This window comes from Lycorma delicatula, chromosome 3 (assembly GCF_047948215.1).
Source record: "Lycorma delicatula isolate Av1 chromosome 3, ASM4794821v1, whole genome shotgun sequence".
In the NCBI taxonomy this organism is placed as follows: Eukaryota; Metazoa; Arthropoda; class Insecta; order Hemiptera; family Fulgoridae; genus Lycorma; species Lycorma delicatula.
Window position 1 is genome coordinate 147297501 of NC_134457.1, and position 144179 is coordinate 147441679.

General features: G+C 29.7%; 1 protein-coding gene across 8 annotated transcripts; it reads right to left on the bottom strand.

Moving 5' to 3' along the window:
- Window positions 1-16499: 16499 nt before the first annotated feature.
- On the bottom strand, window positions 16500-112505 carry sano (CABIT domain-containing protein serrano). Of its 8 annotated transcripts, XM_075360753.1 has the most exons (5): window positions 112375-112499; window positions 64500-64663; window positions 52890-53140; window positions 25364-26817; window positions 16500-22562 (listed from the first exon to the last, which is right to left on the bottom strand). In XM_075360753.1, exon 4 carries the CDS (start codon window positions 26780-26782, stop codon window positions 25394-25396), a length of 1389 nt encoding a protein of 462 aa, XP_075216868.1. In that variant the 5' UTR covers window positions 26783-26817; window positions 52890-53140; window positions 64500-64663; window positions 112375-112499; the 3' UTR covers window positions 16500-22562; window positions 25364-25393. The 8 variants fall into 8 exon arrangements, with proteins under 8 accessions (XP_075216868.1, XP_075216872.1, XP_075216867.1 ...); XM_075360757.1 differs by lacking the exon at window positions 52890-53140 and having other exon boundaries at window positions 64500-64660; window positions 112375-112505; XM_075360752.1 differs by lacking the exon at window positions 52890-53140.
- Between the last annotated feature and the right edge of the window lie 31674 nt (window positions 112506-144179).

Sequence of the window (144179 nt, forward strand, 5' to 3'; positions counted from 1 at the left end):
GTACCCCTTCATAGTATTTATAGTGTTTTTCATTATCTTTCATGGCGTGATGCTGATGGTCTATTGAATTTGCTGATTTGATTTCATCTTTAGGCTTACCCCGTTCGATTATTTCTCCGGACGATATTTTCTCAACCGTTTTGTTCGGTTTAAAAATCAGCCAGACACTCAGCGCTGCCTATGGACAGCTTTAGTATTAAGAACATTCAGTGTATACTGAGTAGTCGGAGTTGAACAGTGATAGAGTTATGACGTAAATGCACGCCAGTACGGTCTCTGCAATGAGTACTAGTTTGTTTCACTTACGTAGTAGTTTAAGTGTATTGTTTTTTCATTTAAATACGGTTCCTTTCATCTTTTTATTGTGCTTATTTCTTCATACAGTCCATTACAGTTTTGTTAATTCGCTATAACGTACAGCCCGTTGGTTTTGGTCCGATGATACATTTAAACTTCTTTGTATACATTTTTTCTCTTTAACTCAAACCGAGCTGTAAAGCAGCATGTTTTCGCTTTATGTTTTTTCAAATTTACGCTATTTACTTGGTGATTCGCTTGCAGCCCTCTATCACGAACATAAGGAAACATAATATCTAAATTCTAAATATCTTAAAAGTTCTAACATTAGAGGTAGCGCGGTGCAATAAATGTGAAGGCTTTGAAACATCTCTCTCCGCTGCAGAGCGCATTCGGTGATGTGTGGTCATTGCGTCCATGTTGGAAATAAGGCGGCAAATTGCCCCTCAAAGACCGCGCCTGCAAAGTGCGCTGCCTGTGTTTTGTTGAAAGGCTTTGATGCTGGACACCGGGTCGGGAGAACAATGCAGGTTGCGTAAGATGGTCCGTGCTAGAGCTGTTAGGAATACAGCCTTTGGAGACGCCTGAACTGCAGGGGCTTTTGAGAACAACCATCACTATGTCGAACGCTTGCGCCTGGGGTAGTTAAACCTGCATCATTCTCGGGCGCCCACCATTGAAGCCATGAGGATTCTGGAGGAGTACAACCTCAAGATCCTCTTGGTCCAGAAGCCGTACGCGGTCGGTGATAGGATGGTCGGCTTCCACGGGGTGAATGTTGTTCATGCCCGTGGGGTACAGCCGCTCTCTGCGATCGTGGTCGGTTCAGGCTCCTTGGGTGTTGTCTGGATGTCCCGCTTGTCTGATGAGCAGTTCACCGTCGTGCGAATCACGAGAGGTACGATCGATGTCGTACTGGTGCCAGAATACTTCCAGGTTGGATGGAGTATTGACGACCTGCTGGCGAAGTTGGGAAGGATTCTGGACAGTCTCCCGGGCACCATCTACACGCTAACGCCAAGCCTTCCACCTGGGAATCACCACTCAGTGACCCCAGAGGCGCTGGTCTCGAACAGTCGGCATCTGTTTATTCGATGTAACGAATTGTAAACAGATGGGCCAATACTGAAACATTTTTGATCGTGGGGGTTCTTAATGTTGATGACGGCTATTGTCTTTTTATTTAGGGTGGGAGTTCAATGTATAAAGTCGCTCCACTGTAGAGTGGGCGGTACCGAATGATGTTAACAGCTAAGCGGTTGACTTTGCTTATGACCCACACACTTCCGTTTTGGACAAATTTGGTTATTCAAGTTTATTTTTTTCTGTCGCTTCTTCCTTCCTTAGTGTCTTCTTTCTTCGTTGATGATTATCCTGTAGAAAAAACTGACATTAATACACATGTATTAATTTTTTTTTTATTGGTGAAAAAGAAAATGTTTATGTTTACTAAAATAGCCACCATTTAGTGTTTTCATAAAACCGCACAGCCTCCCCTTTTGGCAACATTAACATCATTGAAGTCCTTCATATCCCAGCTGAGGAGAATATTGTTATTAATGGCACCAACAACTCTAGGAGATATCTTCGATGGAGCGATGAATTTGAATGAAATGAAAAAATATTAATTATAAAATTATGATAAGATATTAGCTGTTTATTGTTTTTTTAAAGATTATATTTGTGTGAGGCGTTTAAAGCATGTTGTTTATACAAAATTATAAAATAACTTGTACATGTTACAATGTCGTCTGAATTTTCTAAATCGGAAATACCGTTCCGTTTTAATAATTGTATTTATGTTACCTGTGCGAAGCATGGCTAATTTGAACAGCTTTATTTCTTAGAAGATACATATTTAAGAATCCGTCTGAAGTCTAAATCGGACAAACCGGATCCAAGATATGTAGAATTATATTTTTGTGACTCGTGCAAAAGATGGAAACTCTATAAAATTTGGCCATATGATTCCTATCCAGATCTGGGTGTTATAGAATTATTGGGGTATTTTTATAGCATTACTTTGAGGTTAAAAATTCTTCAGGACGCACCGTTTTTAAGATATTTTCAATGTTTGAAAAATTTGAAAGAGTGAAATTCCCGGTACCCAAAAAAACTCGTTTGCGCGAGAGGTGCCTCACGGTGCGTCGATCACAACGTCCAGGATCGTTCACCGTACGTCTATCCACACACATGTTCACTTGCACGCCAAAACCCAAACGGCAATATCGGTGCTGTCATCCCGCCTCTCCGTGCATGGACCTCGACTGGAACCTTGTCGTCTCCCAGTGCAGTAACCACAACAATCAGGTTCCTCCTCAAGTAAGACTACACACAGGCGCGCGCGCACGCACAGTACACCCACAAATGAAATATTATGGTTTTATTTATTTTAATCTTTTCATTCATTTGTCTAAAAATTAAAAAAATTATGTTTAAATTTAATTATTATGTTTAATAATTAAAAATGTTTAATTATATATTTAATTTTATTTAACGATTTTTCACGACTTGCGAATTTTGTTCATCATAGGCGGCCCGGAAAACTGTGTGGCCGTGCGGGTTAACGTACCACTCTCCCGACTTACCGGGCGTCGGAGTTCGAAACCTTCCCGGACCAGTTACTATTTTACACTTTAAATATTATTTATTTAATTCTACCGCAAACCTGCGACGTCACAACTTAACAGACGACAGCAGCTGATGATTCTTCCGCCTTAGCAGATAACTGATGATCCACTACTACCAACCTTTGAAATATTCGAATTATTAAGTAATTAATACTTAAATTGTAATAAATAATTTGTTTGACAGCCCTGCAGGGAAAAAGGGAATTTTTAAAATGCTATTTGCGTTGTCAGAAATTACCACAGGATTATCGGGAAGGTTTGGAATTGTTTTCTGTGGACATCTCTTCTGTCTATTTTAATTAATTTTTCGCTTTCATTTGGCATTTGTAATCGTCACTTTTTAAATTGCTAGTCAAATTATTAAGGCATTTAGTATAAAACCCATTTATCCTCTGACATGCACAATAATAAGTCCTTTTGAAATAAGAACTTTTAACCATCACCTGACACCGCATTTATTTGTAGTGTGAAAGTATAAAATATATGACTCGTTGAGGTATACTATCGGCATACTTCCGGTGCTAGTTTTTTTTAAGGTAATCAGATTCTAAATACGCTTAAACCTTATGTCAAGTCGCTCAGTGAGAATTTTGCTATTATTTTCGGGTTTTCTTCACGTAAAGTCCGATTATAAAATGTGATAACGTTTCTCAATCAAAACTCGCATAAGAAATGGGATTTAGTGTGCATTAAGATGTAGAATGAATTTGATGTTTATTGTTAAACGATGACTTGGAATTCTAAGATGACCACTACATGAAGCATGACATTTGAAAGTTTTGAATTGGTAACTTCCGATACGTTCTAGATAATGCATTATTTATACTCTTTTTGACCTCTTGTTTTTTTAACCTTATTCTAAATATTAAAAGCTAGAAAGAACAAACGCTTCAGAGCACCATGACTGAGCGATCCGGCAACCGCATTTAGAGACGAAGAGGACTACATTACAACACCGGACGAACGCGCACACATTTTATCAAGTTCGGAGGAAGAACAAGAAACTCAATTGCCGGACAACGAGCTGGGAGTAGGTGTGCTGCAGGAAGGAGAGTACAAATGCAGCGACGAGGTGGAGGTGGCATCTCTAGCTCCGTTAAAACCGCCGATAGAGATGCTGAAAAGGATCGTACAACAAACGGAGGACTCACTGACCATCACGACACCGGCAGCGACAGAGACGGCGGATACGGCGACAACGGAGGCGACTACCAGGCGGGGCAAGAAACGTGTGAAGATCAACGGCGAGATCGCGAGCTCGACCGGCTCTTCGAGGAGGTGTACGGAAGACGACCAGACAACGACGACGGCGAAGGCTACAAAACGACAAAAGAAGACTACAACCGAAAACGTAGACGATACACTGACGTGGAAGATTGCATGATTGCCAGCGGAGTTCCCCGACCATTTCTCATCTCAGAGGTCGTACCCATACAAGGAGATGTTGCTTGTGAACGAGTTCTTTCTGGAATTCGAGAACAGCTCCTCCGTGTTAGGAAATACAGGCCCCGCGACGACTCCTTCGTGCTCGTCTGTCGGCATGCAACCGACAACCCGCAATGGGAGCACTTGCACATCCTCCACACGTGCAGTTTCCAACGCTCAGCCTGCAGGTGTAGCGTACGGAAACATTACGGAGAGGCAGTTAAGCATAGACACATTGTTCGCTGCTGCCAGCTCGAGAAGGAAGACTGGATCCGTATCATCCAATATCTATATGCAGAAGAACGGACAGTCTTACTCTTGGTCGTCGGAGACGATCAGTGGGTCTCACCTCCTCAAATTCGACTTGTATCCGATGGACAAGATACAGTCAATACCACCGCGAGAATGGTGGCGCAGTGCCACGGTTCGGGGGAAAGTGGTGCTGGAGGAGGGCAGCCGGATGATGTCTCTATTTCTGAACACGGTAATGGAAGGCATCGACCGGCTGGAAGACGAAAGCCAAAACGGGTAGCTTTACCCGATCTGGTACAATTCATTGTAAATTATAATATGTCCCCGCCCGAGCGTCTATTGTCCAGCTCCTTTTGGTTGGATTCAACCGTTACCGAGGAGTTAGACGACTCGGACAGAGTGGTAAGGCTGGCTCTTAGAAAAGTAAAGCACATATATAACAGCTTCGATGTGCAGGACTTTATGTTGCATTCTAATACCCATCCGCCTTTGTTTAATGCGTCCAGCAAGGCTGAATACGATATTATGTATTACGACGCCGTTGACAGCGTCTACGCCTTAATAGGACTGTTGCTTTTCCAGTTCGAGTTTGATATACCTAGGATGAAAATGTTTCTTAACATTCTGTATAGGATATGCAACAAGGACCTCAACAAGTGCAACACATTGTACATACTGGGTCCGCCGAATTCTGGAAAGAATTATTTTTTCGACGCTCTCGCGTCGTTCTTTCTGAATTCAGGATACATAATAAGTCCCAACCGCAACGAACGGTTTCCGTTCATGGGCGGTCTTGCACGTCGCATAAATATATGGAACGAGGCCCGGCTAGACCCCTATTACTATGAAGACATTAAACAGATAATGGCCGGCGATCAGTTAGAGGTGCAGGTTAAAACCCATCCTCCTAGAATACTGGAAAAAACCCCTCTCATTGTATTGAGCAACAGAGAGGTATTCCCTAGCGACCGTGCGTTTGTAATACGGATGCGAAAATTTGAATGGCGTACGTGCGGCTTCTTAGCCCGATGCCGAAGAAAACCTAACCCTGTATCCGTAGGATTGTTAATGTGTTGGGGAGCTGGAATAAAGACATTGAAGGACGGGACGGACATACGATACAGATATATTGAAAAATGTATAGATTTATTTAACAAAGATCAAACTAAATTATTGTAATTAGCAGAGTAGAATCAAATATGTATTATAAGGTATAAGGTTTAATAAATAATAACAGATTTTATTTAACAGCATTTATTATTACAACAAAAAACATAAAAAAACACAATTTATTTACAGATTATCAAATATATACATTATGTTTAGCGGACAAATAAGATTCAAAGTTCGTAGTAATGTCACAGATATCGTTTGTCGACATTAATCGTTATAGGCAGGTTGTTGAATTCGGCCGGAGACAGGTGCCACGGTATGATGTCCACAGGAATGTAGGCGAGCGGTGTGGTCACATACCCGACGCTCTTGTAGGTAGGCGCTACGGCGGGCTGTTTACCGGACGCTGCGCGGGCCTCCGTCCATTGCGTCTTGCCGGTGAGATGTTTAAACTGGTAGCCGCACGTCCACATGAAGCGGTGATGATTGAACCGCAGACGGCCGGTCTTGAAGTTGGAGACTGGCAGATGGATAAAGTCTGTACCTCCGGTCGCAGAGTTGCGGGCCGTGACGGCGGCGCCATCCTTCTTAGCTACCTTCGCAGGAGGTTCGTCAGCCATAGCTGTATCCGCTGTACGACTGCCTGACATTCGTGGATATAATACGCCGGTAAGGGATTCCACTCCGTATTTGATTGAAAGACCAGCGGCGCCCACAAGGCTGTGCCAATTCCCAGTCCTACCGAAATCGCCAGCAAAATCCCCGATCGCAGATCTATCAGCTGCACGTATATGATGATGTTCTGTGGCCGATTCGTATCTACGGTCGTGCTCAAGCGCGATCTGATCATCGATGTCCACCGGGGGCCCGTTATCGATTGGGTTGCCAGGGCCAAGGTAATTGTGACCGGGGAAATTCATACAACAGACTGGTCGACGGTCGACAAGTGCGGTCTTATATACCGCACACAGCTCGCCTCCCCACCACCGCATGATCGCGTACTGGATACTTGTCCGGATCTGGGAACCAGATCCCGCCTCACACCTCACAGCCTCACTGTCTTCATGGTTATTTTCATTGGATTGCAATAACCGTATCTACAGTTACGGAGCTGACGGTTTATTTAAAAACACTAATAAGATTTAAAAGCTAAAAAAAATTTAAAAGCTTAAGCGTTTGAGAAACAGGCGTCGCGGCTCCGAATGATTCTACGCGCGCAACCGTAAACCCGTCACTCTCCTCGGCAAAAATACGAGTTGCCCGTGTGCTCCGGAACCTCCGATACATTCAGACATGCTGTTCGTCTGTGAGGTGGGATCTGGTTCCCAGATCCGGACAAGTATCCAGTACGCGATCATGCGGTGGTGGGGAGGCGAGCTGTGTGCGGTATAGCAATCTATTTAGCTATGGTACAGTAATATTAATACACACACATAGCCACCTGCTCCTACTCTCGGCTCGCATCACAGTAACTGCCTCTCGCGATACAGTTCTGTAGCCACCGACAACAGCTAGTAATAGAAGACGCTGGGCTTGCAAAAGAATGCCCCTATAGCATTCGAATTGTAAACGATGAGCCAAGACGGGCGCAGCGTACAATATTATGGCCTCACAGACACCTTTGTAAAGAATATGCATGGTACGGTAATTCAACACCCAATCGAGATGGAGGACTCTACGGACGCCGAAGAAAGCATCGATGGTCTTCTTCGCTACAAACTGGAGTTGCTCCTTGAAGAGAAGCCACTCATCAAGAATGATACCCAGATACTTCTGAACGGTAACATACCTGATTGGAAGGCCGTCCATCACAACTCGCGGGTGACGGGTTGCAGCTAGACGACCCTTCAAGAACATCATGGTGTTTTTCTCCGCCCTGAAAACCATCTTATGCTGAAGTCTCCACAACCTGAACATTAAGCAACGAGTTCCCCGCTGTCCAACGAAGACCAAAACGAATATGAATAAATGAATATTTATGGGTGAAATAAATTCTTTACTGATAAATTCTTCAAGTATGTTTGAAATGAAGCATACACAATTTCTTAACCCTCCTAAAGAAACATATTCCTTCTTTTTTCCTGGTAAAATAATAAACTCTCTTTCGTGAAAAAGAGAGTTTTTTATTTCTGCCCCAAGGGGCAGAGCTCTCTGGCTAGACGGGAAGGGCGTGTGAAGCGAGCCATGACCGCTAAATATCCCCTGACCGCGACGGGAAACGCGAATAATCATATAGCTCTGGAGAAGCCGTGACGGGGATGAATAAATATATAATAAATAAGGTCAAGGTTCAAAGTCAAGATCAAGGTAATAACGAAGGTCAATATCAAGGATTTTTTGAAATTTCGAGGTTAAAGGGTTAAAATGGAGAAAAAAAGAAACTTACTATTTTTTTAAATTTCTTCGTAACAAATTTAGATATCAACTCGATTTTTGGTGCATCTAATTTTAATGTAAATATCTAAAATGCATATAGAAATAAATTCTTATTTACCGTTTAATCAGGATTTACTGAAAATCTAAAAAAATTATTCTTGATTAAATAATTTTTATTTATAAATAAATAAGTTTGTTACTAAAAACGTATTGCGGGTGAAGCTTCATTGATATCTCGGGCGAAGTCACAAAGGGCTAACCCTAGTTAATTTATAAATTTGTTTAAAACAGTACAATTTTTTTTAAGAAATTACATTTTGTGTTTTTTAAATCATTTTTTAAAAATAAAATACTATTGTTATTAACCCTAATTATATGATATAATTAAATGGTAACTAATTACTTCAAATTACATAATGAGATTAACATTCTTTCATTACATTGCTCACCGTTGTTAAAAATTAGGCAAAATAAAATATAATTATTATTTTTTTATGAAAATAAACTTCAGTCATATAGGAATGAAATTCAACAAAATATTAAGTCTTTATTAATGTTTTAAGTACGGTTTAAGATTTAAGTGCTCCATGAAATACAAAAATTTTAACGACCGATTATATCAATAGACCCTACTTAATTTTGAATAAAAACGTAGGTGTTATGCTATGCAATATAGAGTAAATGAGAAATGATAAAATGTTACCAAGTCAGTCGTAAGATTTAAAATAAATATTAACTCTAATATGCTTAAACATGATAGATTACAACCAGGAGTGCACTGATGTCGAAATTCGTTGGAACGCCGTTCCGGTACTGCTTTTTGGGAGAAATAATATTAAAAATGTCCTTTCTAAATAAAATTTGAATGAATTAGTCAGTAAGGAGTCTTTTTTGCTTCCTCCAATATACGTTTTTCATTGGCACCATATTTTAAGGCTGCACTACAATTATTAGACTTTTCAGCTTTACTTAATACTTATTTAAATTTTCTGTCAAAAGCTTTTTACACTTTCACTCATTTCTGGGGGGAAAAAATCACAATAAATAATTCTATTAAAATGGGATATTACCTTCAAGCCAAATAGCTTTAAACTGAGAGTTGAGAACAAAACCAAGTTTATATACAAACAATACAAAAACTGTTATGAATGACAGTGAAATCTGTTTAACAGACAGCTATGTATAGAACAATTTCAAAATTCTCAGACCCAAAGTATAGAATTTTAATGCAATAACCATTACGTAAAGGTCACCTGTGTCTATCTTGCACATCCTAACTGTTCATAACCCATAATTTTAAATTCAAGTAGATAATAAGTCAGAGGGATAATGAATTGAATCACTATATCAAGATAGAAAAGAGATTATCAAACACTTACCAAAAATAAATGTTTAACTAACTATTATTTGAACCCAAAATTAAAATAAATGAAATAAAAAACATGGTTTCTCGGAAACTTGCATCTTAGAAGACAGCAAAACCATGTTAATACTAGTACTAGTATTAATATTGAATCCTGTCATTTTTTTCTTTAAAAAAAATGATAGTTGGATGTGAAGCAAGTCAGCTACCTTCTACAGGAAGAATAAAAAAACCTGCTGTGAGCTTATTATGTGAAAGGATTATTAACTCATGGAACTCGATAACACCACATAGCATTAAACCAGGATTTCAAAAATGTTGCATTAGCAGTACATTAGATGGGACTGAAGATGACATTCTGTGGGAGGAAGAATCAAAAATAATGAACACATTTTATTTTCAGATGGCAGTAGTGATGATAGCGTCAAAATCAAATGTTCGTGTTTTGTGAGTGAGTTTTTGTGTAGTGAATTTTTTAATACAATCTTTCTTTTTAATGAAAATTCAGAAAATTTAAAAATCAAGATCATTACTACTTCTTTTAAAATATTTCTTACTAAAAATTTTGTACACAGTTTTATACTTTCTTTTTATTATGATGGTAATTAAAAATGAAATTTAATCAAATACTCATACGTATGTTATAAAATAGTATAATAAAATAATAATATAAAGTAGTATAATAAAAAGTATGTATAATATTATGTAATTATATACAATATTATTTTGAAATTTATTTCTAGTATTATTACATTATCTCTGTTACTTTGCTTTATATTTCAACTGAAGATATTGATGGATGATATTTTAATCAGGAAGATAGATGACTAAGAGTAGAATCAAAATTTGTATGTTTAATATTGTGTTAAATATTATTTTTGTATTATTATTATATATTCACAGAATTCATACTTGACAAGTGCTCTGTTTTGTGTGAGATTAGGCTATTAGCTTATGGTACCAGTGGATTTATGATTTGTTTCTATGAAACAATGAGTTGTTTACAATTAATATATGAGCATGTTGTTTATAGAATATTTATGTTTTGACTATCAGTAATGGTAGAGAGCTTTTTTGTAACCATTTTCTACTTAAAACTGTCTCCTGTTAATTCTATATAAAAAATGTTTTTAGTCGGAAGTACTTTAGTTTATAGATTCCTGGCGTACTACATTACTATATTTATTTGAACTTTTTTACACCCTCTTATTTATGCTACATTATTTTACAGAGTTGAACTATAAATTCTTCTAATTGATCTTCAGGTGATATGAGTAAGCCGTGTCAGTAAATCAAACATCTGAAAGCCAAGAGTTTTTAGTGGATTGGGTATTGCTAATAAGTCATTTGCCATTTTTCACTTTGTGTGTATTTTGAATTTTTATTTTTTTGTTGGTTGTTTTTAATGATCATGAACTTAAGAAAATTGTGAATTTCATATTCAGTTATTTAATTTACAAGTATGCATTTTATTTTAGTGTGTAGTGATTTTTCTACAATGTCTTGTGTTGCCTAGCTAAAATAAGACTGTATGTCTTATTTTACACAATGTATTGTGTTGCCTTGTATAATCAGCATAATCTAGCAATATATTATTTTGTTTTTCAACCCAGTTGTTTTTTTTTACCTTTTCTCCATGCTACAGAAAAATAAATACAAGCTATTTCCACTCCTCTTCAAATCTACCTTAATTTACCATGAACTATTTTATGACCACATCAAATGCTGAAACATTTTAAATCATTTTACTTAAATACTGAATTTTATTAAATGCTACTTTATTTTCTAACAAATGTTTAAAATTTTAATAATAATTTTCTATTTATGTTATAATTTATTATATATATGCAAGAATGTTAAACGAGAGTCAGCTGTAGATTATGCCACCAAAAAGTGTAGCAAGTTCAGTAAATTTTTGAAACAAATTTATGGTGCAGGTTCTGGTCTGCAAGCACCACATGAACCAGGTATTTGAATGTTATACAGATGAAAAAAATGAAGTTTTGTTTAGACTGTTGAGGATTTGAAAATAATTTTTGTTTTATTTTATTAAGATTCAAGGTTTTCAACCATCTTTAATGTACTTCATGCAGTGAAGACTTTATATTCACCATTCATAATAATAAAAAAACTTTGTATTCAGAATTAACATCAAATCCTACTTTAACCGTTCCACTGTTGTTATATAACAGTTGTAATTTTTTTTAAAGCAATTTTAATAAACATACTTCCATATATAATTAAATATGCATTTTAATTACTCTCATTTAATAGGATATGCCACGTTTAAAAACAATAACTGCAATTGCTGTTTTTAAGAGCGCATATTAAAAACAGCAATTGCAATTATTATTTTTAATAGATGGTAAGTTTAAAAATTTTGGGAGGCACTAGAAAATATTAGATTCTCAGTGTGGGCTGTGGGCAAAAAAATTTAAGAATCAATGTTCTAGATGATTAATTTCCTTGAAAGATTTTTTAAAATTGCTTGTTCAGTATTACAAAAAAGAGTAAAGAAATATGTTCGAGAATGTGAACTTAGATTTGAAGACTTTTAATCTATTTTTATACGTACTTGAAATGTTAACATTATTTTAAGTTTTACAGTTTAGCTGTAAATTTTCTTTTGATAAACAGATGGGTTTTTTCTCTGAGTTAGTATTTTTGATGTTCTACTATTGGAGTTACATTTAAATTAGATGTAATTGCGGTGAGTGGTGTGGAGGGGGGGGGGCTAATGCCTGAGGTAGAAAATGAAACCAGGTAAGCTTACATAAAAAAGGCTTGTATTTCATCAAAGTAAAATAAAATTCTTTATCAAGAATAAATTTTGTACTATAATAATAAGCTTTTTTTTTTAAATTTAAAATTTATAGTTTAATTAAAAACTGAACATTAGAATTAAAAGTAGCCTTTTATACTTTTCACATATAATTTTCACACAGAATTAATACTGAAGTTTGATCTACTGGATATTAAGAGAAATACAGCAAAGAAAACAAAAATAATATGTGAATAATGAAGGTGTTAGATAATATCTCATTCAACTTATGATTCGATTAATGTAAAAAGAGTTGAAATTTTTATTTACTTTCATGTTTTTATCTGTTATAATAATCACTGTGTTCTTTGATTTCAAAAAGCACATCAGTGGCTTTTCAATTACCTTATAAGAATACTGAATTTTTCTTTCGGTAGCAAACCCAAAATCAGTGTATGTGAGAAAGGGGATGCTAGCTTTATGTACTTATTCACCAATGTAACTGGAGGTTTACAGCCAATTAAAGTTTCTAATTTTTGTTTAATACGATGGTGATGATAGTAATGGTAGATGAATTTTGTTATATAGTAATTTTTTTTTTGTACCTGGGGTGAAATTAGATATAGAATAACTGATTGTTTACTAACCAGTAAGTTAGTGTTTAAAAAATAACTACTTTAACTTAGTATCTTGAGAAAAACTCTGGGTAGATACTAAAATTACTTTGCATTCAACTAATCTATCATTTAATTCTTCAACATTTAATTTAAGTGTGTCTTTTTTCTTTGGTTTATATTTGCATATATGTGAGTGTGTATGTTTTTTCTAGGCAGAATATGGGTAGCGTGTACAATATTCTGTAAGATTAAGGAAAAAAGTGGTCCCAGCAGTTATTATGCACCTAGAGTAGAGTTTAATGATTTTAATATCGACCCTTATTTCCCAGATGGTACATGGTGTCACAATGATGAAAAACAAAATTATTACTGCCAACAACATAAATGTCTTCCACAGGTAACATCATACTTCATAATTTGATACTTAGATAATGTCTGATTAAATTTATTTATTTATTAGCAGTAAACTTTGTTTATTGATCTATTTTTATATAAACAGTTTAATTTACTGAACAGTGACAAGTGTAGCAATATTGTTTTGACTCGCTTTCAAATTAATAGAACTTGTTCTTACAAACACCTTGTATACAAAGATCTTTTCTCCAAAGACCTATTTATTAGCATCTTCCTTTGCCATTCAGAGCTAATTAAGAGAAAGTTTTTCAGTGGAGTTCCTATTAGTGCTCATGATACTATGTGTAAATTGTTGCCATTCTGATAACAATCAGAAATAATGATTTCCACTTCTTTTTATGAATTGTTACCGTGCTGATAATAATCCTGATTTTAATAAATTTCATCTAATTTGAAAAATACTTTTATAAGAGACTTTTAAGAGCTTAATACTTTAGTCAGCTGATGGATTCTTTAAACAGAAAAGAAACTGTTCATCCAGTAACATATGCAGTATAATATATTTTTTGCTTTTTTGAAATCTCAGAATAATAAATATAAAGGGTTTAGTAAAGATAACTTTTTATTAACTTTTATTAAAATAGTTTAAAATAAATCCAATCAATCAGTCAACCAATATTTATAAAGATTACTGATTAAAGTGATATAAAATAATTTGTCTGATGATTTGATGGCAGTTCATTAAGTAGATGTTTGAGGCAAAAAGGAGTCTTAAAAAGTAATAGAATAATGCTGTATAAAATATTGATACTTTTTTTTTGTTTTCACTTCTATTCATTACATTCTTGTATATCGTCGGAAATAGTTGCATGAAATTTAATGGGGAAAACATAACATAACTGTAGTAGGTTATAATTAAGCTAAAAATTCTCAAGTATTAAAATTAAATTCTGAATTAGAATAATTGGAATAAATATTATTGTTGAACAGAGAAATTAATCTTTGATATTAATTTTTAATTATTTTTACTTGAAGAATTGAGATTTTTTTCACCAACTCCTTAGGGCTAGGATCTAATTAACAATTCATCCTTGCCTAATGATCCATGGATGTAACAAACAGAGATATACTCATTAGATTTGCAAGGAAGGCACCTACATATAGATACTGAATCAACACTGCACTAGACATCTGGAAACTTCTAAAATATCACATGTACCAATCAATCAGTATCTTAACTTATGTAACTATTTTTGAAAACCATTAAGAAAAATTATATTTACAAAAGAATTTCAAAAGAAAAATATTTCAAAAGATATTAAGAAATTCATTTTTTCTTTTATAACTATTTATGACATGGGATTTTTATTACATAAAATTTGATTTAAAAAAATTCTAAATATCTCACTTTCTTTGAAAAATACCACAAAAATTGTTTTATCTTCTATTGAATATTTCAACACACTTTTTGTAAAAAATTGGAATTATGCGGGAGAACTATCATACGAAAACTCAGTGCTGTTAGTCTTAAAAAATAAGAAATTAAATAGTAGCCTAAAACAATCAGATTTGCAGAAAACATGGTTTATATGTAATCACTAGAAATGTTGCTACCCACTGTAATTATAATTATTATCATACTGTATTTTCAGTTTCACGGATTGTGTAGTTTGCCTTTGGAATTCTTAGCAAATAAAACTTTTTCACTGAGAAATTAAATTACTACATTTTATTATACGTATATCTTATAAAACTGCTACTGCTTCATACTCCCTACCACCCACTAGTGGGCATTCCAGCTTTCATGGTGGGTGGCAGGGATTTTGTCTGACATTGTAGTACTTTTTTCTTTTTTATTTAATTGCATTCTAAAAAATTTTCATAGCGTTATTTAAAAACATTTTCATTAGGTTTTCATAATATCCTGTGTGACAATTAAAATTTCAGAAAATATACTATTTGTATCGCCTGCGCATAAATTTAGTTCACCTTACGTAAGTAAATCTAAATGGCACTATAGTGCAACCACAAACAAAAGACCTTCATCCCAGAATAGCTCGTGCATCTGGTCAGTACGCAGTTGTATTTCTGAGAGTGAGCACATGCCTACAGCTTCAAACAAAATACTGTGAGTAAATTGTTTTATAAAGATTTATTCTGCCAAACTTAGCGAAAGTCCAACATAAAGTATTTGGTAAGTAATTATTATTATATGCTTTAACTTGCTGTAACTCTGCTTTATAAATTTTATAAAGTAAAGTTACCTCCATTCTTTATAAATCACCATTACTGTGGAACCAGTGGGAGGTTAGAAAATTTTCCTATAACAGAGACACTAAGGTGAGCAGTAGGTATAAAAAGGTTGACTATCACTGACCTAGAAGAAGATTCTTTTTTTTGACAAAGATTATATTAACAATCATCTCCCAAATAGTCAAAATACTGAACATCATGCCATATTTTTCTCGTATCTTGGTATTCAGAAATGTTATATTTTTCTAAATTTTCTATGAAGTGACACTTAAGATGTTTTTGAAATAGTTTAATAATCTCTCTTAACACTGGTCTAAGCTTAAGTAATGGTTAGTTTACAAAGAGGCACAGGTTACAAATCGCATAGAATTTTTCTTTCCTATTATAACAGGTTACTGAGAGAGTAGTGGCAATTTCAGGAAAAACAGCACAGCTATACTCTAGAAAAATGAATGTTTATGACACGCATATTAAGAAAAATGTTCAGTTTCCTTTCTTTCTATCCCTAACATATTGTTGCAAATCAGCATGCCAGAACTACTAATTTTTTTTGACAAAGCTGTTCAAGAGACACCTTCAATGTTTTCACCTTTGAAATTATCTGTTTGGAGAAAATCATTACTTTGGAGAAGCTACTCTGCTACTCAATGACTATTGTACTTCACAGTACCTGTCCGGGATAGATAGTATGAAGTAATATTATTATCATACAAATAATCTTCTGGTAAAGAGAGTGAAGGTATTATTTAAATTATTAGGTCTTTTAGTAGGCATGCTGATTTTCAACAACGTGTGAGGCTCAGAAAGAAGGCAACATGAATCCACTTGACTTTCTTCATATTATGTCTGCTGTGGAATACTTATTTTTGTAGATCATGGTTATGCTGTTTTCAGGAGTTCTTTCCTGAAAATAATCGTTAGTTTTTAGTTTATCTGCAGCTGTCAAAACAAGGAAATAATTGTAGGAAGAAGATATTTTTTAAGTTTTCAGGAAATTAATCATACAAAAGTTTTGTAAAATAAAAACAGTAATAATAAGAAAATAATAAATGATAGAACACAGTGATATAATTTTATTTTAATGATCGTAAATAATACAATTATCTTTCTTTAAAAACATATTGCTTAAGATATGGACTATGTAATCATGTCACTAATAATAAAATTACTATTTATCCAAATATATTTATAAAGTAATACATACATCATAAAAGTCATTTATTATTATAATAAATATAAAATAATTCTTCTATTATTTTATGACACAGTGCTTATAAAATTTATCTTAAAGATATTATTACTATTTATTACTAAATTAATAACATAACTAATACAAAAAAATATATATATAATAAGCATGAAACAATAAATACTGGTAAGTAAATAATATACGCATATAAAATCATTTTAACAATGACGTACTTGATTTAATTATTAACAGACTTCAATTAAATACAGCAGATTCCTCCTCTTGACCTGTATTAGTTCAACTAGTTGATGAGTCATTATCAGTGATTCATCAAAAAAGACAAAGAACATATTGCTAGAGCTGCAGATATTTAAATTAACCAAAATCTATTAGATTTATAACTGCTGTTTAAACATCTTTTAAATTTGGAAAATAATTGCATAATTCTGTTTTTTTAATATAACCTAAATTATTTTAGATGTACAGATAAATACTAAAAAAAAAAAAAAATACCATATGTAATTAAATTATTTAATTGGCACTAATGACATCTACTGTCTAAAGTGTAATTTCTCATTTAGGATTTCACTTTTGAGTACTCTATCATTACTCATTACTCATTCTTTAAATTATATAGAGATCATGTATTGTTCATTTTAATGTTGCACTTGAATATATATACCTTTTGTTGTTGCATATTGAGTTATTTATGTACACAAATATTTACAAAATAAACTTATACATGTAGTTTGACTGTTATTACATTTTTCAATTTCTTTTCTTTAATTTGTATGGTAGTTTATAAATTGACAACAATAGTATAAATAAATGTAGATCTTGGATAGGAATATAAAATTCATTTCTTTTACTCACATAGCTCCTCAAATATTTCAGGATGTATCTTAAACATATAGGCAAAAAGTAAGAACAAACTCTCAAAAGGTTAAAACAAATTTAGAGAATCAATTCTCTCGGATTAACTAAAGTAACACTTTTCTGCCACCTCTTACTCTTTATATGACATCACTGCAAATAGATTGTTCACAGCAGATGAAAAGATAGCCCAAGGCATGAATATGTGCCATCTGAAATCATAACTGTTCTATGTGTGGTAAACCACACGGTTAGAACATTCATTCTAACTATGCATAATTTGAATAGATTTATGGGTTATTTCTTGTTTCACTTGGCATACAAAGTTAAACATGTGCAAGCTGGGTAATTATGTGTGTATAACAGGTGACCAAAAAGGGTATCGGCACTTTGTTTGACTATTTACTGCGAAATCCAGCATCACCGGGCGTTGTGGTAGGGATCAAATTGTAAAGCGGTACAAGGAATTTTAGTTGCAATGGAGCTGTTTGCAACGCGCTTTTTGTGCACGGGCATTATACCAAAATAATAATTCTATTGTGACAGCCCAGTATTGTGCACATTACCAGTTGTAAGACATTAGCTTAACACCTAGCTCTGATGTTATTAGAAAATGGATCTGAATATTTGAAGCTACTGGTTCTACAGTGGTTCTTTCACTGCACAGTCCCAAGGTGATTGTATAGGCTGCTATGTCTTCTAATGGCATCATCAGACCATACTTTTTTGAGGATCTAAATGAACGCGCACTTACCATTAACAGTGATATTGTGCAATGTTATGAGATTTTCTTGCGCTATCACTACAACATTTTCAAGGCTTTAATTTAGAAACTTGGTTTTAGCAAGATGGTGCTACATGCCACTCATCAAATCAGGCAATTGAAGCTGTTCAGCAATTATTTCCCAATAAAGTGATTTCAAGTACAGGCAATATTAACCGGCCCCTTAAGAGCCCCGATTTATCGCCTCTTGATTATTTCTTGTGGGGTTACCTAAAAGTAAGAATAATCCAGCTGATACAAATCAATTAAAGGCAAATATCGAGGCGCAAATAATATTGATCTCAAGGGAAATGTGTGGACATGTTATCAATAATCTTCATTCTCAATTTGAAGAGTGCATACAATGCAATGGATATCATCTAGACAATATTGTTTTCGGCTCACAAATTTCTATTGTCTGTACATTACTTTTTCTTAAATAACTGATCACAGAAATTTTAGGTTTGTTATTTATACACAAATCATTGTGCCGATACCCTTATTGGTCACCTGTTATAATCATGGGATTTAAGTTGCTAGATCTACTTAGAACAGAAAGATTTACAGATGACTAGATTTTAAATTGTTTTTGACTGTACTAAAAGTTATTAGTTATATTAACACGTATTCTAAAATTTTAATTATGATATTTATCCACAAGAAAACTTACTTTGTAATCTGATGATGTTTATAAAGTTTGAAGTATCTATTAGTATTGGTTGCATTAAGAAATATTTCAGAGATCTCAATTAAAAAAAAGGAAGTAGGTTAGTATTTATTCATTTATCAGTAATTCCAGATATTTTTTCAAATGTAGTACAAGAAATGATGAATGAAAAAATGAAAAATCAGGTTTATTGCTGGGCAAGGTAGTAGCTGAGGAAGTGAGGACAGAGTCTTTTAAGATTCATAATGGTGTGAATGAAGATTTTTTGCTGCTGCTTAACAAGTTCCTTTTAATAACTTCATCCTTGACTGGCAAAATTATATGTATCATATAGATTTTGTGATACAGATGTTCTGATTATAATATTCACTAGTAAGATTGCATGAATTATAAGAAATTCTATCATTTATTCCATTCAGAGTGAATTATTATTTACTACGATAGGAAAATGTTGAATTTGTCTACCTTCTTACCTGATAATAAAGTGAATTTAACTTTTTTTCAATAACAATACCGTACACATGATAATTTTAAATCTACATCTTTGCATTATATTATTGTAAACTATTTTGTGGAAAATAATTAAATACAAAAAAACATATTTTATTGCCTAAATTATATTAAAAAAAAAAATTAATATTGAAAGTAAAGTTAAAATCAATAGAATGAATTGAAAAGAGGTGAAATTATAAATCTTATATGCAATGAATTCAGTCATTAAAAATACCCGAATATAAAACACATTTTAGTTTTGCTGGCAGTCTGTTTATCTGATGTTGGATTTGGTTCTGTTCTGTTTCACTCAATTTAGAACGAATCTACTGTAGTTATCACAAATATTAGTGTATGTTGTAGATAAAACCACAAAATAAGAAACAATTGACAAAATTATTTTCCATAAGTTTTTTATAAATTCTTATTGAGGATTATAAACTGTACTTAAGTATAACTTTAATCATTATATAATAAATTAATGCATGTAAAAAGATTGAAACAACAAATTTAAAATAATTTTCTGGCATTGCTGGTTATTTAATATTATATAATGGAAAAGTAATGATAAATGAAAATAAACCATAAAAGGTTTAAAGATTCAAAAAATCAATAAACTAAATTAAATTTTGATCTCCCCCACCTAATATTGTTTCAAAATTATTATTTTTTTTGTCACTTGTACTACTACTATGCCTAGGAAAAGATAAAAAAGATGGCTAAAAAATATATAATAAATAAAAAGATAGCTTTTTGATTTTGGGGAAGGGGGAAAATTTGGGAACAAAAGTGTTTTTTTAAATTGTAATCTAGGCACTTACACATGAACTGAGCTTAATATAAAGTGGGGTTATGTTTGCAAAATTTTGGAAAATTGACCCCCAAAGAACTATCTAACCCATCCCCTGGAGATATTGATCTCACACTTTTACTAACAAACTGCCCCCTATATATGAGTGCAAAATTTCATCAAAATCAGATCTCCGAAAGTTATTAAGCTTTAAACACACCAACATATGTACATACATACATGTACATATACATGTACCTCTCTTTTTTTTCTTTTGGGGATCCCTGGGTCATGAAATGTTGAGAAATGCAAAAATCACATACCCCATTTTTTTATTGATTACTATACTTTCCTTCTTGCAGCATAGCTCTAGAGCTATGATTCATTAGAAACTGTTCATTATAACTTTCAATTCATCTTAGAATTTAAATTATGTTTTATTGGAAAATTCTGATATGTAACATCAAAGTTACACATAATGTAATTTTTGTATTGCAAACGGAAAAAAAAACATCACTGAAGTAAAAGAAAAAAATTGAAAGAATGAATTAATTATGAATCATTTTATATAAAGACTTTTCCTATTTACTGTTAAAACTGACTCCACACTCTTAAAATATAAAAGACTGATAATGAATCATTACCAGAACAAAACATTTCAACAATTCTAAAACCTAAAAACAATGTAAATTAAGTTAAAACAGTGAAAATGATAATTTGTTTTAAATAAATTTAATAAAAAATATTTATTAAATTGTTTTATTTATTTATTTTTTTAAGTATAACATTCTCAGTGCAATATGTAAGTTATATTCAAATGTATTTTATTTACTTTAATGTTATGTTACAATACATATCATTCATTTATAATGAAAATAAAAGGATTTTATGTTTAAGGCATTCTTTAAAATCTGAAAAATACTGAATTTTATCTCAAAACTAATGTGGAAGTTTTGTATTTTATATTAAAATGTCCCTTTACACTTCAACTTCCCCGAGACAGGTAGCATTTCTCAACATTATGCACAGCAATAATACCCACAGTGGTTTTTCACTTATATATGAAAAATAGTTACTGTGCTCTTTTGTAGCTAAGTTTTTATAGTAATCTAATAGATTAAATGACTAATTTAATGTATTTAATCGAATATGTTGTTTTAAAATTGTTGAATTCAATAAAAACATATGATTTAATTGATGAAGGAATTCATTAAATGCTAGTGAAATCATACATAATAAGGAGCTAATATAAAAAACAAAATCTGGGTCATTAACTTGTTATTTCATTTCTGAAAGGGAGTCTTGTCCAGAATCAAGTTGGTTCATTCTTCAGGAAGTATTAATTGAACCGACTGAACCTCACTGAACAAAGTATACTAGTATCACAAAAGTTGTATGTGTAATATAAAGGTATACTTTTAGCTGGACTTGTACCTGAATCCTACAGCTGCTGTTATAACAGCTGATCAACAATAATGCTAACAGCTCACCTAACCAGTGGGTTTAACCAGTTGCTACAACTTGAACATCAATATCCAAGAAGGTAACTAAAAATGGAAGTGTAATAAATGTTATGGCTATTAACTATAATTCGTAGCTGGGAATTAAATTCCAAAATTTAATTAAAAATTAAAATTATCTGGAAATTAAATTGTATATATCTTTAATAACTCAGTGACATTACAAAATACCAGTGTGCATAATACCATACATTCTGAAACTAGTCTATAAATTTTCAAAATGATTATGAACACAAGATTTTCCAATTTTTGTTTCCATCAGGACTAATGCTGTCCATATTGTGTCTAGCATACTATCAAATACTAATATCTATGCCAGTATTTCATAACAATAGTACTAACACTAATGTCAGTAACAAGATACAACTCACAATACCATTAAATCTCAAATTCATTCATAGATATTTTATTTTAAACGTTTCTATAACTACTCAACAAAACTTCATAACACATAATGCAACAAGATTAAAAAATAATTTCTAAGCAACATTTATATAAAATAATATATGATATAAACAATATACATGTACACACACACACATACACACTAACCTCTGAAATTTATTGTTTATGTAAACTTTTCCAACCAAGCAAATTATTATTCTGTATATAATTATATGAGCAATGAATATTAATAATAATTAACAATAACAATTATAATTATAATATGGTATAAATAAAGTTTAAATGACAGTTACATTGGTAGCTAATTATTTTAGGCTAAATTGTTTATCCATTTTATGTAGAGACAGTATATAACCCTTTGCATCAGTACTACTATATTACTAACAGTTCAACATTATGTTTCATTAGCCGATATATAACATCTGAAACAATAAAATTAAAAAATAGTTTTATAAGTATAATATAATAATTACTGCTAGAGTATATGCATAAAAATACATAAGTTTTAATTTTTAAACATTTTTTGAGTTCTGATGGTATATAATTATTATTATGTGTTTAATGAAAATATAAGACAAAATCTGTTATTGTTCTGATCATTGGAGGTTTTTTTATGATTATTCACCACACAAGCGCAAAGTCTTAAGTGTGGGAATAAAAAAACGAAAAACTCTTAAGATTCAAACACTGCAAACTGTGAAAAATTCCAAGCATGATTGGGATAATTTAAATAATACTAATAAAATCTTAATAAATCATTAACTAAAAAGATAAATTTTGAATTTATAGCAGTTTTCATTATTTTTTTTTTAAGAGAAGATGAATTTCAGATAGTATGAAAAATACCAAATGTAATTGGGATTCAAATTACAGTTTATGAGAACCAAATTTTCATTAATCAGTAAAAATAAAATGTAAATAATAATAAAAATAACTTAACAGAGATAGACATCTGGATTTAATTTCTTTAGGTATCAGGTAAAAGACTCAGTTAAATACACAGCTCTCGCTCAAAATTTATAACTAATAATCATAGTCATTCATGTAAAGTAATTTGAACAGCTCAGTAATATTTAGCTCATTAAGGGAATTCTTTGGGATAGCTGTCACTTCGGGTAGATGGAACCAGGTATTGGTATCTTTTTTACCGCCTTAAGGGACAGCCAAATTACCCAGTTTTAATGCAGTTCTTGGAAATACTTACATTCACAGGTGTGAGGAAATGGTCATGGTAGATGCAGTCAGTGTGCATAAAACATGAGTTAGTGATGAATTTTCAGAGTATTAAGTGTTTAATAATTCAGTAAACAAAAGAAAATAATTTACTGCATACACATTAGCCTGATATGAAAAGACAAAACAAACATGTTACTATAAATAGTGTATTGAGTCCTGAGTTCTAATTGGAACTATTTGAACCAAATCTATTTAAGAGAATGTTTAGTAATATATTGTATCTGCTTTATTTTTATATGTTTGATTTGTAATTTTGTTTTCAATACACATAAATTTAACAAAACTTCTCTAAAACCAATTAGCAGTAACAAGTTTAAACCTTACAGTAGTTTATATATTAAATTTAATAACTACGTGGACTTCATAAATTTCAGATAAATAGTCAGATTTAGATATTTTAAGATATCTAAAAATATGAAAACTTATTAAATCAGAACGCTTGATATTTCAAATATTTATAAAGTATTTGTATAGTGATCCAGGTGTATTTATATTTATATATTTATGGACACATTCACCTCTATTAAAACACTTTAAATTATCACCTATAATTTGAATCTCTTATCCTCTTAATTCAATGGTAGAACTTTCTTTCTTTTTCCTGTTTAACCTCCGGTAACTACCGTTTAGATAATTCTTCAGAGGATGAATGAGGATGATATGGATGAGTGTAAATGAAGTGTAGTCTTGTACATTCTCAGTTCGACCAATCCTGAGATGTGTGGTTAATTGAAACCCAACCACCAAAGAACACCGGTATTCACGATCTAGTATTCAAATCCGTGTAAAACTACAAGGTAATGGTAGAACTACAAGGTTAAAAATTTCCCGATCTTATCTAAGATGCATTCCCACCTAAATTAATCCCCTTCTAATGTGAATAAAAATTCAGTAAAACAGTTGAACATTAAGAATGCTCAATGTCAGATTGCAATACATTTCTTCATACAGAATATCAGTAAATCTTCAAATAAAATTTGTTTTTTCAGTGAAATTAAAGGTTGTAATTCAAACAAGGATGTCTACATTAAAGAATTGAGTGATAAATTTACACCTTTTTGAAGTATATATTGTTAATTTTAACTGTTGCGGAGATCAGATCACATTCATATATTCAACACACTAAGTTGTTCATTGTTGATATTAAATGGGCTCAGCATTAAGTCAAACCTTTTAATCAATATTACATTATAATATTGAGAATATGAAGTCAGTTCCAAATAAATTTTCACACACAAAACAACAGCAATAAATTATAAGTTTGATTAATTCCATAATAAAAAAATTAATATTTTATTCACATCGGTAAATAATTTGATATTACACCCATCATGAAGGGGTGTCTACTATTTCTTGGATAAATTACCCAGATAAAATGCTCCATTTTTTTGCCTGAGTGGATCGAATGATAACTTAAAACCTTGGTCACAGTAGCATCAAGAAATACAGATATTAACTAGTAAAAAAAGAATTGAAGTTCATATTAGGGCTTAAAAAAAAATATATATATATATATAAACAGTAGTAAAGTAAGTGCATCAAAACACTAAATAAATAAAATTGCCTCAAAAAATTAAAGATTAATTTTTAATGATTTTAGAAGTAAATAATGGAAATTATTTGAGCTTATGTTATTAATATACTGAATGTTACAAAAGAAGCAGAAAATTCAATCTTTTTGAATTAGTATCAATGAAAGAAGTAAAATATTCTAATTTAGCTTTTTATTCTAAGTTATCAAGTAACTTCTTAAATGTAAGCTTTTAACATAAAAACTGCCAATCTGTTATCAGGTGTTGAATTGTAAATGAAATCTTGTTAAACAATAAATGTTCATTACGTAAACGATCTATCATTAAAAACGATTCTAAACTCGTTTATAAAATCTAATGCCAAATTATATTCTCTAAGCCTAATCTACACACAATATCTATATATTATGAGACTATGATATAATATATCTCTAAAAACTAGACATACTTATTACCTGACATCGACTCCTATAATACGTCAGTCCCTACAAGTACAACGTCCCGATGCGAGCTGGTTTTCTCTGTTCCCAAACTAGATTTGTCAAGGACCGAGGTCGACTTGTCAGTCTCTTAGTTTTCTTTTCTGGCAGTTTGGCAGAATCGCCGCTTGAATCCTGTTGCAAATCGCTCAGAGACTTATAACGGATATCGAATAGAGGAGAACCGCCAGTTGTTTTTTGTCGAGGTTTCTGCGACCGGTTGTTCTTCACATATGGCTTTTTTCCAGGTATAGTCTCTACCGGAGGCGGGTCGGGTTTATTTCTAGGCTGCGGAGGAAAACCTCGCACGTAATCGTACAGTCGATCTATTTCATCATAATCGTCTCCTCCCGGTATGCGATTTTCATCGTCGATATGATCCGAGGGCGGTGGACTTCGACGAATGAAACAAGCAACCGGCGCTCGTTTCGTATCTCCGAGTTTTCCTTCGAGCGCGTAGGCTCTATCTACGACTTCGTCTACCAATCTACCGCAACGTTCGAGCAGCCGCTGATACTCGCGTAAACTTCTCAACCGATCTTCATTTCTTGTCTTCTGTATTTTGAGTGGTGCTGCAAGAGGAAGAGGGATAACAACTCCGGTATCTTTTTGCAACGGTAGCGCAAACACGTGTTCTTCCTCCACGGAAGTTAATAACCTCAGTTCCGGAATGAATTGGGAGGGATTTTTTAGGCCACGAGGAGGTGGCCCGTGAACCAGTCTGACAGTAAGAGGTAACCTCTTATTTAATAAATCTCTGACTGTGTGAACTCCACCTATGCTATCTTCTCTCGCTAAAGTACTGAAACGTCCCCTTTGGTCGAGTCCTAACAAAACGGTTCTTCCTTGATGATCGGTGCAACGAAGGTAACGAGATTTACATCCGTTCGGCAGAACTTTTCCCTCCACTCGAAGCGTTTCACCTTCGACTACCGTCCGTGCACCGTCAACACTAATCGAGCCGTCGTCATTGAATCTACCGGAAACAGCTCTAATCGAATCTCTAACCAAAAAACCTGTTTCAGGTCGTCTCCTGGATAGTTCCACGACGCTGTCGACACATCTTACTGAACGCCCTTCTTCGCTCAGAAGTTCAAAATAACCCGGGTATGAATCCGGAATAGCCACCTTCGGACCGACGCCGATAACTCTATAGCCTTCTTTCAATTTCACAGCCTGAGCTATTATTTTTTTTCTCCTTCCGGCGCTGAGTAATAAAGCGGTCTGCTGAAGACCCGGACTAGGAAGACTGGGTACACCGATTCCTCCGTACTGGCCTTTTATAATTTTAACGACTGCAGGAAGTTTGTGTTGAGAAACGAATTCTTTTAAGTATACTCCATTTTCTGCCCAACGGGCTGCAGCCACCATTACTTGGCCGTCAGTCGCTGCCATATCTCATCGCCTGTCACCGATCACTTCAGTCATATCTGGAAAAAATCATAATTGTTAAGTAAAATTTCTGAACTTAAAAAAAAAACAAGTTATTATTAAAAAGCGAGTGGGTAAGTAAAAAGAAAAGTGGGCTAAACGCTGAAAGAAAAATAAGTAATAATATTTCGTGAAAAAATAGACAAAAAATTAGATTAGCCGCAGTAATTAGAAGAAAAACATTAGTTTAATCGCGCGTATTTTCTCTTTCCTTTTATTAAAAATCTAATGTGAAGTCCACATGACTGACTTCCTTGTACGCCTATTAAATTACATATACACATTTTTTTAAATGAAAAGTACATAAGATTTTATTTCATTAATAACTTCTGATATTTTTTCATATTTGTTTTTAAAATTGTTATTGAATTAATATTTATTGTAATTTTTTTTTACAATTGGAAGTTAATGATAAACATATTAATTTATTTAAATTAAAAAAAAAGTTATAAATAAAGGAGGTGAAGTCGGATTTGAATTGATGTGCCTTCCCCTTATAAGAACTAAATATTTCATTAATTAAAATTTTATTTGGCTATAACTCTGGAACCAATGAAAATAAGTACCACTTATGATATATCGTTGAAAGCTCTCAACGATGGCTAATTACTGCAGTTAACAAAAAGTCAAAATCCAAATTTTTTTTTTGGATTTTGGTCTTTTTTTGGATACTTTTGGTCTAATGGATTGCAATCAATAGGGAGGTGCACAACTAGATGTTACAACAGTCCTATATCCAAAATTTCAACATCCTACGGCTAATCGTTTTTGAGTAACGTGAGATACAGACTTATAGACGTCACGCCGAAACTAAAATGGATTCAGGGATGATCAAAATGGATATTTCCGTTAAAATCTGAAAATCGAAATTTTCCCGATCACAATACTTCCTTCACTTCATACAAGGAAGTAAAAATTTTAATGTAAAAATATTGCTACATTTTATATATTAAGAACTCATTTAAATAAAGTGTGAAATGTAAAATAAAAAACTAAAAAAAAGAAAATAAACTGTAAAGATTTGCAATAAACCCGATTCTACATTTTTGAAAAGATTACCATACTTCCCCTTGATTTATTCGAGCTACATTCGACGGAAATTAAGAATCATAATTCAATGTACATCTCTATTTATTTTGAAATATTTGAAATCTCGATTTTATTTTATTCTCTGTTGAAAGAAAATTATTTATTGGTAATGTTCGTTATTACTTTTATTAAATTTCCGTCTTTATAAAAAGAAGAATTCAGCAATTGTCTTTGAAGAATTAAGTAATGAAATTTGTATTTTAAGCTCTTTTTTTTAAATTTATTTTTGTAAATTCATTTCTGTCTATTGTATGAAAAGTATAATATTAATAACAACAACAATAATAATAATAACTAAAATTAATGAGTAAGTTTTAATCTACTGTAAAATAAAAATAACGACTAAATACAGAAATCTTATTAGCTTTCTGTATGAACTTTCTTTGTATAAGCTTATAAGAAAGCTTATTTTGTATGCTTTAATAGGTCACTTACAAATAACCGTAGACATAATTCTTCAACCGATCAAAAAGTTGTTCTAACTATATTTTTTTTTTTTTTTTTTTTTTTTAAATTAGCAGTATATTATTTTTACACGTAATAGAGCGCGATTATACTAAAACTAAATCTTCGTTGAATGGATTTAAGATAATCAATTAATTTATTAATTAAATCATTCTTTATCTCAAATTATAATTTTTTTACATGATTGTTTTTTGTTGTCTTTCGTATACGGGCAAAATAAATTAATATAAACACTTTTTTTTTGTCTTCATTCATTTGACTGGTTTGATGCAGCTCTCCAAGATTCCCTATCTAGTGCTAGTCGTTTCATTTCAGTATACCCTCTACATCCTACATCCCTAACAATTTGTTTTACATATTCCAAACGTGGCCTGCCTACACAATTTTTCCCTTCTACCTGTCCTTCCAATATTAAAGCGACTATTCCAGGATGCCTCAATATGTGGCCTATAAGTCTGTCTCTTCTTTTAACTATATTTTTCCAAATGCTTCTTTCTTCACCTATTTGCCGCAATACCTCTTCATTTGTCACTTTATCCACCCATCTGATTTTTAACATTCTCCTATCACCACATTTCAATATAAACATACAAATGAAGATATTGATTGAAACTCCATTCGCAGTTGGCATTGATAAGGAAAAATACAGGTTAACATTGATAAAGACAAAGACAATTCCAGCAGAAAACAGACATAATAAAGAAAATGTGAACTCAAATAGCGGTCCTAATGTACACGTAAAATCAGATAATGATAAGTATGCAAAAGATCAACCTGGAGATTTCTGTAAAAAAAATAAAAATTAAGATGTACAACCAACTACGGAAATACTCATAAATACAAGATAAAATGAATAAAATAATGAAATTTTTAACTTATACCTCAACACTTTGGGGTCAAATTTGTGCGCCTCATTTAATTTTATTGCCTAAGCTCGAACTCAACTCAAGCATTTCATTAAAATATAAAGACTATTAGGATCCTATTCTATAGTGGACAACAAAAAATAATACTTTAAATCTTTCCTAATTTAAAAATAAATCACAGCACTATTTAACAAATGCAAATAATTTGTAAAGTTCTTTTTTGTTTTGTTTTGTTTAGCTGTAGATTAATTTGTAATGTATAAACTAATATACTACATACCAACTGAACATAGTATAGTTTGCAGTATAGTGAAAATGGACTTTCTTTTATTCTGTAAAACATGAACAGTGAAACCTTTTACTTACTTTTTACAAAAAAATGTTATAGGTAAATCTTACAAAAGAAATTAAAAACTTAATTTCTTTTAAGAACATCTCTTAACAAAAATCAATTATTTTTAATTATCGATCGTTTGTTAATCTAATTGAAAAAAATAAAAATTTCCGGGTCCTGAAAGGTATCAGACCAAGACCAAGGTATCAGATAAACGGGATACTATAAAATAGATTCCATTATGTTTTAACATACAAAAATAAGAACAAACCATCTTTTTACTTCCTTGAACGAAGTAAAGGAAGTATCGTGATCGCGAAAAATTTCGGTTTTCAGATTGCAACAGAAATATCCATTTTGACCTTCCCTGAATCCATTTTGACTAGTTTCGGCATGATGTCTGTACGCATGTATCTCGCATAACTCAAAAAACGATTAGCTGTAGGATGTTGAAATTTTGGATTTAGGACTGTTTTAACATCTAGTTGTGCACCTCCTCTTTTGATTTCAATCGACTGGACCAAAAGTGTCCAAAAAATCTCAAAACCCCCAAAAATTGGATTTTGGACTTTTTGTTAACTGCAATAATAATCCCTTATTTTAGATATTTTCAACGATATATCATAAGTGGTACTTATTTTCATTGGTTCCAGAGTTATAACCAAATAAAAGTTTAATTAATGAAATATTTGGATCTTACTAAGGGAAGGCACATCGGTTCGAATCCTACTTCATCTCCCTTTTTTAATTTAAATATAGTGATTTATTAATAATAATTAACCTCTGATTATAAAAAATAAAACATTTCAATGAGTAATAATTCAATAATAACATTAAAAATAAATAAAATATGAAAAAATATCAGAAGTTATTAATGAAATAAAATTTTATGTACTTTTCATTTTTTTAAATGCGTATATGTAATTTAATAGGCGTACAAAGAATTAATATGGTAACCACATCAAATTTTTTTAAATTATAAACTTCTTGTAATTACCGTTTAATTAATAATTAACTGCTTATTAAAATTTTTTAACTAAATTCTTCGGTAGATATTTCTTACAATACTGCTAAAGAGTATCGTAAGAAAAAAATATTTTTGTTAATATCCAAGTATGTTAACATTAATAAAATCGCATTCTCAGAATAAATGAACGATTAGTTGATAAATAATAACATTATGATAACAACTGCTCTTAAGAAAATAATGTTATAATTTATATTATTGAGTTTATTGTTTTCATATCTTATACGAACATAAAAGATATTCAGGGAAAGGGTGAGAGCCCTAGTGGAGCCGATCGAAATCGTAAAGCGTTAACGTAAAAAATTAAATTACAAGAGAATTAAAATATTATGAAAGTAACATAATAGCAAGTTATAAAAGCTCTAAGAAAAGAAAATATATGACAATTGCAATAACGAAAATTAGGCCAAGGACAATTATGTTAACGCCCGCAACAGCTTGTGTTTGAATGCAGAAAGCCTACCTACAATCCGTGTGTAATATAATAAACAACGCCCAGTGGACAAAACCCGTTGTCTGTATTGATAACTGCGATATACTGCTTCTATGAATTTAATTAATTAAAATGTGTAATAGAAAGATATATCGAATAAAGTAATTATTATTCATCGAAATATATTAAAATTTTGTCAGATTATTTTAACATTTTATATCTTTAAGCGTGCTTTCGGGCGGTAAAGAAGAGAATCTACCTCTGAAAAGAAAAGGTCATACTTTGGAACGAAACCACCACGACATATTTTTATCTTTAATATCATAGCAGACAAAATGTGTCACCGTAAGGGTTCTAGAAGTTCTTTCATAGAACTAACGTTGAATCACTTAAGAAAAGAGGGCATTTTGATGAATAATTTATGAATGTTTTTTTTTTTTTTAACTGTACAATATAAGTAAATCAATGGAAAAAATAAGTAGAGGGGAGGAAAAAATTACAAAATAAGCTGTAACTATATACATTAAAATTATCAAATATATGAAGAATCAATCATTTTTTTTTTAAATATATTTTTTTTTTATATTCTATCATGACGATGACTAACTTATTGAAAAAAAAGCTAAGCGAAGTCTTAATGACTCATGAAAACTTAGTCAAGCGACATTTTGCATTAGTATGTTTGTTAACGCTTACTTTTAAACATCGATAAAACAAAGCAGGATATTTTTCATTCCTCAGAATTGAGTAAAAATAAATTAAAAAATTAGCTTAATAGTTTATGTGGAAAAAATGGTGAGCCTTCAACGATTTTAGTTACGAGTAATATCAAAATCTCCTTCTTGTTTATTTTACATTTAAAATGTTTCCTTATCGTTTTACTTTTGAAGTGAATGTTTATTTAATTTACTTTGCGTGTAAAATGTAAGCAAAACCGATCGACCAAATCAACTAAAAATGTGCATTCCCTTCTAAGTTCGTCTGTTCGAATAGAAATATATAGTAGGATTTTTTTTAACAATTTCACGTATACTAATTTTCTACAGATGGTACTAATACTATTTTGAACATACTAATTCATAATAATTATTACTAATAATAATAAATAATTCATACTAATTATGAATAAGTGGTATGACAGTGGAGGTTTTTTTAAGAGGGTGCCATAAAAACAACGTTATCAAATAATCCACTAAAGAAGGAAAAATATTATCTTTTATTCGGTTTTAATTTTATAGAGAACTTTTTTTTATTAAAAAAAAAATAAGAAGAAGAATGTAAACAAGACTGTTATAAAATATTTAACTTATATAACAATAAAAATTTGTAAAAAAACTTTTGTAGCCTGACCGGGATAAAGGACTACCTTAATCATATAAGGGACCTACCGTTAACTAACTTAATATTGAAATGAGCTTATCTATGATTCCAGATTGTGGTAAAACGGAGCAATAAAAGTTATAAATCTGCATTAAACAAACTCGAGTTCTATAATTCTCTTAAAAAAAGCTCTTCCGGATTATACGGTAGAGTTGCTCATAAGCGGATCCTGTCGATCGCTTCGTTTCTTGTATGTAAAGTGACAATCTATTGTAGTTATGTAACATACTCCGTTTCACCAGACTAGAATGCATTATTAATTAAAAATCAAAAACACATGTTAGTCGAGAGAGAGGGTTGGATAGAGTGAGTGAGGGGGAATGAGGGAGGGAGAGAAGGAGAATAAAGTGAAAAAAGGGAATACTGATTTGTTTTAAAACTTGTCAAGAGTTAATCCTGTCCCGAGTTCTTTCAGGAATATTACTTACTAGAAGATTCTAATTCTTATCACACTGAATAATATATTAGCTCTAGTAGATCAGATTTAAATAATTATAATAATCATATTGTACAAAAATAATAAAAAGGGAAATATTAAAAAAATTTTAGGTGTAAAGTAAATCTAACTACTGCGCCTATTAAAAAGTTCGTTCCCTTTCGTAACTGTGGGTAATAATAATGACAATTACTCGATCATTCACTTGTGATGGAAAGTCAACAGCAATAAATTGTAAAACTTAAATCGTAAAGATATCCATTTTGTATTTGATGAATATTAACTAGCCTTAAAGAATATATAAATAAGATTTCAACAAAATAAATACTAGTCACGATAGGTTAAGATGTTATTCGGAATGTGAGAACTACACATTGAAGGATGACAACCACAATTATTGTCATAATTTATGATTATATTTAAAATACTATTTCATCATAACATAAAAATAGGAAACAATGGAAATTTATTGCAAAATAATAATTAAATTTTGGAATTAAGAATTTATAAAAAAAAAGAATTAACCTAACAATCACTACCTTTTCTTAAACAATTTTAAATATAAATAAAATAACTTTTAATTTTTAATAATATTCTCTCTCTCTCTCTCTCTCTCTGTGTGTGTGTACATTATTTTATATATATATAAACTGTGGTTTCAAATTGCACGGCAATCTTTCGGGAGTGATGCTATAGCCAAAAATAAGAAAGGAAGTTCATCTAACATAAGTCAGAAAACGGTTCGTCTTTCGAGAGTTCCTTCCGGCTCGTGAAAGAATTAGCCCTGTTTTCTGTTTTCTCTTCTTCTTCTTTTTTTGTTTAGCCTCCCGAACCACCGTAAGGTATTACTTCAGAGAATGAATGAGAATGATATGTACGAATGTGAATTAAGTGTAGTCTTGTACAGTTTCAGGCCAACCACTCCTGAGAAGTGTGGTTAATTGAAACCCAACCACCAAAGAACACCGATATCACCGATCTATTATTCAAATCCGCATAAAAATAACTGCCTTTACTAGGATTTAAACCTTAGAACTCTCGACTCAGCTGATTTGCGATGACGAGTTAACCAACGTACCAGCCCACTGGGCTGGTCTAGTTGGTTTCTGTTCCCTCTGTGAAATTAAACCGTACTAAAATTCTTGGGGTGCAAATTGAGGGTTTAACTTGGTGCTTCCTTATGTTTTTTGATCTAAGAAATTGAATAAAACTAGTCTCAGTCCTCTATCCCAGTTAGGTTTTAAGAAAAACGGGGTAAAATACAAAAAAAGGTTTTGTCGAAAATAGACGTTTTTTAGGTTTAGAATAAAATAACTTTGTTAATTTACCAATAAACAAATAATATTATCTCATTAATTTTGTAGGGAATTTAATTCTTAGAAAATTAATGTAATTAAGGTTTATTAAAATTAAATAGAAATTTGATAAGTTCAACTTTAATTAGAAACAAAACACACAAACTGGGTCAGAAAAGTGATACGATTTAAAACAAAACAATTTTTATCAAATGTTTGAATAACATAATATAAATGAAAACAAATAGAAAACTTATCAATAATTTAAAAAATTAATAAAAATAGTTTTAAAAAAATAAATATTGCAATACTTTTTTTTTTCTAAAAATTATTAAATATCAAAATGGTTACTTGATAAGGCTGCAAACATTTCTTCAAAGCAGTTGCTCAATGTAGCCGTCATTCTGTCGTTCAATGCTCGCAAATCCATGCTAGCCGGGCATGTCTAATAGCATCATTAATATTACTAATAGAATCTCCAGCTTCTATTATACAATATCTCAATTCTTCTTGTGTGCCAAAACGAGCGGAATAGCCTAACAATTTCATCCAATCCCAAAGGAAAAAGTCCACTGGCGTTAGATCGGGAGATCGTGGTATGGTCTGTTTCGACCAATCCATTGTTTACTAAATGTATTTTTAAATGATTCATCACATCACGACAGTTGTGAGCAGGTGCGCCATCATTGTAAAATCACATATGCACTCTTATCTTCAAGTGGAGTATCTTCCAAGAGTTCTATCAGATTTGTTAGAAAAAAATGTAAGTATCACTCTCCTTTGAGTCTTGGGGGTAAAAAAAAAGAGTCTATGGGATTATCACCAAGAACACCACACCACACATTAAATGAAAAAAGTGCGTTTGGAAATGACTTGTAGCAGTCTCATGGGGATTTTTTCTGTCCAAGTGTGTGTTTAGAAAATTTCCAATACCATTTCCTGTAAAACATGATTCATATGTAATTAGAATATTACTTAGGAAATCGGGATGATGTTCACATTTTCTAATTAACCATTGACAGAATTATATCCGTTTATCAAAATCAGGTGGTAATAATTCTTCTACACGTATTTTATGGAATGAGTATAATTATTGATCTCGTACGTTCGCAATACACTTGATCGCGAAACATGAAAGTGATGAGACAGCCTATTGATGCTTGAGGTGGGATCTATTGTACCGCAATCAATATTGCTTCTTCAGCATCGGCATTTTTCACAAAACGTTCACGACCAGCATAGAATCGACGTTTAAGCATACATTTCTCGAACTCGCCTCAAATGTTTGCGATCCGGTATTCTTCGATCTGGATAATTTTCCCAATATTCACACGTAGCAGCCAATCCATTTTTACTTTACCATAAATTAACAATATGTCGTCAAATCTCCAAATGAAAACAAATCTGTGGTATCCCATTGTGAACCACTGTAAAACAATAAGAGCACAAACACCCTCAAATGAATATTCAAATTCTAGATACTATACTTAATTATTGATCAGTTGTTATTGCGAACCTATGAAAAAATAAAACTTTTTAATATGTTTTAGAAGGATGTCTTTCAAATTTATTTTTATAATTTTTAGCATTTGTATGTAAATTGTTCTGTTTAACATCGTGTCACTTTTCCGATCCAGTTTGTGTGTTTTGTTCCTAATTAAAGTTGAACGTCTCAATATGCGAACTAGAAATTTTTATTTTTTTATTGATAAATTAACAAAGTTATTTCATTCCAAACCTAAAAAAGTGTATTTCGCGATAAAGATTTTTCGTGTATTACTCAAGTTTTCTTAAAAACAAAGTTAGATAAGGTCCTGGAACTACTTTTATTTAATTTCTTAGATCAAAAATATATAGAAGTACCAAATGTATCCCTCGATTTGCACCCCAAGAATTTTAGTACGGTTTAATTTCATAGAGAGAGAGGAGAGAGCAGAAAGCTGTATTAAATATTCCGCGAGTCAAAACACGCAAAGAATCGTTTTTTGACCTGTATCTATATGTCCTGTGTTTGTACGAACTATTTTTCTTATTTTTGGCTAAAGAATCATCTCCCGAGATTGCCGTGCAGTTTAAAATTACTCTGATTTCAATATCTCTTATATATATGTATATATATCTACATAAAAAACACCTGAAAAAATTATATATATATATATATATATATATATAATTCTTTATTTATTTTACAATTAAACATATGCATATATATCTTTCTCTTTAAGAATCTTTACAATAACGTGTAATGATACAAATCTACCGTTTAGAAACAAATCTTGTCGATCTTTTCCTTATTATTATTATTATTATTGGTAACTTAACCAAATTACCCAAACTAGGTTACAATAATAGGATGTAACATAGATGTCATGAAATCTGATAGTAGAAGTAGTTTAATGGTTTCATTCTAACAACTGGTTATTTGTAGACTGGTTGTAATAAGGAGAAAAAAAATGCATACCAACGAAAAAATACCTAAATGTGACAGACAGCAATACAATATCCCTGGATTTAAAAAAAAAAATGTATTAATTTATTCCTTTTCAGATATTTTATAAGTATTTTATTTTTTGTTATTAGGCATTTTAAATCGTTTTTTTTTCTTAGAAAATGAAAATATGTATCGGATTAGCGTCAAAAAATTGAAATCATGAATCGTCAGACTTTTAATCTAAGATCAGAGTTGAAATGTGTACATTGAGCTGTTAAAAACAAATTTTTTTTTAAACAAAGCAATATTTTTTTCTTGTAACGTTTTTTTAAAATGTTTTAATCTCACTAATTTATTTTCATTAATATTGATGTCCTGTTTAAAAATTAATTTTAAAGATTGCTCTAAGTTATTTTCTTTATGTAGCTTAATTGTATTATTTCAATATGAAAGGTTGTCTATACCTCCAGCAAACTTCTATTTTATCGATGGTGTTTTAAAAATCGGAGATCTCCCCAAAAAGATTTAAAATTCTTCTTTATTTTATAAAATAAATTAAAAAAATAGTCCAAATTTGGTTTGGTAGTTGATCATGTACAGTAAAAAGGTTATAATTCTTAAAAATATCCCGTTAACGTTACTCCAGACTAAAAGTAAATGAACTATGTGTAGCTACATTTAAATCCAAATAAAAGTAACAAACCTAATTTGGAATTCAATTAAAGAATTCTGTAGCCTCAACGAATTACGGTAATACGTTATAACTATTGATGATAGTCTTTTTTTAGATGATTTATTTTCACGTATAAACTTGAAACTTGTACTTGTGAATATGGTAAGGAGCTAATGAGAATAAAAGATATCAAGTCCGACTGGTTTTCAGACCCTGAACTTTATGGATGAAACGCAGAGAGGAACTACCTTATGGAGGTTGGAAAAACATAGAAAAGTTTTTTAAATTTTTATTCATAAATTTCGTAAAAAGGACTAAACAAAATCATTATTACTACCACTTTTAAACAGATCGGTTACTGCTATGCTTCTAAAGGGAAATCCTAATGATACGTTCTTCAATTGGATATTCATAAGCTGTATTTAAGTCTGTTAGTCTGTTATGTATAGAATGATGAAAATTACAAAATAAATAAAAAAATATCTAAAAATTTTGCGATTTTTACTTGCTGAAAAAGAAATCTTACTTAAAAATTTTGTTAAAGTGTCTTTTACTTAATATTACATAACTATGAATTACTTTTCTCACAGAAAATTTGATTATGAAATATGGGCTGCTATATGTGGAAGTCGCGAAGGCAGTTGGGGGAAACGTGTTCCGTGGGCCACTCCGAATTGGTGATTACTGCCTGAAGAATATCAAGCAATAAAATTAAACCGATTTAAATTTCGTTTTGTTGCTGAATACAATTTCAGAAAAGAGATTCAAGCCCTCCCCTTTGGAATACAGCAAAATCAGAGAAACATCTAAAGAAAGATGTTCGTATGAGTTCATACCGTATTTAAGGGGATGATATGACTAAATTTTATATGCGACAGTAGACTCTGTCCATCTGTGGTAATTTTTCCCAATATTTAAAGAAATTTAGCCGATTGGCCGATGTCTTTGGAGGTATGATTCTATCGAATAAATTAAAAACCTGATGTTTGATTGTCCTGCTTTCCTGAAGGGCTGCAGAGTTTTTATCACCGGTGGGGAAAGGAAATCGGCCTCTTATTAACGGCTAAGTTATGTGATTGCAGTCATATTGCCGCACTATATGAGTTTTTCAATGCAATTACTTCGTCCAGATATCATCGATAAATATGAAAGCCTCTGTTTTTCTGCGAGTGCGGATCCAAATTTTATTCAGATGGCGTAACGGTATGTTAAACTAACTGACATAAGCGACCGCACGACTGAAAGATGGTTCGTTAGTAGCAAACCAGCCACTTCCTCTGAAGAGGAGTGTTTATCCAATTATCTTAATCGTAATTCTATTTATTTTATGTTATAATTATAAGACCAGTTTTAATATTTAGATTGACGTAAAAGCGGTGGATGCACATTTAAGTAGGACCTAGAAAGATTATCTATCCTCTATTTTATATCTTAACATAAAATAAATTTTTAATTTAATTATAAATGGCTGCTCACTAGTGGAAGATTTCTCAAGAATAAATTCCGGGTCATCGTCATTAAGTGACCCGATGGGAAGGTGGCGGGAGAAATGCAAATCGACCGATTAGATAACTTAGGATTACATAACTTAATTTAATTATATTATTTCAGAATTTTTGTTTACGCCAAATACGGATTTCTAATATTTTTCCTGGATTTGATTCTCTTTGGATTTGAAATTAAATGAAAGAACAAAAATACTTTAGATGATTTAAAAACATTGCTTTTAAAAAGAAAATAGCTTTATAGAGTTAAGACGCCTCTCTCGTAAATAATGTTATCACTGGCCAATACGAGTAGGAGATCTGCAACGGAATGCCGTTTTCAATTTTGAAATAAAATGAAAATTAAACAATATCATCAATAACCCTGAAGGTGTTCAGTAATATTGACAAAATACAATTAACCAAAAACGAACAATCTGCAGAAAGAAACATGGATGTTATTTAAAAGGAAGAGTAGTTAATCTCTGTTTTAAAAATTTATTTTGTCTACATTAATGGGGGAAAAAATTAATATAATTTCTCTGAAACTGTCATAAAAACAATTTTTTTTTAGATTTATTTGCTTACCTTTTTTACCAGTAAGTACCTTGTTCATTAACGAAAATGTGTTAGGTTTTAGTAGCACAAAATAACTAATAATTATTTGTTTTATTTCTATATTAATCTTCTATTTGAAGTATATTAAACTATGTAAACTCTTAGAACATAAAAGTACTAAAGGTAAAGGTAGAAATTATTGGTAAAAGGAAATCGCTAACGTTTAATCTCATATTATCATTTGATAATAAAACGTAGCCCAAATTTAAAAAAAAAAAATTATTTAACCTTCTAAGAAGTTTCAAATTTTCTAAAATTTTCATTAGCACCTCTTAATTAATTTAAATATTGCAGCTGATTTTATTGTAATTTAAATTATCCTTAGATTATCATTTTATTTTTCACGAGTTAATTTAAGTAGAAAACTAACAAATAGGTTAGTTGAATCGTACTTCTTTTAACTTCGTACGTAGGCCTACTTAAATATTCTTTTGTCGCTAAGAAAAAGAATATCTTAACTCGGCCACCGTATTATTTCACGTTTATTAGATTTATTTATGTTCTAATGATAAACGACTCAAAGGATTTGATGTATATTTATCAGTGTCGTCATTAGACCTCGGAAGAAAGTGCATTGTCGAGGGACGGATCTTGCTAAGAGAAGAAGCTGGGCCGTCGAATGTTAATCGATACGCCGACATTGTCACCGAGTTTAGTATTTTTTCCTTTCATTTACATTTTAAATGGTTCACATAGAAAAAGAAAGTTTGTTAAGGAACAAATTGAAAATATATTCTACTTGAATGTTAGATTTTTAAAAATTATAACAAAAACTCCGAGTTATTTATGCTATGCTCTGGGTCAAAATCACTTGACGTATCTAAGATTTTCAAATTAACGTCTAACTACCAAATGTGGGGAGTAATTTCATGTTATCATGTTATCAAGAATGTAAAAGTGATTTTTATTAGTTCATATAAAAATACTTTAAAAATTTTTTTAAATTATTTAAAAAATGAAGGGTGGTATCAAGTTTTATTGTATTATTGTATTATTTTTATTGTATTTATGTATATACACATATGTAATATACACATTATTATGTGTTATACACATCTATACTACTAACTTAAAGTTTACTATCGGACCTCAGTTTTTCAGTGGTACAAAAATTATTAATTCATAAATAATTGTTTTTGAAAGTCCTCTCCCCAGAGAAAAGAAACTGGATATATAAGATGTTAGACCTGGGAAGGTAAGATTTGAAAATTTCACTTTCCCAGGTGATATGAAATAATATTTTCATAAAATATAATTCCAAACAGTCATGATATGTTTTGTGGCAACAGTCTTCTTCATAGGACGTTGAAAATAGGTTACATATGATTTTAAGAAAGCGATCGAGGAAACTTCACGATTTATGGGTATTTACCAAAGAAGTGCCAGTAAACATATTTCGAAATAATTCTCTGATCTGCGTTAAATATTCCATATGTATTTCTCCAACCAGTTTACCAGCTACTAACGGGTCTGGGTGGGTGTGTGTGTGTGTGTGTGTGTGTGTGTGTGTGTGTGTGTGTGTGTGTGTGTGTGTGTGTGTGTGTGTGTGTGTGTGTGTGTGTGTGTGTGTGTGTGTGTGTGTGTGTGTGTGTGTGTGTGTGTAGACAAATGCAATTATTGCTACCGGTGTGACGTAGGTGCAGGCCTGACATAGCTGCAGATATAGTGCAATGTAAATTGATGAATGATTTTTAATTTCTGGGTTGCATGACTTATGGCTTATCTATAACATGCAAATTAAATAAATTATTTATCTTCACTATTTCTGATTGGGTAAAAAAAAATTGAAATTTGGACCAATTCCATTCTATTAGGTTTCTTTAGAACCGGATGATTCAAAAAGACTTCATAATTTTAAAAGGATATAAAAATTTATTTAGATAATTTGCAAATTTGGTTGAGGTCTCATTTCATAGAAAAACTTATTAAGTTTTGACTCTCTTAGTTCATTAGTACCGAATTCGGTCACCAGCGCTGTCATTAGTGTTGTTAAAAATTGATAGATTTACTGGTGCGGAACGTGCTCGCTGTGTGTTTTGGATTGACGATTTGCAATAAGCAACTGCAGTTCAACTAATTTTCGTAGACAGTAAAGTAGGGAGCCTTCTAGTAGGCATACAATTTACTCTTGGCTTCAAACCTTGGTTAAGACACCACGTTTTTCAGATAAATAAGTCAGACAGTGCAACAAAATTAAAGTAATCAAATAAAAGAAGTAAAAACATGTGATATCACATAATAAGATAACCGGCTATAATTTGGTAATTGAAAAATAAGAGAGAACGGTCCATTCTTCTTCCAGGAGGCTGCCGTAAATGGTATCTTTTATTTGGACACGTTTCAAAATTTTTAATTTCTCAATTAGACGATGATGACCAAGATGGTCTTACTGTCAACAAGATGGGGCACCACCTCACTACCCCCAAGAAGCCCGAGATTCTCTTGGTACTCGATTCCCAGATCGGTGGATCGACCGTGAAGGTCCAATCGAATGGCCATTCCGCTTCCCAGATTTGATTCCAAAAGAGTTTTTCTTGTGGGGTTTCATTAAAGATAGAGTTAATGTACCATCTTAGTCTGTTAATCTTGTTGAGCTAAGACCTCGAGCCGCAGCTGCAGAGGTAACGCCGGACTTGCTGGCTACAGTCTGGGATGAAATCGACTTCAGGTAGGATATATGTCACATTACAAACGGAAGCCATATCGACTGAATGTATTTTTCTACGAAATGAGACCTGAACAAAATCTAAATCAGTTTTAAAGTATCAGTTTAATCAGTTTTACAGTATGTAAATCAGTTTTTATATGCTTTTAAATTTGTGAAGTCCTTTCTAAATCAGCCGGTATATGATTTTAATTAGTAATCTCCATTAGGTTAAAAATAGGATCCAGCATAAAAATCCTTTATTTATTCATTTGATGAATAGTATTTCAGTCGATAACGTAGTTTAGAAATGATCGATTACTTTTTTCTACGATTAAGGAGTAGAATACATTTACCTTAAATGATTTATAAATTTTAATTATAATAATCTGAATACGACTTAAATTAGAAATGTTCAGGAGCTTCATTCGTAAGCATCTAGTTTGATTTGTTAATCACGATCACTATTTCACAAATTTTTAAATTTTAATATGAATGGTAGTAAGATTTTAATATTTCGATTAAATAAATATATATATATATATATATTACTAAATCGATGCACTTATTTTTGGAATTTGTGAGTAATTTAAAAAATCAATTAATTTTAGAAAATAAAAATAAATCTGTTTTACTAAAAGAATCCATTAAAAATATTAATCTAAAGAATCGCTACATCAATGGATAGACACGAAATAAAAATACGCATAGTTCACCAAAATTCTCTGTAGGGGTTTCGAACTATTCATAATTTATAATTTTTTTGATTGGCCATTATTCTTATAAAAGTTAAAATACTGTGATTCCAAAAATATAATGTACCCAACATTTTTTGGGTCTCATAAATGTGACCCAAAAAAAAAACATATAATCACGGGGCTATAAAGTTGTATCGAATGTATTTAGTAAAATAACTTTCTCTATAGCAATCTATTCATTATTGAGCTTCTTATTTATTTACCTTATTCATAATGAATAAGGTAAATAAATCTATAATAGTTTAGTTGCTAAAAAAAAATCTTTGTTAGAAAAAAAAATATATATATATATATATATATATAAAAAAAAGGTCCAATTAAATCAAATTAAAGCGAAGAAACATTACCTCCTTGAAAATAGAAGTTTTTTTTTTACATTGATAAGTTTAATGTATGTGTGTGTGGTTTATAATTACGAAACTAAGTAGTTGTCATTTTATTCAAAACAACCCGACGTGGATTACAATGAAAAATATTCAAAGTAAAAATGTAACTTTATAATTTAATTTTGTCACTGCGTTTAATATACTTAGTTTAAGTCATTTTTAATAGGATTTGGTACCACATATCTTATTTGTAAAATCGTTTATAATAATAGGTAGGATCTCTGTATTAAGAGCATATGACCACATATAAAAGGTCGTTCACCCTGAATTCCTTCATCTGTGTTCTGTTGTCTACTTCTGTGTACGAACACAATAGATACGTAGTACCAATAGACAGCCTGATAGGGGCATATCGATAGCCTAAACGGGGTACATCGTAAAACTTCTTACACTCTATTTCTTATCTATATATTTGTATTATTGTGTACTTCCTGATGGTTTCTGACATAATACGTTTATGTAACCTAAAATAGATTAATTTTAATCATAATAAAACATATTACATATTTTTTATGTTCGCTCTTGAAGTTACCGATTTCAATTGCTCTTACTGTTTTAGGTCACCGATATAGAAAGCGTAAGTCGTATAAAACAATGAGATATATATTTTACATGGATATATTTATTTCTTCGCTGTCTAAAAACTGTGTAATATATTAGTAATTACTGCTAGTATCGAATGAAGCTATACGCTTTCCTTTTGATACGATATCCAGTTAATGTCCTTTATAGTAAGTCGTATGCTTATATGCGCATGTATGTTATTTTATTAATTATTATTAGTACAGTTTAATATTCTTGTACCGAAAATAAATCTTCTCTATATTTTAATAAATTAGAAAACGATTTAATAATATTTGTTTAGAGTGTAGAAGTGTTTGATAGCAAAACGTTGATAGTATAAAATTAAAATAAAATAAAACCTGTTGAAACGTGTGATTATAGGAAAGTATTAAATAAATGGATTGAAAAATGAAACGAAAGTTTTTCAGATAAATAAGTCAATAAATTTAAAGTAATTAAATAGAAGAAGTAAAAAGATGTGATGTCACATAATAAGATACCCGGGTATAGTTTGATAGTAATTGAAAAACAAGTGGTGATAAATATTGTCGATAAGGGATTATAAAGGTTTAGAATGCACAAAGCAGATAATTAAAAATAGATATAAGGAACATTAATTAACGATTAAACCGAGACTAGAAAAGTGAAATGTACTAGTTCCCGTTTGAAATATAATATCTCTTAGGTTCTCTCAAAACGTCAGACGAGTTTTTAAGATACAAATATAGACTCCAAATCAACGGCGGTCAAATACGTATCTTGTACATCGATATTTAAAAATTAAAGTTTTAAAATTATCCATGTGTTTATGATTACGAATGTTTAAAGAAAAATTCCTTTCGGTACGCCGGAAGATGGAGTTAGATTTCACCGGGGCAAAATATGGGTAGGCGAATTTCGATTATACGAGCTCGTGTCAAACATTACTTTCTATGTTTTACGGATACTACGTTTTCTCATTAGACTACAAGCTATTGCTAAATTTATCAAGACCTGCTTATGATGTTTCCTGAACTGCTTGATAACACATCTTATTTGAAGATTAGTGGGAGATTCTAGGTTTGTCTCTTTGTATTAATAAAAAAAAGACAATGTTTTCAGAAAGTTTTATTTAAAAACATGTATAAATGTAACAACAGTGATGTTGAGAAGATGATTTGAAAGTACAGTAGGCCTACATTACCCTCATTCAGTATTACAACTTACGTTAGATACCCTACCTTGTTTCAATATACCGATAAGAAAAATCTACTACCTTATCTTCCTATCAATTTAGGCCAAAAAATCACATGATGTAAAATGATGTTTGTATAACATTGATTTCAAGTCTTGAATGTCTCTCTGTGTAACATGACATCGCTGTAGGTTTGTTGAAGAGCCTTTCCTTGTGGCCGTTACCTTGTTATCGCTACGTGCTGCAGCCGCTGTATTCCTTGAAATTAGAATTCAATCGAATGGTTTATAAAGATTACGAAAATTTAGAATACGACAATGGTTTCATATGTAAATAAGTTTCACATGTTTAGCATACGGGAAGCCTGGTCTTCTTACAATTCCAGCAATATTTTGGTCATCCCTTGCCGTAAGGGTTAGTCATATCAAAAATCGTTCGAGACAAAACTTTAGGTAATGTTTAAAGGGCTAATAATCACTTTAAACCGATTCGTTTCTGCGACTATTAAGGAAGGTATGATTTTTTGTCTTCTAAACCCCATTTTTACAAACCCCTGGGTCAATGCTTAGTGACATCTAAAAACTTTACTTAGGTTTTGGCCTTATCCAAAGAATAGTAAGAACTTTAAATGAATTCGATATTTTACTTAATAAAAAAGTTATAGTGATATTTGTTTTTTTTTTCGAAAAACCCCCTCATTTCCACCCCCATGGTCCGATTTTGCCCATTAATAAACTCGATCGAGATTTTGGGTCGTTATATTTTATCTATCAATTTGAAAGTGATTGGCGCAAAATTACGGCAGTTATCGTGTCCAAAGAAAGTGAAATGTACATGTACAAACTTTTAAATTGACGGTGGTTTTGGGGTTTGGAGGATGTGAAACGTGAAGATATGTCGAAATTTTCCGGAAGACAAATCATGGTACCCATTACAATAGGTAGCTTTCTTATGAAATCTACCTAAAGAAAGTATCCACATTTACCAAAAGGGAGACAACCGAACTATTTTCGTGAAGTTCAAGACAATAGTTAGGTGTGAACAAGTTTTCTTATACATCCGTTGCCATTTTTTTTTATGAATTACTGATCCGTTTGAAAAATCATACGACTAATTAATTTAAAATGACAACTAAAAGAGTCTCTTTACGGAAAAAAATATTATGTCGATTAAACTATAACAGTAATAATTAAAAATGTTAAAAAAAAAACCTAAATTTTCTGCATCCCACTTAACGTATTCTCAAATAATTTTCATTAACTCTTTCTAAATTTGGGAAAATTTGCAATCATTCTTCAAATGCTTTTATCTTTCTTCAATCCTTTAAACTTGGAATTTCAAAATATCTAGAAATTGGTTTGTAGACATTCAAATGAAGATTACACACACTAAAAATCAAGTTAACATCTTCATTTACTGAGAAATTAAAAAAAAATAGCCGGGTTTCAAAAGAAAATTCAAAAATCCATTTTGACCTTTAAACTAGGAATTTCCATAAGTCCTTCCTTAGTGTGTACTTGCATCGTAGAAATAACATGTATATAAATTGTATTCTATTTAATGTACCGATCAGAATAACTTATATATATATATATATATATATATATATATTTAGTGCAACAAATCAGTCAGGCGATATTGATGACACGAAAACGGAAGTTAAAATGAAAATCGCAGACCATTGAAACGACAAAAGTTCAGCGCCTTTTAACGTAGATCTGTATTATAATTAGCACGAAATTAAAATTTATCGTGTTTACTTATGGAAAAGTTCCTGCTTGAATTGACCTTATTAAAAAACTTATTAGAAGATTGGCTTTTGATATATTTTACTCTTGATTCTCTAACTTATAGTTTTAAATTTATAACGATTTTTATACATATATTTATTACACACATTTATGCGAAGAATCAGATGTATTATAATAATGAGTTTTCTATGGAAACACTTCTAACGTGGTCAAATATTATTATTGTTTAGTAAATTTATGGGTTCAAATAAATTTGTTACTTCTAATTATTATATGCAGCTATTTGTTTTTTTAGGAATTAGGAGGCGTGCCTTTCCAAATAGTTACTTCATTCATTACGCTTATAGTACAGCCACTGGACAGGAAGCATAGTCCTCAGTTTGGTACACAGGCAATCTTTACCTACAATATCCTCCACCAAAATATAAAGGCATCCGCAACTTCTGCAGATCCCCTTTTCCTTTGCGTTGACCTATCAGGATTCGATCTATCAGGAGTAAGGTCAAGTACAAGGAAACAGGAGCATGAGAAATAATCCTGTTTACAGTATAAATTAAGAGCCCCTCAAGGTATTCCACCCGCAATTCTCGAGATTTCGAGATTTTTTATCAAGAAATAAGCACCTAATTTTATCACTCAACAATTTTTCATTGACTAACTAAAAAATTTACTGCAACAAAAACATTTTTTCAGCAAAAATGAAAAAACTTACATTTAAACCTTGAACAGCTTTCGGATTTCTAAAGGAGCAACAATTTCTTTTGTTTCTGGAATTTTTTGTGGTGTGGAAGTATCCAATCAGTGTGAACAATTATATACAAGCTAACCTTCCCGGATGGATATACGTCGTAAGTAAATATTTCAAACAAAATCTTAATTTTTTACAAATTTAAAATAATTTTAATAATTATTATCATGATCAGCGTGTGCGTATAAATATTTCATATATGAATTTAAACTTACAATTTTAAGTGACTACGAATAAGTAAAATTAAAATTTCAAATAATATCCATATTCTCCAAATAAATAAAATCGAATACCAATTTTTAAACAAAACTTCTTGAAAAATTTTAAAACTTACATTTATTTTAAATGTAAAAAGCTTTCAACTGTTAATATAATCAAAATAACTTTCATAGTTACAATCCAAATACTTAGAGAATATCTCAAAGATAAAGGAAACGTCTACTTTTTCATATAAAAATAATAAACAAACTTTATTTATTCAAATTTCAGCATGCGACAAAAATGGCGGTACCAGCGAAATTCAACTTTTGAAGTCTTCAATAATTTAAAGATAAATTGCGTTAAAAATAACTAGGTTAGGTAAAGTTGATAACAACGAAATGAAAATGGAATTTCAAGATGGCCACCGAAAAAAAAAGAAAATTCAATATGAAACACTGGAGACTGTGTCGTATGACCAAATTCCTGCAAACTAATTGATTCAGTGCCCAGAATTAGTATCTTCGTATTACTGAAATAATATGTGAAGTGTAAATATGTGTACAAAATTTACATCAATAAGTAGCAAATAAGTAATAAATAAATAAGCAGTGGACGGGGACCGTCATTGCTCGACGCTCTGAGTAGTCACCGATTCAAAGGCGGGAACAGAAGCGACGGTGGTCACACCGGCTGCAACCTCAGAAAGGGGAAACAGGCCCTCGTGTATGGTTTTAGGTAGTCTCTGTGGTTTTGGTTGGAAAACTACCTCAGAAAAACATGACTTCAATGTCTACTTAAAAAGTTCCGAAGCCTCGTTAACAAATTAATTTGTCAACCTGTGTAGCTGAATCTTAACCTCAATTTGGTCTTCTTTTTTGTTCTGTTCTGATGCATTTTTATTTTTACTAGCTACATTTCCGGTGGCTGTAACTTAGGCGATCTCAAAGCTTCCTTTTAAGAGAGAGCTGTCATTTTATTATCGATTATTCTCTCTATCATTGTAGGTAACGTTGAAACGAGGTTACTGAGGAGGTTATCTGCATCACTATTAACGGTAGAAACAGTAGCCGCTGCCTGAGCATAGATTGTTGTTGCTCTAATGCTATTTACAATTTTTTTAGCATCAACATGCTGACCCGTAAGGTTTTAACTTCGTCTTCATCTGTGTAAACAGGACAGTTACTTGATCGACATGAATGATGTCCTTTGCAGTTGACGGAGCTAGGAGGATACTTGCACGGTAACCTTCATTAGCCTCTTCACCACACACCCGGATTTTTGGTCTCTTCCATCGAACCGCGGTGCAGCCATTTCGCTGGCACCTGAAGCATCGCATGAGCTACGGCATGAAAACTCGCACATCCAGACGGTTTATATTAGCGCGAACTTTCTCCGGTAGAGTAGGTCTATTAAAAATGAGGAAATGAGAGGCAGAAGGTAGAATTCTGCCAATCCTTCTTATTCTTTGGCACTTTATTAATCTATGATGTGGCAACTGCTCTACAATCTTCTGTTCAGAACAACTGAGTAGATCTCGACAAACTATAACACCCTTTGAGGTATTCAAAGTGCTGTGAGGGTCGACACGTTCAGCAAACTCACCTATTTTGTTTAATCCAAGAATCCGCTACTGGATGTCATAGATCGTCTCGACGTAAAGACCGCTGAATGTTTTCGTTTTTTTTTTTTACTGCGCCGCCAGCGCAATTAGTTATTTCACGAGCGATAAGTAAAGGCCTTACCCTCGCGAAATTACCATCTTCCTTCGTGATCATAAGATATTCATATCTAGTCTATTTAACCTACATGTGAAATTACACGTGGCAGGGAATTACTTCTAAATTTTTTCACAAAAATTATACTGTAAAAAAAGGATACTATAAATCCATTAGAACATGCAAAGACAAGCAATAATTGAAAGAATACTATTGTAAACCTTCAGGTATACTATTAATACTTGACGTTCATACAAGTTCTTTACGTTCATATAAGACGTTCTTGTTTCATATAAGTCTTGACGTTCGTACAAGAATGAAGTTAAAATTTGAATTGTAAATATTTTGAATTTAATTGTTCATATACAATCTTATCTTGAGCAACACCTAGCAAAAAATACAAAGTATTTGACCCAAAATTATAACCGATTGATGTAGAACGTAAAAGTACAGGTGATATTTTTTGTCTAAATTTAAAAACAAAAACTTTCACTGTTTAGAACTTTCAATATTAAGAACTTATTAATATTAACAGAGTTATTATTATTATTAAATAAAAATTGTAGTATTAGAATATTTAAAAACCATTGATCACCGCGACAAGTAGTTCGTTTTAAATTCGTAGAAATTAATTCTGCAAATATATGGAGAAGTAAGAAAAGAATTGTACAAATACAGAATACATTACAGATAGGGAATGAAGGTTAATCAAGAACTATGTTTACGGAAATTAACAGATACGTAACCTATACCGAACAAGATAAAAACTAAAATTTCACTGCCTAAAGCAATATTTTTTTTTAAACTGTATCCATTTTAAACCGGTTTATTAAAATAAAACGAAAATAGACCAATATTATGTATAAGTCACTTTTAGCATCCGAATTTTTAACAGTTTACTTAGCCATGCATACTCGTTAAAGAATACACCCCACATTGAGTTTAAATACTTATACATACGCATACGTGTACATTTTGTGCAGCAAACAAAATAAAGGAATTTTAAAACAAATTTCTAATCAAGTAACAAAATGTTAATTAAAAAAGTAGGCTATCTATTAAAGTTTGTTTTTCTTATGAAATTTTAAACCACGAAACCAGTATATTAATAAAATAATAAAATATATTTAAAAAATACTTTCATTGTATTGGGAAGTTTGTTTATAAAAGAAAATATTTACAAATATAATATAGACAGATGAAAAGACCGTAAAAGTAATCGATGGAATTCTCATTAGCCACTATAAATGAAAACATAATTAATATTTTAATAAATGATTCCGTTATCTAAATAACATAAAATTAGCATATTAATTTCTATTTACATTTCGAATTATAAATTATCTACTGTGCACACAATTTATAGAATCAAGTAAAGTAATACCAAATTAAACAGTAAAAAATATTAATTATTTTTTAAACTTATTTTATTTTTATTTAAGAAAATATGTATTCTGCTTTAATCCAATATGAAAATTATCACTTTTAGATTATAAATTCTAGCTTATTAGACATTTTGACCATTTAAATAAACAACGTTTATTTTTTTAATTATCGGAAAATGAAAACATTTACAGTCAAAATAAAGGTTCTTACTTTGATTTAGATGTAGACAAATATTTGTAATGAAACATGTATAATGGTCACGTATAAAATTTGAAGATATTTTTTGTTTGTGGTTATAGTTAACTAATTTTTTTTACCTCCGGGTCTACCGTTAAGTATTGCTTCAGAGCAATGACAATATTTGTGACCTCCGGATGAAAGGCCGAAACGCTATTACTCACGCCATGGAGACCGGCAGTTATCTAATATTGGATTGTTGTAGCGTAATAACATATATATACTAACCTGAAGCCATTCTGATATAAAATATATTTTTAAGCGAAACCTGAAGAAAATTATTCGGAAAAATTGAAGTAAGATAATAAACATACTTTAAATATAGTTAACCTTATCTCGTACTCGGTAATAATTATTATTTAACGTTGTGTTTTTGCATTCTTTATTTTATTTTTTCAAGATAAAGCTTTACTTTTTTGCGATTATTACGAACAGTTTTTTTTTCATTCGGCGGTCATTTTTTAGGCTTTCTCAACTTAAAAAAAAACATAAAAATAAAATCGAATTAAAAAAAATGAAACTGTGAACATTTTTTTTCAAATTTTTCTTTAATCTTTTACTTTTTGATGTCGGTTTCAAATAAAAAGATTAATTATGGCTTCTTATAACTGATTAATTTAGTTTTGTGTCGATTTTAAAACATTGAAATTCAAGGAAAAATTTAATGGTTCTATTTTTTTATGTTTTTAGATATATTTTGAAAATATATTTCAAAATATACATTATTTTATTTCTTTAGTTTTTTTTGTTCTTTCTTTTCTTTTATTTTTTAATTTCTTCAGTTTATTTTTCAATATTAATGCAGATTAATATCAATGTATACTGTGGATTGTATTATCACAACATATGAAAAGTGTTATTTTTTTAGTTACTCCTTAATATTATGGTAAAAATATTAATAAATAAAAACGAGGGATATTATTCATGAGGTTAAAATTTTTATAACAGGGTTACTTGGTAAATTGACTGGGTTTATAATAGGGATATTTGGTAAGTTAAGGGTACCTTTATTATCGGATATTTTTTAAGACCTGAATAATGTTATGCCTCCATAAAGATCTATGTGAAATATTTAATCGGAATATTTAAAATATTCCGATATTTCCACCAGATATCACAGATATCACCATACTGGAAATTAAGTGATAATTTCTCTTTAGCTGATCTATTCATAATACTTATTGAGACATTTAATATTTTTCCTGTTGAAGTTATAAGTAATAATAAATTACTAAGCTAAATTAAACATTATAATATACTTGCACAAGCATTTAAAAAATTAAAGCTAATAAGGGAACAAATATTTATATTTTTTTGTACACCTTAGTATGTAAACATTGCGGATAATAAGTAAAGCATATTAAATAAATATCTGATAAATATTGGGTTTTTTATTTTTTCGGTGCAAAAATTATTTCGTTAAAAAAATGGAAAAATAATTTGCCTTAAGCAGTACTTTAGATTTTAAAGGTTCAGGGATCGTTTATTATAAAACTATTTTATATTAGAATAATTAAAAACTTGTTTGATGACCTTCGTAACGGAATGATAACGTCTCAGACTTTCCTTTGGAAGATCCTTTATTCGAATCTCGGTCAGGTATAGCGATTTGCATACGCTATAAACTTTCCATTTAAGTTTCCACGCACAAGCTTTGAGCTAATGCGGTGAATTAATCATCAACCCCCTTCCTCAACAAAAAATGATCATAAAGAGTTCAGTTTAACGTTTCACATTAGTAATAAAATTATTCAAATAAAATATGCTCGTTTTATAATATTTTGATATATTTTTTTTATCCACAGCATAACTTACAACGAAATAAATCTTTTAATAACTAATAATCTTTAGATGGAAATCGACAAAATAATAATTGGTTTTTATTTTGGAATACTATCGATTTTAAAAGTGATTAAGGTTTAGTCTGCTGACAAAAATTAATATATTTTTAATACTAGGTTAGTATTTAAACCCACCGGGTTGGTCTAGTGGTGAACGCGTCTTCCCAAATCAGCTGATTTCGAAGTCGAGAGTTCCAACCTTCAAATCCTAGTAAAGGCAGTTACTTTTATACGGATTTAGATACTATCGTGGATACCGGTGTTCTATGGTGGTTGGGTTTCGATTAACCACACATCTCACAAATGGTTGACCTGAGACTGTACCAGACTACACACACTCATACATATCATCCTCTGAAGTAATATCTGATGGTGATTCCCGGAGGCTAAAACAGGAAAAAATTTAGTATTTAAAGACCGCTTAATTGCTTTATCATGAACTAATTCGTCACAAAAAAGATTGCATCATATTAAGAAGGGTTGAGTAATACAATATAAGTGTTTTAACCTTACATAATTTATCTGAAGTAGCTTACACTATCAAAATTAATTTTTTTTCCTAGTATTTCTGTTTTATAAACATTCACAATTGCAGGATGACGTCCCTTTACGATTAGCGCACATAACCTTCCTGAAGAAAGTCAGAGGCGATAATACTCTGTTCTAAAGGTCAACGAGTTAGTCATAGTGTTATCATTATTTTTATTATTTAAATTCAAAATAATAATGGGGTGTCGTATCAGAGTACAAATTAAGTCAATGATAACTTTTAAATGGATATAAAAGGCTATATTACCATTATTTTTATCTGTGGGATTCAATTAACAGGATTCTATTAATAATGTTGGCCAGAGGGTAGACACCACCAATTAACGTAATCGAGACAATTATAGTAGTTTTTTGAGGTCAGTGTAATGTTATAATAAAAATTAAATTAAATTAAATATCTCGACAATATATTAGAACGTACGCCTATTATAGATACTTTTTTATTGTGCATATTTTTTTATGTATACTAAAAATTTTTTATTGTACATATATTCAAGTAAAGAGAAAGTCTACATTTTATTAAGAGAAAGTGATTTACCATAAGCCTGTGTTAAGAACATTTAAAAAAATATATAAGTTCCATAAATGTTTTTAATTTCTATTGTTTTATAGTTTCTGGTACAAAAAATACTAATTTTTATGATTTGTAAAAATCAAAACTTCAAAGAAAAATTGAAGAAAAAAAAATTTTAGAAAAAAAGACACTAAAAAATGATTAATAATACTTTTTCTAATTCTTTAAATTTTTGATTTTTTTGAAATCGGTGGAGAATTAAAAACAAATATCATCAATACAACCTGCTAACCTTAAATTAGATGACGACTTAAACAATTTTAAATTCAAAGAAAGAATTTGTTAAAAATGATTACTTCTCAGTTTCATTAACCAAAGTATATCATAAGGTTCTCCAGGACTCACATAGCTTATTGAACTCGTCAAAATAATGGAAAAAAGTGCATATAAACATATGTCCTAAAATGCTTAGTTTGCGAGTTACGGCTAGTGAAAGATTTCGCGCGGATTTCAGGTACCACGGTGAAATGAGGTCGTACTGGAATTTTTAGGATGTTAATGAAGGAGCAGAATTACTGATTCTACGTGGTTTTTGACCTGAAAAATCGAATAAAATAGGTCCTAGAATTGTATCTGCAATTAGTTTTTCAGAAATCTAGGGTGAAAACTAATAAATTGGGGTAAAAAACCCCGTTTTTTATGTCTGACGTTCAATAACTTTGTTAAATGGGTAATAAACACATATAAATTTTAAATAAACTTGTAGATAAATTGATTCGGAACAAAATAGTGTAAGATAAGTTGAATAAAAGAAAGAAAAGTTAGAAAAATTCTAATCTTATTTAGAAACAGTCACTACACCAAAGTACCAGTTTATAATAAATGTTCAAAAATGAGCCCGCCATTTTCAATACATTTACTGGCACGCTTCTATAGTGTTTTGTTTCTTGCTTTAGTTTTTCAGGGTTGCCTTTGCTGAGTGTAAGTCCCGGATACTACATGATATACTCTGTATATATATACGAGTATAAACTTATTTTTAAATGCATTAAGATGACTGCTATTTGTTTATGAAAAAGAACCCTTCTTATCAAATCCATCAGTCACGAAAAATCTGCATCTTGGCAAAAAAAGAGAAAAGTAATTTAGAAAAACGTCAAAATAAGTGACTTTTGTCGACAATATGCTAATGCACTACGGGAGTGCATTTTTTTTTACAATATTTTTTCCTATTAATTTTAGTTATTTTTAGCGAAACCATTTTTGTTGTTTGGATAGAATATCAGAATACTTACCATTTTAATAAAAATCCAATACTAAACACTAATAACGATAACAAAATTTTGAAAATCGTGTAATTTATCACTAAATTATTCACTTCATCAAATAATCCAAGAACAAAGAAAGAAAGAAGGTTACACAAAAATTCAATATTTTCAATAATACATTTGCTAAGTAACAAATACATTTGCCAATTATTGCATATATATAATACATATATATAATACGGCCGATCTCCGTGGCAGTGTGGAAGTGTCTCGGTCTTTCGTACAGAGCTTCGAATTCCGATCAGTCATAGCAGTTTTCATACCCTACAAATTTCCATTTTCATATTCCCACGTACAAGCTTCTTTGTAAGGTTTTGTGGTAACTTAAATTCATCAGTAAAAAAAGAAAAGTAAAATGACACACATCTAAACAGATTCTATTTTCTAATTTCATCAGACATTACTGAAAATACTACTTTTTAGTGTCAATTAACATTTTTATAAAAAAATATTTAAACGTTTCTCTTTCACATTGTATTAATGGGAGTTGTAGTTATTTCATATAGAATTAATTTACGCTTTCAACATAAGTTTTGCATACGGTTGAGTAAGATAATCCAAGAGCTTTTTAAGATTACTCTAGAAAATTTCTTTTATAGTTTGATTAAATATTTAATAAAAATATTATAACAAAGAAATGATAGTGAATTACACGTAATGAAAATTATAGTCTTTGTAAATGAAATCATCATAGCATGCATAAAAAAATGTAAAAATTAGTTAAAAACAGTTATTAAAAAATAAGATATAAAATAACTTTCCTTTAAGGAAGGTAGAATATTATCTTGCGGAGGAATATTATAACAGTTTTTCTGGTACGTTAAATCCATAAACAGCAGCTATTTTCCAATTATAAACTATTTCTTTTATAGAAGTTTCTTAAATTTTGATTTACCGATTCAATCTCTTTTTAACAGTTCATTTTTTTATTTATGATTATTTTTTATTAACAACAATTTGAGATCTACGTGATTTTTTTCATGTAGGCAAACACTTAGTTATGATCCTTTTTAACTACTAAATTAAAATAACAAATTTTGTGTAAATGAGAGAAAAAATATAAGTAGTACAGAGGTAATATATTTTAGGCAGATTTCATAAGAAAGCTACCTATTGTAATGGCTACCATGATTCGATTTCCGGAAAATTTCGACACCTCTTCGAGTTTCACATCCCCCAGACCCCAAAATCATAGTCAGCTCAAAAGTTGTGTCCACTTTCTTGTGGACACAATAACTACCGTAATTTTGCTCCAATCACTTTCATATTGATACTTAATATTCAACAACCCAAAATTTCGGTCGAGTTCGTTAATGGGCAAAATCGGTCCATGGTGGGGGGTGGGGGTGGAAATGGGGGGGCTTTTTCGAAAAAAACAAATCGCTATAACTTTCTTATTAAGGAAAATATCGAATTCGTTTAAAGTTCCTACTATTTTTTGAATAAGTGGTTAAAACTTATATAAGTAAAGTTTTTGGTATCACCAACCACTGGCCCAGGGGATTGAAAGAATGGAGTTTCGAAGACAAACAATCACACCTCCCTTAATAGGCAGAGTATCGAATAGGTTTAAAGTGGTGGTTAGTACTCTAAAAATTACCTAAAATTTTTGTCTGAAACAATTTTTTATATGACCAACCTTTACGACAAGGGATGACCAAACTGTTGCTGGAATTGGAAGAAAATGGGGCTTGTCGTATGCTAAACATATGAAATATTTTTACACATGCAACCATTGTCATACTGAGTAAATCTGAATTTTTTTTTAACTTTAAGGTGGAAATCTTTTCTATCCCCTACTTAACACCGGTGAAATCTACCTCCGCCTTCCGGTGTGCCGAAAGGGATTTTTTTTTTGTTTACAGTCATATTTTTGTTTTATTAATAGTGAATATTTATAGTTTTATCTCACCTTTTCCGTTTTGTAAGGTTTCTATTCAAACAAACACTTAAAAGCAAATTAAGCAAGGTACGATTCTAAGCTATGTTTAATTTGGTTTCCTCTGTTACTTATTTACCAGCAAAAAATCTCATAGGCTCAGTAATATCACTTTATCTTTAATAATTTAAAATAGTTTAAATATTCAAAAAATTTGATATTTAACTCTAAAAAATATTTGACAGTCAACCAGTTAATATTTTTTTTTAGATATTAAATATTAGACTGTCATATTTTGATTGTCATCAAAACCTGTTAAATTTGGTTGAAAAATAATTTAACATAAACAAATGTAGTATTTAAACATTTTTTTAATTATTCATTGTTTTACCAACAATGTTTATATCTCCATTTGTAGCTATGCTAAAATTTGTAATTATACGTATGTAAATATTACTTATACATTTGTTATTATAATTGTTTGAATGTTTAGTTTTAATATTTTTAATTCACCACATGTTTGTTTTGTGCAATGTGTGTGTATTATGCTGTTTTCCAGAGAAAAGATTACATTAATATCTGTTTTTTAATTTCCACGACCGCTGTTAGGTAATGCTTCAGAGGATGAGAGGAAATGACTATTTTGTAGTGTGTGAAAATGTTATGCCTAAATGGGATTTAAACATAGGACCTTCAAATGAAAAACCAAGATGTTACCACTCGTGCCAGTGAGGCTTGCACATTAATTTATTGCTTTACACTAACTGTCCCTTGCTTTGACGCATGTGAAGTATTTGAACATAGCAAATAGTTGAAATACCTTGCTCATCTGAGTAAACATGCTGCCCTTTGCAGAGTTGTATATCACCTACATTTTGGTGATACTGGCATGCTAATGTAATACAGTACATTCAGCTTGATGAAAAATCAACATGAAACCATGTTATCTAGTAAGCATCTCTTGCGATGTATGTTATTCTTGAGTCTAGATATTACCCTACTTTCAGAAGTAATTGGTATCTTATATCAGATCGACTACAAGACTTTGGTTACAGCATCCAATACATAAATAAATTGCTTCTTTGATTAAATTACCTGACTGAGGATATCTTAATACATGACCCACTATTCTTTTTATTACTTCCTTGTACAAAGTAAAGGAAGTTGTGGTCGTGAAACATTTCGGTTTTCATATTTTAATGGAAATATCCATCCCTGAATCCACTTTGACTAGTTTCGGCATGACATCTATATGTATGTGTGTATGTATGTGTAAACGATTAGCCATAGGATGTTGAAATTTTGGATTTAGCACTGTTGTAATATCTAACTGTTCACCTCTCTTATTGATTGCAATCAAAATTAAAATTAAAATTTTAATTAATGAAATATTTGGATCTTATAGGGAAGGTTTTTTAACTTTTTTTTTTTAATTTAAATATATTGATTTAATAATTATTAACCCATGATTGTAAAAAATGTTTTACAACAAATAATAATTCATTGATAATAAAAGAAAAAAAAATGAAAACAAATTATTAGTAAATTAAAATTAGAAGTAAAATAAAATTAAAATAATAGAATTGGTGAAACATCTGATTATTTAATACTAATTGAAAATTATAATTTAGAATCATATTATTTTTGGATTTTCTTAGCAAATTCTTATAAAATTGTATATTTATTTAAAAAAATCATTTTATTTAATTATTTGGCAGAAAAATAAAACACATTTTTGAATTGTATTCAATTGAAGGTGATTGTTGACAATTTTTTTTTCTTGTGTATAATATGCACAAGATTTCTGGTGTGTCGTATAAATAAAAGTTAATAATAAACTATTCTGCTAAGTGAATTCCTGTATAATGGTTACAAATATTAATTTTAACCTTAACTTATAGAATGATCAGTTTTTATTATTGGATTATTTGGTTAACAATTGATTTAAAGAGTAATCAAGTGACTTTTACTCTAACCTTTAATATTCAGGTAAGATTGTTGAATTAATAATTGCACAAGTATTTGATGTTAATAAAAACTAATATTTTAGCAATTATGAACTGTCCAAAGAAAGAATTGGAAGATCGTATTTCACTTTCAAATGAAATAAATTTAAATGAAGAGCAGCAAAAATGTGTATATGTAATTTAATAGATGTACAAGGAAGTCGCATCGGATTTATTTTTTTTTTTACAAGATTATGAAATAAATTTCTGTTTCCAACACAGGTGATTTTCAAACTTTGTCCTTAATAGTAGATTTTTCAAAAAGTAATATTATTTATCTTTCTAAATTTTTTTTTGTCCATATTTTATTGACATAAAATGTTACACTGTATGCAAATATTTCAAAGTATTTTTAACAAATTCTTAATTATACACATTAGATTTTAGTAAAATTTCTTCAGCAAGAAAGGTCTCTCCAGGTCTGCAACAGCCAATTTTTCTCTGATTTTAGTATTATTATTATTATTTGATTAATTTTTCAATAAATACCTAAAGACTGATCTTCAAAAATTAAGTAAGAAAATCTTTAAAATAAAAGTTATGAATAAAATATCAAACAAATAAAAAATTTAATTTATGAAATTATGATCATGATTATAATTTTCTTTAGTGTAGATGTTTACTGAAGGAAGTGTTATCATGTTGCTTTTTCAAGCTGAATATACTGTGTCATTTTAGCAAGTTAGTATCACCAAAATGTTGGTGATATATAACTCTGCAAATGACATATTCACTATGTTGAGCAAAGGGGGTTGTCTGTAAAGGGACTAAAATTTTTCTCAGGAAAAGCAACTGTAAGTGATGCTTATTGTATTTCAAGTACTTCACATGCTTTCTTTATTTTTTTTTTTAAATAAGTGTTTACTTATTTAAACAAAGTAAATTAAAATGAAAAAAATAACCATAAATAAATGAAAAAAGTTATAAAAGATTTAAAAATTACATATTTTCATGGATTTTCAAAATATTTCAAATTTTGATTGTGATTTAAATTATTACTCCTTGTATTCAGATAAAGCCCTATTTGAAAAAAATAATGGAAGCCTAGTAAATTGAAAATTTTAAACTGCTGAATTTTATAAAAATAACCTTATCGATTTAGGCTTTTCTAAAATTCAATATTTGAATAAATTATATTTTTTTTATTTTTTTCTAATTTTATTTTACTAATAGCAAGAAAAGTTAAAAGGTAAAGTTAATAAATTTATTGGAAAAAAAAATTGGAATAGGAAAAGAATAGATAACACATCAGAAGCTCTCTCTCTCTCTCTCTCTCTGTGCATGTGTGTGTGTGTGTGTGTGTGTGTGTGTGTGTGTGTGTGTGATTGCGCATGCACGCGCGTGTTAGTAACTCTTAATCAAAATACAGGCAGGCTGATCTTGGTTCACGGTTCATTTATCAATAATTTAGTTATGCATGACTTTTTTATATAAAAAAGTACTTGTTAGTTGGCAAATCTATACGTGATCTAATATATATTTTGCAACAAATGAGTACAATGAAAATCATTTGAAAAGGAGGGAAAAAAATAATTTATTTTTATTTTTCATATCATGTCATTCTTGTAATGTTTTGATTGAGATAAATATACTGGTTATTAATGAAGTCAAAATAATGGTTGGGTAAACCAATATTTGTCTAATCATATGATTTTATGACTCGATTATAGAAGTTTTATTACTAATAAGTAGCAATTTCAGTAAAATCAGAATAATTGTTTGCTATCTTATGGTACAGGCAGTGGTAATATTTTTGCTTGATTGAGGGTCCCAAATTCAATCCCTGATTAAGAGTTTGAGGATTTGACAAATTAATGAATTAAGGTCTGTAAACTTTATTTTAGTTAACATTTTAAGAATATTAAAAAATGTTTAAAACATTAAAAAATACTATAAAATGAATGAAGTTAATATCAGCATAAAACTGAAAAAAGTTTTCTTTGTTTTATTTATTAGGTGTCATAATCAAAGTGGTTAAAGATGACCTGACATGGCACATACTAATTCTGAATATGCTATAGTCATTCTTAGAATAAGTCATTTCTGGTAAAATTCTAGGGAAATTAAGGAATGAACTGATTTTCTATTGCCTTCTTAACGGAGCTAAATATGCTTTGCATATAAGCATTCTAATCAAAGAGAAATTCAGTTGACATTCAGCTCTACAAAAGACATCTTTACTGGTTAATTACAGTGACTGACTGTATACTGAACATCATTATCCTCAGAGAAAGTTAATCTGACTGATGCTTCTTGTATCTCAGATGTTTTATGTGCATCAAAAGTTTAAGAGAAACTGGAAACAATCTCTAAAGCAACAAATTAATGAACCCCTTTTTGAAGATGAACTGCCTTAACTCAGTAGTGAAAATCCTGTGCAACTGAAATTTTATGTAGCTGTTACAAGTTAGGCACAATAAAATAATGTAAAAAACCAAATGTTAATTTTTTATTTATTTTATCACTTTTTCTAAATTTTTTATCTTAAAATAGTAGCATTATCATAATAACTGGAGATTGAAAGCATAAGATAGTCATATGAAGGCAACTGAACTTTTTAAAAATTTGAATTTATAAAAAAATGTAGTTTGACTGTATATGAGCTAGGCAGCAATCTATGACCAAAGATAAATTACTTCATTATGTAGAATATTTACAAGATGGCTATGTATAAAAATTTTTATTTTTGCTATAAACCAATAAAATTGTAACATCCCTGAGATCCAATGATGCTACTCAGATTCATTTCAGTATATGCAAAAATGATTAATAGATCAATATGCATAGATCTTGGAATAGTAGTATATGTTCCACACAATGAAGTTTTTCATTTCATTTGAATTTATTTAATACATAATATGTATTCGTGATGCTAAACAAAGACAAATTAACCTAGTAAGAAATTAGTATGGTTTCTATTATTGTATCAGTGCTGACAGAAAATGTAACTGTAGTTAATCAAGGTAATTAGTAATATAATGAAAACAACAAAAATCATGGTAATACGAGTATTTTAAGTTAGTGTTTGAGAATTTTATAAATTTAATAATAAAATGTTGAAAGAAGGAGCAGAATATGAATAAAGAAACAATCATGTGACAGAGGAAATAGAAGAAACTAATGAATTCAATAACATGTTTCAGTTTTGTTTATAATATATGGAAAACTCAAAAGTAATGCTCATAAATATTTGCATTTGGAAACAAGTTACAAACGACTTCTAAAACCTTACAAAGTTTCATTAGTAATGTATTTTCTACTGGTTTATTTACTTACTTATGTAGTAGCTACTGCAGTTATAATGATAATTAAATGTAAAATTGACCCAAATAAAATAATAAAAAATGTACATACTTATTGATAAAATTATTAAATAGATGTAACTTTTTAAAGTAGCAATTTGTTTCTGATAATTACTTATATGTTTTTCCACATAAGTTATCAGATGATTAAATTTATATATATACTGTTAAACTGAACACAATTCTAATTTACAAATTCTTTTGTAAAAGACTACAGAGTGATAAATAAATGGTGCAATATGCAAATTGATGTACAATTTTAAATATGAATTGATAAATGAATTTTTCTATTAATGGATTTAGATGAAAGAGTTATGAAAAATTTCCTGCACAAACCTTTTGAAAGAAGAAAGGATATACATTTGATGCTCCTGAAAATAAAAAGTGGACCAGTTATTATCAAGTTAGAACACCCATGTAGTTTAATAAGGAAAAATGGACTAAACTGACTATTTAAATGGTTTAGTTTTAAGAAAGAAATAATTTCTTTCTTGTTGAAAGAAGACAATATTTATATGCATTACTCCATGGAAGAGTTTTTTGTTACATTAAACTACCAATTTCATATTTGTTATTACTGCACTAAATATAAAAGATCTCAGCTTTAAGAGGCACCATTTAGAACAGTTTTTGAAAGGGATAATATTAAATATACGACCAGTTCCTGAAGCAAACAAAGAGAAGGTGTCACTTGAAAGGTAAAGTTTTACATATTTTAGTGGAGTAGGTGTACTGACAAGCAAAAGTGTATTCATCTACATAAAATGCAACCACTATGTACTCTATCCTTAGTACACCCAGTACGGAATGTTTTCTATTTTTGAGAATGATTACACAAATTTCTGTTGAATTTTGTGTTTCATATAAGGTTCTCCTAATTATTACAGTATAGCAATTAAAAATAAACTTTAAAATGGAGAACATATACTTGTCTACTTTTCAAGTAAATATTCTTTTCCTGAATAATAGTTATTAAATATGCCTTTTTAGAAAGGTAATCCTACATTGAAATTTAAAAAAAGTATTTCATCAAGTCTTGGTTATAGAAGGTTTATTGGGACCTAAAATTTACTTTTAAAATAAGATTACACGTCTGAAATCATTGTTAACGGTTACAACTATATTTTGTTAGTAGAATAACTTTCTTTTTTTAAAAAATAAAAACCTAATCAGTGCTCATAAATTAGATTTTTCAATAGTTATTTAACTATGTCTTACTTAAATTGAATTGTTAGAATTTTCAATTTGTTACCATAATCTAAAAATTGACCTGTTTCTTTACACATCAAAAAATAGAAAGTAACTTTTAAAGAAAATCTGCAATACCTGGAGATTTTATTAAAAAAATAAATAAATATTTTATGATAAAACACATTCAAATGATTTTATATTAAAAATGTCACTACATAAGTGATAAATCCTTTCACTAAGTGATAAAATCCCCACAAGAGATTATTACTTTCTATTAGATGGTTTATATTATATTTTCTTAATAATTTATTATCATAATTAATACCTGTTTATTAAAAATGCTTAAAATCTAAGAAGTTTTTGTATCTTCTATTTAACATAGCTTTGCTAACTGTTAATTCATGAGTTTTACAAAGTAAAAGTTTAATTTTTAAAAAATAAATGCTGCAGGTAAAATTTTATTTATGTGATACTAACACTGAAGACTGAAGCTAAAATAAGAACTGTACTTTAATGATTAATAAGCATGTTGTGTATACAATGCAAATATGTTTCTATTTCTTTTTTGAACAAACATAAATTTACGTTCAGTAAATTGTTTGCATATATATTCATACATTTACTAAAATAAAAATTAATTTATAATATATCATAATTGAAAATAAGTGTGTAAACGTTATGTAATTTAATTAATATTTACTTCTATATTTGTAATTAACGAACACATATTTCTACATAGAATTAAAATAAACAATTTTATTTTAATGTTTTGTTGTTTCATAACTAATTAGGCTTTATTCCTAGACAATCATAGTCAGCCATGTCCTTAGCCTTTCGATCTGTCTATATTTAAAATCACATTTGTATGGTGAATGTGTATAACATTAATAATGCAGCTGATGGTATATGCATGTAAATAAGTCTGTGAGTTTGAAAAAGAAGTCTACAGTATGCCATTACTATTATAGTACTGTACCGTGTCGTACTGTACAAAGTTGTATTCTATAGTCAGAGTGTGTGATGCAGTGTCAACGACCCAATACTATACTATGTGGTGTGATGCCATCGCTGGCTCAAGATTCAAGGTCATGGACAGTCCTAACGTAGTCTCACCTCACCATCATAGCTCCAAGACTCCTGCTTTTTGTATACAGAAACAAATGTACAAAATTTACATGATGTAACAATGAATACATGCTCTATATTATGGCCATTACAAAAGAAAAGAGAAACGGATACTAATTAATGAATATACAGGTATAGCGGAGTCAATATGTACAATTAACTTGTGCTACAAAGAAAGGAAGGACCCAGAATGTAATTTACCACACACATATTTTTATGTACTTATAATGCATTTATTTACAGTATAAAACTGAATTAACAATGATAGAAACAACTGTGCACCAGCTGATGAACCAGTTCTTCAAGCAGTTTTACCACTTTATTTCTGTAGCTCATTCCTACATAAAAATCCAATTTATATACCAATAGTTTAGATAACTTAGATTTGGATGATTAAATTTTTTTTTATTAAACCAACTTATAAAATATTACTGAATTTTATTTTATTACATAGTCAGATTTTCATCAAATCTTACATATAAATTGGAAATATAATAGTTTGTGGATTTGTCTGTTTCTTTGCAACAGGATTAAGCAAGAACCAACTGACTGAATGCTCTAAAATTTTCAGGATACATTAGCTTTACCCCACAGAAGGTTTAAAGTCATAGATTGAGGCCCTAGCCTCCTTAGGGGTTAAGATATTGATATTCATTAAAGAAACAAAAATTAATCCTTTTACTTCATTATTATATTTCTGTCACCATGACAACAGAAATATAATGAAGTAAAATGACTAATTCTTTTCCTTAAAAAGTATGTGTAAAATATTTAATATTCTCACAACCATGAGAAGAGAAAGTTGGGGGTTCATACGGATGGACGAGCGAGCAAAGCAAGTCCTGACCAACCAATATTTAATAAAGATGTTAAATTTAAAAATGTTTCTTTGTTTAAATAAATGTACTTAAAAACACTTTTTTTGATATTTGTTTCTTTCAACAAAACAGTTTTCTATTTTAAAACATTTTTTGATTGATCGTTAATTAAATTTTGAAAGAGTGTGCAATGGATAGAAAAATTGATAAAATAGTTTTTTTTTTGAAACAGGATATTTTTGTTAAAATATATAATAAATAAACTGTATTTTTAATGCTATTTTAAATTATCTGGAAAAAATTAATTTTTTTTACAGACAAATAATTTTTTCCAGATTTGTTAAAAACCCAGAGATGTAATGAAAAGATATTTATGTAAGCTGTAAGTTGACAGCTACATATGATCATAAAAATATTAAAATTGTGTGTTTGTGCGCGCACGTGCATGTGTGTGTGTATGTTTGTGTGTATATATCTAATAACAAGACATATTTTACTTAAAAATATTATCTTTATTAATTTCTTGGGTTAACCAATCAACTACACAAACTTATAAATTAAATTCACTTGTTGATTGATTAACCCAAGAGATTAATAAAGAAAATATTTTTAAAAGTATGTCTTATTATTACATTTAAGTTAATATTCATGTATTTATATATATATATTTATTATTTTTTAAATTGTGTGTAAAAACATATCTACAACTTTTTTAAACAAATTTTCTGAAGAATTTTATTTAAAGTGAACTAAAAAGTAAAAAATAATTTTTTTTGACATCAAAATATTGTTGGTCTTTTGTAATTAAAAATAAAAATGTAGGAAGTTCATTGTTGCAAACAGTCAGAATTGTTAATGCATTTTTTAACAATTCTAGTACTATTCAAATGTATCTTTGCAATGATGTTCATTGAACTGTTGAGGTTTTTTCCTAAAAATGAGTGCCCCACACTTTTACTTTAAATAAATTAAATAATAAAACAAATGCTATTGCATTAGCATTGTTTTATGAAATTTGTGATTCCATGACATCACGCTTCCTAAATATTTCTAAAACTAAATATGTTTTGCTTATTTCTATGTACCCCATATTAAAGTTATGGTTTTATATTTTCAATAATTATTGTTGTTATTAATTACTGGTGAGATATTTTTCCCTTGTAAACATCAACTAAGAGGCCTTCATTTAATAAGAAAGATCCAATTCACATTTTTCAGATTTATGTGCAGAAATAATTTTCTTAATGCTTATTTAATGTACCTGAATAGTTATGTAAAATATGATAATTCAATGCACATTTATTTACTTAGTAGAGTGTATTGGAATGTAGAGTTTAAAACGAGTTTTTCAAAACAAGGTGCAACAACTACTTATAGAAAATTCTACAAAATTTATAATTCATTAATAAACAAATTTTATGATTCGGAGACCACAAGACAGAAAAAACTTTTCTTTCACAAGAAATAACAAATTATAAATAATACAAATTTAAATTTACAAAAAAAAAAATAAATAAAAAATAAAAAGAAAATAAATGTGTCAGTGCTAAAAATTTATTAGAAATATCTAACCAACAAAATTACAAAAGAGAACACTAAAAAATTTTAAAATGACATCTTAATTAATATTATGTCAAACGTGGTTTATTAATTTAAGTATAGATGACTTTATTAATAGATTTCATCAAAAATGTTTTTCAGCTAATATCCATCATTATAATATTTTACAATCAATATAAAAATTATATTTCAGTATTAAAATTTTGTAGAAAAATTCAGCATAATTACTTTGAGTTGAAAATATATATATAATTTCTTGCTACATTTGCATCAGGTTAACAGGAAATTTTAATTTAGAACAAAGTAATAAAAATAAGAACTGGTTTTAAATTGCTAGTAGATGTTGAGATATGTGAACACCTCAACTTGAAACCATGAAGTCTAGTTAAACTTACTTATACTACAGTATATTTAATATTTTAGGTGAAAAAAAACCTTACTGTTATCTTGTCAATCTACAACTATAAATTTATATTAATATATTTTTCTTATTATATTTAAGCATATTTTTTACCAGTGATTTTATTTTTTGTTATTTTTGTCCTTAATTTATAAATACTTCTATTTATCAAGTTCAAAAAAGAAACTATAATCTAATGAACTATTTTCATTGTGACATTAATTCAACCATTCCAGAAGACTGAATTAGAGAATAAATGAAATTAGAAAAGGAACTCATTACACAATAAAATTAATACAAAAAAAATAGTTTTAAATTACATAGTAGTTTATCGCTATTAAATTTATAGTTTTAACAGTGACATAAAAGAGTGTTCAATCAGATATAATTTGGGAACTAGTCAGAAAAAGTATTGCCTACTTTCTAAACTATGTTTATCATAAAACAAAAAAGTAATAATAAAATTATATTATTAAACAATAATAATAATCCAATAGACAAGGATATTGAAAAATTTCAAAAACTTTTTCACATTTGTTTTTTATAATAGCATTAATTGTCCAGATTAAGAATAAAATAAAATTTCCGAAACCAAATTTATCTTCAAAAAGTTAACAAATAAAAATAGAAATTTAAATTAAGTGAAATAAATTTATTTATTTTTATACAGATCCAGCAGTTATATTTTATTTTCCCAGCAGTTTTTTAAAATTAGTACTGTGATTTGACTGCAAGTTAGCAGTTAATATTATTTGTTAGATAAAATTTATAAGCAACCTGATAAAAATATCAGGGAGAGATTAACCACCTTCAATAAAAGTTTTTCAAAGATTATTTAATTGTGTAATGCTCATCATATTCAAAGAAAATAAATTAAAAATCTTATTAATAAAGCAGTTACTGTTATAACACTAAACATGATTGGTAGATCCATAGAACTGATTAGGAATCCATTGTAGATTTAGAATGCTCTTCAAAAAGCAGGGCCAAATATGTTTTTTCATTAACAATTTAGTACTAAACTTTAAGAAATTTTTATTAATTTAGTCTCTTACAAAAATTTTTTTGTAAGGATTTTTAAAGAAAGATGGCAAAAAATAATTTACAAACTATGCATAAAAAGAACTTTAAGGCCATAAAACAAAAAAAAATAAATAAATAAATAAAAAATATTTCAGAAAAGATTTTAACTTTGAATAACAGTAATAAAAATAATAAGTATGTTAACATACAAATATTAAAATTATTTAAACAATGATAACAATTTATAAATATATATAATAAGGAAGGGTAAAATACAGCTTCCAAAACAATAAAATACTTCAGTAATTAGAAAATTGTAATATAAAAGGGAGTCCAACATAAAGTGTAATGAATGTTAATTTATACATTGCGGTATGTTTAATCAATCCCATAATTCAAAAAGTGTTTGTTCTGACATATGTCAGAAAACAAAGACTACAGAATACAAAACAGAATTTAAAAATATATAATTTAGCATAACATTTAATAGATAAGTTGCACAAAATAATAAATTTGGAAATACTGGAGATAGTTTTTAACAATAATGCTAATAAAATAAAACAATTAAAGAAAAAAATTAGTTTAGAATTACAAAATATTTAAAGTATTTGGAACATAATAATAATTTATATTTTTATCGCATTTAGAAAAAATTCAAAGAATATTATACTTAGAAATTTAAAAACAAATATAACATGACCACCAACTATTAAAAACCTTTTTAATAAATTACTTTATTTGTTTCAATATTAAATGTGTAACCAAATTACTTGATGGCAATAGTGCACCTCAAACTTATTTTAGCAAAATGTTATAGTTAAATTATATCATATTAGATAAAGAAGATTTCTAAATAGTAAACGAAGCAAATGTATATTGCAGTAATATACGTGTAAATTATAACAAAAAAAAAAAAACTGAAATTGATCTTAGGATTTAGACAATTGGGACAATTGCAGAGTTTAACATGCTGGCTTCAGATCAGATTGTCTCAGGTCTGATTCCTGACAAACGTCTGGCATTTTTTCATCTATCATTTCATTCATTCATATTCTCCCCTACTAAAATATATTTAAAAGCATGTCCAAGGTTGTATAAAAAAAAATGTACATATTTATATATATATTACAAGGATTATTGCGGACCTAGTTATTGAAGGAATGTTTATCAGTAACATAATTTAAATTAATTTTATTGTTGATGATTTATTTAATTTTACATATAATTCTGAGTTAAAATATTTAATGACTGTTCTAAAGGCTAGTTGTTTCTTGAAAAATAATGCGGTCTTTTATTTAAACTAGAAAATTAAAAAAAATATTATTTTTTTACTAAAAAAAAAAATTATAATGCAGATGCAGAAAGATAGAATATTCTATCAGATAAAAGCATGCATTGATTATAAATAATAATATAATTTTGTGAATTGTAGATTCACAATTTATTTGGAATTTACAAACCATCATTTTTTTAGAAATTTGGAATTTGGTATAAAAAATATCTAGTTTTATTGGGAAATTATGAAAATATAGAATCATCTGAGAAGATTATTTATAAAACGTTTTAAAATAAATAGACATGATTTTATTTAAAAAAAGTTTTATATCAAGTAATAAAATTAGATAAATTTAAATAAGTAAAGTTAAACTGGTAATAAAATAAGTTAAAAATTACAGTATATAAATTTTCCTACAGCCAAATGCATGTTCAATAAATTTAAGAAAGCTGGGCACCATACACTCTGCTACTGGCATCTTTTATTGGCTAATCACCATAGCAATCAATGACACTTGGAAAAAATTAAAAGAAAATATGCTGCTAGAGTAACAATTTTAAATAGTCAAGAATTTTAGAATAGTAACAAAATACAAAAACACACATTCAAAAATAAAAAGAAATAATTTTAAAATAAAATTTCAACATAATCTTTCACATTTATAAAGTAAGATGTACATCATTTACATTAGAGTACCTACTATTTATTTAACAAAAGAATTCAAAGCTTTTTATTTCTAATATGTAATGGATTAATCAATAAAAGCATTTATGAAAATGTATGATCTGATAGAAATATCTGCAAAAATTCAGGATCTTATTAATAATAAAAAAAAAACATTCCAGGCTAATAACCGTAGCTGCTGCCTGCTTTTTCATATATAAAAAAAAATTATTCTACATTAAACATAAATCTAAGAACTGCTTTATTCTTAAATAAATCGACTAAGCTGTTCAAATATTTGGCTATGTCAGTTTTTATAAAATAATTGGAACTTCTTGGTTTTTTAAGAGATAAATTAATTACTATTCACACATAAAAAATATGAAGATTGAAAAATAAATTATCTGAGGATCTCTTTACTATATTATTGTTGTTTATTTATTTTTTGTAAAGGTGACAAACAGATAAGATTTTAAAATAAGTTAAAATATTGAATGAAATACATTCTTTCTTTCCACAAAGATATTCAGAAATAAAATTTAATATTAACAGAAATAATATTTTAAAAATTACTAGACTCACAAAATGTCAAGGAACAAAAAAGAGATAAACATAAATTGAAAGATTATTGTTGTATTTTTCATTAATAATTTACTTAAAATTCTATTTCAGTATTTATGTCGGCTAAGAATAAAATTGTTTTATATATTTTTTTTAAAGCAGCTTAAGTATGTATCCATGTTGCAGTGACTGTGAGTATTAATATTATGTTAATGTTCAGATTTGATTTTTTTTTTTACATAATAAAAAATAACATTTTTATGAACTTGGTTAAGTAAAAAAAATGATTATATTATGCTGATTAAATTATCAAGAAAGGTTATCATTTTAAGGAATTTAAATAAAACAATAGATTGCAAGAACTTCTTCAAGGGTGTGACATTCAAAGGTTCAAGAGGTCATGGTTGGATGATTACTTAAAGTTTTAAACAACCTACTGAGTTAATTTGGATGACTCTTAATAGATTTATCTGATGAATAAACAAATTATATTGAGATAATAATTTAAACCACAAAAATTATTTAAATGTTTTGAATAGAGGTAAATAATTAACCGAGTTATAAAATTAAAAAACGAAAATAATTATTTCACCTCTAAAATAGCAAATAATTATTTAATGAGCTCTATACTCCATAATCAGTGTAAAATTCCATGCAGTAATAGGTCATAGTTGAATTTTAAGCACTGAACTAAGTTTCTATGGTTTTTTTTTTATTCAGTGAGATAAAATACAATATTTGTGTGACAACTGTTTAAGACATTTAAATAAAAAAATTAACTATGATTTGCATGCTTCAGGCATTCTTTTTATTTTAAACCTCTTCCTTTTTTTTATTAATCCATCTTTGATCATCATCCTTAAAAATTTATTTGATGTCAACTTAAACATTTATGTAATTTTATGTTGATATATATTCATGTATGACCAAAGATCATTAAACAAGTACTATATTCATAAAAAAACTACATGTATATTCTATAAAAGTGTTACAAGTCCACTTTAAAGAGTATACTAAACAGTATGAGGAAATAAAAAGCTTATAATATATAGGAAATGTTTATTTTATTTACAAAATTAGTGATATTACTCACTGCTTAATTTGATTAATATCTCCGTTCATTATTAATTTAGCATCTTTTGAATCATTTCCTTAGTTATTTATGATCTTGGCTGATTAATAATTGTTAATCAAAAGTATGTTGTGAAGATGTATAAATTTTTATTGTATTCTGTCATTCAGCTAACACATCAATCATGTTTTATAACCAAAGCTTCTGATCAGTACTAATTTGCAAATCCTATCTCAGTAGGCCTAATCAATACTATCTAGTTTGAGTGACAGTTGATACTATCATTGGTGGAAGTTTATGAGAGAAACTTTTTCTCTTTATAATTAATTTACACAAAATTTTGCTGATTGTTTAAAAAAAGTAACTGTCTCTCTCCCTCTCTCTCTTTCTTTCTTTTTAAAAAGAAAGATAACGTCAAACATCACATACACACACACACACACACACACACACACACACATATATATATATATATATATATATATATATATATATATATATATATATATATATATATATATACACACACACACACACACACACACACACACACACACACACATATACACACACACAAATATATATATAAATATAAAACCATTTAAGAGAGGAATTAAACAGTTGTAGAGGTACCAAATTATTGTCTTTGTTATATTTTTTAAGCTCAACATAAATATCATATTTTATGGTTTTTGAGCAGTTTGTGTAGTTGAAAATGTAGTAGGTTGTATTTCAAGGCTCTGTTTCTTTATAAACAAACAGTTTTGAACAAGTGTTCCTATTACTTGAATCAAAACTTTGTGTAAATTTAATGACATTTACATTAGTTGAATGTATATGTCAATAAATAAATATAGTTTTTGTTTACTGCAAAGGTACCCATTTTATGAGTATTATCCGCAGCTTCCTGACTACAGAACTTCAATAAATCCTTAACAATCTCATCTAGAATTTACTTCCTGAATACATCATAATTCAACTTCACCTCAATTAATATTGTTAATATGGTTTTGCTTAATTACCTTTTGAAAAATGAAAATAAAGATTTCCTCTTAACCTTTCTAATATATTTTATTTCATTTTTTGATTTCTTTAAAATTTACTTATCTTTAGTTTCTTTTCTACTCTCTAGTTTACTCTCTTTGGAATTATACTTATTTTTTTTATCTTTATAATATGTGTAAGTACGTGTTGTTTGAATGGGTTGCTAAGAGTCTGTCAAGATCTAGCAACAAACAACAAATTAGTCAATCAATCTGTAGCCTTCATTTATTAAGTTAATATATGTAGTCTATATAGTCTAACCTAAAAGTAATGAGCACTTTGCTAGGTTTTATATAGTATAATAGATGACCCATCTGTACTGAAATCGTATATTTTTTTAATTTCTAACTACCAGAATACAATATAAAAGGAAAAATGGAAAATAAGAGATGCATATTTACTACTTTTGAAAAAAAAAAACTCCCAAGGATCTAAACAGAAATTATGGACTGATTGATTTGCCTTTTTTTATTACATGATGAAAGAATTATCCACTAATAAAACTTTAATTTTGAACTACAATATTATATTTGATGATGTTATATTAAAATAAATTACAAAATAAAATTCTAACATGAATTTAAATTGAATACAATTGTTTTTCTTATGTTATTATAACTTATACATTATATATTTTTTCTGGAATGTAAAAATAGAAATTGTCACACAGCTTTGTACACTTTCACCAAATTAATATCGGTGTTCATTGTAGCATGATTATGTTAGTGCATGAATAGTATCTCATGTCATTGTCTGTTTTAATTATATATTGGATTCTTTGAAAGAGAATATGCTGTTCTGTACAACTATTGAACACACCATTACAAATAAAGGAAAAACTTCTATGAACATAAGTTTAGAAATACATCTATTGTCCACTTAGAGAGCTTGAATTTTTTTTTCAGTTGTCATAAATTAACAACTTTCTGTATATGAAAGGGGCTTCACAAGAAATAATTGAGGTAAAATAAATGTCATTTTTAGTGACATAATAAGAAGAATTGAAGAAACAAACCATTAGGATTTCATTTATTCACATTTTAACATCAGTTAAAAAAAAAACTACAGTGAGATATACTGCTGTTTACAGAGCTGAAAAATACAGAAAAGATATAAATATTTACTTATTTAATAAGAAATTAAACATACATAGTCCATGTTTGTTTTCAAAATTAAGAAAAATATGCACAATAGCATCAAAAGAAGACATTAAAGGGAAAAAATCCCTTAGTCTATTTTTAACTGGTGTTAAGACAGACCTTAATGTTACCAAGTGCCAGTAACCTGTACCATGTTTCTTCTACCATTAATATAGAATGAACATAATACACCAAAAGTTTTAATTCTTTAAGGTAGCAAAGTTAAAGGTTGTATAAAGCAAGACAGGTATCAAAACTGAGCTGGCATAAACAAAGAGATTTCTCATACAAAAATATAGTCACACATCAAATAAAGAACAAAGAATTAAAAAAAAGATTCTTAAAAAATTTAACATGGAGTATAATCCTTTATGGTAATAAAACATGGGCAGCAGATAAAATGCAGAAAGAAAAAGAATTGCTGAAAGCGTAAGGCACTCCTTTGGTATGAAATGTTACTTATGCTTTCCAAGTAGACATAACATTGCAAATCACATGGATAGAATTCCCGTCAATGATATTGACATTATTTCTGTTGTCCACAAAGATATTTTTCTGGATGTTTTATTAGATGACAAGCTCCCATGGGATGATTAGAATGATTTTGTTTGTAACAAGATCAAGCCAAACATTTTTGCTCTGAAGTGCCTTAATAAAATGTTAAGCTTGTCATCATTATTAAATACTTATTATGTTTATATATATATTCTCGCATAGTGTAATGCCATCTCTTGAGGCTGCCTCAAAGCTTTTAAGATACAAAAATTGGTTGTTGATCATTATCTGATGCTCATAAGTATGGATTGTATAAACCTGTATTTAGAAAATTGATTATGTTAACTTATCCTTATGTTTATATTTATGAATGTGCAATCTTTGTTGAAAAGAATGGTCACTATTCTTAAAAAATAACATTATTCACGTTTACCAAACTAGACAACTGTTTTCATACAACTTAACATAACAGTTCAGCTTATGAGGAAGGATCTTGTTTTGCTACCATTGCCATTTTTTATAAATCTTTGAACCATTTGAAAAAACCTTCCCACCAATTTATTTAGAATACAATTATAATATTTTCTTTTATAGAAACAATATTATTGGGAATTTTTAAGTAATAATATTTTTTTTTTTAAATGGTTTATCTAAGAAAACATCTATTTTTTTTATCTAATAATCTGTTTTTAAATTTATAATTCATCTTATATTGACATAATCTGTGTTATCTATTTTTATATACCGATCAAAATAAAGATTTATTCATTTATTTACTATGTTATAGAAGAAGGTAGGTTGATAAAGTTCAAAATGAAGTCTTTTGAGATGAGTTTGAGAAGAAAAAGCAGCAGTATAATCTTGTAAAGAGGCAAACTATGTTGGTTGACCACGTATAAATATATTCAGGTTTAGTTAGTTATTTAATCTAGGTTTTGTACAGATTAATTAAATGATAAAGAGTAACAAGGATGTGTAGAATAAACAAAAACTGCAATGTTTACTTGAATAGACCAAGTAAATAAGATTTTAAGGTTATAAGATTAGAAAAGAACACAAAGGAATAGAGATTACATCCAAAAGTCAAAATGATCCCAAGCAATCATTACTTTTATCGACTAAAAAAATTTATTAATTAACAAATTCAATTTGAAGTTTTTCAATTCAAAATAAAAGAAAAATATAATCTATTCATCAAATTTATGCTTCAAAATTTGATTCTATATCTGAAAAAATTACAAATGAGGGTTTATCTTTCTAAATTTAAAAAAAAAATGTTTTCCATTAATTAAAAAGTAAATTTCAGTAAATATATATGCTCCTTATAGATATAATAACTTCCAACCATTGTTGAAATAAATCAATGGGAATCTGTAAAAACTATGAGCTTAAGATAAAGGTAACAAAAACTAAAGTTGGTTATTTATAAAGAAAGATATAATGAGTTTCTAACTTTTTTTGAGAGCCAAAATATTAAAGAGTTGCATAAAGTAAATATTTAGGCTGCTAGTTTAACAAGCAGTGTCACTGTGTATTGAGTTAGTCAGAGTTGCTTTCTTTAAAATGAGATTTTATTGTATAAGTGAGATCTTTCTTTAAAAACTCATTGAAGAGCTGATAAGTGTAATTAAAAGCAGAATATTGTTACAAAGGCAAAACTGAACGCCTTTGAGGTGTGACTCTATTGGCACCTTCTTGAAAAATGCCTGTAGAGTCACGTCTCTATGTTAGATCATTATCTGATGAAAAAATGATCATCAGATAATGACAATTATCATTACTCTAACATAGAGTAATGAATACAAACACTTGAAAAAAAAGGAAGATGGAACAGTTCAGTCATATTTTTAGAGATAATAAATATGGTCTCAAGCAGTCGATAATTGAAGGGAACATTGAAGGAAACCAATATATTGGCGAGAAAAGATTCTCATGGCTTAGAGATCCACAACAGTGGTTTAATATTAGTGATGTAGGATCCCTTGTAAGGGTAGCTCAGGATAGAAAGGAGTACAGATGATGGTTGTAGATCTCTGGTTAGGAAATGGGTACTAAAATAAGAAATATTACAAGAAGAACTAGGTAATCAAATATGTTACGTGTACGTTTTGAATTAAATGAATTGTTATTATTAGAAGGAAAAAACAGTATGGTACCAAACCTATCAAAATAAGAATGAAAAAAGTATATAACTGATATTTATTCACCAAATTTTCAATAAAGAATTACACATTAATGAATAAATAGTTTAGGTGAAATAGTTTATTTTGAAAATGCTGATTTGTCGAAAAATATTGCAGATCAAATATTGAGGTGCTATTTTATTAACTGAAAGACAGATATCAACCTAATGATATTAATTTCATATATTTTAAAGGAATATAGATAAAATTATAAATCAAATCTTATCATCTCCATTTTGTCAACTTTTTTTTTGGAATCGCAATATTTTATTTAAGTTCTTTGGAACTTTTATAATTATTAAATTGGGTTATTTTTTGTGGTGAGAGGGGAGAAAGAGAGTATTATTTGTATAATACTATTAACGTGTTGCATCTTACGAGTAATTTTTATTTATTTTAATTAAATTTATAATGATGTTGTCAAGAAAGTATCAAATGTACATTATAATTATAAAAATAAAATTTGCGTTATATAAAAACAGCAATAAAACATGTGATAATATTTATAAACAAAGAAAATCTAAAATAAATTTAAAAGCATAATTATACATAAAAAAGGGTAATGTTTTTGCTTTTGTTTTTATTCTGCCTTGACAGAATAACAAAATTATTCTTATAATACAGCTTTACAGCATCTAAAAATATATTATGAAGCGATTATATAATTACTGCTCGGCGAGATTTATAAAATAAATAAGAAACCTATTATGATCTCAACCTTCAATGAATAATTTTCTTGTATTTTTAGAGATGACTTGTACCGAGTCGGTTCATCAAAGTTTGTTATCGATTTCAAAGTTATTAACAATCGATAGTACCTGAATAGGCTGACTGAGAAAAAAGTCCGGAAATAACAATAATAAATATTGCGAATAGCTATTTGAGGAACGAAAAAAAAACAAAAATAAACAATTACGTCTATCCGATTACGCCAGGAGAAGGCTAATAAATTTGAATGGAATATTTATCTGATTCTGTATTTTATTATTGGTGCCAGCGTAACACTTGAGGTTATGCATTGATTTTCATAAAATACTTAAAAAACAATAATTCTTAATATCCTGAATTAGACTGATATAAAAATTTGAGTATAACAAAACGGTAGACACCATTTTTTCCAATTTTCCAAAAAAAAGAAGAGACTGTAACTCGTATTTAAGGAGTATCAAATAAAAGATCTTAAAAAATTGGATTTACATAAAAAATTTTGCTGTTTATAAATTCGACATAAAATTATTAAAAATGATTACTTACGCACGTTCAATAGCTATCTACAAAGCTGTTTTCAAAGTAATACTTTATGATTTTAGATAAAAATTAAAAATATTCATAAGTTTCATACGTTAAAAATATTACCACGTTTTTCCATCGTCGATTGTTGGTATTAAAGTGAACATTAGTTTTAGGTATTAGGCTGTGCCTTAAAAAAATTACTTCGATAAATTAACTACAAAGAAAACGCTTATAAAAATTACTTAGCGTTTTCAGTGGTTAGCCATCGAAAGAACTAAACAACTAAGTTTTTTTTTTTTGAAATCTCATTTACTTAATCCATTCATCTTGTTCATCATTAAATTAATATAAAAAATGTTTAATTATTGGTGATCGACTATTCCCAACAAATTGATTGCGATAAACAATAATTATCAACTGAAGTTTTATCATCGATCAAATAATCTTAATGAAATTCGCGTAATTTTCAACATTTGAATCATAGTTTTTCGTGCTGACCCTCCTCTTAAAAATTACTTCATTTTGAAAAGTATAAGACAGGAATTTTCATTCATTTAAGCTGCTAGCAAATATGGAATAATATGTAAAAAAAACTATTGTGACAGGATTGAAAATAATTAATCCAGAAGCTTTTTATATGAATATTACGTTAATATTGATAAAAATTGTGGTTTTAAAAGCAATTAGCACTCCATAAAACGTATATCTCCTTCGACCAGTCCCAATCCTATGTAATATAATATAAACGATTTCAACACAATTTTATCCTCTAAATTGTAACCGCAGCGACCAATTTTACTTTTGTTATTCAGTAATGGTGAAACTTTAAACAGTTATTGCATTCCTTTTTGCAAGAATAAATTAACATATGGATTAAAAAAAAGATGATAATAATAAAGTAAGCCTTTGACAGCCAGTGATTGTTAAACACAATGCGATACAAAGTTTTTATTTATGAAGATGACTTTTTTTCTAAGAATTAATTTTATTATTCGCTGCATAATCATACAGTAATATGTAATTATTTACGAAAGAAAATGTTAATTTCATCATGCACATATAGATATAATGTGGGGAAGAATTTGAAACATTGTATTTTAATAAATTATTCAGAATATTGTACGTTAATTGATTTATTTATTTTTCTTTTTTTACCTTGTGAAAATCTAACGATTATGAATATACAGACAATTCTATAAATACAAAAGAAAAAAAAACGTATTACCGTATGTTTGTTGGTATCTCCTATTGTTCTAGTAACTTTACGAGAAGTTTGTTTATTAAAAAAATGCATAGGTCAACTGTTAATTATTGCCTTCTTTATAATGTAAATCTAACAAAGCGTTTGCTTTTATGTAAAATAGCAAGGAATGATCGAGAAACTTAAAAAACAACTTCTGAATGACCAATTTAAAAAAAAAATTTAATTTACCTTTCCTGGATAATCTAATGAAAATCCGGATGTATTCAAAATTATATATTAACAACTCAATATTATTAATTTCTAATTAATTTTTTTATTATTAATTAATTAATTTCTCAAAATTATTTTAATATGAAGCTTCTATGACCAACTTTTTTTCTATAAAGAACAATTGGTAATTTTAAGCTGGTTAAATAAAAAAAAATTTAATTTTTTTTTCCAGTAGTTAAAAAAATTGCTTGAAATTTCAAAAATATTTTAAAAATTTATTATTCTTCAAAGTAATAAAAATGTTACAATAATAATCATCATTTCAAATCTTTTTTTGAGAAATTTCTTTTAAATTATATTTATGTAAGGAATAAAAAAAATTTATTTTTTTTTTTCAATCATTTTGTGAAAAAATACTTGGAGATGCTAAAATATGAGCAAAAATAAAACATCGTATATGATATAAAATTAAAACAAAAAAAAAAATTGTAATGCATTTTAAGAAATACAATTTTGAAAATTTCTAAACATTAATTTATGTTTTTATTTTATTTTAAATCCCATCAACAGCTACAGTCACTATAAATACTAACAAAATCCGATGTACCGAGACCAGCATTTTTAATTTCTATGATCTACGGGAAGCGGTTCACCAAATGTTGAATTTGGTCGTTGAAATTTGACCGAATCTTAAACCTTTCAGTTTCCAGATTACTATTCTCTGATCACTGTGCTATAGAACCATCAGATTGTAAGCAATGCTGTTTACCGTCTTACTCGAAACCCCATTTATGCAGCAGTTTGTTCGTTTTTAATGCTTTACATTACATTTATTGGGGATGATAGTTTAACGGATGAGGGCCGAACTTGTATGATTTTTATGTTCTATTGAACTCTTTCTTATATTAATATTAGTGCAAGAACACAACACTTGATACTGAAAATTACTGGCTGGTTATATAAGGTAGACTCTGACTAAATTTAGAAAAACCAACATGGGAACATGGGTGTTAATTAAGTGAAACAAAGAAAACTTTTATCTTTGTGTAGTACACTATACTGGCATATTTCATGAAAAACTTTACTACATTTCATTAATAAATATCCGTTGAAAAATTCTTTGCGATGAAAAAAAAAAAAAAAAATAAAAACAGATGTTCATTTTAGCTAAACATTAATGAAACTAATCAATTATTAATAAAAAAAAAGTCGGTTAAAAAACCGGACGCAACACAACAAAGTAAAAATTAAAAAAAAATCAAATTATTCATTTAATTTTTAAAAGAAAAGTATATTTAAACTTGTTTTCTATGATATAATCTTGCTAGTTTTATGAAGAAAGTAAATGACAATGTTATAGACCTTCAATGAATGTTGTTATTCACGTTTTTAAGGATTACACAAACGTTTATGTGCACCCGCATAAATTAAAAACTTGTTTTTGTCTTCTAAAATGCCTTAAATAGTTATAGGATTTGCATACAAAAAAGAACGTGGTTATTTTTACTATATACAAGATATTAATAAAATACAAAATCGGCGACAATAATCACAATTTTAGGCGCGTGAATGAACACATATACCTATTAGAATATGTGTGCTTGTGCACAGTGATACACACTCACATTATGTCTGATTTCTATTTAAATTTCTCCCTAAAGAGAGAATTAAGTTTTCATTGATTAAAATTTAAGAATAATTTTGAAAAACTTCAAAAAGTTTGTATTGTTTATATCATATGATATGTATACAACCTTTTGTAAATTCTTTTATTAGGACCGTTACTTTTTTTAGGGAAATAGATCTCAATTCTTCTTTTTTTCAATATTTCATGAATGTGCGTCAGAAATTGCGTTATTATTTTTACAGATAAGGACAGGGATAAACAAAATCTTTTTTGGAAATTCATCAACAAAGCAAAATTAGTCTATTTCTGCACATATTAGTCTTAATTTAGCGATTTAATTACTCATATATTTCGTTTCCAGTGAGAAATTTCCAAGGACGTAAATGTTGAGAGATTTTCAAGGATTTTACTAGGAAAATAGGATTGTTTAATTATTTACCTTGTTAGTTCACTTACAGTAAATTTTCTTTTTTTTTGGAAGAATTAAAATGGGTTTTCACGTTTCTACCATCGCATCGGGTCTTTTAATATTTAAAAATTTCACTGATAAATGGTGATTAGTTTAAAAATATTACAGAAATTTAGACATTCTCCTACGGTTTTTAAACTTTCAGAAATTCATTTATCCAATTTTCTCAGTTCTACTTAAATATTTGAGATAGAAGTCAGATTATTTAGAAACGGTATGAAATATATTTTTTTAAATTAGACAATTAAAATAGACTTTTCTTTGATACTAACATTATAATCTATATTTTTGTGCAAAATCTATCAGTTTTGGTACAGAAAACCCAGAATTTGGTTTACAGAATTTATAATTGAATTTCGATTTGTACGGACTTAAATTTTACTGTAAATGATCTTAAGAACCGATTTAGTTATAATCTAATTTAAACTAGTAAAATGTCGTATTCTATGTTTTCAGCAGATTGCATTGAAAAAACAAATACTCGGAAAAATGACACATATTGGTAAACAGAAAAATGTAGCAAAGTATTTCAAAGAATTACGAATAATTTATTGAAATTATGTTAAGTTGCAATGGGTTAAATGGAAATTTAGTAGTAAAGTAGTTTAAACGTTGGTTATTATTTAATTAATTTATTTTTATTAAAAGAAGCAGTTTCGTTTTTAATCTAGATTTATTTATCTTAACTGCAATTGCAAAATTTTCTGATTCACACCTGAAGAGCATCCAAAGACTAAAACACTTTTGTGATTTAAACTGATTACGTTTATCACAAAGAAATTCTTGTTTCTTAGCCAAAATGAAGGCGAAATTAATTATTTATAATATTAATAACCAAGTTAATTTATATTCATTAATACAGTATTAATGAAAATGCTACGCTAAAACAAATTGTGAAAGGAATCTACTATATTCATTAACTCTTATATAAAAAGAATGAAATCGCAATATCACGATTTATGCATCATACAACAGAAATTTATAAAATTTCTTTACATGACACATATTTAACATACTAAAATTGATTTTCATGAAATTCCGGTTGGAAATTCCAATTAATATGAGTCTGAATTAAAAAAAAAACTATTTGTCAGATAATTAAAGTCGTGTTCTCCACACATTCATAATCGTGTAGTTTCATAAAAAAAAAAAAAATACATAATAAGGTTATGACAGTATTGTTACATTTTTCATAATGTTTTGCAAGAATACTTGATAACTGAGAGATTCATTAGATTTAAAATTATTTTAACAAAATTATTTGAAGCGGCAAATTCATTCTTTTCCGTGTTGAAAATCGACATCTAGATTTTCTAGTTAAATCTGAATGCTACAGCTGTTCTGACTCCTGACCACCATTTTTTGTCGGTATTATACTGTAATTATCAATTCATTTAGACCTGATTTACATTTTGTGTAACATAAGTTAGATATCAGTTCTCGAATAGGTGATATCAATTCATTCTGACTAAAACCCAACAAAAATTAAATATAATTTCCCAGATATTTCCGGATTGTTATTCGACTAATATCAACATTATATTGTACTAAAATATCTTTTATTAAAAATAAACTCTTTTGGATACGTCTGTTAACGTTAAAACCACAAAGGCTATGATCGGCCTGATATGAGACACAAATCACTTTCTAAAATTATAAAGTCGTTCTCAACAATAACGAGAATCCTATGACACGCATATTAAATAAAATGAGGAGAGAAGTGGTCGGCTACACATTCCTTTCATCAATGGGTCAAAAATTATTGCTATACATGACTGTGCTGAGACCATCGAGGGGCATCGCTAGCCCCTACTGACAAGATTGACAACAGAGTTTAAGCCTGACAGAATGTGTTTTGATTTCATTTTTTGCATAGAGTTGAAGATGGAATTGTCCAAAGACTTCCATGTAGATAAAGTCATACTTGCTCATAAATAATTTTTTTGTAAAAAAAAAAAATTATCACTAATTTTGAAAATAAATTCGGAGACAAATTTTTCTGTTTTGAAAAAGCATGGTTGTATGAGTGAGTTTTCATAATAAAAATGTATTATTAAATAAATCATAAAAAATATTTGACAGAACATGTTTTGATTTCATTTTTTTTACACAGGGTTGAAGGTGTAATTGTCTATAGAGTTTCATGTAGAATTAATAAAAATGTCATATTGAAATGAAAAAGAAGCTTCACTATAATACATCAATCAGCCGTAAAACTGATTGAGACCTTTGTCACTACACGGCTATCAACCGTATATCATTACTCTTGAAAAAGCAAATCTTATCGATGTCTCCTGTACATTAAGTGATTTATTTTATTTAATAACATATTTGTATTATAAACAGCGTGTTTCCAACACATATGATTTTTCGTTAAAGAGTACCCCCAAGAGTATAGCATTCTATACATGGTGCTTCAATTCAATCGCGAAAAATTTATATGTTTTTGAATATTCTTCTGCAGTTATCTGTAAGAAAACATACTTAAACGGAAGCCAGTGCAGGAGAGTTTGGATTTTTCCTTACATATTTTATATATATATACACACACACAGAGTAAGTATAGTTTATAGTGAGATCGGGTATAATGACAAACGGATACAGTGACCAAAAGACGTTAAAGTCTCGTCTCGTCGTTAACGACTCGTCAGTAACGTAGTATATCTATTGTAGCTACAGAAATATTTTGACGGTTAAAATGAGTCACCTTTTCCTTTTTACCAGCATATGTACTATAGTTCTTGTTTTCTTATCTTACTCTTGTACCAGATTATTGTAAACTAAAGCAACCACATTCAGTTGTTATTCATTTTTTGCTGCGAGTGTATATATCGTGCGGGTACAGTATTTTATTCTACGTATCCTGTGTAAGTCATTTAATAGTGATTTAATTATGACTTCGCGAAAAACATTCTCGACAGAGAAAAAGGCGCGTATTATCTGGCGGTTAGAGAATGGTGAGACTAATAAGGACACCGACCAATAATTAGGCGTAGGTCATTCGACAATATCGATGATATGGAAGAACGGTGAAAAAATTAAAAAAGATTTTGAAACAAATTCTATGAATTCAAAAAAATTACGGCTTAGTCAACATAATGATGTAGCCAAAAGCGCTCTTAAAATATATTAAATACCAGAGGGCTAGTGATACCTCTATTAGTGGCCCTATTTTGCAAACTATTTTTCTGAAAGATTCGGTAAACCATATGAAATAACTTCAGCTTGGATACAACGGTTCCGTTAGCGTCTCGATATTGTGTCGGAGTGAATAAGCGGTGAGGTCGCAGTAGCTTCAACCGATGTGTCAGAAAAATGGCTAGAAACCATTTGGCCAAAATTAAAAGACGGATGAAAAAAATTTATTATGCTGATGAATCCGGTCTTTTTTTTAAACTGCTCCAGAAAGAACCCTTCGGTTTAATGGTGAAACGTGTTCAGGTGGAAAATTATCAAAACAAAGACTAACAGTACTAATTGCTACAAATATCGTCTTGGTTACGTAAATGGGACCATGAATTAAAGATTTAAAATGACAAAATACTGCTGCTAATTGACAACTGTACGGCTCATCCACACGTTGAAAATATTATGTGTATAAAGTTAGTGTTCTTACCACCGAAAATAACAGCAGTCTTACAGCCCTTACATCAAGTCGGTAAAAGTCCACTACAAAAAACACATAATTTTATAAACGATACAAGATTTAGATCAAAAAAGGAAACACAAATAACTATTCTGGATGCTATAATTATGTTAGAAAGATCGTTGAATGAGGTTTCCCCGCTGACTGTAAAAAATTGCTTTCGACATGCAGGATTTTTACAACAGGCTGACGAAATTACTGACGTCGCATGCGAAGAAGAATCTTTAGCGGAACGGAGCAAAGATTTAGAAAGACATGAAACTGTAACAGGTGATGATGTAGTGGCATCAGTACTAGCAGAAATAGACGGGAACCTAGGTAATGACAACGAAGGTAACGATGAAGACCAACCCGCCAAATCTTCCAGACGTTTTAGCGGCAATGAAAACCGTTGGCCGGTTTCTCAGTTTATAAAAATTGCTAATTAAGAAACAAAGAGCGTTTGTTTTGATTTAGAAATGAACCTTCAAAAACTATATTGCACACGAAATGTTCGAAACAAAGCAAAGTAACCGACTTTTTGCAGAAAAGGTCATTTTTACAATTTTTCTCTATTTTCTTTTACCCTATTCTATGTGTATTTATTATTGCATATTTTTGTTTTTTTTTTTTTGTATTATTTTATTATAGAAATAAATGATTATTATTTTGTTTTATTACAATACCCGTGTAGATGGCATATTAAAGTAGTGCCACAAAGCTACCTAAACATCGGTTATTTTGACTATCAGTTATAATGACCTAAAATCGTCGGTTCGTCGGAGATCACTATAAACGGTATTTACTGTGTGTGTATATATATATATATATAGAAAGGTTACCATTTCGTCACCGATCACCGTGACGAAAAGGTAACCTTCCTATTTTCAAGAAATAGTAGACTCGGGTTTGAATCCCGTCAGGATTTTATGGATGTTGCACATTTCATATCTAATTATCATTAGTTATAATTATAAATGGATTTAGTATTACGTGTAAATGCCTTGTTAGTTGAAAGATTGATGAATAGATATTCCTATTTTAAATAATAAAATCTTCAAATCCATTCTACTTTATGAGTAATATATGAAATTATTACTATTATTATTATATTGGTAAGAATTACTGTTTTTTATGTATGAAATTATTTTTGTTTTTCTATTAGTACGCATGCAATTTTTAAGAAAATCGAGTAAGATAGAAAAAAGTTTTCCGTAATTCTTAATTTACATTAGACTAATAATTTAAGATCTCTTCGTAATAATTGTGGATGAAACATTAATCACTTGTCTACAATGTTCATGAGTAATTTAATAAATATATAATTATGGAAATTACGCAATATACTAAAAGTAGAACAGCTAATTTTGATTAAAATTGGTCGACTATTTTCTTTATTAAAAATAAATTGTACCCTTATTATTTTACAAAATTTAGCACAGTATCATGTGTAAACGCTTGAGTGTGTTTATTTATTAAGATCAGTTTCTGATTTAACTTTAATTTTTTCAGTAGCATACAAAAAAAGATGTTATTGTATTTTTTTTATATTTTCAATGTCATAAGTTAATAGAATAAACAGTTTTTTTACACATATGATATATATATATATATAAAGCTTGAAATACTGTATTTAGCCTTGAACGTAGAACATTTTTACTTTCACTTTCCGATGAACGTGTTTATTTATAATAATTTTATATGCAATTTTATTTTTCTGCTAATAACAGCTTACTGCTTTTATTTAAAAATAAAAATTTATCAGCGTATAACAGCTAAAGTTAACATAAAATAATGAAATTATTGAGATATTAGTAATAGTTAATAAGTTGTGTAATTAGATAAAATCCGTAAGTAAATGCCTTGTAATTCAATTTTTCACATGTTCTTTAACACAATTTTTCTAATTTATTAAGATAAATTACAAATTAAACATTTAATAAATAATAAACCCGAATTAAAAACTAATTAAACTAAAAACACTTACTTAAAAAAAAAAAAATTATCAATTCTTGAAATTTTCACTCTTAAAACTCTTCTTGGAGCTGATTTCAAAATAAGAATCTATTACTTTTTTTTAAATTTAATTAAAATTTTTTAGATTTTTTAATTATATGTAGATTTACAAATATTGCTACCCGAATATATAAAGGCCACTCGCAAGCAACACAAAGGCGTGAAACCACGCCTTTTTCTTTGCTTTAAAAAAAAAAAGAATGCTAGCAGACGACTACACTATTGTCGAAAGTAATATAAGGCTCTCTGGAAGCAGGAATTCTTTTATGTATTTTATCCTATGTTTTACATACAATTTCACTGAATTTTCACATAAAAATATTTTTCATATCACATTGAAATCAGGCTATTATTATTTTATAAAATAATGGCAATAACAAGAAAAAAATAACCAAAAAAGGAATGAAAAATATGCCAGATTATGTACGTAGACTATCTAATTGTTCGTTTAAAACATCATCAATTTAACTAGCAGTTCTAGTATAAAATAAAAGACTAACACCGAAATCTCTCTAAGGTTTTAACATACATATATATCCGGATCAAATTGAAAATTTCTTCCATTATTTTAAATTTAAAAAAAGATAGAAAATCTATTTGATGATATTTAATAAATTACAAATGACATAATCCTGTTTTTTTTTAAAAACGGCATATAAATATAAAATGTGGAGTAATAAAAAAATGAAAGTATTAAAGGTTAATATTAAAATAAAATACATCAATTTTTAAACCAATGCATTTTAATAATAATTTGAAGTATATTTTGATGTGATTATTAGAATAAAATAATCCTTATGCAATAATACCAGTATTATGTAGTAATTTTCTGATGTAAATTAGTGTCTAGTACAGCCAGTATATATTGAAAATAACTGATTGAAAAATAATTATATATTTTTTAACACTTGGTTTTTTATGACGGAAAATTTTTAAATTGTAGGCTAATAATCTGCGGTATCCTGAGTTTAATTTTAGGCAGCTGTAAGAGAATATTTGGGTTAACATTTAAAGGAAAACAAAAATTGAAAGAAATGTAAAAAAAAAAATTGAATTAAAAAAAATAGTTACCAAACACGTTATTTTGTATCAAAGACAAATTGATTTAAAAAAGGAAGTTAGTTAATAACAAATAAAACTGAGAAGGAAGAAGAAAAATTAAATATTAGAATATCTTTAGAGTAATAAAATTATCAATTCTTTTAGGTAAATAATCCCACGGTACCATCCGAAAAACAATTTTCTTTATCCACGTATAAATACTGTTTCCAATAATATTAACATTTGAATTTGATTATCAACGTTACCGACATAACTTTAATTTTAAGGTTCAGTTAAAAAACAGATTTGATCCAGACTTTGATTCAAATTATGAACACATAAGATGTTAAAACTTTAACATGAAAACAGAATACGGAAAATTCAAATTGCAGTGGAAATTTTTCATAAAAACGTCCATTTATAATTTTATGCAGGATTCTCTAGTCAGGAAATGGTTAGTTAATCTGTGCGAGTCTCAAAAATAATAAAAAGCAAAACAGAAGTTTTTTTCTTACCGTTATGTAGTTTGTTCCGTCTCACTTGCAGTTAAGAGTTTGACTCGCGTCAGTATACTAAAATTAAAATTATTACGGTCCCTCATGTACAGAGTGATTCAAGAGAAATGAAAAACAATATGAGAACCAATTCTAGAGCTTGAAATAAGGACAAAAAGCTTATACAAAAATATGTCCAAAAACTCTTCGTTATCTAGTTACATATAAATTCGGGCGAAAAATTTCGCCTGAATTTTAGTTCCCCAGGTGAAATGACGTCATACTAAAATTTTTAAAGCGTTATATGTGGAGAAAACTTGATGGTTTCTTATGTTTTTTGACCTGAAACATCGAATAAAACAGGTCTCAAAACTATATCTTCTATAGTTTTCATGGTAAGTAAAACAGAAACATTCAGTGACCAAATAAACGTTTTTTTAGGTCTGGAGTACAATAACTTTGTTAAATGACTAATAAATGCGTAAATTTTACTTTCAAAACTTGTAGAGGATTTAATTTTGAGTAAATTGATCTAATGAAGTCTATGAAAAACAAAAAAAAAGATCAACCTTTATTATTAAAAACAAAAGTTAAAAGAAAAATGTTATGAGTTTGTAAAAATATCATAAATTAAGGTCTAATAAATTTGGACCTTAAAAAAATAAAATACGTTTATTTTTTAAAAAAATCAATTTGTGGTTTATACTGTATTAATACAATAAATGTTCGGCAGTTCTGCTATTGACATCGATGCACTTTTCAACTCGCCTTACATTTTCTGTCGCCAACCTAATGATATTTTTACATTCCTTGATTGAGAACGCGAGCGACCAGTTCATCACATGGTCTACATTTTGCTTGTATACATCACATTTCACCCATCCCCACAAACAGTAATCTAAGGGAGTAAGGTCCCCGGAGATCTAGGTGACCAATTTACCGTCCCTTTACGTCCAATCCATTTAACAGTAAATTTTTAATCTAAGAATCGTCTTACTTCATTCGTGAAATGTATTGGTTCTTCATCAAGTTGATAATACACTTCAAATCGTTTCACCAATGAATAATTTTCAACCGCTGCAAGAGATTTATTATTTAAAATTTCCAGACAATTTATTCCCGACACGTTGTTCTAGGATGAAAGGGCCTATTAACTGATTGTCGATCATGCCACACCAAACATTCACCGAAAACCGTTTCTGGCAGTTTGATTAGAATACAGTAAAGTGGGTTTTCAGATCACCATTGTAAATTTCATATGTTGTTTATACTACTAAAGGTAAAAGTAGTTTCGTTCGAAAATAGTATGAACGGAATTAAATTGTTAACTCATCGACAAAACTGTAGTCGTCTGCACAGTCACCAAGCTGGTGGTGTTGAACTTTCTAAACGTGATAAGGACAGTCCGTAAACGTGTAATGTCCTCTATTGTACTTTGTGGAATGTTGAGTTGCCTAGAAATTCTTCGCGTACTCTTTGTAGGACTAAGCTGTACTACCTGAAGAATGTTTTCCCTTTCATCAATACGTACCAATTGACGTTCAGATGAAACATGAGCTCTGGGATGTGTACCATTCTCATGAAAATTATTAAAAGTTCTACAAGAATTCTAAAAACAGCAGCTGGTTTAATTTTTACAAATTCATAAAATTTGTCTGTTAAGTTTTGTTTTAATAATAAAAGGTTTATTTTTTTTTATTTTCATAGACTTTATTACATCAATTTTCTCAGAATTAAATTCTCTACAAATTTTTTGATAGTAAAATTTACGCATTTGATAGTCATTTAACAAAGTTATTGTACTTCAAATCTAGGAAAAAACGTGTTTTTCGTCACCAAATGTTTACGTTTTACAATGGTTATCATGAAAACTACGGTAGATACAGTTCTGAAACCTGTTTTATTAGATTTTTTCCGATCAAAAAACGTAATAAACCATTAAGTTTACCCCTTATATAACGCTTTAAAGATTTCAGTATGACGTCATTTCACGGAGACAATTTACATCAACTGAAATCCTGGCGAAAGTTTTCGCTATCCGTAATTGGATAAAAAAGCGTTTTCGGACATTTGTTTGTATAAAATTGTTTCCTTATTTTAAGCTCTAGAATCGGTTCCCAAATTAATTTTCTTTTCTCCTGAATAACTCTGTAAGTTTTATATATATATTTTAATTCAAAAATTTTAAATAAAAAAAATTTATTTTTATTTTATTAACATAGTTTGAAGAAAATAATTAATTGTCTAAAAGTTATGATAAAGGTTAGAATAATATGAAAGGCGTTAGGTACGTAATTAAAGAAGGTTAAAAGATACATCAGGAAGTTTTGAAGAATGAAATTATATTGTAGTAGTAGAATTTAATGTAATTAAATCATCATATAAAAGTCTTACTAAAGAGGCCTATCTCACTTAATTGCATATTATTTTATGGCCGATCAATGACAAAGAAAAGTTAGGAGTACACAATAATATGCCTGTAGTAGGTAGAATAATATTATGTTACAGCGATTTGTTAGAAAGTTCATTGTAAATAAATAAATAAATAAATAACGAATGTAATCGCTTAACTCTACATAAGGTAGCAATTAAAAGTTTGTATTAAATAACTGCATTAAATTATACGTAAATCTAAATGTGTTGTTACGGAACATTTAAAAAAAATAATTCATACAATTATACAAAACGAAAAATGCATGTGTATTTTTTAAATGAAGAAAGATGATCTTGCAAATAGGTATTTTGTTTTGAATTTATTGTTTTGCAGGAAAATAGATGCAATTTCAATATTTTCCAATTTTTACTTTTCAGGCTTTAGCTCTAGTGCCACAGTAGCAGCATAAATTATAAAGAGAAAATACAGCGATCGCCAAAATTTTGGGTATCGAGGTTTTTATAAATTTCAACGTTTCAAACCTGTTAGTTCAAAAAATACAAAAGAAGTTATAAAAATTCCGGAAGATTTAGTGTATATGCACAGGTGTGTCGGCTTCTATTTTGATTAATATTTCGGGCTGGATCGACTTAAATTCCTTGAAAATGGCTCAAACAACTTTTATTTATACGATATTGAATTTGAATTCTTTTATTGTGGTCGTAAGACACTTAAAAAGAATTTATCTTATTAAAAAAATAAGCTAATACTTATTAAGTTATTTAAAATCCCAAAGTTTTAAGTCGATTGGATTTAGGAGTGGGAAAAGGATATCAACATTATTTGTGAACAGTTTTTACCTCACCTCGAAATCTTGATCAAAATTTGAAATTTGGTAAAAATATTTTTCTATATATTTAGAATATATATAGCAATACATATTTAAATATATTTATAAATTCTATTATATTTATGAGTATATATATATATATATATATATATATGTATCTTAGCCCACCGGGCTGGTCTAGTGGTTAACTCTCCTTCGCAAATCAGTTAATGCTAATTTTCGAAGTCGAAGGTTCTGAGGTTCAAATCCTAGAAAAATTTAATTGCTTTTTTAACCTGAATACTAGGCAGTGGATACCGGTGTACTTTGGTGGTCGGGGTTCGATTAGCCGAACGTCTCAGGAACGGTCGATCTGAGCCTGTACAAGACTATATCTCATTTACATGACATATTTATCATCCTCATTTCATTGTGTCGGGGGGGGGGGGGGGGCCGTTCCTTATTGTTCACTAGTTGAACAGATCGCAACGTACACATTAGGAAAATGAAATATATACGTATTTTAGCTTTGACCTGATTTTCGATCCTATCAGAAAAGATGACATGGTACAAATTATTTTTCTCTTTTTTATAGATTTAAATTTTTTTATCCTTGTTGAATAACATTGCACCAAACCAGACTGACTTATCGAAGTAAGAAACTTTCGATAAATGAAATTTTAAGCCCCAAAAAACAATGAGGATATATGGGACCCGTAGTTAAAATATAAATGTTTTAAGCATTCACTTAAGCATTCACAAAATTGAAAATCCATCTACATCTAATATTAATATAGACGAAATTAAAAATCTTTTAAAAAGGGTCCCAATGGACTCGACTTAAGCGTTTAAAATGTTTTAGTCATTTCTAAAACTATATGTGTTTTTTTTTAATTTATGCGTGTTATAAAAACTATGTTATGAGGTAGCTATCGAACAAGAGGATCAAATGGGACCCCAAATACTTTAATAAAATTTTTAATCTTTATAGCATTTACTTACTAAATACAATATTATTTTGATGATAAAAATTTCATTCGGTCAAGGAGATCAAACGGGACCTAAAAGTTTTTTACCAAATCTTTTTCTCTATTATACTTTCAGTACTACATAATATTTAAGGTAAAAACTTCTTTTGAACAAGGGGGTTCAAATCGACACAATGTTTTTTGTGAACTATTTCATATTTTTCGAAATTTGTTACTAAAAATTGCATAATTAAGTTATTAATATTCAAAAGCCCTACGGAGTATTTGAAATAAAAATTTGTCAAAGCTAATGCCGAAAAAGTTATGCAACCTGTTGCCGGATTTTTTTTCTCTTCGTCATGTTCAATGTGTTTAGGTTAATAACAGTTAACCCACCGGGTTGGTCTAGTGGTGAACGCGTCTTCCCAATCAACTGATTTGGAAGCCGAGAGTTCCAGCGTTCAAGTCCTAGTAAAGCCAGTTATTTTTACACGGATTTGAATACTAGACCGTGGATACCGGTGTTCTTTGGTGGTTGGGTTTCAATTAACCACACATCTCAGGAATGGTCGAACTGAGAATGTACAAGACTACACTTCATTTACACTCATACATATCATCCTCATTCATCCTCTGAAGAATTATCTAAACTGTAGTTACCGGAGGCTAAACAGGAAAAAGAAAGGTTAATAACAATTGAACTATAAAAAAAGGTTGTTTTCTGTTAACTGGGATCGAGCTATATGTTACATATTTTCTCTGGGAGATGAGTTCCTACTTCCTTAAAAAATAAGAATACATTTTTCCAATTTTTTACTATCTAAAATTAATTTTTTAGAGTAAAAATAAAAGTTCCCTTCCAAACACCTTTTGAGATTGTTAACTGGAGGCATTACTTTTCTTTTCAAAATATTTCATTTTCACTGTTATAAATGATTATAATCAATGAAGATAAAGGAAACTGTTTCAGATTTTACCAACGAAATAAGAGATGGTAGTTTCCAAAAGAAACTGCACACGAAAATATGTGTGTGTATTTGTATCCGTATTCATTTTTCTTGATATCTTTAAAGCGGATTAATATTTTTCACGATAACCGGTACAGTAGTATTTTACATTAATTAAGGTTAGTTAGGAGAGAGAAAGGCTCAGTAATTTCAAGAATAATATATTATATAACTGATATGGTATCTTATTAATATTGATAGATTACTAAAAGCCCAGTTATGATTGCCGCTTCGACCTTGCAAAAAAAAAGTAATAGAAAATAATTAACTAATGAATCTACACACAAAAGTAGGAAGGATTTAATAAATAAAGCAATACCACTGTTTAAGTTCGATATTAATAGAAGATTGCAAAAATAAAAAATTAAACGAAAACTGAAAAAAAGGATTATGAAGAAAAGGTTAGTAATTTGGTAGAAAGGAAGAAGTAAACTTCAAGAAGAATTTTGTCAAGATTTATATTCGGAGCGTAATTCTGTAGAGATGTGAAAAATGTACACAAAGAAAGAAAGTAAAAAGAAAAACCGGAGACGTTTGAATGTGAGTTTCGAGGAGATCGGAAAAGATTAAATATATAAACAAGAGTAAAAAAATGAAGATAATGAGGAGATTGAACGCGGCTTAATCAAAATAATTCAGGATAAATCGCCAGAGAAGAAGGATGATTAAAATAGTACTAGATATATCAATAGATGGAAGTCGAGAGTTCCAGCGTTCAATTCCTAGTAAAGTCAGTTATTTTTACACTAATTTGAATACTAGATCGCGGATACCGTTGTCCTTTGGTTGTTGGGTTTCAATTAACCACACATCTTAGGAATTGTCGAACTGAGACTGTACAAGACTACACTTCATTTGCACTCATACATATCATCCTCAATCATCCTCTGAAGTTTTATCTGAAAAGTAATTACCGGAGGCTAAAAAGGAAAAAGAAAGAAAGATATATCAATAGAAAGTGCAAAAAAAGAGACCAGAAAAGATTAAAAATTATAAACGATCTAAAAGGAAATTGGAACTATAAAAAAATCAGAAATTAGCTGGAAATAGAAGAAAATTTAAATAGAAATAGTGCAAAAAGAATTTGTCTCATAACAAATAATTTTATAATGAGTGTTCTCAATGTTATTTTACCCTATTCCATTGCTTTTTTTATTTTATTGTAAATAATATTTTAATTTAATACTTACGTACTACATATTGTTATGATCTTACATGACGTAATAATAAACGCCAAATCAATAAATAACATGTACGACCGCGAATGTTTGTGGGCATGTGTGATATATTGATGTTTGAAAAGATCAGATGATGTAGTGGGAAGAATTGTGGGGTGTTACATTTCAACGGGGGAATGAACTTAATGAAAATTTGCTTTTGAATGTTTTTAGCATTTAAAGAAATTATATAATCATAAATACAATAAATTTGAAACTTATTTCACTTTTAAATTTCATAAAACACATTCCATCTCTAAAATTTTGATTTTAATTATTTTAAAGTAGCTACTTAGCATATTAAAATAAATTGTTGTCCTCTAAATGGAATAATAAAAACAATTTTACAATCTTATCAGAACGTAGATTAATAAACCCGCTTCCTAAAAAATAAAAAATAGAACTTTGAATCGAATATTTTTTACAGATTCAATGTATGTTCTTAAAGTTTTGATGGTAATTAGCCTCAACGCTTTTCAACCTGGGGGTCGCAGTGATATCAAAGGAGTGTAGTGAAATTAGCCTATAACTTTACACGTAAAAAATAATGAAATCATGTTACGGGAAAAAATTAATTATTATGAACATTTTACTTACATTTATAAATAAACGTGTAAAGAAAATAAATTAATGAGATGGTTGCGTTTGTTTTCCATTTAAGAGTTTGTTTTCAATTGATAAAAGACGATTCCTGTATTTAGATGTTAGGGCAACCATGGACGAAAAACCCTTTTCACAGAGATAAGACGTGAAGAAAGGGTTTAATATTTTCAATGCTTCTGTGACTAAATTTCCATATTCACTTCAACGAGTAAGCCAAAACGTACCTAAATTTTCAGATATGAATTATAGTTGTAACGTTTTATCGGCAGACATTTCGATGAGCTGGTCGTAAATCTCAGCCAGTAACTTAGCAGCGCAAAATGTTCTCACGAAATAGATTCATTACCCGCCTCTTAGAGAAATCATTTTTATGTTCTGGGAAATACAACGTCAACTGAAATTTTAGATCACGCAAATGCATCTTCATGCTAACCAAACTGTGGTGAATAATAGTGTCTTCTTCATCCAAATTTTTTTCAATATAATCGGAAGTGATTGGAAACACATCAAGATTTTTGCTATGAAGGCAAATTATCCAAATACATCAAGCTTTTAATGAAAGCATGAATTTTGTCTGTCATTAACAAAAGTTTTTTATCACGTCCTTGTAAATTCACATTAAAGTCGTTTAAACGCGAAAATACATCAAGAAAGCCAGCAGCAACATATGCTCATTATTTTGTAAAAATATTGAGAATAACCTTTGTTTATTCTGGAAAAAATATTATAAATTGATCTCGCAATTCTAATAACCGGGTTAACTCTTTACCTCGCGATAACCATTTGACTTCTGTACGGAAAAGAAAAGATTTTTTTCATATCGCCCATTTCATCGCATAGTTTTGTAAACAGCCTGTTCTGTAACGGTCGACTTTTAATAAAATTAAGTTAATTTAACTTAATTTTTACAGCTTTATAAAGAATTTGTTGAGATTTTCCGGCATATTTTTTGTGGTAAGAACACGTCTATGAAGGAAGCAGGGGCATCCATTCCACCCTTGATATAAGTCGAACTTATAATTTCTTCAGAAATCCACTTTTTTTTTCCTGTTATCACCTTTGCGCCTTCACTTCATACTTCAATACATTTTGTCCAACCTATATCGTAATTTTTAGTAGCTTAGTAAAAAACTTCAAAAATGCATTGTCCTGTTGCATGACCAGGTATTAATTTGCAAAACAACATATTTTCTTTGATTGATCTGTCTCTATCGCATTCAAATCTCACAAAATATAAGAACTGGGAAATGTTTGCCACATTTGTCGATTCATCAAACTGAATACTAAAAAATTCACTTGAGCTTGCTTGCTGAAATATCTGATCGCGAAAATTGGCAGCCATTTCATTGATTCGCCTTGATATTGTGTCATTAGAAAGCGGAATTTTTTCAGTTTTTTTTTGTTTGCTTCTTCCACGCCTATTAAAACACTGACCATCTCAACTGCAGTAGATAATATGAAGTTTTCTGAGATCGTATGGGGTTTGGACATCTTAGCTACTCTTAATACTACGAGATAAAATGCTTGAAGTGTAGTTTTATCAGTACGGCTTGATTTACAAATAGAAGCTTGTTGATTTCTCAAAATATGTCTTTTTTTTCGAAAAATTGCAAGAGTTTCCTTTTATAATCCGAATGTTTAGTTTTCAAGTATCAAATTAATTTTGATGGTTTCATGCTTTCATCGGAGATGACTTGAAAGCAATCAACGCACTTTCCATCCAATAAGGTAAAACCGTAATCTAAATAACTGTCACTGTACAATTTTGTCTTTTTACCAATCGATTCACTGGAGATTAATATGGCTCATTTCAATATAAATGGCTCATTTCGTTTTTCCACAAATTTATCCATTTTGCATAAGAATCTAACTGAAAAAAAAACAATCACACCGTTTGACCGCACACTAAAAAATCGTACCTCAGTTATTATTATTTTCAATGAAACTACGCTTTTAAAAACTTAAATAAAGGCACAAGACGTACCGCTTCGCATTCGAAACTAACTGACGTTCTGCTATCTCTTACGCTTCTTTTATACTGCTGAGAGCACGACGTGTTTAAATGTATCATATGCATCTTCGATCATGACGATCTCACAGCGAATATTATGGAAGCAGATCAAATTACAAGGAGCACGTTTACAACAAGTTGGAAATTGAAAATTTCTCTTGTTTGTACATTTCATACATGCAAGGTCATATTCGTCACATCAAAGTAGGTAAAACTGTTTTAATTCGGTTTTTGGGTGGTGGCGAAATATACATCTTTTATTTTTTTAAATTTTTGGAGGACGTGGAGCAAAAAAGTTGAGAATCACTGGCCTAAAGTATTACCATCTGAGTTGTTTTGAAATATATTTTATGTTATCTTTCCGTTGAATTACAGTTTATAAATGAATTGTAAAATGTTATTGGTTAATGAGATCAATCTCATTTTTCCCCTTCTGATCAGGGGATAGTGAGTAAATAAGAAGATAAGTACAGGAAATTACATTTTTTAATTTATTTTGAAACACAGTCAATAAGGTTCAGTCAAATGCCAGGAAAGTACAGCAGCGTTGTCAGTAGTTTTTAATTTTTGTCCGATTCTGACAGATTAAAAAAATAATTATTTAAGAAACTTTTTTTTTTTAATAAAATACATTAATTGCAAAAGCTACCAGAAATAATTTAAAAAAATCTCTTTCGGCACACCAGAAGGCGGAGGTAGATTTCACCGGTGCAAAGTAGGGGATAAAAAAGTTTTCCACCTTGAAGTCAAGAGAAACTTCAAATTTACTCATTACGACAATGGTTGCATGTGAAAAAAGTTTCGCGTGTTTACCATACGAAATCTTCTTACAATTCCAGCAACATTTTGTTCATCCCTTGCCGAAAGGGTTGGTCATATCAAAAATTGTTTCAGATAAAAGATTTAGATAATGTTTAGAGAACTAACGACCACTTAAACCGATTCGATATTGTGCCTGTTAAGGGAGGTATGATGTTTTTTGTTCGAAACCCCTCCGGGCCAATAGTTGATGATGAGTAAAAAAACTTTACTTAGATACATTTTAGGCCCTTATTAAAATAATAGTAGGACTTTTAAACGAATCTGATATTTTAGTTAATAAGAAAGTTATAGCAGCAATATTTTTTTTTCCGAAAAAGCCTCCGATTTTCAACCCCATGGTCCGATTTTGCCCATTAACAAACTCGATCAAGAAATTGGGTCGTTATATTGTATGTATCAATTTGAAAGTGATTGGCGCAAAATTACGGCAATTATCATGCTCACAAGAAAGTGAAATATATATATATATAAGCCTTTGAACTGACGGTGGTTTTGGTGTCTGGGGGGTGTGAAACGCGAAGACATGCCGAAAGTTTCTGGAAATCGAATCATGGTACCCATTACAATAGGTTGCTTTCTTATGAAATCTACCTAAAAGTAGCTCACTTTCATTAATTTGGGTGGTGGATGCTATTTTTCTCATTGAAGTGGACTTTTTCTCCATATTACCGTTTAGTTGTAGTAGAATAACATAGAAATAAAAAGTAATAAATATTTTATATCGAATTAATATGGTCACAAATAATTTTTCGTGGAGTATTTATCATTTTCTATGCCAGCGAAGAACAACAGAAAGTATAATGATCGGAACCCGGGCGAAGTCTGTTATGTCGGCTAGTATAGTACATAATAATCATTCTACTATTATTAAAATACATATACAGAAGACGCCCTTGAGCGCCCACAAGTTTGCGTACCAATAATAATAATATGTTGTATATAAATGCTGCTAACAATTGTACTCGTTCAATATTATGTATAGGACATTTATACAAGATACATTGTACAATTTAGCTGTACCATTAACAAACAAATTCATACCGACCATATCTATGATAATTAACTGGTTATAGACTTCCTGAATTTCTCTATTCGACATTGTATTCAAACCGATAAAATTATTACATCTAAATTTTAGTGTAGGATTTTAACGGATAAAACTGTTAAACAAAGAATATTTTAATTTTATAAATTACTGACCGTATACTCATATTGACCCAGGCCTTGTCTATTTCCTTAAAAGAAAGAGTGAATCTTCATTAAATTTTTATGCTGAAAATTAATGGCATTTTAAATCAAGGCTGCCAGTAATATCTTTCAAGTGTTTTCAAAAAAATCAGAAGTACGGTTCTTAATGAAACAAATGTAAGAACCGTACCAAAATATATATATATATATATAACGTAATGTTAAATATTGGATTTATTTAGATCCCTATAAAACTATTCAATACAAGTGTATATGTTAATTGTTTTTTTTTTTACAGAATAAATGCATTAATTTGTTGTTTTACACTCAGTACAGCACTTCACTCTTAGTCTTTCTCAAAATTGTCACGTATATAAAGAATCTGGAATACAAGAGGCATCAGTCAATGATATTTATTGACAGTGGCGATGTTCATTGTGAAGCCGTTCCCTGTGCTGAACAGATCGACGGAGTCACTAATTTTCGGTGGGCTTTACTTCATTTCGGCGGCCTTATCTTTGGCACAGTGAACGGGAATTCACTTCCGATCTCAATTTTCATAGTAAGCCTGATATGGGAATCAGTCATTCTTGAAAAAGGCACACTTATTTTAAATTATTAAAGTTAAATAATATTATACATAAAGAATAAACGTATCAGAAGCAGTTAAATAAGAGATAAAATAATGTGTTTACGTACGAGTAGAAATAGGTAATCTCTGCAGTATACGGTAGAATTAGTAGAAGAATTTAATGCTTCCTATATGAACGAAAGTAATCAGTACTGAGCAATTTTTAAAATTTAGAATGCTGAAATTTCGCAAAAATGCTGTCGTTTACTTAAATGGATGTAAAATAAAATAAAAAAAATCGTCAGATTTCCAGTATTAGAGTGGGATGGGAAGGCAATAATTGGGCTTTTTCCATTGTTCTTATTGTTTAAAATTGAGCTTATATTTGGCACAAGCTTAAAATTTCTTTTTTACTTTGTAAAATCAAATAAATAATCTTGTATTAGACTAATCAAAACAAAATATGGGAAGTGGGGAAAAAATTAAATAAAAAAATCAACCGCTTTGCGTACAAAAAACTACCTTTTTTATCTATTTGTATTCGATTTAAAAAATATTTATATTCTAAAATTCTGTATATTTTACTTTCCACACTGATAGTGTATTTTTAACTGTTTTATTAAATTTTTATAGATAAATCAAATAACTGGCTGTTCAGTTGGTGTAGTTGTTAGCATGGTGGTTGGCCTTTTGTTCAGTTAGTCTTAGGTTCGATTATTGATAAAGATGTGGCATATTTTCACACCCATTTTATTTATCCCATCTTTTTTAAAATATGTTTTTAGCATGTCGAAGACCGTAATACTAAAATAAAAAAATATCTGACAACAAAGATGTAGGTCTTTCTCATCACCTGTAGTAACTTGTAGGAAAGTCCTACAACTGTGGGTTGTTTCTAATGTGCGGCTTACACACACAACTTAATTCAATATAATTTTATTTAAATATAATATTTTTTCGTTTATTTAATCCAATGATTCTAACTAAAGCGCACGCGCATACCATATTTTACTAGCGGCGACGATTGGCACTAACTAAGGTAATGTTATTTCACAACTTACATAGCAAAAATTTCGCTTATACGATCGACAGACTGGTATAGCCGCGAGGCATAACGCATCAGGTACCGAGTCAACCGGGCGATCGAGTTCAAGCCTCAGCCAGTCCGAGTTTACACTTTAACAGTGCTACCAACCTTTGAAATATTAAATAAATTAAATTAAATAAATATTAATATTTAAAGTGTTAAAAATAATTTGGTTAGCAACCCTATGGAATTTCAAATTTCCCGGTCCAAGAGAATGAGGGAAAAGGGAATTTCCCACAGGTAAAAAGGAAAATTCGAGATACTAGCGCTCATTGTGGTGGCTGAGGTACTATTGATGCAGTATGCTCACTTAGCCACTTGTTTAGAGTAGTTTTGGCGGTGGGGATTGCAAAATTTTTTTTCAAATATTGTTATTTTTTAATTGTTAACAAACGTGTCTAAGAAAATATGACCTAAATTAGCCGAAATCTCGAGATACTGAGGGTGACCTTGCTCTACAGCCTCACCCGTTTACCATTTAAGTTGAATATTTAATGACATCATTGCCCCAAATATAGAGGTAATCTCATCAAGTTTCGTCAAAATCGGACCAGTAGTTTTGGAGATATAAGGTGATTTAGAGGCCAACACCGAACGAACACGCATATCCATACGAACACATTAACATCTGGAAAACTTCCATCCGGTTTTTTGGGTCCCTTAGCGCTATCTAGATGGGAAACTAAAGACGATAAAGTATAATAATCGTGAATTTTATAGGAGAATTTTAAATTGATTAGATAAATCTTAAGATGTATTGAATTTAAAAAAAAAAACTGTTTTATGTAGGCCTAATCAGATTATTTCTTTTTTTTTTGTTTTTAAACACCTTTTAGAAATCCTTAAGAACCTTTTTCGTAAAATAATGAAAACCTACTACTAGCTGAACATTTCAATTTTTAAAATACCATTGTCAATAAATATAAAGGAATTATTCAAATTTAATTTTTAATTAATTATAAGATATAAATTGAATATTTTTATTTTCCCGAAATATACTTAAACACTTATTTCCAATATATTTTTTTAAATTAATTGATTATTGTTTAAGATAGTAATGCGCATCTGTTAGAGTTACGGATATATATATATATATATATATATATATATATATATATATTTAACGCTTGAAATTTATTTTATTTTTTTTATTGCAATTCCCTTTTAGCAAACCTGTTTTTATTACACGTTTTTTTTTATATTTCACTCTTAAGTAAACAATAACTACATAATATATATATATATATATATTTATGTTATAGAGTATATGTTTTTTTTATTGAAAAATGAACAGAGTGATTTAAGTATTATAATAATAAATATTTCAATTGGAATGAATCATTATTAGAAAAATTAAATAAGGAAAAAATTGACTATCAGCATGCTCTAACGTAGACAAGGATTAGCCACGTGTAATATCAGTATTTTCAGTTTGTTCGTTACTGTATTCGATACACAGATCAGTAATTTTTTTTAACAATCGACTTGTTACATATTCGCCAATTTTTATGCTGGTACCCATAGAAAGTTTAATGGGAATGGTGTAAAAATCATTGAAAGTACAATAAACATCCATGAAAATCAGTAAATAATGCAACCTATGAATTAGTTTCGGCCTGTAAGGTATAAGCTAAGGAAAACCTTGTGATCACATTATGACAATAACAACAATAATAAGACTAAATTTAGTTAATTACTAAAATATAATACAGGTTACTAATAAAACTGAAAGTTCTTGTCTTATGTACATCATAAGTTTCTGTATTGAAAACTGTAAACAATAAATAAGTTATGGAAAACTATACACATCATTTTACTCAAAAGGACAGGTACAGTTTTATATTTAAGTGAAATACTTACATAAGTGAAATACGAAAAAAATTATCATTTTCGAAAAAAATAAAAAAAACTTTTTAATTAAAAAAAATATAATTTAAAAAATAAAATTAGTGTCAATGTCGTATCATATTTAATGATAAAATAATAAGCACGAAAAGATATTAGAAAAATATCACTAAAAATTCTTCTTACTTAACCTGGTCAAATTACAAACAACAAATGTCAAATTTTTTAATCATGTAACCTTATTTTAGTTGTAGTTATTACAGCATATTGAAGGAGAATTGTTGGAAGTTTGTTTTTTGTTTTTGTGTTTTTTTTTAATAGATGCTGGTGATGTTTGGAATACGGAATGAATTTATATCAACCGTGAATTGGAATAAAAGCTATGATGAAAACGAAAGTAGTGAAATGTCACAGTCACTAGAAGCTACACTGTTAGAATAGCTAGTGGAACCAGGTATCCGGTAATGTTTATTCATGAAAAAACTTTCGTTGTTGTCTACTCATACATTTTTTTTAATTTTTACGAGGTATATGTGCGTGCATGCGTATATCTAAACATTTATATGTCTACCTGCATTCAGTATATACCGATATAAAGAAATTAATTGCAGAATATTTTTCCATACGTAATGTAATCGTAATTTTTTATTTTAATATATCTACTTGGCGACTGATGAACGCAATCAAAACTAAACTGTCTGTCATTAAATGAATATTGTGTACACACAATATATTTTAATTATTTACGTTGTTATCAGGAATGAATTTTGAAATACTTATTTAATAATTCAACTTTTATTTAAATTGTATAAAAATAATAAAATGTTATTTATAACAAAACTTTTCTTCACGTAAACAACGTCTTACAGAATGATGAAGTTCATATGGACGTAAGACATTTTATTCATATCTATTAATATAGGTCAAATAAATTTATGAAATTTCTACAGTTAACATTGGATGTACGTATCTTCTGGGGGAAAAAAGACAATTTACTTAAATACAATTAACATACTAAAATATTAGAATAAATAAAATAGTATTCTTTTGAAAGCACTCAAATACGATCGTAGAGAAGCCACGAAAAACTTTGAAAACGACAGATTAATTCATTGAGGATATAAGGAATAAGACACATGAGAAGGATAAAGAAAAAATAGGACCTTGATTAAGTTATAAATATGTGGGAATTATCGAGAAATGAAGGGCTGCAGAGAAAAAAATTAAAAAGTTACAAAGAAATAAAGGATGTAAGTTAGCTACATAAGATTTGAGAATAATCGGTTGACATCATAAAATAAATTTCAGATCTGTTGATCGTCTACGATTCATAGACGAAGAAATGGTAATCGAATAAATTTTCATAATCTTTTATGAGACTTGAATAGTTGTGATAATAGTAAACTTTCAGAAACGTGTTTTATATTTCATAATGTAAAAATATTAAAGTAGCCCGCACTTATGAATTCACTTTAATCGTATCATTTTTGTAAAATTTAAATTTAAGAGAAAGTTTGGTAGAATTTAGAACTTGAGTTACCAGCATTCTTATCAAATAAAAATTTAATTCAAGAATCCAGGTATTGAATTTTATTAGTATATGAATTAGAAAAAATTTGTAAAAATCACACATACAGAAAGTATAATGATACAGTAAGGAATTCTGAATACACATATGGGTACGGAACAATGAAAATGTTAATATAAATACGAGTAAAATTTAAAGAATTGTACAAAACAAGAATCTATTAGATAAAGAAATAAATAAATGATGTAAAATTATTTATTTATTGATTATTATCTATTTTTTAAGTATTTCCATATCGCTGAAATCATAAATAAACATCTGATTCTCATGCCAATCACCGGGTTTCTTTCTTCGTGTAACTTATAAGCACGTGTAGACAAATACATTCAAACTTAATAAACGTGTGAATATTAAGTATAAATAAATACTAATAACAAAAAAGACGATTCTATTTAAAACTATTACTTTTTTAATATTTAAATTAGTTTTGCAGATAGATCATTGCTCGGCATTGACAAATAAAATTTTAGATGTCAGGGATATACTTTTTCTGTTATCGAACAAATGAAAGAAAAATCCGTAATAAGTAACATCCTGTGTATCATTCAGAATACGTAATTATAGTAATAGTCGTAATAAAAATAACAATACAATGCTATAACACGTGATTATCAAGTACCGTTCAGCTTGGGGTTACCTATGTACATAGACAGTTTTACCGTTTTAACTTCCTGTCTCATAAAATAAACGCATGACTATTCTATTTAGCAAGCAAATGTAAATTCCTAATCGCGTCATTTTATTAATTACACAAAAGTAAATTAATTAAAAATTTACTTCCAACAGAAACAAAAACAACAAAATAAAGAAATATAATAACATAAAACAAATGTAACACCCTCATATTCATACGAGTCATGGTAAAGGGGAAACAAAGTATAATATAAACAATATTAGAACTTAATCGTTCATAAGAGCTATAACAATTTTTATGATTTTTATTTCGTCTCCGATTAAAAATCTGTGTCAGGATTTTATAATTCTCATGTAACGAAATATAATATGATAAATGTGATTTTACTTATATTATGTTTCGTGAATAATATATTTGAACAAATTAATTTGATTGTAACCTTTACTACAAAAAAGTAATTATAGTAATAAAATTCACTTTTCGTTTGAAATAAACCGTGATTTAATTTCTTATAAAAATTGCCGATTTACTTATCAATTTCATAAAAAAAAGCGCTCAATCACTAAATCTTTCAAATTATAATTTTAATTAGTTTTTAAAATTATAACCTGTAAATTAGATAATTTATTAATTTACGTATATTGCTAAATTAAATTATAGAAAAAAATACAAATAATATATTATTCAAATAGATTATAAACAATAACTTTTGTAAAGAATAAACCTACACATTTATTTGTAAACAAAGGAATTAAAGAAAGAAAAAATAATATTACAGAACAAAGGCAATAAATATATGAATAGAAGAAAAAACAGGCGTACCCATACAACAGTTAAAATAACCAGATGTCGTTCGATCTTACCTTTACAATAGGTTATTTGTAAAGAGTAATATTATAAACTTCTGGAAATATACATATGTGAAACACAATCCGCAAATTTAATTGTAATTGAATTAATAGTTTTTCAAAATGTTATTTTAAAATTGTAGTATCGATTAATTAGAACAAAATTAGACTGGAAGTTTTTAACACTTTTGACAACAATTTTTTATCGATATGTAATATAGTATTCTTTGTTTTACTTAATAAATTATAATCCAGTCGCAATACATTTTTAACAATACGGTATTTTTTAAAGAAAAAATTAATATTTAATATGTAAAATAAAAATAAAAAACTTTTATCAGTAATTAACATGAATTTAATAAACATTAAAAAACAAAAAGAAGCGCCTACCTTACAAAAACTATTAAAGAAAAACTTCCTTCCACGAGTTAAAAATGTACAATACTGTAACAAGAACGTTAGAGAATAATACAAGGAGCAATAATACTGATGCAATAGATTACATACCAAACTCTACCACCTTAACGTTAGCGGCCGCGGCGTCTCGCGTCACTACCGTGTCGGGACTGAATTCTCCCCTCCCAACCAGTTCAATCCAGGTGTACTGGAGTCAGCGACTACGTTGCTTCAGAAGCGAGAGTTCTACAAACAGGATTTCTATCGTAAGCAGAGCAACCGAACATATCCGATCGTTTACGAAAGTTTTCAAACTTCATAGCGGTAATTTTAAATCGTATTCATCATTTATACTTGTACTAAACCCGGGATTACAGAGGTATAATGACGTTTAAAACTTTGATTAATTTGGTGCGTGCACAGAAAAGTAATGCCGGGTGAAAAAGGACTTCACAACTTTAAAAGCATATAAAAATTTTGTTTAGATAACTTATAGATTCGGTTGAGTCTCATTTCATAGAAAAACACATCAAATTTTGACTCACGTAGTTCATTAGTACCGAATTCGGCCACCGGGGCTGTCACCAGTGTTGTTAAAAATAGATACATTTGCTTGTGCGGAACGTGCTCGCTGTGTATTTTTATTTCACAATTTGCAGTCACAACTGCAGTTCAACGTAATTTACGTAGAGAATACGGTAGCGAACCTCCTAGTAGGCGTACAATTTACTCTTGGCATCAAACCTTCGTTGAGATAGGTTGTTCTGTTATAAATATAAAATCACTAGGACGCTCGCGTGTTCCTGAAGCTGCTGTGGAACAACTCGGAGATAGATTTGCCCTTAGTCCGAAGAAATCAACTCGACATGAGTTACGTAAGACTGGCATTCCATAAACGACTGTTTGACGAGTATAACGTAAACGATGGCACTACAAGCCGTACAAAACGTTGTTCAACACATTATAGATGACCGCACAGTTTCTCGGCTGCAGTTTTGTGTGGAAATGTCGGATAGAATTGCACACAACAATACTTTTTTAGACAATGTAATTTTTAGTGATGAGTCAACGTTTCACATCAGCTGCAAAATTAACATCCATAACTGCGAATATGGGGTAGCAAAAACCATCATGAAACTTTGCAGCACATTCGTGATAGCCCTAAGGTCAATGTTTTCAGTGCCCTAAGCAAACATAGACTGTACGGCCCGTTCTTCTTCCAGGAGGCAACTGTAAATGGTATCGTTTATCTGGACATGCTTCAAAATCGTCCAGTTCCTCAGTTAGATGATGATGGCCAAGATGGATGACATTATTATCAGCAAGACGTGGCACTACCTCACGAAGTCCGAGATTTTCTTGGTACTCGAGTCCTAGATTGGTGGATCGGTTGTAAAGGTCCAATCGCATTGTCACCTCGCTCCTCAGATTTGACCCTACTAGATTTTTCCTGTTGGGTTTCATTAAAGATCGGGTTAGTGTACTGCCTTGTCTGCTGATCTTGTTGAGGTATGGCTTCAAGTCGCAGCTGCAGAGGTACGCCCGACTTGCAGTCTGGAAGGAAATCGATCTATTAGCCAATCGAACCAAACCGAATGTCGGGTGAAAAACTTGATGTGTTTTTCTATGAAATGAGACCTCAACCGAATTTGTAAGTTGTCTAAACAGATTTTTGTATTCTTTTAAAGTTCTGAAATCCTTTTTGAATCATCCGATATCACTAGGCGTACTTTTCTTTTTCCTGTTTAGCCTCCGGTAACTACCGTTTAGATAATTCTTCAGAGGATGAATGAGGATGATATGTATGAGTGTAAATGAAGTGTAGTCTTGTACATTCTCAGTTCGACCGTATCTGAGATGTGTGGTTAATTGAAACCCAACCACCAAAGAACACCGGTATCCACGATCTAGTATTCGAATCCATGTAAAAATATCTGGCTTTACTAGGACTTGAACGCTGTAACTCTCGACTTCCAAATCAGCTGATTTGGGAAGACGCGTTAACCACTAGACCAACCCGGTGGGTTAAACTAGGCGTACTTACCGAACGCTTGTTACCTAAAAGTTCTTTGACTTCATCATTTTACTCTAAATTTAACAAATTCAGGTGTACATCAAAACAGAATTAACAATTGGAAGTTAAAATAAAGTATAAAACTGAATTATTGATTGTCGGCAATTTCGTCAATGCCGAAAGTAATCATCCGTATTGCTTGCGATGTCGCAAGCTCTGTTTCCAGGAACACCGGCCATCACAAATCGTTGAGTGTAAATGAGTTGCTTCCAGTGTATCATCATTTTTTGTTGTATTTTTTAACTACAGTATATACCATAAATACAAAATAATTATATTCACTAAGAGGGGTAAACTCTGTAAGTTACCCCTCTTACAGAACGTTACAAAACGTTGTAAAGCCACAATTTTGAAACGAGAAATTTTACTAAAAATCGTTACATATACGTTATTACATTTAATAGCAGAGAAACTTACCATAAAATTTTCAAAAATTTAGAAAAATAATATAAATTTTTAGTAAAATATTTCATTAACAAATTTGAATTTTAAATATGAAAATACATATGCAGTGTTTGTTCGCTTTATTTTTCATTGTTTTTTAACAAATTATTAGCTTATTTGTTGGCAATTACAAAATTAAAAAACTGAAATAACAGGTACTATATAAATCGAAACATTTAACTTTATGTGAAAATTAAAATTTACACAAATATGCTACTAGTAAGGAGTGGACAACTCAAATAAAAAATATGTTAGGAATTGCAAATCAAAACAAATCAAACAATTGAGGTTTGTTCGAAATTTTTTTTCATATTTATTTTTTTCAAAACTGAAACAAAAATCTGATTATCATAATATGAAGAGTTTCATGACAGAGAGGTAGCACTTCCCTCTTTATCTGGAAGATCCTATCTAATCCGGTCAGGCTTACTATTTTTTACATGCAACAAAATTCATCATTTACTCATATATATATATATATATATATATATATTGCTCCTATAGAATAATTAATTTTATTTGAAATCTTAAATCCTAGGCGGTGCTTAAACTTAAAAATAATAACAGCAAAACGACCCTTATGTCGACCCTTATGCCGACCCTTACTGTCGATGCACTTAACAAAAAAAAAAATTAATATCATGAAAGTTACATTCTTTAACTAGAAAAATTGTTTAATTCGAACGGGGTTTTGCTTTATAAAGGTCAAAATATTTTTATCCTCAGTAAAATTCAGGAGCCGGGGATAATTGCGTGCTTGTTGTTTGTCTACTCCTGTAATTCCAGAATGGATGTACCGAGTTTCATGAAAACAATTCTCCTCCATTACCCATGTGAGATAACACAGGGTATTATAATGACTGTAGTAAAACAACAAAATGGGGGACTTCAGAAATAATTTTCTCTAAACCAAATTATTTAAAAGTAATCAAGTTAAAGTGGGTTTCTAAAATATTATAGGGTTCCACACAAACATTATATTCGGAAAATAGTTATTAAGGATGAAATAATTTATGATTGGTTAGAAATAATAATATAAATATTATATTACACAATAGATTAAACAAATTAGTGAAAACTTATATTTAAATATTTTAATTAAATTGAAGTGTTCTGTAATTCGAAATTAGAACTGAAAGAAAACAACGAAAGAAAAAAGACCTCATGACATAAAAACAAAAAACTAATAATAATAATATTTAAAATGCAATTTAATACGAAAATAATATATAAAATATTCAGCGACAGTAAACTTTAAATCATAATAAACTTTTCGTTCACATCAAATGTTAAGAGAGTGATGCAGTGTACGTGTGACGATTTGCAAACTCCCCCTCAAAAATATAAACCTTAGTACCAATTCCTAGAATCCTGTCATAAGAAATCATATGATTTTGTTTTTCCTATTTTTTTTCATGATAAAAAAATAGTTTTATTATGATTTAGTTAAGATCAACTAACGGTATAATTTCGTTACTTTACTTTATTCTCTATTCCTAATGTGTACGTTGCAATCTGCTCAATTTGTGAGCAGTAAACAACCTCACGAACCGATGAGATGAGGATGATATATGAATGACGCGTAAATGAGGTGTAGTCTTGTACAAACTCAGATCGATCGTTTTCATCGAAAAATGTGTTTGTTAATTTAACCCCAACCACAAAGGTACATCGGCATAGGATTTGAACCCCAGAATCTTTAACGATTTTACTACTAGACTAGATTATTTTTAATCTTTAAAATTCTAATTTTTATATTCGAGAAAAAATAAAGAACAATATATTAAAAATATTTTTTTCGAAAACAGCTTCCGGATTACCCAAAATTTTAATTCGTAATTAGTTAATTAGTATATTGTTTTTATATATAATTTATTAAGTCGATTAAATCTACGGTTGTAATTCTTGAAATTCGTTAAACAATAGATATTAATATAATTAAAATCGATTTTTAATTAAATTCATGTAAATTAATCTAAACTTATATTTCATTCAGTAACAGTATTAACGTATTCAAGAAAATTCTGTTAGTTAGACGTATTAGAATCTTTCTGATTCATTTATTTTTAAAAATCTCCTGTATATCATAATTAAATTTAATAAAATTAAAACATGTGAACTACAAATTCCTTATCGCATCCTGAAATCATTCGTTTTATAATCGATTAATCTACATCGTATTCAAAACGTCTTCTCATATTTTCTAAGGCTTTGTTGATTTTGGTCTTGCAGGCAGCTGTGCCCTTGTTCGTCAAATGAGTGTTCCTGTAGATTTTTAAATCTCTGGATTGCTAGATAATTATATCTTGATAATTAGAACCCAACAAGAGAATAATGATCAAGAAACATTATCGAGGAATCGTCAGCTGACAATTAAAAAAAATGTATAACTAGTGAAACCTGTCCTCAACTTATCTATTGCAAGAGAAATAAAGATTAACACGGTACACATTTCTACACACGGTTTCATAATTTGTTTTGGAGTATTAATATTATAGACATTTTTTTTAATTATCTGGACAGGAGAAAAAACCGTAAACAATTTTTTATTTTATTTTACGTTAATATTTAGTTTATTATACTAGTATTTTCACAAATTATCTGTAAATTTTAAGGTGTTTCCTTTTATAAAAATAATAGGAAAAAAATTACTTAAATGTTATTAATATAGCTTTGAATATTTTTCTTTTATATTTCACAATAAGAAATTGTTACCGTAAAAAGATTTTCTTGCTTCAACCTAAGAAATATTTCTGCGTACGTCCCTTAACTTCACGTATTCATTTCTTAAAGAAATTAAACCTATGTAGTCTATCTACTATTATATTACAGGAGGCCTATTATATTCTATGAGTGATGTCATTATCACTCCTTGATAATGACATCAACACACCACATAAATACATAACAAATATTAATAAATTATATATATATATATATATATATATATATATATGTGTGTGTGTGTGTGTGTGTGTGTGTGTGTGTGTGTGTGTGTGTGTGTAGGATTGCTAATAATAAATCTTTACCTTAAGAGCAAGTATAACTTAAAAATGAAAATGAATACCTGTCTTTTCCAATTCAGCTGCTATAAATTTAGCAGGATATGTGAATAAAGATGATATTTTGTAAAAATATTTATCAGACTAGTTCTCTTATAACATCTATAAACAATGAACAAAAATTCTTATTTTAAAGTACTTCATTTTTAAAATAAAATTTATCATATGAAAAATAAAACTTATACAAGCTTCCACTAATATCTTTCTACGATAAGATATATTCTTTGTTAAGTGCATTGAATCATAATGTGTAACAGTACATTACTGGTTTATTTATTATGTAAAAAATTTCAACGTTAAATTAAAAAGAAAACCCTTAAAACAAGGAAAGATGATTAAGCAATTAAAAATGAAGTACTCGTATTAAGCTAATAAACTGCAATAATATAAAAAAAACACTCTTGAAATAATCACATGATTAAATTCCTGGGCTAGTTTATATTTATATTAATCAATTTTGAATCCCTAGTTTTTCTACTCTGTTTAAAATTACTGAAATTAGTCTCGTTAAGGTCATAATAAAACAATAGTTTCGGCAAACTTACACACTTATTTATGTCAATTCTTACTTGTAATCGACATATTGAACTAACTGAAATACAATTATCAAATTCGATAACTTTCTAAAAATACTTATTACTTTTTTTTTTCTTTAATCATAAAACAAAAAAGGGGTTTTAGAGAGTTTCGTTAGTTTTTATCAAAAGAATTAAAAAAAATTCTTTATTTCCATTCACGTGTTTTATTTATTTTCCGATTACTTAGTTCAAACTTTTTTAATTTTGTTCGAGTCATCAAAATCACTTAATAACGATTAATGATTTTTTATGTGTTTTTTTACTTTCTAGAGGAAATTAAGTAGAAGATCCTTTAATAAATAAATTCCTTCCTCGTAACTCAGATTTTTAACAAAAAATCAGATGGTCTGTTTAAACCGTTTGGATGTTTTTTATTTATCTTTATCATTTCTTAGTGTAGAGTGATTTTATTCTGTTATCCAAGTTATTTCCCCGCAAAAAATCAAGAAACGTTAATAGAAAACTTAAGATAAAAAAATAATACAAATTTCAGCAATCCAGAGCTTCTCACGCTTTGCAATAGTCTTTTTACATAGTTTCTCTGAATTAATTTTCACGTTTTTATCGAGACGTAGAGTTTTCTCGCTTTTATGTTACTTTCTAACAGATTTTCCCCGTTCGAAGAACGGGACAATATTTTTAGTAGCTCTTTCCCATTTTTTAAGTAAAATTAAAACTAAAAAAAAAGGTTAAAAAAAATAAATAAATTACATCAAAACACAGCACTGAAAAGTGAAAACTAATACCTCAGTTATTTCTTCTTTTTGAAGCACAAAATAGTGTTTGACTATAGTGTTCATATGTTTAATAGTGTTAATAGTGTTCATATGCGGTTTCGTGTAAACTAAACTGCAAAAGTGTAGACTAAATTTCAAGTTAAAATTGGAAAAAATGAAAAAGATTATCTTTTGTTATTTAACATTACGTTGTTAAAGTGTTAAAATAAGATTTTTAATATTCTTTGTCCGAAGGTTATTTTTATTTAAATTAAAGCTACATTGAGATTTATTACTAGAAGACTTTAATGACAGATATTTTTCCAGATATTGGCTGGAATTGTGTAAGGTGTTAGCGTTATTATCTTTATAATTCTTTTGAAACGTCCGGTACGGTATTAGAAGGCCACCCTTTAGCCAAAAAAAATCTTCAACCATTACGGTTTTATAATGCAGTCTCCAAACAGGAAAAACCGCCCCAAGGTCTGTTTTCAAGTCGCTTCTTCGAATAACTTTCATACGTATGCACCAGCTCTGCAGCCCTGGTACCTAAGGATAGATTTTGAAGTCAGAACTTCATTTATAGAACCGATGATGGAGAAAACGGAATAGATTGCAAGAAAGGATTCCTTAAAATCAGAGAGAAATAGCCCAACCCAAAGATAGCCAAAGTTTCCTCCAAGCGATGGGTTGATTCTATTAAGCAATAAAAATTATGTTTTTTTCTCTAGAAATAAAAAACCTACTAGAGAACAGGTTTCTTAAAAGAAACTCTTGCTCATATTAAGGATTACATGACATAATCTGAGGATTATGTCTGAGGATTATCAGAGGATTATGTCTGAGGATTCATTAGATCAAAATTGTTTTTAAATGACCTGATTTAATTATAATTTACTCGTATTTGTAAATTTGAAAACTTAAATTTTGGTTAAAACATTATTAGACTTAGGTCAAAGCATATTATAATCTATAAATAAGTAATCTGCATTTTGAATAAATTTGACTAATAACACTGATCAACAAAATTTAATTTTTTCTTTGTTAAATGAGAGTGAAAGGCTGATTCTTATAGTATTTTTTATGCTGATTTCATATATTTTAATAGATTTTTTTATCAGGTTCAGTTTTTTAGGTAGATTTCATAAGAAAGCTACCTACTGTAATGGGTACCATGATTCCACTTTCGGAAAATTTCGATATATCTTCGCGTTTCACATCCTCCAGCCACAAAACCACCGGTCGAGTTCGTTAATGGGCAAAATCGAACCACCGGGGTGGAAATGGGGGTCTTTCTCGATACAAAAATATCGCTATAACTTTCTTATTAAGTAAAATATCGAATTCGTTTAAAGTCCTATTATTCTTTTAATAAGGGCCTACAATGTAACTAAGTAAAGTCTTTTGATATCATCAACCATTGGCCCAGGGGGTGGAAAAAAATGGGGTTTCGAAAAACAAAATCATACCTCCCTTAACAGGCACAGTATCGAATCGGTTTAAGTGGTCGTTAATCCTCTAAAATTACCTAAAACTTTTTTCTGAAATAAATTTTGATATGACCAACCCTTTCAACAAGGGATGACCAAAATGTTGCTGGAATTGTAAGAAGATGGAGCTTGTCGTATGCTAAACACGTAAAACGTTTTTCACATGCAACCATTGTCGTATTGAGTAAATTTGAAGTTTTTCTTAAATTTAAGGTGAAAATCTGTTTTATCCCCTACTTTTTATTCTTTTTCTGTTTATTCTCCGGAAGCACCGTCAGGTATTACTTCAGAGGATGAATGTGGATGATATGTATTAGTGTAAGTGAAGTGTAGTCTTGTACAGTCTCAGTTCGACCATTTCTGAGATTTGTGGTTAATTGAAACCCAACCATCAAAGAACACCGGTATCCACGATCTAGTATTCAAATCCGTATAAAAGTAACTGCCTTTACTAGGATTTGAACCTTACAACTCTCGACTTCGAAATCAGCTGATTTGCGAAGACGCGTGCATCACTACACCAACCCGGTGGGTTTTATCCCCTACTTAGCACCGATGAAATCTACCTCCGCCTTCTGGCGTGCCGAAAGGGATTTTTTGTAATTAAAATCTTTTTTGAAACCAAAAATGTATAGTGAACGTAATATGACAGTATATTACATGCATTTTTTATTCAACTAAAATCTATTTCTTTTGGATTTTCTGCCGTTATTTGCTGAAATCTCTTTAGATTCCAACAGTATTCAGCTGATATTTTTGGCTTACATTTTCCCTGGTATCGTGTTTCCATTGTAGATATCTTCTGGCGATTGTATTCTTCATGTTCAACACCGAAAGCGTCGAGATTGTTAGGGAAAAATCAAAATATGAATGTAAGAAATGTAATTTGAGTCATATGTTACACCCAAGTTCTTTGTAGTTTTGAAGGAGTTCACTCAAAAGTTCTCTGTGGTTACTGGCCTTATGGTTTCCAAGGAAGTAGTTTACCACATTTTGAAATGATTTCCATGCAGCAACCTCCAAGTCATTCAAGCATCGCTTCATCACTCATTAGTTTTCTTACTTGTCGTTCAACAAATATATCTTCCTTTATTCTAGTATCGTTTATATTAGGAAATTTGTTTTTTAGAAACTGAAACCCTACACCATTACGATCCATTACTTTAACAAAATGTTTTAATAAACCTAACTTAATGTGTAGTGGCGGAAGATGAACTTTTTCTGGTTTTACTAATGCCTGACTAACAACATTCTTCTCTCCTACAGTCAGTGCCTGTCTCTTTGGCCACTGCTCTTTTATGTAATGGTTTTTTTATCCCTGCTGTTCCACTCGCACTAAAAGCAACAGAACTTAGTGTATCCAAGTTTCAGTCCCAATAAAAGCCCTTTACTTTCAGATTTCCACAAATATGACATAAATATTTCTGGTACTAAATCCTACTCAATACAAGTTTCATATTTTCATAAGACTCCTTCTTGTGAACATTATATGCTAATGATATTGATAGGCATTTATTTCCAATGTGAAGTAGAACAGCTTTCAAACTAAGCTTTGACGAGTAAATAAAAAATCGCCATTCGTCAGAATGGTACATGTTCCCAAAGTTTCCATATCATTACAGTATACTAAATTTTCGTACCGGGGGAAAAAATGTTCAAATTCCGACAGTCAGTCACGGAAAGCACTTATTTTAGTGTTTGATTGTAAAGGATGTCATTCTTTCAATTTTGATGCCATACTTCTGCTTGATTCTTTGATAAATTTAGATCACGAACCAGATCATTTAATTCTGACTGATGAATTAAATGGGGTTCAGTATATACATTTTCTAAAATGTTTGGATCTCTTTCTTCATCGCCTGATAAGTCAGCACAAGATTCGACAGTTGGTGGTACTGAAATTGGAAACTCTTGGCTATGTGGCGCTGGTCGAATGGCAGAGGGAATATCAGGGCATTTTACAGTACGTCTAGTTTTAGCTGATCCCAGATATCTTTAATACACAAAAATAACAGTCTGTAGTGTGTTCCTTCGGTTCTCTCCAAACTATTGGAATCGCAAATGGCATATAACGAGGTTCATTTAGCCAACCAGTCAGCAATGTTACACAAGAAGCACAGCAAATATGAGAAGCCCAAAATTTGTCCTGATCACCTAATTTGCATTCAAAATACAGTTCATAGGACTTTTTTATCAGTGGGTTATATTTCTTTTTTGAGACTTCAACGTTACCTCACCGCAGATGTAGCAGAAATTGTTTGGATGATTAATGCAACTGCGAGGCATTGTTAATACGTTACAATAATTAATATTGTTTAAAGAGAAACATTTTATAAACACACTAATTTAATAAACATACACTCATTTTACTGAACAATAGATAATACCAGCAAATACGAAAGCCAGCTACAAAAACTGAATGTTACAACACGAGAACTCGCACTTGAAAGAGAATTAAAAATATTTCTCTAGTCTGCACAACAGTTTATAATTAACCTGTTATACATTATTATGTTTACTTATAAACATAATAACGACAGAAATAACTAATGAGCGGCGACATGTTTATGGTAAGATGAAAATAGGAAGAATGAGTCACATTCTTGTTCATTTTAATTATGTGTAAATAATAAACACGATGACTAATGTCTAACAAATCAGTGTGACAACAATTAAGGGACTATAATAAATAAAAAAAGCTATTTATTTGGTAAATAATATAATAAAATACTTCAAAAAATTCTATGCTTATGGAGTTCATGCATGATACTACCTGAAAACAAGAATGTTAGTTATAAAAAAACTAAGCCTGATAGAAGAATCCTGATTTCATATTTGAAATCAGCATGAAAAATACTACAAGAATCAGTTATTCATTCTCAATTAACAAAATCATTGTTGATCAGTGTAATCATCATCATTTCCTTTATTTTACGGCCGATATTTTTTTATCCATAATCGCATTTAAATTTTGCATTGTATATATTATTATAAATATAATTTGTTAAAAAAAAAATTTCCCATGTGCGTAAATACCTTGAAGCTATGTTTTCCTTGAAGCCGACATCGTGCGTAGAAACTGAAGGTTAGCTTACAAATAAATTGCATAATTGTAAATTACAAAATCAAGGAAACTCTGCCACGTTGTATGTGTGTATGTGAGCGTTCTTGCATGTTTATGAGTATACATCTTAATTAAAAATCGTCAGTAGGGTTAAGAATTACAATTATAAATTGGCGAATTGTTTAGTTTCGTGGAATTTGAGTAATTTTTTTTCTATAATAAATCCTTTTTTACAACCCATAACTTAAGCTGAGCCAATTGTGATAGGAATGTTGTAAGTGACGCAGGTATTTTGAAATTAATAAGATTAGTGAAAAAAACATTGACATTGATAAGTATAAGGTATAAAAAAATTGATAAATTTCTAGGTTATTTATCAACTAAGAATATATTTAACGTTTGTGCTGCGTTAAGTATATTGCTCCTCTACGTACTGCCTCAAGAGAGAAGGTTTCTCTGCTGTGCGTCGGCTCATTGCTTTATATGCCGCTAGCCGCTGGTGGCGCCACTATACAAACGACAGGACTTCAATTCGGTTTAGATACTTCCATCCCACTCTTTCTTTTTTTCTGTTTATTGTAAATTCCCTCTTCTCTGTCCTACCTTACACCACCCACCGAAGACAAGATAGTAAGAAACTAATAAAAAAGAAGAAAAAACACATACGTCTATGATAAAGCTATCAGACGTAAAGACATACAGGCAGATCATTTCGACTGCTGGCTAGCTCAGTCCTATGTCATGAGATGTTCCTATTGTTTTCTAACTATAGTACTATACAGTATACCTATTGCATTGCGGTATACTAGTGTGGCCGACGAAAATTCTACCTTCAAGGTCGATGACATTTACACAAAGAAGTTCTGAATACTGTAGTTAGGTTTACTCAGCAATATCGCTTTAGTTTAACGGTTTTTAGATAACAATTACTTGATAAGTTTTAACTAAAAACAATAAAAGTCACATTTACCATTTCCTGTTCAAAACATGTGCCTCAATCGGAGTATTAAATACCTGATATTGAAAATAGTTTTACGGAAGTTTTAATAAACACGGACAACATTAATTTTTATTTACAATGACGACTTTTAAAATAGGATTTTTATTAATTTATATTATTTTTAATGAAAGGAGTAATAAAATAAATTAATTTATATAAACGTTATGAATAGAATTAAATATAATTTTTTAACGCCTTTTCGAAAATTTACAGAGACTAGCACTTTGCATTGCAACGTTTTAAATACTGAAAATGGTAAATACGTAGCCATTTAATAATAAAAGCTAGGGCTTTAAATTTAACAAAAAAATCTGATATTTTCTATTTCATATTTTTCCATTTTTAATACGTATATCTTTTACTTTCAAAATCATTTAAACACATATATACTCCTTTCTTCAACATTTTCAAAAATTTTAATTTCTGGTTACATCTTGTTTCAATTACAATATAAATTCAACTTACATTATAGTAATATTAAACTAAAGGTATCCTATTTAAAATTTGACGGTAAAATATTTTATTACTACAACCTCGGACACGCTTTTATAAATATTTTAACAAGAAATGATAGTTTCTTGTTAAAATATTTAACAAGAAAGAATTTATCATTTAAATGATAGTTGAAAAATTCCAGAAGCTTTGTTGAAAATACAACCGTAGACACCTGACCTAGAAGATAACCGCTTCACAGGCCAGTTGGTTTTAGATATAAAAATGGTTCTGTCAACGTTATATGTTAAAATGTTACATTTTACAACATTATTACGGTATTTTTATCATTTATACTACGTTAAGGATCTGACAGAACAATTTTTTAGCCGATTTGGATATTTCCACATACCTTATAATTGTGCAGAACGGAGAGAGTCTTCCTTAAGAAAGCCTAAGCTTAATCTCAATCGGCTATGCAGTATCAGTTTGCTGCAGCATATACTCGTATAAGATGTTCTTTCTAAAATCGTCAAATAGTGATATCTTTTATAAAACAGATATATTGAACAAAAATATCTTTGAACGGTCTTATCACTATTGTAGGTAAACCGGAAAACCGTTAGGCAGTTCTTAAATCCGATTTTCGTGTAATAGTAAACCTGAACGTGTTTAATACTGCATAGTTTCTTATGTCAGTCGTCGTTTGTATTATAAACAAAATAAACTGTCTGCCTTAAAGACATTTAAGGCAGATTTCCTGACGATAGATCCCCAGTACCTCTCTAATCTTTTTCTGTTTAGCCTCCGGAATCACTGTAAGGTATTACTTCAGAGGATATATATGAATGTAAATGAAGTGTAGTTTTGTACAGTCTCAGGTCGACCATTCCTGAGAATTGAGCTTAATTGAAACCCAACCACCAAATAACACCGGTATTCACGATCTAATATTCAAATCCGTATGAAAGTAACTAACTGCCTTTACTAGGATTTGAACCTTAGAATTCTCGACTTCGAAATTAGCTGGTTTGCGATGACGAGTTAATCACTAGACCAGCCCGATGGGCTAGATTCCCAGTACCTGGAGCAGACCTAAGTATTCTTGTGTACGGGATTGCTACCCTGTTTCTTTGTCATTCTGTAGGAACATCTCCCCTTTATTATCAATCACCCCTTTTTTTAACGGTTGATTATTTTGTTAGTTTTTGCTAGGAACCCCATGGGACCTGTATTAAGGATGTGGCGACTCTGATTTACTGAGTTTGTGGTATTTGCGTGATTTGGTGATAGCGGAACTGTGCTTATCGATCTGTTCGGGGATTTCTGTTTTCTATCTGGTGACTACCAAGAAACTTCTTCTGTACCTTGTACTGAAGGGCTTATGGAGTAAAACTAGGAGTTTTTCCTAAAAGCTTCTTAATCCATCCTAGAACATAAACTATTTTAAAAAATCTTGTTTTTTTATATCAGAGATTTAAAGGAAAAGTTTGATAAAAAATCCTATTTTTTTTAGAATAGACATTTTATATCATATAATTTTGAATTTAACTCTTCCATTAATGTAAGGATTGAAACATAAAATTAGGATTTCACAATTAAAATTACTAAGTTGTAAACGATTAACCTCATGTATGTATAAGTAACAGGCCGTTACAAAACGCTTGTCTGTTTTGTATTTTCTAAAATGGCCTAGACGTTTCAAAATAAAAGATAAATTCTATCCTTGCTTATTACGAAAAGTAAGATATGATTTCCCGTTTATTTATGCACCAAACAAAATATAAATTACTATTATCTATCACCAGGTCAGTCTACCAAAATATAGGTGACATTTTCTCTTGTCGGGAATGAAATCTTCAGTTTTTTCATCACAGGAATCGGGTAGGTAACAAACCATCATTAATCTTAAAGAAAGCTAATATGTCTAGTACATCAGGTGCTTTACATAAATCACAATCGGCTATGTAATAAAAACTGAGATAGATAAGTTGTAAGAATTATTACAGAAAAAATACAAGGAAGAAAAAGAAACAGATTAATGAAGCACAGATTCTTTGTGAGAGAAGCAATGCATCGTATACATTTCCACCACTCTGTTGAGAGATAAAGCAAAATTGGATGACACAGGCGTACAAAAGTTTTATCAGTATGTATTTCATATTTTATAAAATTTCTTTGAAAAATGAATATTTTAATTTTTTTTCGAAACATAACTATTTTTTTTTTTTTTAAATTAATATTTAATCATTCTATTTATTGGTCGTTTTATTAATTTTATATTTCATTCATATATTTTATGCGACAATAAATAAAGAAAGAGGAGCTAATCACAGAAAGCGCATAAGGTTTCGTTCAAAATACAATAAAATGACTTGTTTTTAATAAATATTCCTTCAAGCATCTTAAGCGAATTAAAATTCTTATATAAGTTAGCAGTCTACAACGGTAAGGCATGCGTAACTTAAATGGCATGCCAACAATTTTTACTGACACATGACTACAAACCCACAGCAGAAAGCTTATTTTCGTAAGCTTTCATTTTATTAACATAATTACTATTAAAATAATACCTTAGTTATATACAGTAATTTTTTTTTTTACTTTTTTAACAGTTGGGGCCGTATAGACGATGTAATTATGTTATATATATATATGAATCATACATGCAGTTCGTTCGTTAATACTGTCCTTGCATTTTCATAAAACAATTACTTAATTTTGTTAATATTTTTATTAATTAGAGAGTCATTTAATTTAACAAATAAATTAAAAATATATTCGTGAGAAAACTAAGAAAATTTCTGTATTAATGCTAAGTCTTTCGAACCCTAGTATTTTCCAGATGAGAGCGTAGTCGATATCGGCTCAACCAGTGTCCCTTCAAAAACCTTTGTTCTCTATTGAAATTATGAAATTTAAAAATTTAAATGTAACTTGTATTTATGCGTTCAACTTACATTCTGAACTACATTCAGTAGTCCCCTAAACTACATTCAGTAGTTTAGGGGACACTTAAACAAAACAAGTTGTATTCTTATCATAACCAGCCAGGTCAACACCTACACCCAGGAGACGGTCCGTTTCGCTTGCAGTTCTGCAAATGGTGGAATACAAATCGACAACTCTAAAAGAATGTTTTGTTACCGACAAGACAATTTTAACTCGAGATGGTGTCAACAACTTATGCAATGAGTATATATGGACAAAAGTAAATCCTTATGAAACGATGAAAGGTAATTTTTCAACATCGAGTTAACGTCAATGTATGGTACGCGGCCTTCACAATTAGCTGTTTGGACCGTTCATATTACCTGGCCACTTAAATTCTGAGGTTTACTTGCATTTTCTTCAAGAAGAATTGTTGCAGCTGTTTGAAGATGTTCTTCTAGCGCCGAGACGCAAAGTATTCTTCCAGCACGATGGCTTGCCTTCCCACTTTCCTTGTGCCATTTCCACTCACTTAAATCGTTATTTGAATCGTTATCCCTAACCTTATTAAGAAAGATGATATAATACATTTGCTATGAAGCAGAATAAACGATAGGCCCTTATTTAATACTGGCTTTGATGCATCCGTTAGTGTGTCAAAGGATCTTCTAGGAATAATTCGCCGGAAGCACTCTTTTCTTTATTCGTAAATTTCACTGAATACCCAGTGTTACAGAAGCGCGATCGGTGGTCATTTTCCCGCTTCGTACACACTTTCGACTTCCATTACAAAAAATAATTTTGAGAGGAGCCCTGCAATTATAATCCTGATGATATTCACGTCTCTTATGAGTTTTCCGTTAGCAAATAAAGGTATGCAAGCTATTATTTCCAGCTGTTGTTTACACCATTTAATGGATCCCTCTCTGCTCCAACCGTAAATAAAGAGAACTATCTACAAAAATATGAATTACATGAATTCTCAAACCGATTTTCCACTCGGATATTTACTTAAAATGTGTATTTTACTATTCGTTTGTTTCTGTTTCTTTCAATTGATGAAATGGGTCTGTCTCCGTGATGCGACTGGTAGCGTCTCAATTTTTCATCTGGAGGTCCCGGGTTCGAATCCCGGTCAGGCATGGCATTTTCACACACGCTACAAATCATTCATCTCATCCTCTGAAGCAATACCTAACGTCCCGGAAGTTAAACAAAAAAAAATTGATTGCATGAAAAGCTGCATTAAATATTACAAAAATATTACAAACATTACAAAGTAAAACCTTTAATCTCTGTTGTAAGCTACCACTAATTGTAGGTATTACTTTGATACACATTATCAACATAAATAAATAAGATATTCGGCTGCGGATTAGAGGATTAGATGCTGTCAGTTAGCCAACATTGTCAACCGCTGCCTAAAATTCATAATAAAACCGACTTACTCCTCGTTATTGCTTAAATATACCTAAATTAATATATATTTATCAAATTTTAAAATTAAAGCTTAACATTATCAATTCAAACATATTTTAAAAAAACGAATTATCTGAATTATCCCTAAAAACTCAAATTCATTAAAAAAGTTATTACAATAATTAATTAAGTTATTACAAATTAGTTATTACACAAATTCATATATTTTATCAGTCCATAAAGCCACAAAATCATGCCAAAAATGTAGTTTACTCGTTTTGATATTTTTTTTAAAATCTACTGTACAGCTATCGACAGCTAGTGGTCATATAAGTAACAGCCTAAATTAACCTACAGTTTAAATAATATATAAACACACTGTTCCAGGAGATTCCCGCTCAACTTTACAGATGTATTTTTATGATTAAAATACTAAAAAATGTTAAAATAAGCGTCGGTTTGGAAACGCTTTGTTTCGTAGTTACATCGATTAAAACGTTTCGTCGTTTTTGGCCTCACAATTAAATCAATTCTGCAGATGAAATTTATGATTTTAGACGTCATTTTACATAAATAATTTAAAAATAGTGTATTAACAACTTTAATTTTCGAAATCCAACAGAAATATAAAAATGTCCTAAAAAATATAACTCTTTCATATCTTTATATATATATTTCTTGTGTGCGTGTGTATGTCACTGAACTCCTCCTAAACGGCTGAACCGATTTTGATGAAATTTTTTGTGTGTGTTCAAGGGGATTCGAGAATGATTTAGATTCACAATTTGGTCCACTGGAAAATGTTTTTTTTTTTTTTATTTATTTATAAGTAGTTGTTGATTATGGAATGTTTTACATTGGATCCGGCAGACTGCGCTACCATCGCAGTATCGAATATTCAATAATATTCTATTTTAATTTTAGTTTGTCCCTGCAGTTGGTGCTGCGATCAAATTGAGAAAAATATTTCGTAATTTTGTGTTATTATTGTGTTACAAAAAATCGCGAGAAAACAGTTTTTTAATAAATAAGAGGCTAATAAATCAGATGGAAATGTAAACAAAGGAAAACCAATCAGATCAATGCAAGATGGCCGCTGTTAAACACAACGACCAATCACAAAGTGCCCGTATGGCCGTTGCCAATGTAAACAAAATCACAACTGATTAAGTAATAAGTAGGCAGCACTGCGATCGGGTTTAGAATTTTGGGCGTATTGAGAAATATTATATTATATTATTATTTATTGAAATAACGTTTTAAAGTGTAATTAAAAAATATACATTGTGCAAATTTGTAAGGTACAGTATTGAAGTGAAAATGTTTTTTTAATTTATTTATGTGTTGTTGATCTTGGGATGGTTAAGGTTCACAATTGGGTCCGGTAGGCAGCGTGTGGGTCCGGCAGGCAGAACTGCGATCGCGTTTTAGAAGTTTTTTTAAATTTTTGGTTTATCAGTCAAACCCGGTAGTTGGTGCTGCGATCGGATTCTAGGATTTTTTTTTTATTTTGTTGCTTTTTCGCATATCAGTTACTTGCGTCGTAGCTTAGTGTTGTTCTTACATTAAAATTCGTATTTAGAGAATAGTTTGAATTAAATCCGATAGGTAGTGCTGTTCTGACAATTGGATTTATTTACATTCTGAATTTTATAAAGTTAAAGGTGAAATTCTATAAGGTTCCGTAATGTTTTTTGTAAGTTTCTTAGTGTTCAGTATTAATTGTAATGATTTTGTAGCCACAACACTTTTTGTTAAAAAATTATTTTCCACCGAATACTGTGATTAGAGAGTGGTGTGAATTAAATCCGATAGGTACTGCTGTTGTTTTGCCATTTGAATTTATTTACATTCTGACTTTTATAAAGTGAAAGGTTAAATTTTGTTAAATTGCTAATGTTCAGTTTTTAAGGTTTTATGAAACTTTCAGTTGTTTTCATTTAATCTATATGTATACTCAGTAGCGAAGCATTGCCGAGTCTGCTAGAATTGAGCGCTTATTGAGAATATTATATTATATTATTATTTATTGAAATAACGTTTTAAAGTTTAATTAAAAAATGTACATTGTGCAAATTTATAAGGTGCAGTATTGAAGTGAGTATTTTACATGATTTTTCGTGAATTTTAATGATGTATACACGTGCATTCAATAACAATCAACTTAACCTACAAATTTAAATTGTCAGTTCTCATTTGATTCTATGTAACTTATGAAGTATTGAACGGCTCTTTGAAAATAAAAATTTAAGATTGTAAAATAAATTATTACATTTATAAAATTAAAATATAAGTTACTTATAATATAGTTTAAAGTATATTTAAAAAATTGAATTTATAATGTTTTAGCTGATTAATTTTATAAAAAGTTTTCTAAAATTATTTTTAATTTACAATTACCTAAAATTTGGTAAAATAGATGTTAAAATAAAGAATGAGAAAAATGATAAAAATTTCTACAAAAATTTTAATTACGTTGCTTTTTTACAGTGCTTTAATTTTTTTATTAATTGATTAATTAAGCTGTTACATGGTTATGAAACATCAAAATTTTTAAATAAAAAAAAATATGTAGAAGGTACTTTTTTAGAATGATGTTAAGTGAAAATTAGTAGTAATGTGGATGAAAATTTATTAATTACATTAATTATTAATTTTACGACGTTTCGATTTTTTAATTCACTTTTCATCTGACATCTCAATATTTAGTGAAAATAAATATTAACCATACTACACATAATTAAACAATAAACCCATTACAATAATACAACAATCACAAACTGATAATATTATACTATAGTCATTTTAATGAAATTTAGAACACATTCCTGCTAATTTTAACTTAATTAAGTTACTTATATTTATGTGTGTGCATTTATTACAGAATAATGGCGCGTCAGGACAACGTCTGTCGTCTGTCGGGTCCGCTAGTATATATATATATATATATATATATATATAGAGAGAGAGAGAGAGAGAGAGAGAGAGGAGAATTTTTGTTTTTTATTTTCTACATTTTTTGTCAATAATGAGATTCAGTTATTTAGTTGAAATGGTCTTGAATTCCTGACCATGATATGAGTAACTTACAACTTAAAATCTTTAACGATTAATCTTTCTTGAAAACAGTCAATTTAAAAAAAGGATAATTTAATTTCGTAGTTCGGAACCTCCTTTGGGAATTTTGGAGAATCTATACTGTATATATAATATATGTAGCAATTGTATGTAATAGTATGTAATCTATCTAATATAGATTACTATATTTTAAACTATATAATACAGTATATTATATAGCATAATTGTATACGTAGTGTGTTACAATCTTTTAGGCTAATATTTTCATACTATAATTTCTGTTTAGTAAAATATTGTAATAAAACTAAAACAAAAGACAAAATAAAAATAAATAAATAAATATATATATATAATAGCCGGTCAGGGTTCTTCGCTCATCCTACCATCCTACCATCTGGACCCTCGATATGTTTGTTATCTTCATGGTTGTGAGAAACCTTAACATTTATACGCTCTTTCAATCTTCAGGCACTAATCTCTTTCCTCTTTGGTTTCTTTTTCTCGTGAAACCCGGCTACGCTTTACGAGACTTGATGATCTAGATTCGATCTCTTCTAAGAGGGCAAAATGAAAAATATTGAAAAACTTCATAGAAGGAAGAAGAAGAAAAATGAATAATGAAAGGGACGTTATGTACAAAAAAAGAAAAGAGAAGAGGAAACGATGAAGAAGGAAGTATACAGACTACAAATTCTTGGAAAAAAATTTAATTACATAAGACAGATACTACCAACTGTAGTAGTGTGAATTAAATATTTTACAGATATCCAATAAAAGAAAATCAATTAATAATTTTCTTTTATTATATTTCTGTTGCCGTAGTGACAGATATATAATGGAGTAAAAGGATAAATTTGTTTCTTTAATGAATACCTTTAATTCACAACTTCACCCCAAAGGGGGCTAAGGACCTCGATCTATGGCTTTATATCTTCACTGATATATATACAAGAGTGGGCGGGAATTAACTCCCTATGAAAATTGTTTATAACTTTTGTAATACTTAACTAATTTTCATGAATTTTATGCCTTACAATGGTAGAATTGTTATGCATTGCTAAAAATCCACATAAGCACCACCATTATCCACCAGTTTCCGTAAACAGATGGGGATGTTAGCGACAGACTTCTGCAGATAATCCAGCGGTACGTTTCCAAGAACTTGGCAAATTCGCTCTTCCAGTTCATGAAGAGTTTTGCTTTTGTTCGATAAACTTCTTCTTTTGCCCACCTCCACAGGAAGAAGTCGCAGGTCGTTAGGTCAGGACCGCTTGCTGGCTATTCAAGGGGGACATGACGTTCCAACCAGCGTCCTGGAAAATCGGTGTCGAACCACGCACGGACTGGACTTGCGAAGTGAAACGGAGCCCCATCTCGCATAAAGTTTAGGTCGTTGTAATTGTCTCGTGGCTACAATACCGTGAACATAATCTTCAAACATATGAAGGTACCGTTCTGCATTCATTGTATCCCGAATGAAATGTGGACCCACAACTTTCGTGAATGCCATGCCGCACCACACTGTAACCTTTGGGCGATGTTGCCTTTTTTCAACAACTACCCGCGGATCCTCTGTTACCCAATAATAACAATTGTGCCGATTAACAAACCACCAGAATGAAACACGGCTTCATCTATTACCTAAAATATCGGACCAGTCTTCATACCAAGCAAGTAATGAGTTTTCCATGGACGAAAAATTCAACTGTTTCTTCAGAACAGTTCGGATTGTGTATCGGGTTAAACCACATTCGTGAGATACCTGTCTTTATGATTTCTGAGGACTTCGAGTGAACATTTCCTGAACCGCTTGCACATTTTCTCCATCCTGGATGTTGAGGGATGACCACATCTCCTAACATCTGATACAGAACCTGTGTTCATTAGCTTCGAGTGGCAATTCCTTATGGTCTTTGCATCTACCGAGGCACCAGGTCCTTTCACACTTCACCACCATCTCTGTACTTGTATCACGGACCGCCATACTTCGTACCGGGATGCCAGCTGAACCCGCTCACGCAAGGTTAAACGTTGCAACGTGATCCGCCACTGATACTGCACAGTGAAATAAATGAGTTATCATGTAATAAATTCTACTATTGTAAGGAACAAAATACTTTTTGTTACATGAAAATTGGTTGAGTAGTAAAAAAGTTACAAACAATTTTCAAAATGGAATTAATTCCCGCCCATCAACCGTATATATATATATATACATATACATTTTTATTTATTTATTTATTAACTACATATATTTATATACACAAATATATATTTTATTCTTTTATAACTAGTACTACATGCTAGATTCTAAAAATGTGAAAGAACATTTTGAGCAAATAAAGAAAAAGTTGTTTTACCTGTAAATAGGTAAAAACTTACTTACACATAAGTAAAAAAATATATTAAAGTACATTTAGGTGCGTTATTTTAAACAAACTTTTACTTGCATTATCAGTAAACTGAAACGATCACATTAGCGTAATGCGGAACTAAACATATCCGGTTAACTTTGATACTGATATGCTCTGAACACTGTACATGATATATTTATTATTACTTTTAAATTAATTTTGTCGAGATAAAAAGTATGAAAAAATAAATTAATTAAAATAATACATCAACTAATCCTACAAAGAAATAACAAGAGGCAATAAACGGATCGTTTACTGCAATCAATTAACATTGAACTTACAGTCTACCAGACTGAAATTAATATATTTGTTTAGAAAACTTTCACTGTAGCCACATAATCGTTCAAAGATAGGTTATATTATGTACTGTAGATTAAAATCGACTTAAAAATAATTTATAAATTTTAAAATAAACATTCTAATAACTTAAAAATTTAATAAAATAAAATGCGATTCATAAATAACCAACATATTTTTGGACAATTTTTAAATCCTTTCTCCTTTGTATAACTATTTAATGTTTTCATTTATTTTTCTTCCGCTAAATATAAACATAAAAAAATAAAAAAATGAAAAAAGTAGTATCTATTTTTACAGTAATTTTCGTTGTGCTTCTGTACCTATGTTATTAGGAGAATTTACATTTGACTCTCGTTATAGTACTACTGTTTGCTAATCTAGTAAATGCAATAATTATATATTTTTATTTCAAGATTATATAGCATCTAATCAGGCCTATTTATTCGATACGGCTTAACAATTGATTTTATTCAGTTAAAGAGCGATAATTTTTGAACGAGGATCATTTGGGTGATTGATAAAATAAAAATAAAACCAAATCTTTAACTAAAATGTAAGTTCTATATGAACTTTAACAACAATTCAGAAACATCGGCTATAGAAGTAATTGACAGTTTTAAATTAAGTAAATTTAATTTTAATTAAATGTACAAATGTTTAAAATAATAGAAAAGTATTGGAACAAATTAGAAAAAGAAACGAAATTGGTATAAAGTAATACTTAATTAAGAGATATAAAAAGAGAATTGTAAAAGAAAAGCTTGAAAGACTTAGGAACCAAAAATCAAATTTAAAACTTAGGAACCAAATCTAGCTTAAGGAAAAATGAAAATGAAGGATAAATATATTGATATGATCGCAGGAGGATATCCGTTTTATTTTGTCAGAAACAGGTTGGATCATCGCTGGAATTACATTTTGTTCATTTTAAACAATCGCATGCATTTTTTTTAATACGATACGCAGTTCTTTTTCGCAGAGGAAAATTGTATTTTTTTCATGCATTATTTAATGCAAGAAAAAAATACTTATTTACAAAATTACTATTTTTTAAATATTATCACATTTACAAAATAGCTTCAATTTTCCCTTAAATATTTTCAGTTTCAACAGATTATAGATGATAAAACGTTTGCTTCTCTAGCGTTTAGGAGTTTTACCTCTAAAACTCCTCCCTAAATTCTCTCTTAACTTCCTTATTCTTTTCTTTCTTTTTCCTGTTTAGCCTCTGAGAATTAGCGTTCAGGTATTACTTCAGAGGATGTATGAGGTTGGTATGTATGAGTGTAAATGAAGTGCAGTCTTGTGCAGTCTCAGTTTGACCATCCCTGAGATGTATGGTTAATTGAAACCCAACCACCAAAGAACACCGGTATCCACGATCTACTATTCAAATTTGTATAAAAGTAATTGCCTTTACTAGGACTTGAACACTGGAACTCTTGACCAAATCAGCTGATTTGGGAAGACGCGTTCACCACTAGACCAACCTGGTGGGTTTAACTTTCTTATCCGTTTTTTACAAACCTCACTCTCGGTCTTTCTTTTTTCGCACTCTTTATAATGAGTCTGTATATCATTTTTAAGTCGTTAAAAGTTTTAAAAAATAAACAAAATTAATTTACTGCATTTATTTAAGTATTCTAATAGAAAAAAAATTAATACTAAATAAATATCAAGGTAATAAAAATAGTATGCAACAGTAATCATTTAATAACAATTTTTTCTCTCTTCTTGTTGACCTAAGGGGAGAAAGTATTGCAGTTAAAATGTTCGTGTTGACTTTCTTACTAGTCAATATTGAATATTTCAATCAGCCTCTCCCTCAAATCGATAGAGTACATTATCTTCCACTCTACACTGATCGATGACTAATTTCAAACAAACACGTTAGTTAAAAACGACGGTTGTTAGGTAATGAGGAATTATACCGCCTACTGTGGGGTCGCTCAAAATTGCCGCCGACTTCAAAGTTAGAAATTTAAAAAGTGACATAACTTAGTCTGGGTGTATAGAAGACGGAAATAATAATTGCGTTTAATTATTATTATTATTATTATTATCATCGGGAAATAATAATCGCCGTACATACTGAACGGAAAAAGACAGTAATTACATAGTGAAAGATTTTCACTTAGACTTTATACGACTTATACAGAATCTTCGATGTTAATGTTACACTACAAAATGACTAACAAATTTCGGTTATTAATGTTAAATTCAAAAAATTTACCAAATGAAAGATAAATTTAATACCATTATCAGAAATTCTGTAATACGATACCTTGACTCCACCGGCTTAGAACGAATCTAAAAAGCTGCTAAAATGTCTCTGGAGTAAAGATAGATTTAGTAAAGATTTATTATAAAGAATTAACTATTTAAATAAACGTTATAAAAATTTTAATTCATCTTTTTCCTAGCCATCATTTACTTCTAATTTCATCGGAATACCGGTCCTGGGGAGAGGGTTCTCCTCAATGCTATTAAATTAATTTTATAAAAAACTTTATTAATATTATACTGGTTTTTAATTTATAATTTTAGAACTAAGTAAAAATATTGAATATAAATTTCTAAATCAAGATTTCTTATCAAAATTGACTCATTATCCATTTTAACTCATTTTTATATAACAATATGTTTGCTAATTTACACACACACATAAATATATATACATATACAGACTGTAAAGTATGGCAACTAATAAATAACTTTGTAACCGTTAAACACAGTAAAATCAAATTTAACACATTCTGCTACTTTAAAACGATCTATTTTTCAGTACGAGACAACATAACCCCAAGCTCGAAGTGGGCCCCGTAGGATGGTAACTCAAAAATTTTAAATGGAAAGAGTAGAATTATATTTAAAGGGCATTGAAATAAAAAAAAAATACCTAAAAACTTCGGGCTAAGGTATCTCTAACCAAAATGGCGACCATATAATTTTTTCATTACTAATTTGAATACAATTCATTCGAAGTAGTGGTATCACATCGAAAAATATATCGTTTTGAGGTAGGAATATTAACTAAATTTCAATTATTATTTTTTTAATCTTTCACTGTTGTGCAATTACTTAAGTCGTAATGTTGACACTTTTGAATCTAGTTGTGAAAAAATGAAATGGCCACGTTATGGTTAGGATTTTTTTTAAATTTCAAAACTTTTATTTTTCAGTGTTTTTTAATATTATCTGTTAATTTTACCCTTTCCAGTTAATATTTTTGAGTTGGTCACTCAAGCGGGAGTCCTCTGTCGTATGCATGATACCAAAAAGTAGAAAATTTTTGTGTTAAGAATAACTGCTAAATTTCATTTTTTTAAAAATTAAACGGTTGAAAACACGTTTTCAGGGAAATATGCTTTCTTCTTCCCTTTTGTTATACGTAAATTTTAAATTCTATACCTTCGAGAAAACAATTGTACTTCTGTACAATTTTGTACAGAATTTAATTGACATATATTAAAATATGTATTTTTATCTTTATCCTCAACAAAATTCAGGTTATTTCATAATTATTTGTCAGTAATGGGCAAAATCACTATTGTTTTGTTCTCATTCTTGCTCAGTATTGAATAAAAGCTCAGCTATTCTATATCTACTATTATTCTGTACAAAAACTTAACTGATTATGATTAGTTGAATCATAATTTTGAACATTGTATTTCTAATGCAATATCTCCGCGAGTAGCTACTCATTCTTAACTATATTTGTTTTGATCCAAACTCCCATCGATTAAGTTCCATCGATACGGTTTAAGAATCGACTGGATTCACGGTGAGGATGCAAGGATTTACGGAACGGCTGAATCCTTGATGTTTGTACGGTCTAATCGAGGAGTATTCTACACGAGAGTGGAGGACTTACTCGAAATTTTATTTTTTCTTTAATGTTTGCAAAAACGTCGTGTTAGAAAGCCGATAAAGTAAAGTAAAATAAGTTTAAAAAAATCTTTTCACATATAAATTAAATTTCTGTAAAACTTTCGTGGATCTACGTATCAACTTTTATATTATTATTTTTTTTTAATTAATTTATTTTTTTTTTGAGGTTTTTAGGCGCATCGACTACTTTGGTCATTAGCCCCATCATACTTCAAAAAAAATAAATTAAAAAAAAGTTCGATAATTCATATTTTCATTAAAAAAATGTTCAAAAATTTACATTCTTCTAATTTCAAATCCAACAAATTACCGCCTAGGCTTTCCTTTCAGCCATTCTTTCTTGTGTTTTTCCATTCTGCGAACGGTCTCAACTTCCGATGACAGTGTGTCTGAGGCTTTGGACATGGCATCGTCTTCTCTTTCTGATGCCAATGACGTTCGCCGGCTTACATCAGGTGATGAAAGCTTCAATAGTGCTGTGAGCATCGTTGCAATTGAATCTAAACTCGCAAGCGATGCACTTTCGGCGCCTGATGAACTTGATTCAATGTCTAAGGCTGTGCTTGGGCCGGCTGATACAGATGCTCTCGCCACAGTTGTTCTCTGAGCTTTTGGAGCCTCTGTACGTACAGTCTTATTATCGTCTGTGTCTGGTGCTTTTTCGATAATTACTTGCACCTCCATTTTGGTTGACTCAGATTTTTCCTGTACTCTTGTCTCAGTATCTTTAGCTTTATGACTCGTCGTCGGAGTGATCTTTTGGTCTTTGTCAGATAAATCAAGACTTTTCTTCATTACGTCTATTGATGGCGTTATAATAGAAGGTTTTGCTGGTTTTTTAAACTGCGCTGGCACGGGTCTTATGTCTTATGGTCTGATGAGTCGACTCGATCTTGGAATCAATGATTCTTTCTATCATTGTCGCGAGACTTGGTGCCATCGTATTAAGCAACTGCTCCACGTTGATTTTAGATGTGGGGGGAGCAGCAGCTGCTTCTGCGTATGTAGTCGATGGTCTAGGTGTACGTAGATTGACAATCTTCTTTGCTTCCGGATAGTTAACTTTTTGAAGCGTTTTAACTTCCTGAATGTCTGTTTCCAATTTGTATACTAGGCAGTTTCTAGATCGACAGTTGTGATACCCTTTACAATTAATGCAGACTGGAGGGTCTTTACATGGATCACCCTCATCTATCTTCATTCCGCATATGCAAATTTCCTGCGCTTCACATCTAGCTGCAGTGTGTCCGAAACGTTGACACTTAGAACATCTCATCGGCTGCGGAATAAATGCCCGTACATCAAGCCGATGGATGCCAGCTCGCACCTTTTCAAGAAGATTTGGCCTGTTGAATGTCAAAACATACGAGGCCAAAGGAAGAATCTCACCATTTCGTCTCATAGTAAGTCTGCGACAATGTGTCACTCCCTGACTAGACATTTCCTGCACTATTTCTTCTTCAGTACAGTTAAGAAGATCACGGCAAACAACAACTCCTCTAGATGTATTAAGTGTACTATGCGGTTGGACAGTAACCGCAAATTCACCGATCTTCTTGAACGTCTCATCTTGAACGTCTTACGGATTTCCTTGACAGGACCACCAGCACAATTAGTAATCCCTCTAGCAATTAAGAATGGACTTACCTTTTGGAAGTTACCACATTCTCTTTCGTAATGACCAAAAATCTTGGTTTGGGAACATTGTTTCTAAACAAAGCTCTTCTTAAATCTTTACTGATTTTATTAGCATCTTTTCTTATCTTATCACTTTCCTTACTTTTTTTCCTCTTCGCTTGTGGCGAATCGGCGGTTTCTAAACGAGGGTGTTTACGTGCACCCTCTGCCACGTTAGTTTGTTCAGGAATATTCATGAACATTTATCCCTTCTGTAGCAAGGCTAGCCGCCGGGGTACACCCCCACTCCAGGGCTACTAACCTTGGAGGTCCGATCCGGTACTCCGGTGGAACCGGCATATGTCCTGGCAGAGAGCGGATGCGCAGTCTCTGCACTGACTCCAGGCTCCTACTCACCGAAGCTTTCAGAGCTCCCATGCATCGACATACATGGGCACCATTGCTACATGCTTGCCATCTCAGGGGGCATGTGGACAACGGAAGGGTCTCCGTTACACCGGCAATAACATTGACCCTGGCCGCCACATCGCCAGCTCTAAAAGTGGTATTAGTCCATTTCCAAAATCGTTTATTATTCCATATCCTGCAGGTAGCCGAAAAATCCAAACCATGTGAGGACCTGAAGGTGGAAACAGGTAAAAAAAAAGCATATCCGAGGAATTTACTCGGAGCCCCGTTAGCCAGCTATATGTATTGTACGTAAGTACAGCTGTTACCGCCCTGGACGTGGAACGTAGATGTTGTGTTCCGGATGTGGGGATTACCTACCTCAGGGCATTATTATTATTATTTTAGAAAATGTTAACATCATTGTAACTGTTTTTTTTTTTATAATGCTGCAGGATCTAGATTCAAGTTCAGCTAATATATTTACTGTTGGTATCTAATGTCCTTGTTACTGGTATACTATGAGGCCCGACTAACGGTAGGCTTTTAGAACGTCTCTATTTTTTCTGTTTTCCGGAACTACCGTAAGGTATTACTTCAGAGGATGAATGAGGATTATATGTATATATGTAAATGAAGTGTAGTCTTGTACAGTCTCAGGTTGACCATTCCTGAGATGTGTGGTTAATTGAAACCCAACCACCAAAGAACTCCGGCATCCACGATCTAGTTATAAAAAATAACTGCCTTTACTAAGGTTTGAACCTTAAAACTCTCGAGTTCGAAATCAACTGATTTGCAATGACGAATTTAACCACTAGACCAACCCGGTAGGTTACGCTTTCAGAATCTGGAAATGAAAAACATTATCTGTCTACTTGTTATTTGGATTAAAAATGATCGGTGACAACATTTAAAAAATAATGTCATGTGGCCACCATATGACTTCCTTGTACGTCTATTAAATTACATATACACATTTAAAAAAAATGTAAAGTACATAAAATTTTATTTCATTAATAACTTCTGATATTTTTTCATACTATTTTTATTATTATTGAATTATTATTTATCGTAAAACATTTTTTGCAATCGGAGGTTAATAATTATTAATAAAGCAATATATTTAAATTTAAATAAAGTTAAAAAAAAGAGATGAAGTCTGATTCGAATCGATGTGCCCTTGTAAGATCCAAATATTTCATTAATAAAAATTTTATTTTGCTATAACTCTGGTAGTCCAAATTCAATTTGTTTTGAATTTTGGGCTTCTTTGGACACTTTTGATTCAGTCGATTGAAATCAAAAGGAGAGGTGCACAACTAGATGTTACAACAGTCCTAAATCCATAATTTCAACATTTACGGCTAATAGTTTTTGAGTTATGCGAGATACATACGTACGTACATATACATACATACAGACCTCACGCCCAAACTAGTTAAAATGGATTCAGGGATGGTCAAAATGGATATTTCCGTTGAAATCTGAAAACCGAAATTTTTCGTGATCACAATACTTCCTTTACTTCGTACAAGGAAGTAATAAAACTAAAACAAAGAAATATTTTGGTAAATCATTATGAAAATCAGTTTAAAAATATTCAGAACAATTTTTTTTTAAGTTTAGATAAACATAAATCAAATACTTTATTATATGTTCTATAATAATAGCATTCAAACCGGGAAGTTAAATGTAGTTATGGGGATAAATTATTTAACAAGACATCCAGGAATGATCTTTTTTATTTTTTTTTTCACTTTTACATTTAGTTTTCCAGTTTTTCTAAACTCAGGCAGAAAAGATTTGGCAGAAATGTTTTACTGCCGGATTCCTTTTCTAATGTAAAAAAAAATCACTAAAGCGTTTTTTTAAAAAGTAAATTAAAAATTATGTTAATAAATTTTATTTAATGCAATAAATAAAAGATATTTTGGGTTTTAAATTAAGTATAAAAATATTAATAAATACAATCATCTCACATTTTGATAACATAAAAGGCTACGTGATGATACGCCGATTGAACAAATCATAATCTATAATTCACATCACATATTTTTAGAATAAAAGTTTCTATAAAACATTTTACTCTTTTATATTTTTGTTCATGTGGTAAGAAAGATAAAGGGGAAAGAGTGAGAGGGGGGGAAAGAGCGAGTGAGTATGTTTCCTCTGTAATAGCATGTATTGTTGTTAAGCCTACGAGGTATGTCATTTGTTGGGCCGCTGCTTGTCCACGCAACTGTCTCATTTCGAAACTAATATAGACTATATATAATAACATACACGCGTTCAATTTGATTTGGTTTACATAACGAGTACGCTTAGCCTCGTAATGTCATATTGTACATAACCCGCATTCTTATACTATCCATTTGTAAGTCGTTTTAGTATAATTTATTTACTGTGTATACGTAGGCTTATAAATATTTGGCCATGGTGACTTTAATGCTTATATAAAAATATTTTTAAAGATCTTATTACGTAACGTAAGCTATTGTCTAAGAAACAATTGATTTAGTTATTAATTAGGTATCGATACATTTTTGACTTCATATTATGTATCATTTTTATGTAAACATATACAACATTATTAAAAAACTAACTTTTCATATATTTCTCGCTTAAGTTTACATTTCAGCAATATTAACATTTTGTTTCTCCTTCTCGATTCTGCAAAGAAGTCAGAACTCTTTTTTACCGGATTATACATAAAATAACAGTGAATTGTTTTTTAGGAAAATAATTGTTTTCATGAGACCTCATAAACTGAGTCGAGCTGATATAAATTAGAATTGTTTTACTAGAGAACGAGGTACTCCTACATTAATTTGTTCCTTTATGCTACATACCTCAATATTTATTATGGTCGTGACGTATGTAAACCGCTCACTGGTAGTACAAACGGGACCGTTTATTGTTGCTTTCGCTGTTGGTAATGATGCTACATATAACTAGTCTTTAAAGTAAGCAGAAAGGACATTTCATTTGTAGAATGCAGTATCAACTGTATTTTAGAGAAGTTATCGACGCTGATTTGTAGTAGCATCGTTGTGACTATTCGGTTCAGCGAAGTATATAAAGGTAAACGACTTCACTCCTCGTTCCCCTTAATATGCCTAGTATTAAATGCTGGGTATTTTTAGGTAGAGCTTTAACCTTTTTGGGAGTTAATTTATAACTTACGTCGACATACAACCGTACAATTTTGGCACTGATCATTTAAGAACTAATTCTTCAACCGACCCTGTGAGAAGAAATTCTCTGAGAAGAGTTTTTCATAATTTATTGACTAAAGTTTTCGTTATATTTTTCATAGTTTTAACTTCAAATAAACCTACACCGATTAACCAAACGGATGCCTACCGTGATTCAAACTATTTATTGAGTTTATTTCTTCAAATGCAATGTTAACTCTTCCAAATTTAGCCTTCCTTGATTTATTATATTGAACTGAACTATGAGAACGTAGCGTTCTGTTTAAATTATTTCGTTATGTTACGAACTCCTTTAGAAAAGTAAGATATTTGTAGTGTCTAAATCAAGGAAGGTTAGGAATGAAATTTTTCAGTTATTTTTTTTGAAATTTACTAAAATGGTGATTCGTTTAATTATTTAAGAAAATATAGACATATTTCCCAAAAACAGATTAACAAACTTTTTTACGATTAATTCACTACATAAGCCAATGTTTGTGTCATGAGAACATGAAATCGAAATTTTGTAGTATGTGAAAAATTCGTGCTTTATCGGAATTCGAACCCGAGACCTCCAAATGAAAGACCAAAATGCTACCGCTACTCCGCTACGGAGATCGGCATACTTTTGGCTAGACAAGAAACTAGATTTATATTAAAATATTAATTTATATTTTAGCTTAACCGCATCCTCATTTATTTATTTTTTATTTTTTTAATTAGTGCATAAAATTCAGTAAATTAATATCAATTGGTTTAGGTTATTTCGACATTGAGAGAATTAACATAATTTTTAATACGTATCACAAGGTTTATTAAATTTTAATATTTTTTTAAATTTTACAGTTATTTTAGATTAAAAAATTCCTTTTTTTAATTACGGTCCGTCATAGATGTCAAAATTCATAATTTTAGTATTAATATTCATTTATAGTAGTTACAACAAGAAATGTTGGGTGTTATCTTGTTATTCTTCGGGTACCTTTTTTTTCAACATTCTTAACAAAGAGAAGTTAAATAATTATAGCTATTGTTTGTACGAATGTTTGGTGACATAACCGAAAAGGTTATAGACGAGCAACATTCAATCCCAATAATGGCATAGCCATCCTCAAGTATTGCAAGCACACGAAAGGGTTTCACCTTGCTTTCCAAACCGAGCCAAATATACAGCTACTGCATATCAGTATATCTATCAAATCCATCAAAATTTAGAAATTACTAAGTTTTACAAATACCTTTGCTGTATTCATATATTTAATGAAATGTACTAGTTCCAGAGAAAGCAATAATGTCTACTCTCGCTTGTACCTCAGAGTTTTGATAGGGTTATAGTCAATCACAGACTGAAACAGGTAATGCAAAGAAACAAATTAATTAATGTACAACTTATTAATGTCAATTGTGTACAAATTAATCTGCGAGTGGCACACACAACACACAGCACACACAACACACAGCACACACACACACACACACACACACACACACACACACACACACACACATATATATATATATATATATATATATATATATAAATGTAAATAATGAAAAGACAAATTTTACTTAAAAATATTACCTTTATTAATTTCTTGGGTTAACCATTCAACTACACAAACTTATAAATTTAATTTTTATATTTAATTTATAAGTTTGTATAGTTGATTAGTTAACCGAAGAAATTAATAAAGAGATAATATTCTTAAGTAAAATATGCTTTTTTATTACATTTAATTCTATCCAATCAAGAGGAAAATAAATAAATTACATTTAAGTTAATATTCATGTATATATACATATATACATACACACACACACACATACACATAAATACTTCGTAAAATAACTGAGAGATGTTATTTGTTCAGGATCTTCTGAAACAACTTTTATTTTCTTAACCGTTAAAAAAAATCCGCTATTTTCATTCTAAGAGTATAAAGTATCGTCTGTATTGTTAATAACTAAAAACAAAAAAAAATATTGTATTCTATAACACATAAATTCCAAAAAGGTTTTATATCCACAATATGTGGAATTTATATCAGCATTAAATTCAATATTATTTTTAAAGCAAAAATGGAGAGTAATCCTGTTTTTACATATTTGATATAAATATTTGGTTACAACTATATTCACACTTTATTTTTTAACGTTCTCTCCTTTTAAGATCGGTTAATAGATCTAATCGCATCGATTTCTTTTATGAAATTTAACTTTACAGCAGGTAGAAATAAAAAGAAATGACTAAATTTAAGCAACACTCCCATAACGTAATCTAGTTTCGTTTTTTATATTAGTTTTTTTTTGTATTCTCAATACATTTTTTAAATAAAAATGTATTTCTGGTAAAAAAATTGCGTAATTTTTTTTTTTATTTCTCTTCTTAAGATATTACTCCGCAATCGAATGTGAGCAATTTGAGCTGTTTAATTTTTTTTTGCATATTTTTCTATACTTTTATTTGAGGAATATATATTTTTATCTTTATCAGTAAATTATTATCATTTGTATTTAGAAATCTCTCTAATAGATATAACATGTATTCAACGGTTAAAAAATAAAATTTGAGGAGCCCGAAAGCACTTTCGCTTCTACAAAAAATAAAATATTTGTATTTTTGTCACCAAAGTTTGTAGTCTAACTACATAAAGATCATGAATACGCTACTAGTTTATTAATAAAATGAAAGTTAACGATCTGTAAACGATTTAAAGATAATAACAAAAACTAATAATGCTTATTTATTACAGAAGACCGACAAAATATATTTTGCCAATATTTGAAACTTTTTATTTTATAAGTAAAAATCTATGTAGTCGAGGTTTAAAACAAAGCTTATCAAGTGTACTCCGTGTCTCTGAATCACCAGTTTTTGGTTTCTCATAAGTCGTAATTTATTTTTCAAAAACAACTGAATCTTCACACGATTTATATAATTGGAAAATTCAGCATTGCTACTCCTGTACTAGGGTTTGTTGGAATTTTGTAACGGGCTGTTTTAGGTCGATCTGTTATTTAATAAAATTACATAAATTAAACTCAGATTAAATTAAACTCAGATTGCCTATGGGAATATAAATACCAGAAATTAGTTCTGGAACGGAATATTGTGTTCCTACAAACCCGGTCTTATATTTAAGTAAAGCTACTTTTACTTTTAACCGAATTCTAATATCCAGATTACCGATTTATTTTAGATCATATTAACGTAATAACTACTCAAAACTGGTCAGTATAAGATCAGAAAATATTGTCTAGTTAATTAAAATCTGCGATAAAAGAATATCTTACATAAAAACAAAATGTTTCGATATCGTGAAACAATCAAGATGTAATCGTAGACTGCATCTCTCTTTCTAACCTTGATGTAAATACAGAAAAAATAAAGTCAATCTGTGATCAGAAGTTAAGGTCAAGGAACAGGAAAAATTATTATTGTATATTTAAAAAAAAATTAAATATGTAAAATAAGTAAAAAGAGAGTATGTTCTTGAACCTGCGTTTCCTTCAATTCAGAGACATAATCGACTTCAGTTTCTGAATAATACACTAGTACGTAGTTACGTTTTTTATATCCACGTTAGTGTTTCTGATGAAAAAGAAATAAATAAATTTAAGAATTGAAATTATGTATTTAGGTACACATATCATGTTTTCATAGTATTTTTTATAATAAAAATACGTTTATCTTAATTAATATTAAATATTTTACTGAATGATGTGTATTATTTTTTTTTATTTTGTAATTAAATCTGTTCTCAAAGGATCCTTAAATGAATTCACCGCGGAAATCTATATGCAATGTAGCATCCAATCCATCAGATATGACAATGATTTTACCACAGATTATTGGGTAAATTTACTTTTAATTTAAATCAATCGATTTGTGTAAATCTCCATTTCAAAACTAAAAAATAAGAAGCTTTTGGAATATGACACATTAAAAAAAAAAATTCAGCACAGCAGTAAAGTTTGTATTTTACCTTTTTTTATTTTTGTCCATAAATTTTGAAAAAAATTATAATACATTTATATACATAAAATATACAATTTATATACAATAAAATTTTAATACATTTCTATACAAAAGAACATATCCTGACTGACTGATCAGAAATTACTGAAGAACTAGCAAAAATATTGATAAATTGAAGATAAACTAACAAAATTTTGTAGAGTGTAAGTCACTCTTATGTGTATTTCTTCTTACTGTGTAAGTACACAGAAAGAAAGAACTTTTTGAAATTCCTAGTTTAAAGGGTTAACGTGGATTAACAATGTGATTTGCTATTTTTTTTTTTTCAATTTCTCAGTAACAGATGATAATATCAACTAGATTTTTGGTGTATGTAATCTTCACGTGAATATCTCAAAACCGACTTCTAGATTTTTCAAAATTAAACCTTCAAAAAGGGGTGAAGAAGGTAAAGAAATGTTGTACAACGATTGAAAATTTTCCCCATTTCCGACTAACTAAACGAGATATTCACTAGATATGAGATTGCAAATACTCTTCACGTAAATCCATTTTCGTTTTTTTTTTTGGAATTTCGATTTTTTAAGCCATGAGACGGAGTACCGCGCGGCGGCTCAACCAACACAGCCACTGCTACCGCATATGCGATGCGACTGGATGCACCTGCCTCCGGTTACTTGACTAAAAAATATAAAATAAAAAAAAATTGACCGCGGCGGGAAACATAAGTAAACTGTATAGCGTGGGCGATGTTTTGATGGGGATGCTGGTTATATGTATCCAGTTATAGGTATCCAGAGTGGAACTGCTCAAACTTTGAAAATTGACTTAAATCGATTCAAACCATGAAAGTAGACGAAAATTTCATACAAACAAATATAGTATTTCTCATAATTATCCACCTGCCTATCTTTTTTTATAGAAATTTATTACTCAAGAAGAAATTTTAATATCGTTATAATATTTGGTACATCTCTAAAAAATAAAATAATATTACAGCGAATTAAACTTTTCAATATGAAAACCGATTTAATTTTTAGATAATTAATATCTCAGTAATTTCTAGTCGTATAAAAAATTACATTTCAATATATAAAACATTAATCATTTTTTTATTAATAAAATGAAACCTGATTTATTTGAATACGATCTTAAATAACAGAGTTACGGCAGAAGATTCTACAGTTTAGATACAAATTTATATCTAAGTTTTATATAAATTTATGCTTAAATATAAACTGTGAAAAAATATTTTTAAGCTTGTTTTCAGTTCCTCCTGTGTAGATAAAATTAAAA

What these genes read in the sequence shown, in the direction of transcription:
- sano (XM_075360755.1), bottom strand. Translation starts at nt 26,782, where the DNA reads ATGGCAGCGACTGACGGCCAAGTAATGGTGGCTGCAGCCCGTTGGGCA.